Genomic DNA, 131,521 nt, shown 5'->3' on the forward strand with positions numbered 1-131,521 from the left:
ACTTGCAGCGTGACCCGAGCGCCACTGACGTCATTACAGAGTGTGAGAATTGATTTAGATTTACGAGAGCACAAGGGGTGTAATGAAAACAAAACAATAGTGCAGCATAAGTTTTACAGAAGAAATGGCGAGCAGCATTCAGCGGGCAGACGGAGATATTTAATGTCTCCTATAGCATTGGTTCTCAAAGTGGGGTCCGGGGACCCCCAGGGGTCCCTGAGGGAGTTCCAGGGGGTGCCCAGCTAAATGATAGATTAGGCACCAAATGGACCCTTATGGGTCTGTAACTCTGAGAGTGTACAAATGGAACCAAATGGACCCTAACGGGTCCATTTGGTTCCATTTGTACCCTCTCAGAGTTAAATTGACATAGACTTTACAATATTAATTGCGGTCCAAGTGATAGAAATGCCATTAAATGGGGGTCCGTAGCCCTAATGCATGTCAAACTGGAGGTCCTTGAAATTAAAATGGTTGAGAATCACTGCTAGAGCTGTAAAAATCTTCTCTAATGGGGGTCCCTGGCATATCTTTTGAAATGGGGGTCCGCGGGCTAATAAGTGTCAATTTGGGGGTCCTTGACATGACAAAGTTTGAGAACCACTGTCCTATAGCACTTTGGGGGTGTGCCTCAGTAAGCGAAACCTGTAGGAATGTTTAGGAACAAGGCAATATATGAAGACATATCTCGCGGCATGGCAGACAATGGGGTCACAAGGTCCTCTCTGCAGTGTCAGAGGAAAATAAAGAATTTTAAGAACACATATAAAGAGATAAAAGGTTGACGTTGTTTAAAATCAGTCTGAACACACAGATCTGTGACAGATCAGATCTGGTCACTTGCAAATGCAGTGTGAACAGTCTACAGTGTGAACAGTCTGCCGTGTGAACAGTCTGCAGTGTGAACAGTCTGCAGTGTGAACGGTCTGCAGTGTGAACAGTCTGCAGTGTGAACGGTCTGCAGTGTGAACAGTCTGCAGTGTGAACGGTCTGCCGTGTGAACAGTCTGCAGTGTGAACAGTCTGCCGTGTGAACGGTCTGCAGTGTGAACGGTCTGCCGTGTGAACGGTCTGCAGTGTGAACGGTCTGCCGTGTGAACGGTCTGCAGTGTGAACGGTCTGCCGTGTGAACGGTCTGCAGCGTGAACGGTCTGAACGGTCTGCAGCGTGAACGGTCTGCAGCGTGAACGGTCTGCAGTGTGCAGTGTGAACGGTCTGCAGTGTGAACAGTCTGCAGTGTGAACAGTCTGCAGTGTGAACAGTCTGCAGTGTGAACGGTCTGCAGTGTGAACAGAGTGCAGTGTGAACAGAGTGCAGTGTGAACAGTCTGCAGTGTGCACGGTCTGCAGTGTGAACAGTCTGCAGTGTGAACAGAGTGCAGTGTGAACAGAGTGCAGTGTGAACAGAGTGCAGTGTGAACGGTCTGCAGTGTGAACAGTCTGCAGTGTGAACAGAGTGCAGTGTGAACAGAGTGCAGTGTGAACAGAGTGCAGTGTGAACAGTCTGCAGTGTGAACAGTCTGCAGTGTGAACAGTCTGCAGTGTGAACAGAGTGCAGTGTGAACGGTCTGCAGTGTGAACAGTCTGCAGTGTGAACAGAGTGCAGTGTGAACGGTCTGCAGTGTGAACAGTCTGCAGTGTGAACAGAGTGCAGTGTGAACAGTCTGCAGTGTGAACAGAGTGCAGTGTGAACAGTCTGCAGTGTGAACAGTCTGCAGTGTGAACAGTCTGCAGTGTGAACAGTCTGCAGTGTGAACAGTCTGCAGTGTGAACAGTCTGCAGTGTGAACAGTCTGCAGTGTGAACGGTCTGCAGTGTGAACGGTCTGCAGTGTGAGCGGTCTGCAGTGTGAACGGTCTGCAGTGTGAGCGGTCTGCAGTGTGAGCGGTCTGCAGTGTGAACGGTCTGCAGTGTGAGCGGTCTGCAGTGTGAGCGGTCTGCCGTGTGAACGGTCTGCAGTGTGAACGGTCTGCAGTGTGAACGGTCTGCAGTGTGAACAGTCTGCAGTGTGAACGGTCTGCAGTGTGAACAGTCGGGCCAAAAGTTCAGACTTGAGAAATGAATGGGATTGGACTAGATGTGACTGCAGTCTAAATGGGGCCTTAAAGGACTCACATCCACACGATGTGAAGCTTACGTTAAAATGCTTTACTTTCAATATCACCATATTAAATGATACAAAATGTTTCCAATGATCTGCGGGCTAAACATTAATCTGTGCAAAGAAAACAATGAAAGAATGAGCATTTCCCCAAAATGTGGTCAGCAAATATTATCCCTCAAACCAGCCTTCAGGTGACCAGGTGAGGCCATGATGTCGTTCGCCTCATAGCATAATTGCCTAACTCTTTTTCAGGAGAGACAAAACTTTAAAATAAATCGCTTTCTGCCTAAAGTCACCTAGATGACTTAGGCAGAAAGTAAAACACATTCAAGTCATGTGTATCTGCTTTTATTTGTATCAACCCATCTCTACTCTCCTAACACTGCTGATTCACACCTTCGGCCTGGCAGAGACTATGAAGAGAAAACGTGTGGATCTGTAGATCTCCTCTCTGCTATACACAGGATAAACCTCCACACTATTTAAACTGATATACCAGTGTGCTGCTGGAAGCCAGTTCCTAAAATCACCACTAGAGTGCAGCATTAGCAAGTAAACACTAAAAACTACCGGCTAAAGCATTGGTTCTCAAAGTGGGGTCCGGGGACCCCCAGGGGTCCCTGAGGGGGTTCCAGGGGGTCCCCAGCTAAATGATGGACAGGAACCAAATGGACCCTTATGGGTCTGTAACTCTGAGAGTGTACAGATGGAACCAAATGGACCCTAACGGGTCCATTTGGTTCCATTTGTACACTCTCAGAGTTAAATTAACATTGATTTTACTATATAAATTGGGGTCCCCGGGATAGAAAGGCCATTAAATGGGGGTCCGTAGCCCTAATGCATGTCAAACTGGGGGTCCTTGATATTAACATTTTTACGGCTAGAGCCGTCAAAATCTTCTCTTATGGGGGGTCCCTGGCTTACCTTTTCAAATGGGGGTCCGCGGGCTAATAAGTGTCAATTTGGGGGTCCTTGACATGAAAACGTTTGAGAAACACTGGGCTAAAGAGAACATGTCAGACTCTGTACTCCCACAAGGACACACACACACACACACACACACACACACACACACACACACACACACACACACACACACACACACACACACACACACAATCTCGTGCATCACCACATAATGTACACATATACAGTAGGAGCGCAATGCAAAATAAACCGTTGGCTTTTTTTTTTCGTTTTTCTCTACGGTAACCGGAACGCTCGCCCCCCAAAATCACGCTCGCCCCCATTTTTTCGCGGACCGCTCCCCGCTTGGCGAGAACAGACTACAACCCCTAACATTTAGGAAGTAGTTCGGCAAAAAAAAAACACTGTTGTGGGAGGCGTGTCTACTGAAGCGGACTTGAGCCACGAGAGGCACCGCAGAGCGCGCTCAGGTGGGCGAGTCGACCGTGCCGAACACGACCAGTTACGTCCTGACAGGAGCGATGCGACGCATTGTGAGCTTGTAGATCTGCTATTTTCAAAATATTTTTTTAATACATTTTGAACTTCTGAAATGGGACAGGAGCTCTTTTACTTTTTGTACTTTAAGTGCATTTTGATACCAACACTTTTGTACTTTTACTCAAGTACATTTTGAATTTCCGGACTTTTACTTGTAACAGAGCAGTTCTACAGTACATTGCAGTATGTTGATACTTTTACTTAAGTAAAACATGCGAGTACTTTCACACTGCTACCCATTTAATCCATTGATCACGTGCATGTCGTGCAGGGAATGATTATCGTATGCCCTCCGGAAAAAAAAACTAGAACACACCACTGCCCACGCAGCCCACCTCCCTAAGGGTATTCATAGAGCAGGGGTCTTCAACAGGGGGTCCGGGACCCCTAGGGGGTCCTCAGAGCTACTATAGGGGGTCCGCCAAATCTTTGTGTGATAGGATTTCGTTTTTTTACATTAACCACTTGAACCCTAGAATTCCTTTTCTGAGGGGAACATTACATTAGCCAAAAAATTGCAGATCTACAAGCTCTCAACGCCTCGCAGCTTGTAGATCGGCTATTTTTGGCAAAGAGGCTATAGGTGTACTGTAGAGGGAAAAAATATCAGACTAAGTTAAAAAATGTTATACAATATAGAGTAGGGGGTCCCTGCTTCATCTCTCTCTCAGCTAGGGGGTCCTTGGCCTGAAAAGGTTGAAGACCCCTGTTATAGAGAGAGGTTATTGGGATTGGCCCCTAGGTCTGAGGTCAACCACTAGAGGGGGCTGTGAAGTGAAACATCGGGTGGAAGGGCAACAATGTCCATTTATCCACTGCTACCAGTGGACACTCTTGGAGTCACATTGACAGTGGATATTTGACTCCAGCATCATGTATATGATTGGCCAAAACGTCTCTCCATTGTGGGCAACATGAACAACATGAGGCTGTGTGAAACGTCACCTTCACGTCCCTTCCTCATTGGCTGTGGGCCACGGTGGTGGGACGGTACGGACCAATCAGCGAGCGGAAAGGCAGAGACCCAAACAGCCGTTTGAGCAGGACAGCGTGTGGCGTGATGCTAGCCTGTTCTCCCACACGAGTCCAAAGGGCCTCGTATGTTTGACTAGGCTAGGACAGAGAGGGAACAGAAATAGAGGGAAAAAAAGCTCAATTCACTAAGAAGTATCGAGGTTTGGAATCACACAAACCATCAATGATCAACTGCTTTTGGGGGGAAATGACTAAATTTAAAGGAGGAGTTCACCCAAAAAATGACGTATTTTCTATCAATTGCACACCCCATGAAGCCTTGAATTCATGGATTTTTTTTTGTTTTTGTGGCATTCCTAAGACAATCATTTGATGACCGGGTGTGTATCCGATAGGAGACACAAATCATCTACTTTGTGTCTCCTACCGGATACATTAGCCGGTAGGAGACGGGAATCAAGTTATTGGCTTAGGAATGCCACAAAAACAAAAATAAATCCATGGATTCAAGGCTTCATGGAGTGTGCAATTGATGAAAAATAAGTCATTTTTTTTGTGAACTACTCCTTTGAATATAGCAATGCATCGACATTAAAAAGAATACAAAGTCACATAAAACAACGTAAGACCCAGACACACACACAGAGATGAAACATTATCGGTCATAAAGTTTTATTTCATATACATTATAGAAAAATGTTTGGCACACTTTGTCTATGACAGAGAGGACAGTATTATATATATATTTATTTTTTTAATTTACTCTGGTCTACTTCTGAAATATTTTACATTAATAAAAGGAAAACAACACCCCCACAAAAAAAGGCAATCTTGGCACTTTTTTTTTTCACATTCACCAGGAAACCGTTTTCATCCGCAGCAAAGAGGAGGAGGAGGAAGAGGACAAATCCGGGATCCGGGTTTTGAAGGATTTTTTAAGTCATTGAGATAATATGTCACGTGACATACATGGTGCAATCATCATCCCTGAAGCCGTACGAGGGGGAGGGGGGGGGGGGGTCCGCTTTCTGTCCTCACTGCGGAGTGCGGACCCTTTCAGAGTCTTAATTTGTACTCCGTTGTATGACGGTACCGCTCGCCTACCAAAGATCTGATCTCGTCGTCGAGCGAGCGAACGCCTTTGTTGTGCGGATGGGAGTATCAGTCGATTCCCCCGTTAAGACCCGGGAACACATCCGTGTGTCATTTTGGGATTTTTATTTGGATATTCAAAAATAGCAGATATACAGTACAAGCTCACAGCGCGGCACCGAGTGCCGCGCTGTGAGCTTGTAGATCTGCTATTTTTTGAAAAATAGTGTGCAAATCTTTAAATATATATTTTTCAAAGCGAACAGTTTTATCTCAAATCTTTGCTTCTGGGGATTCTACAAATGTCTTCTAAATCTTCTAAATATTGCTAAAATGTATTTTCCCCCCCCAGAAGCACAGATCGGATTAAAAAATGTTCGCTTTAAAACGTATATAATTTTCCAAGTTTTTTTCAATAATTGCAGATCTACAAAAATCTTATGATATTTAGTCGACTAAACTCGAAACTAGACGAAAAAGTTTGAGATGACTAAAATAGATAGACTAATATGAGCTTGTAGATCTGCTGTTTTTGAATAGCCAAAGAAATCTTAAGATGACACGGATGCGTTCCCGGTCTGAATGGGTTAACCACTTAAAACCGAGGTCCCCCAGGGCTCTACACTCGGTCCTCTAGCTAGCATTTTTTCCCGAATATCTTCGGGCGAAAAAAAAAAAGCACGATCGACAAGCTCACAACGCGTCGCATGGCGTTGTGAGCTTGTGGATCGTGCTTTTTTTGGGCCGAACGTTCCAACAGGAGGACGCTGAGGGTTCCAGTGTTGTTTTAAAAGGTCATCACCGCTCGTGTTTGGGCATGACGTCCCCCCGGTCCACCACCGCCACTCCGTTCCTGCTCAGCTCTTTGGGGGCGAGGACGGGGGCGTCCGCGATGAAGAACTCGGCCATGACGGGGCAGTGGTCCGAGGCCACGCCCCCCCACGACCAGTTGTCCGGGATCCAGGGATTGGTCAGACCCTCCCGGACCACCGTGCAGTGTCCTGTAACAACAACACAACAACAATAACAACAACACAACCAACACACACAGTGAGATGGGCTGGACTGAGTTTTCTTTATCATTTTAGAGTAGCCAATTATTTTTTTATCTGCTATTTTTGAAAAAGCGTGAAAATGTGTGCAAATCTTTGAATATACATATTTTTAAAGCGAACATTTTTAACTCAAATCTTTGCCTCTGGGACCCCCTGGAACAAAATATTTTGAGATGGGGGTCCGCGGCCAAATATTTTTGATTTTTTGATTTGATCTTTATTTATCTTGAACAATTTAAAAGTACAGAAAACTCCATACATCATCATCACAATTTCAAAACATTTGTTCAAGAAGGGACAGAAAGAAGCAAATGCTTATCTAGTCCGGCCCCCTTCTTACCATGACAAATAACCTATTGTAAAACAATATGTTTTAATACAAATTGATATACCATAAAATGAGTACACAATTTACATATAATACATATAAATCGATCCTACTAAAAGTAATAAAAGATCATATAAAGTAAAGAAAATAGTCAATTTAAAAAACAATTCATATACAGCAAATAATCATAGTAACTTATTAAATTAGTCAATCAGTATAAAATGATCTGACCATAATGTAGTATAAATGACTGCTTATAGCATCGCTTGAACTGTTTAACATTTCTGCAGTTTTTGATACTTATATCAAGATTATTCCAAAGATTAATACCTGATATTGAAATGCACATTTGTTTCAGTGTTGAATGAATAATTATCATCTGTTTAAAATTATGTTTGTTTCTTAAATCATATTTTCCATCACTCTCCTTAAAAAGCTTCTGGATGTTTCCAGGTAAACTCTTATTCCAGGCTTTAAACATGATTTGTGCCGTTTTAAATTTTACCAGATCTGAACATTTTAGAATATAAGATTGTAAAAACAGATTATTAGTGTGATCAAGGTATCCTGCTCCATTAATTATCCTTACTGCTCGTTTTTGTAAAATACAAATCTTATTTAAAGTGCTTTTATAGGTATTTCCCCATACTTCTACACAGTATGACAAATAAGGGTCAACAAGTGCACAATACAGAGTGTGTAGTGATTTCTTATCTAAAATGTGTTTGGCTTTACCCAGTATCCCATACATATAATTTTGGGGGTCCTTGACATGAAAAAGATTGAGCACCACTGATATAGAAACATACGTTTTTCAGAATACTGTTGGGATTTAGAAGACATGTAGAATCGTCTTAATGGGTTAAATACACATTAACATGAATCCAACTAGACAGTGTTGTCAAACAGGTCTATGAAGCTATCTATATAATCCATGAAAAAAATTAATCTGCAACACAATTTAATACATTATTATGTAGGAGGGGGGGTCTACTTTATGTCACAGATGTTTTTTGTCTGTCATGGTGCCAAACGTTCCTCATGTTTCCACCATGTTGTTTATAGGAGGGGAAACAGTTCATCCAATTAATCCATTTAATTCATTATAAAAAATCCAATCAAATGATCGATAATTCATTATAACTGACAGAATAACCGCACAGAGAATAATCAATATTTGGAGACAAAGTTGTTTATGTGAAGCAACAGACTGTAGTACTGTGCCAAGAGATCTCTCTCTCTCTCTCTCTCTCTTCACTCTCTCTCTGACCCACCACCCCTTCCTCCTCCTCCTCCCTCTCTCTCTCTCTGGACATGTTCATGCACCTATGGGTGCTTGGACTGACCTGCACAAGGACACTTTTTTTTTGCACCATTGGGTGTGTGGACTTGAGTGCTAGTACACCCGTGTTGTTTTTGACAGCAAATTCTGATTCAGTTTTAGTCATATTTTTGTCATTCTGAAATGTTTTGTGTCTAGTTTTAGTCGACTAAATACCATAAGATTTTAGTCGACTAAAATGTATCTTGGCGGTGCGTTGATGGCGTCGTAATGGCAGATTTTACACTTGGTTGCACGCTGAAAATACAAGCTCACAACGCGTCACAGCGCGACGCGTTGTGAGCTTGTAGATCTGCTATTTTCAGAGCGCAAACCAAATATAAAATGACTTGTCTTTTAGTTCTACTGGATCTCTTCTCCACTATAGTCCCTCACTAACATTTTAGTCTAGTTTTTATTTGTTGACGAAATTGTCAATATATTTAGTCTTAGTTTTAGTCATCGTAGCTTAGTTTTTATTTCGTTTTCGTCAGTGAAATTCGTCATAGTTTTAGTCGACGAAATCAACACTGTAATACACACACACACACTACATAATGTGCACATTCAATATGAAAGGACCGCAATGGAAATAATCTGTTTTTTATCATTTTATCCTTTTGATAATTGTGTGACAATGTATGTATTTTATTATGTTTATTATCAATAAAGGAGGTCACGGTCAAAGTCAAAGACTCTCTCTCTCTCTCTCTCTCTCTGCTGTACCTGTGTATGTCTTCTTGAGGTTGCGGCTGACCCAGATGTTGTCCAGGCAGGCCGTGCCCTGCGGGCATCGGGTGCTGATGTTGGTGTGGTGGGTGTGGGGCACCAGGGCACACAGCTTGTCCTTCTTCAGGACGTCCAGCTCCGGGCTGTGAGGAGGCAGCCCGAAATCCCCCAGAACCACCAGCTCCTTCTCCCCTAGAGGACAACACAACACAGTGTTATTATAGAACCACCAGCTCCTTCTCCCCTAGAGGACAACACAACACAGTGTTATTATAGAACCACCAGCTCCTTCTCCCCTAGAGGACAACACAACACAGTGTTATTATAGAACCACCAGCTCCTTCTCCCCTAGAGGACAACACAACACAGTGTTATTACAGAACCACCAGCTCCTTCTCCCCTAGAGGACAACACAGTGTTATTATAGAACCACCAGCTCCTTCTCCCCTACAGAACAACACAACACAGTGTTATTATAGAACCACCAGCTCCTTCTCCCCTAGAGGACAACACAGTGTTATTATAGAACCACCAGCTCCTTCTCCCCTAGAGGACAACACAGTGTTATTATAGAACCACCAGCTCCTTCTCCCCTGAAACACAGGACAGGAGGGGAGAACACAGTGTTATTATAGGGCTGCAACGCTTAATCGAATTAAGATCGGGGACGCATCTGCTTCTGGGGGGGGTCCCTGGAACAACATATTTTGATGGGTTGGCGGCCAAATACAGCACATGTAATTTTGGGGGTCCGTGACATGAAAAAGTTTGAGAACCGCTGATATTATGCAGCATAAGTTTTTCAGAAAACCTTTTCAGAAAACGTATGTTTCTCAGAAAACGTATTTAGAAGACATTTGTAAAGATTTGCACACTTTTTGACAAATTTTCAAAAAATAGCAGATCTACAAACTTATAGCGCAGATTTTTTTTTCAATCGGCAAAATACATCTTTATGGGTTCACTAGTAAACTAAGCTTGTAATTGGTTGGTGAGTGACTCTCTCTGTCCAACCAGACGAACCTTTGAGTGTTTCCTGGATACAGGGGGAGAGGCGCTGATGAGATGCTGCTGATTGGTCGGAGGAGGAGGAGGAGGAGTGGCTCTTCCCGTTGCTGGCGGTCTCTCCTGGCGGGACGGGAGGCGGGGCTCGCATGTGGACGTTGACCAACGTCAACTCTGACGACCCGATCTAAATGGAAACGAGAAGATTTGTACGTCAAGACAAATCGTTGAACTCATTCACTGTCAAGGACGACTTTTACGGGGAAAAGAATGGGGTGTTTCCCACTAGATGGCGCTCTTCGCTGACACTTGAGTGACCATTTCATCCCCAGAAGCACACAGAACCAGGAGATCACGTGATCCCAAGATGTACTGCTCTCCATTCACTTCCTGGTTAAAGGTTTCATGACGTTCAGTTTTACAATACATTAAAATTCATGGTCCTTCAAACGTGTATAAAAAGTTTTAACTGAAAGTTCCACTCCAGTGAGCCATTGTAGGTGTTTTTCTCTCAAATTTCTAAAGCCTTTTTCAACTGCAATGAAAAAAGAAATCTTTGCCTGCGGGTGTCGCTGTTGAGGGATTTTGCCTGTCAATCATCGCCTCTGCCCCCCCCCCCAAAGGAAAAGATAGGTGAGGGGCGAGGAGGAGAGTGGGCGGGATTAATGGCCTGTGACTTCACTCTCCAAGGGGCAATCACAGATTACTTTTCAGCCTAATTATTCAGAAAACCCCAGACCACAGAAAATCCACTGAATGTTCAAAGTTCAGGTTTTTTGGGTGTAATTGAGGTCATAAAACCCCCCAAAAAACATTAAAAAAAATAAAAAAGTGAAAAATGAATATCATAGAACCTTTAACGTATTTGGGAAAATCTTGCCTCCTGTGTTCTGCGATGTATTTTTGGCGAGACATGCTATTTTCAACGGCCTAGAACAAGCGAACAGGGGGTGTCGCACAGTTTTTTCCCCCCACGGAAGCACAGTGAAACCCTCCGTGATTGGCAGCGTTCGGGGGATCGATCATACTGGAGATACATATTCTGTGACTACTGGAAAAGGTAAGAAAATTGATGGCAGTGGGTGATTCATGTATTTATTTATATCTAGCAGTGAATGATTTAAGTGGTTCCTCGAATAAGTTTGGGAAATTATGGGGTCCAATTTCAATTTAAAATACTTTAAAGTACAATAAAAAACGGACATACTCAAGTAAAGTAAAAGCACCTCACTTTACTTGAGTAAAAGTACTCAGATCATCATCGGTACTCACCAGGAAGCGGGCCAGGTACGGTCGGGGGAAGGTGTTATTCCCATTGCCGTTGACGACGGTGCTCTCCAGGACGGCGGTGTCCTTCAGGTCGATGCCACAGGAACTGTCCCACAGGAAGCCCGAGTAGCTGGTTCCCTGAGAACAGAGGGGATTATGGGAAATGGAGTCACGTTAACCACATTAAACCCCATTAAGACCTGGAACGCATCTGTGTCACTTTAGATTTCTTTGGCTATTCATCTGCTATTTTTGAAAAATCTTGAAATTCTTTTTTTTCCTTTTTTTTTTTTCAAAAAACTGTTTAGGATTTAGAAAACATTTTTAAGAATCGCCTCAGGTCTTAATGGGTTAAACCCCAGCAGATCTACAAGCTCATAGTGCGGCACTCTGAGCTTGTAGATCTACTATTTTTGAAAAATGAAAATGTGTGCAAATCTTTTGACGTTTGTAACTCAAATCTTTGCTTCTGGGGGTACCTGGAATACATTTTTTTTTTAGATGGGTGATATAAAGAGTGATATAAGAGTGATATAAAGTCAGTTACAATTGGTGTGTTTGACAGAGAAGCTCACAGTTTACAACCAGACTGAGAACACGCACGGTCAAGGTCACGTTATTTTGTCTCACACTCACTGGGCAATGTGTGCTACAGCAGATTAACAACATACATGTAACAAAAACTGTGTATTATTTTATGTACACACGTCTTAAGGAACAACACACGTGTGTGTGTGTGTGTGTGTGTGTGTGTGTGTGTGTGTGTGTGTGTGTGTGTGTGTGTAGGCCTCAGCCAGACGTCCTGCTTTGCTTTCATACATAACAAAAGCAAGCAGCCAGTGTTAGAGCAATGAAACACTAAGACTAACAAGGACACTGCCGTGTGATGCAGCTACACACTATACTATGTCACACTATGATAACCCATTAGTCTAGGAACGCATCTGTCATTTTAGATTTCTTTGGCCATTCAAAAATAGCAGGAATACAAACTAGTAGATCTGCTATTTTTGAAAAATCGTGAACATTTGTGCAAATCTTTGAATATATATTTTTAAAGTGAACATTTGCAACTCAAATCTTTGCTTCATGGGGGTCCCTGGAACAAAACATTTTGAGATGGGGGTCGGCGGACAAATACATATAATTTTGGGGGTCCTTGACATGAACACTTTTGAGAACCACTGATATAGAAACATACGTTTTTCAGAAACCGGTTAGGATTTAAAAGACATTTGTAGAATCCCCCAGAAGCAAAGATTTGAGTTACAAATGTTCACTTTGGAAAAAATACATATATTCAAACTAAAGATTTGCAAAAGTTTTCACGAAAAGAAAACAAAATTGCAAATCTACAAGCTCATAGTGCCTGTATATCTGCTATGAGCTTGTATATCTGCTATTTTTGAATAGCCTAAGACATCTATAAATGACAAAGATGCGTTCTCGGTCTTAACGGGTTAACACACTGCATCCCTGCTACAGTAATGTGACTATTTTGGACACAAGATTGTTGGCAAAAAGTTCCTCAGGCGGTGGCTCAGGAGGTAGATCGGTTCCCGGTTTGTGTATAAAAGTGTCCTTGAGCAAGACATCACAATAGAACATGACAATGTTAACTTCCTGTTGATTTTTATTAGGAAGAAAACCCGGACTGGATCCGGATCTTCAAATGGTAAAATCAACAGGAAGGATGAAAAAAAATCACACCCTGTGTGAAGGTAGCGGCGCCTTTGATACATTTTGTCATCGATATGTGTTTATAATGTGTTTATAGCCATGTGTCACGTGAAGCTTGACCAATCACTTTGTTGACGGGTCTGACCAATCAGAGCGTTGACGGGTCTGACCAATCAGAGCGTTGACGGGTCTGACCAATCAGAGCGTTGACGGTGAACACGGACAAAGTCAGGTATAGAGCAGGACCCGCGCTATACCTAAAGGTATAGAGCGACTAGCGCCGCTAAAAACAGTACTGGGTTTGGTGATGTTCTATATTGTCTGAATCAACTTTGTTTGTGTTTGTTTACGTGCTAAAAGAGTGACTTTGAGAGCTGTTTTACCGTACAATGTAAGTCATTGAGGAGCAAATTTTGAATCATCAATTTCTAATGGAAGGAGCAATTATTTTAGATTTCTTGTCCACCTTTGAAGTTACATCATGGCAAGGGAACCACACAACCCAAACCTCTACCAAAGTGGTCTAGCTCTTTAAGTGCTTAAATGTAACACACTGAGGTCCATGTGAAAGAGGGAACGTCAATAGAAGAGGAGTACTGTAGTGCAGTGGTTCTCAAACTTTTTCATGTCAAGGACCCCCAAATGGACACTTATTAGCCCGCGGACCCCCATTTGAAAAGATACATTTTAAGGACCCCCAGTTTGACATGCATTAGGTCTACGTACCCCCATTTAATGGCATTTCTATCTCTGGGACCCCAATTCATGTTGTAAAATCAATGTTAACTTAACTCTGAGAGTGTACAAATGGAACCAAATGGACCCGTTAGGGTCCATTTGGTTCCATTTGTACACTCTCAGAGTTACAGACCCATAAGGGTCCATTTGGTTCCTATCAATCATTTAGCTGGGGACCCCCTGGAACCCCCTCAAGTACCCCTGGGGGTCCCCGGACCCCAGTTTGAGAACCAATGCTGTAGAGTGTATACTAACCTTGCTGGAGTGTGCGGAGGGTTTCTCCGACACCACACTCTTCCACAGACCCCGGGGGCTCTTCCACTTGCGGACGCTGGCCAGGGTGGCTTGGTTCAGCTCCACACAGAACTAGACAAACAAACAGGGACACAATGGTTTATATATCTGTGCTTCACACGTGACCTTGACTGACGCTAGACACACTTTCACAGCGAGGCTGAAAAGCAACATGAAGTTCAGTGAACTCAGATGCCCCCCCCCACTTCCCCGCCCCTCCCCCCCACCATGAGGAAATGCACCCAGGAAGAGGAAGTGAGTATTTAACACTTAATGCCCCCGGGGCATGGCGTCCACACAGTTTTGACCAGAGGCGTGGTGGTAACTTTTAGAAGTGGAGGGAGCGAATCTATTCTGCTATTTTTTCTCCCTCTACACCAAATCGCTTCACCAAAAATAGCAGATCTACAAGCTGACATCGCGACGCGATGTCAGCTTGTAGATCTGCTATTTTTGGCTATTTTCCTCCTAATCTTTCTGGGCCATGAAAATGATGGTGGTACCCTCTCCCCCCCCCCCATTGGACCGGAACAATGTCCTCCCCACCAGGCCCATTCTTCCTCGAGGGGATTGTTTTGCTAGTAATACAAGTAGAATAGAATAGACTTTATTTGCCATTTTGCACAAGTGCACATATAGGACATGTTGGAGCTCAGCTCCCAGCGTCAGCATTTAGAAAAAGACAAAGTACAGACAAGACAGAGAAAACATACAGTACAGTTCATCCTACATATATCCTACCATATTCTTTAAGAGGCAAATATCATAATAAATAAGGGCAGATCTACAAGCGATCGCTTGCAGATCTACAAGCGATCTACAAGCGATCGTAGCGCGGCACCGAGTGCCGCGCTACGATCGCTTGTAGATCTGCTATTTTTGGGAAAAAAACGTGAAAATGTGTGCAAATCTTTGAATATAGTACATGTTTTTTTTTTAAGCGAAAAATGTTTTACTCAAATGTTTGCTTCTGTGGGGGGGGGGGGTCCCTGGAACAACATGAGATGGGGGTCCGCAGCCAAATACATGTCATTTTGGGGGTCCTTGAAACTTGAAACAGTCCAGAGAAGCACTGATTATAGAAACATACGATAAGATTTAGGAGACTCATTTTAGTCTTTCATTTTATTAACTATATGAGTTACAAAATGTTCGCTTTGAAAAATATATATGTGTTCAAAGATTTGCACACATTTTCATGTTTTTTTTTTTCAAAAATAGCAGATCTACAAGCTGTATATCTGCTATTTTTGAATGGCCAACGTATAAGATAATGGTTAACAACACATCCACCGCCAAAGGGGAGACTTCTCCCCTTTTAATATATTTTTTTAATTTTGTTTTTAATTCCTAAAATGTTTCTCTAATTTTTGAGTATAACATTTGTGTCGTTATTCTCAACGAATTAGGAGATATAAAATGTTTTATTTTTTCAAATCCATTCACTTCAATGTTAAAAAACAAACGGACAAATAATTCACATTTTTTCTATAAAAAAATGATTAAAAACCCTGGCAGTGGGTGAATAAATTATGAATAAACTCCGGCAGTCAGTGTTAAAATGGAAAATGACAGATGCTTTCCCGGTCTTAAAGGGTTAAAAAAAGCTCAGGGGGATTTACGCTGGTGGCCAGGGGAGAGGAGAGGAGGGGAGGGGAGGGGAGGGGAGGGGGGGGATTGGGATGAAGTGCTTGCCAATAGCACTTTAGACAGAATGCAAACAGCCTCGTAATTCAAGCTGGGTTTGAACGTTGTGCTGCCACAGCACCCTGCTCTGCTCTGCTCTGCCCCGTCCCGCTACGCCGGGCCGTTGGCACGGTGCCCAGCCGCCCAGGAAAATCACCTCAAAGCCTGATTTATTTACCCTATAGCTGTCCTACCATGGGAGAGAAAAAAGTACTCTGATTGTATTACTTAAATATTAGTAGCGTTTCCACAACAAAAGAAAAAAGTACTCATTATGCAGAACGCAAAGAGTTTTAGTTTTGTTGTTTTCACAAGTTGTCAAAATGTGAGTTTAAAATAGGGCTTCATTGGTTAATGCATGTTTTGCAGTGGTGGAAAAAAGTACATGTACTCAAGAACAATTTTGAGTTACTTTTACTTTACTACATCTCAGAGACAAATATTATACTTTTACTCCACTATACAATTATTTGAATACTTTAATTACTAGTTACTGTAGGTTTTGATTATTATTACAAAACATACATTAACAACTTCAGCCCTATTTAATCTACAAGCTCAGAGCTTGTAGATCTGCTATTTTCAAAAGATGTTTTATACATTTGAAAACGGGACATTCTGCATAATGTGTACTTTCTACTTTTGGTACTTTAAAGTACATTTTGATACCAATATTTTTGTACTTTTACTCAAGTACATTTTTAATTCCGGATTTTCACTTGTAACAGTATTCCTACAGTGCAGTATTGATATTTCTACTTAAGTAAAAAAAATGGGAGTACTTCTTCCATCACTGACGTTTTGTAATAATGTAAACCTACAAAGTATAAGGCTTTGAAAAATCGACACATTCAAGTAAAGTAAAAGTACCTCAAAACTTGAGTACTTCAATAAAGTGACGTCATTTTGTATTCTGAACACGGTGGATTGTTGATGATGACCTATCTTTATGAATGAAGCATGGACTGAATGAATAGTGTTGATACACACTATTTACCCGTGAGTGTTTCTCCTTTAGCATCTAAAAACCTTTTACCAATGCTCTTTTTCATTCACTAGGACCGCGAAGCTTCAAGCTCACCAAAAATAACAGATTGTCATGTTTAGACCACGTTTAAAGCCATGACATAACGTGTTACACGTTCATGGTATATGCAAATGACTCTAGTCTGTGCTGCTTGACGTGTTTCACTTCCCTAACAACCTCTAACAAACATCCACGTTCTTTAACCCTTCCAATCCGGGAAGTACGCATCTGTGTCACTTTGGACTTCTTTGGGCTTTTCAAAAATAGCAGATCTACAAGCTCATAGCGCGGCACTCGGTGCTGCGCTATGAGCTTGTAGATCTGCTATTCTTGAAAAACTTTGTGTAAATCTAAATCCTAACATTTTTCTTTTTTAAACTTATGTTGCTATTATCAGTGGTTCTCAAACTTTTCCATGTCAAGGACCCCCAAAATGATATGTATTTGGCCGTGGACCCCATCTCAAAATATGTTGTTCCAGGGACCCCTCAGAAACACAGATCAGAGTTAAAAATAACTTTAAATTCACTTAAAAACATATATTTATATATAATATATTGAAAGATTTGCACAAATTTTATAAAAATAGCAGATCTACAAGCTCATAGCGCGGCACTCGGTGCCGCGCTATGAGCTTGTAGATCTGCTATTTTTCAATAGCCCCAAAGAAATCAAATTAAAATGACACACAGATGCGTCCCCCCGGTCTTAAACGGTTAAAAACACATGAAGCAACAAAATGTTCTTCGCTCAGCACTAAACTCTTCAAGGTTCCTTAGCTACACAACAGGAGTAAAACAAAAAAACAACAGAAAAGCCCCATGGCTGGGAGTGACTAGGCACACAAAAATGTGAGCCGGCGTTTGCCAAAAGTGTCACATCAAGAAAAGGCCATTGAAAAGAGAGGGATTGCTCTTGTCACCGATAAGGACGTTTTACTTTGTGGAGACTCAGCTAAGTCGGGACAAAATGTTTTTCTGGGGCCGTCTGGCCTTCAGAGTGTCAGAAAGGAAGGATGAAAACACACACACACACCATGCTTACAAGATACATCAGGGGTTCCCAAAATGCGGGTCGTGGACCAGTTTTTGGGGGTTTTGGTTTCTGTTTTTGGTTTCCTAATTTTTTTAAAATTATTATTTAAAAAGATTTTCTAAAATTTCAACTACAACAAAAAAACAACACATTTGTATTAAGAATTTCATAAATATATACTAATTTATACTAATTACTAAAAAAAAATACAGTAAGAAAACTTTGAAGAAGTAGTGAAAATATCCGATCTACAAGCTCACAACATGTCTACTTGTAGATCGGCTATTTTCACTAGTTTGGGTTCTCGAGCTGAAAAGTTTGAGAACCAGTGAGTTACATATAGTATGATATATTAATATTTATTTGCCTGCCACAGTGCCACGGACGAGATTTCTCGTCAGATTAATTCATCCCAATTCTGCTCTGTCCTCAACTCCTCTGTCCTCATCCTTACAAGGTCAAGCAAAGAAGGAAAGGACACCTACAATACATGATGGTAGCCGTGTTGCAAAAGCAGAGAGCTTGTAGATTTGATTTGAGCGCTCAAACTCACTGAAATCTAAAGAACCTGTAAAAAGGGAAGTCAAAGAAAAGATGTTCACACACTGACTCCAAATGCCAATTTACATGTGTATGAATATTTTATGCAAGTGTGTGTGCGGATCGTATTTTACAATGAAAAAAAACATTGTGCATTTATATAGTGCTTTTATCCAAAGCGCAATTAGAGGTTCAGCGTCTTGCTCAAGGACACTTCTACACTAACTCTGGGGGAGGCCGGGATCGAACTCTACTCTACCCCTAAGCCACTGCCGCCCCGAAGTAAAGCTCAAATCTGAAATTGTGCATTTTTGTGAGGAAAGACCTCTCCTGCTTTATATAGCCTTGTAAGAGTGAGGACAGACAGAGTAAGGGCCTCAGATGCAGCCTTGGATGGCCCCTCCCTCTTTCTCCATCTCTCTCCCCCCCTCTCTCTCTCTCTCTCCCCCCCCCCCTCTCTCTCTCTCTCTCTCAGATGGCAGCACACTCTCAATGCCAGCATGGTGTCTCATCTGCATCAGTTCCTGTGATGTGATGTGAGCCAAAGGAAGGGCGAGCTGGAGAAGAAATTCCATTCACACCATGTCCATAAAACATCCTCCCTCATGCTGCCAGGAACATGCGCTGGCCATCTGATTGGCTGCCGTTTGATTGGCTGCCATTTGATTGGCTGCCTGGCAAGTGGGCCCGCTCTAAATGAGTCTTTCTTTACGGTATTCAGACCATCCATCCTCCAGAACGTTCATCTCTTACTGGAAGTGAACCAAACAGCTGTTTGTTATGTATGTTAACCACTTACTGTAAGTCCTGTATGTGTCATATACAGCCACATGTTTTACTTCAGTAAAAGTATCAATACTGCAGTGTAGAAATACTCTGTTACCTAAGTAAAAGTCCGGTAATCAAAATTTACTTGAGTAAAAGTACAAAAGTATTGGCATCAAAATGTACTTAAAGTACCAAAAGTAAAAGTACTTATTGTGCAGAATGTCCCATTTCACAAGTTCTAAATGTATAAAAGATCATTTGAAAATAGCAGATCTACAAGCTCACAATGCGTCGCGATGCGACGCATTGTGAGCTTGTAGATCGGCTATTTTCAAATGGCCGAAATGTATATAGGGTTGAAGTGGTTAATGTATGTTTTGTGATAATAATCTAAATCAGCAAATTAACTAGTAACTAAAGTTGTCATATAATTGTAGTGGAGTAAAAGTACAATATTTGCCTCTGAGAAAAAAAAGTGTACTTGAGTACAGTACTTGTGTAAATGTACTTAGTATACAGCTCTGTAGATTTCGACAAACATGGAAAAATAACAGATATACAAGCTCACAACACGTTGTGATGCAACGTGTTGTAAGCTTGTAGATCTGCTATTTTGCAGCTGAATTAAAGCTACTAGGCCAGTCAGTGTAAGTCAGGAAGGATGTCAGTTTGGGAACGCATGATGTCATGTCTGGTTATTATGTAATACCCGTTGTACTAGTCAGAGGACTGGTTGTACCCGCTGGCAGATAATCCAGTGTGGTACTGTACCCACCATCATCATCATCATCATCATCACAGTACTCAGAGAGGCAGGTTTATGATGCACTGGCATCTCCATAATGTGGGTATTAACCCATTAACTCTCTCAGTGCCACAAAACGATTTTCTGGAGTTTTTTTCTGAATGCCCTCAGTGCCAAGAACGAAAAATCCAGAGTTTAAAAAAATATATATATATTTTATTATTTATATATTTTTTTAAAAGAATGTTCAGAAGCCAAGATATCGTGATCCGAAGATTTGCTGCTCCATTCACTTCTTGTTTAACTTATTACTGAAAAAGGCTGTATCTCGGCTCCTGAGCACTTTTCTTTTACTTAAAAAAATAATAATTGCTGGCACAGTATGAACATATTTTTTTATTTCATTGGCACTGAGAGAGTTAAGACCGGGAAAGCAACCACTTTATCCATTATTTTATACGTTGGCTATTCAAAAATAGCAGATCTACAAGCTGTCCATGTAGATCTTCTATTTTTGAAAAATCATGAAAATGTGTGCAAATCTTTGAATATATACATTTTTAAAGCAAACATTTGTAACTTCGGTCTGTGCTTCTGGGGGTCCCAGGGACTATTTTGAGATGTGGGTCCGCGCCCAAATACATATAATTTTGGGTGGTCCTTGACATGGAAAAGTTGGAGCACCACTGATATAGAAACATACTGTTAGGATTTAGAAAACATTTGTATAGATATGTATTTGCCCGCGGACCCCCCCCCCCATCTCAAAATATGTTTCGTTCCAGGGCCCCCCAGAAGCAAAGATTTGAGTTGCAAATGTTTGCTTTAAAAATATAAATATATATTCAAAAGATTTGCAAAAAGATGCATCTGGACACAGACAGACAGACAGACAGACAGACAGACAGACAGACAGACAGACAGACAGACAGACAGACAGACAGATGTGTGGACTGGATTCTCAGTTCTGCACAAAATGCTGGTCCATACAGTATACAGTTTATACAGTATGTAATGGTGTACGAATGCCAGTTCCTGAACACACTACATACATGCAGTTAACAGTAACAGCCTGTAGGAACACACTACATCAGGGGTCTTCAACAGGGGGTCCGGGACCCCTAGGGGGTCCTCAGAGTTACTACAGGGGGTCCGCCAAATCTTTATGTGATAGGATGGTTTATTTTTACATTAACCACTTGAACCCTAGCATCTCTTTTCTGAGGAAAACTTTAGCCAAAAATAGCCGATCTACAAGCTCACAACGCCTCGCGCTGCTTGTAGATCGGCTATTTTTGGCAAAGAATTATAGGTGTAGAGGGGGAAAAGAGCAGCAAAGGTTTATCTGAAACACAATGTTATACAATACAGAGTAGGGGGTCCCTGCTTCATCTCTCTCTCAGCTAGGGGGTCCTTGGCCTGAAAACGTTGAAGACCCCTGTTCTACATACAGTATAGCAGTAGCAGCCCGTATGAACACACTACACATACAGTAGCAGTATACTAGCAGTCAGGATCATATTTATAGCATGAAACACCAGAGACAGAGAACAGGAGCATCCCAGGTCAGCCCCACATCCACAGCCCAGGAATAGAACACAGTCACGCTGACATGAGGGGGCGCCAGAGAGACACAAATACCACTGACACATACATACAGTATATTATACCATGGAATCCAGAACCACCCTTACATGTCAGCAGTGGTGGGAAAAGTACTCAAATTCTTTACTTAAGTAAATCAATACTGCAATATTAGAAATACTCTGTTACAAGTAAAAGTCCATCATTCAAAATTTACTTGAGTAAAAGTACAAATGTATTGGCCTCAAAATGTACTTAAAGTACCAAAAGTAAATGTACAAAAATATTTGAAAATAGCCGATCTACAAGCTCACAACGCGTCGCGATGCGACGCGTTGTGAGCTTGTAGATCTGCTATTTTCTAATAGCCTATGTATAAAATAGGGCTAACGTGGTTAATGGATGTTTTATGATGTAATAATTTATATCTGAAAAGTAACTAAAGTTTCCAAATAATTGTATTGGGGTAAAATATTTGCCTCTGAGATGTAGTGGAGTAGAAGTAAAAGTATTGGAAATTGGAAATACTCAAGTAAACTAATACAAATACCTCAAAATTGTACTTAAGTACAGTACTTAAGAAAACGTACTTAGTTACTTTCCACCACTGCATGTCAGGAACATGGAAAAAGAATACCCTGTGTTCCAATGGTCCCGCTTATGTCACCAGGATCGAGTTCCCAATGCAGCTACGCCCATATATGGAGTAAGTTGTCTAACATCAATATGTCGTCATGGCATCAGGAGCAAACAAATCAGTCAGCTCCATATATGGGCACAAAAGGGGCATGCACACGCACACACACTTTCAAAATGGTTTCAGAAAAGAATAATTATAAAAATCGCAGATCTACAAGCTCACAGTTCTTGTAATTGCACATTGACTATTTTCTCTACTTCTGGTGACACTCTTATAGATGAAGTGAAGGGCATTCATTTATGAAAAGAACAAAACAAAAAAAAACAATACGTAGATCTATACGTTGTATTAACGTTGTGCCAAGAGAGATTAAATGAATGAGGGAGTATGGAGCAGGAGTACATTTCCCCTCAGGGTGCTGAGTCATCTAACTTACTGAACCATGCAGCACTTTTTCAACAACTCCCCCCACCCCCCACCCCCCACCCCGGCCCCCAAACAGTGGTGGACAAAGTACTTCTACCTCAGTACCTCCTGGTCAAATATCACTATAACTACTAAGTGAAAAGTTGCTCAGTCAAATGTGTTTGACTCTCAACGCCTCGCGCTGCGAGGCGTTGAGAGCTTGTAGATCGGCTATTTTTGGCAAAGAGGCTATAGGTGTAGAGGGGAAAAGAGCAGACTAAGTACAAAAAAACGTAATATGAAACACGTTGTATACAATATAGAGTCGGGGGGTCCCTGCTTCATCTCTCTCTCTCAGCTAGGGGGTCCTTGGCCTGAAAACGTTGAAGACCCCTGCACTACAGCATATGGTTCTCAAAGTGGGGTCCGGGGACCTCCATGGGGGTCCTTGTGGGGTGAACACTGTGAACTTGTACATCTGCTATTTTTGACCAGCTTTGAAAAATCTTGAAAGTGTTTGAAAAAGTTTGAATATTTTTTTTTCTTTTTTTAACACACAAATCTTCTCTCTTGGGGGTCCCTGGCACAAAACTTGTGGCCAAATACATATCTTTTTAGGGGTCCTTGACAGGCACAAACATTGTTGAGAACTACTGTACTACAGTAAATGTACTGGGTTACTGTGGAGGAGCAAGACTTTACCTTATCAAGAGCCTCTCTGTCCAACAGGTCCTGAACCGCCAGGAGCTTGATGCTGAGAGAGAGAGAGAGAGAGAGAGAGAGAGAGAGAGAGAGAGAGAGAGAGAGAGAGAGAGACAGACAGAGAGAGAGAGAGAGAGAGAGAGAGAGAGAGAGAGAAAACAATGAGAGAGAGATGGTTAAACAAGTGTGAAGTGCTGATGTAATATCATGTCATAATTATACTCTGTCTCTTTCCGACAAGAACTGAACACGGTCAAGTTACCAAAACGTGTGGCCTGGTGTCAGATAGATTGAATGAACAAGCGACACCACCATACAAAGACATGTGACACCAGGCTTCAGGGTCGTTGTGCATTATTCACTCACTCACTCATTCAAGGTGTATTCATTCTCTAAATTACACTGAGTCGTTAAACTAATTTACAGTGTCGTCCAGTAATACAATGTATTCAACAACATGGATGTTGAAAATAAATTACAATTTTAGAAATTGGGGAAAATAAAAGGCATTACATGTAAGATATAAAAGTTACAGATAAGAAACCAAGACACATTTAACTCTCTGCCTGCCTCTCTCTTATCAAAAACAAAATAAAAACAAATCCTAAATTATTCTTTATTTTTTTGTTTTTTCCGTTTTTCAAAAAGAACCAGGAGATAACATTTTCCAAAAAGTTGCTGCTCCATAAACTTCAATGTTAAAAAATAAACAGAGAAATAAATTAACATTTTGTTTTACCATGTAAACTGCTGGCAGTTTTTGAGTACTATTTTTGAAAAACCCTGGCAGTTTAAGAGTGGAAGGGTTTGTATCTGATAAAATGAATATCAAATATCTAAATACTGAATCAAGCAACGTAAAACCTATCTGGGGTGAAACAACAAAACAGCACCCTTTAACAGCACAGATCTCATATAGGGGTCCATCCATGTCACAGCATCGTTATATGTCTTTGGCCTGGCAGCCAAATATATCATTAATTTGGGGGTCATTGACATGAAAAGGTTTGAGAAGCAGTGGCCTTCTAGACCCTAATGCATACATGGGCAACTGGCGGCCCGGGGAGCCACATGCGGCCCCCACCTTCACTTAATGCGTCCCGCAGGTTAATATCAGAATCCTGATGTATTATTGATTTCAGCTATAACAATTCCAAACATGCAAACATGACCCGCTTTAATTACTTCAGTCTATATTAGTAGCTTAATGACTAGTATTAAAAGTCTATTGTCTTTTTATTGTCTAATGTATTTGTATCTAAGTTCATAAAGTTAACATAAGTATAACTAAATGCATTTGAAATTATATTAAAATGTTACTTTTCAGGATTCTATTTAAAAAATAGCACAAAAAAAAACAGGATTCCAATTCAAAAATAGCAGAAATGTGAACAAAAATAGCAAAAATAGCAGATCTACAAGCTCAAACTGCGACGCGTTTTGAGCTTGTAGATCGGCTATTTTTGCTATTTTTGTGTGACATAGAATGGCGAAAAGTTAAAATACGGAGATAAGAGGCGTCTGCCCGACAGTATATGCAATGTGGCCCTCTGGAGTGAGTGTGGAAATATAGTGGCCCCTCTGCATCATCAAAGTTGCATCACCACCCCTGTACTAATGCACATCAAACTTTGGGGTCCTTGAAATGAAATACAATTTTGCTGATAATAATGAATGAGTCAGTGCATTCTGCGGCTCTAACAGCACTGTGGGGAGAGGGAATCAAACTGCTTTGTTGACAACAACAGTGTAGGAGAAACACTGGGGCTTCCCAGCAGCACACCTGGGCCAAAGCGCACTAAATATGACTCATCACTTTCTTCCTCCCTCGGGGGGAGAGAAGAACTGCAAACATTTCAGCCTGGAAGGATCTTCCTGTGTGAGAAAGCTGTGGAAAAGTACACTTACTCCAGTACTGTACTTAAACCATTGAGACCTGGAACGCATCTGTGTCATTTTTTAATTTGGCTATTCAATTAATTTGCCTTTTAATTGGTTAAAACTGGTTAAAACTGGTTAAAACTGGTTTACCTGGTTTAAAACTGGTTTTAACTGGTTAAAACTGGTTAAAACTGCCTTTTATTTGGCTATTCTATTAATTTGAAAATGCGTCAAAAAATGCATGAAAATCTTCGAATATATATTGTTTAAAGCAAACATTTTTAACTCTATTCTTTGCTTCTGGGGGGGTCCCCGGAACAACATATTTTGAGATGGGGATCGGCGGCCAAATACACATAATTTTGGGGGTCCTTGACATGAAAAAGTTTGAGCACCACTGATATAGAAACATCCGTTTTTCATTTAGATTTAGAGGGCATTTGTAGAATCGGCTTCAGGTCTTAATGGTTTAAAGGAGTAGTTCACCTCCAAACATTACTTTTTTTCTGTCTATTAGTCACCCCATGGAGACTTGAATTCATGAACATTTTTTAGTTTTTTGTCTCATTCCTAATATGAGATACCCAATAATTTGATGACCGGCAGCGGTTCCGGTAGGAGACACAAAGACATCAAATTATTGGCTTAGGAATGCGACAAAAAAACAAAAAAATACCCATGAATTCAGACGCATTGTGAGCTTGTAGATCTGCTATTTTCAGAAGATTTTTCATACATTTGAAAACTTGTGAAATGGGACAATTATGTATACTGAGTACTTTTTACTTTTGGTACTTGAAGTATGTTTTGATGATGCCAATAGCTTTGATACCAGACTTGTGACAGAGTACTTCTACATGGTGGTATTGATGCAGATTGTGAGTGCAGTATTCCTGTGAGAAGCTGTGAATGAGAGGACTTTAGACTGCTGTGCAGTGCAGCGCAGTGCACAGCCAGCGTTGCCAGATTTTGCCAGAGATAGAAATAAGCAACCACGAAAACAAGCCCAAAAGAAGCGACTATACGACACACGAGCGCTTTATAAACCTGACTAAAAAGGTGACTAATGTGGAATATTTTTGAAACATTTTACCCAAACCCAAATCTGGTTGGTATGGGGGGTCCCTGGCACAAAACATTTTGAGATGGGGGGGTCCAAATAAGCAACTACACTTTAGAAACAAGCAAAAAAAATACGCAACCCAAAGTCGCTTATAATAAGCGGACATGGCAACCCTGTGCACAACTAACTCCTCCAGCTATGAACTGAATAGATTAGTGCACAGGGCGAGAGAGAGAGAGAGAGAGAGAGAGAGAGAGAGAGAGAGAGAGAACAAGAGAGAGAGAGAGAACGAGAGAGAGAACGAGAGAGAACAAGAGAGAGAAAGAGAGCAAGAGAGAAAGAGAGAGAGCGAGAGAGAGAGAGAGAGAAGCTTTACAAGCCAATAAACATTTATCTGTTTACCTTCAAATCGTTTTCCGGGCCGCTAGTCAGCACCAATAAAAAAAGAGAATGAACTGCAAAGCGATATAAAGTGCCTGGCCGGGCACCCCGAGCTCCCATCTTTCATTTTCAATAGTTTTCTTAATAAACTCCTATGCCTATATCGCCATTCACCATAAAAGCCAGCAAATCCTTCATTTCACTGAAGGGAAGCACAACTCATGCTGCAACAGCAGCAAGGAACATTCTCTCTGATTTGGTGCAAAGGCATCCAAGTTACAGTACAGCTCCAAATAGGTTATCCCACTAGAACCTGGCGGGAACGCGTAATCGGTGTCATTTTTAGAATGTATTTGGCTATTCAAAAATAGCAGATCTACAAGCTCGTAGCGCGGCACCGAGTGCCGCGCTACGAGCTTGTAGATCTGCTATTTTTGAAAAATCTTTGGATATATATATATTTTTAAAGCGAGGGAGGTCCCTGGAACAACATATTTTACACATTTTATATATATTATATAGTTGAAAAAATATATATTCAAAGATTTGCACAAAATTAATGTTCACGATTTAATGAGCTATGAGCTTGTAGATCTGCTATTTTTTAGTAGCCAAAGAAATCAATGTTAAAATGACACAGATGCGTTCCCGGTCTTAATGGGTTATACAAGGAAAACACAGGAGATTAAGTGAGAGTGGGAGATAAAGAGCCTAAAAAAATCACTGATTGCTTCAGTGCCAGGAAGGGATAAAAATGATCCTTGACCGCGTGCGCGCGCACACGCACACACACGCACACACACACACACACACACACACACACACACACACACACACACACACACACGCACACACGCACACACACACACACACACCTCTGCAGCACCGAGCAGAGAGGAGTTCTGCTGCAATGTAATGAAAGCTAAGCCAGAGGCAGTGAATTAACAATGAACCAACAACCTTTGACCAGCTAATCTAAAATAACACACACAACACAACACAGTGTTCTAGTGGAGAGGCTTACTCTGCTGTTATAAAAGCACTTTATATACCCATCCATCCATACACACACACACACACGCATTCTAATTCACAAACACTGCTGTTTCTGACATCACAAATCAGACATTAACCAGAATGGTGTTTGCATATTGTCAACGTCGGACAGAAACATTGTATCTTCATATTTCTATATTTTAACCCATTAAGACCGGGAACGCATCTGCAGTGGTGGAAAGTAACTAAGTACATTTACTTAAGTACTGTACTTAAGTACAATTTTGAGGTATTTGTACTTTACTTGAGTATTTCCAATTTCCAATACTTTTACTTCTACTCCACTACATCTCAGAGGCAAATATTGTACTTTTACGCCACTACATTTATTTGAAAACTTTAGTTACTACTTACTTTGCAGATATACATTATTATATCATTAAACATACATTAACCACTTTAGCCCTATTTTATACATAGGCTATTTGAAAACAGCCGATCTACAAGCTCACAACGCGTCGCATCGCGACGCGTTGTGAGCTTGTAGATCGACTGTTTTCAAATATTTATTACATTTTGATGCCAATACTTTTGTACTTCTACTCAAGTACATTTTTAATTCTGGACTTTTACGTGTAACAGAGTATTTCTATATTGCAGTATTGGTACTTTTACTTAAGTAAAGAATGTGGGTACTTTTTCCAACACTGAGCATCTGTGTCATTTTTAGATTTCTTTGGCTATTCAAAAATAGCAGATATACAAGCTTTGCTTCTGGGGATTCTAATGTCTTAAATCCGTTTTCTGATAAACTTATGTCACTATATCAGCGGTTCTCAAACATGTCAAGGACCTCCAAAATGGTATGTATTTGGCTGCGGACCCTCCATCTGAAAATGTTTTGTTCCATGGGGGACCCCCCAGAAGCAAAGGAAAAAAAGCAAAAAAAATTATATTCAAAGATTTGCACACATTTTCACGATTAAAATAAATAAATAGCAGATCTACAAGCTCATAGTGCGGCACTGAGCTTATATATATCTGCTATTTTTGAATAGCCAAAGTATAAAATAATGGTTAAAGTGGTTACACAGATGCGTTTCCGGTTTTAATGGGTTAACACATGTACAGTATGCCCCATAGGACGCTATCGAGCAAAAAGGAGTGAAAATAGCCGATCTGCAAGCTCACAACACGTCACAATGTGACGTGTTGTGAGCTTGCACATCGGCTATTTTCACTATTTTTGAAAAATGCTGAACGGACGGTTTTCAGCTATATGTGACACGCCCCAAAGTATAGGAACGGGCAGGTTAAGCGTGGTCAAGTTGAGGTTTTATGAATATTTAACCAATGAAAACAAGAGCTAATAATAAATTGGATCCATTGAAACATTATTTCCCGAAAAGTAACAGTTTTGGATACACATGACAAGCCTTTTATCATTTTTAATCTAGCACTTTTTTCTTAATAAAGTTGGTTCCTTTGCTTTTTGTAAAGTGACTTTGTGTACTTTGGGAAAAGCACTAAAGAAATCTGAGCTATTATTATTATTATTTAATTTACAATTGTTGCTGATGATTTTTTTATTAGCACAAAGAGTTAAAAACAGAAGAAAAAAATACATAACCATGTGGTGCAGGAGCAGTGTAGAAGCCTAGAGGCTTATAGACAGCTTCCCCTAGTTTGTAGAATCAAAACAATTACATCAAACCTAAAAAAGTATACATATTATTTAGAAAATACCAGTAATAATTCAAGAGATATGTGTAAATATAAACACGCGCACACGCACGCACACGCTGTAACGGTTTCCACTGAATTGGTTAATCTGTATTCGGGGTGCCAGGTAGACTCTGTCTACCAGAGAAATAATACTCCTTATTTCTCCTTTTTTTGTATTTAGTGAGTTCTTCCTCATCTGAGTTGTTAACCATTAGTGAAACCACACAAAGGACTTATATATAAAATATAAACCCTTTTGTCATTGAGAATAAACCAACAAACACACGTTTTAAGTTCAGTTGCAATTGTTTTAGTGAAGAAAGGGGATATTCAACACACAAAGCAGTTCCTTAAACTCAATTCATTCACCAAAATGAACCAAAAGCCAACCAATTGATCATCACTTTCAAAAAGAACAAAAAAGAAACAAAATATAATTCACAGAATGAAAGAACCCGGGTTATAAGGGTAACCCCTCGTTTTTGACGCTAAACCACAATTCAATGGATTATCATCAGTTTACAACAGCGCACAACACAATGCCATCATACACCAAGTTATTGGATAGATAAAGTCATGTACCACGGGCTTTAATAGTCCGTGCCCGGTCCTTAATACGAACGCAGCACGCAAGACGCAACGCAGCGCACGTTATAGTTAAGTCCTCTTCACCGAATTGCTCGGCTGTTTGTTTAGTTTCCCCAACCAATAAACAAAGAAAACAAAATCTCCCCAAAACAAAAATAGGCCTATGAGCTCAAATAATACGTGAATACCAGTACAGCAGGCAGCGGAGGTGATCTGGAACGGTTCCCTGCGTGTCAGTGACGGTCAGTCACAACAAACACTCTGTTTGTTTAGCAGGAACGGCCAGAATGCGGGGACTCGCAGCGTCGTTCAGGATCCGATGGCGAGGTGTGTGGCTCCTTCTGGCGAGGGATCAACGTCCATTTCTCGGAGGGCTACGAACACTTTTTTCGGTCTAAAACGGACGGTGCTAACACTGAGGGAACGAGGGGCTGACTTCCTCGTCCTCCACACTTCCCACGCTCACTCTCTCGCACCGCAGGTGCCAGCACCGGGGCATTTAATGACAATGGGGTGTCAACGGGGTGATTGACGGGCGGCTCGCGGTCCATTTCGGGCCGTTGTGTAACAGGCGGCTCGCGGACCATTTCGGGCCGTCACACTCCTCCCCCCCTGAAAAAAGGAAGGTATTATCCTTTCGTTTCTATTCATTTATTTTCCATACTGTTTGGGACTCCTTTTCCTTAACTGGTAGCGAACAGTAGGAACCTTAGCCACCAGCAAACTTTCCTCCTCCTCATCCTCCTCTTCATCTGTATTCACAGGATTCTCTGAGGAGAAAGCAACTTTAGGTTGTGAGACTTCTGGGTCCGGAAAGCCAAGGAAAGTCTCCTCGTCGCTTTCCTCCTCAAAGATATCCAGAACTTTGCGTCGTTCCAGCTCCTCCATTTCCTCTGCCGAGGGGTAACAGGCCTTAAGGCGTGAGACATGGACAACACGCATGTCTTCACCTGTTTCTTCCTTCACCGCTCGGTAGTTCAGAGGGCCCAGCTGCTCCACAATCCTATATGGACCTTGCCATTTAGGGGCAAGCTTGGCTGTGAAGGATTTTTCTTTCTTAGAATACGGATGAGATCTTAACCACACCCGATCACGCATCTGAAGTTCCCGTCTCTTCTTGTCATAGTTCCGCTTCTGTTTAACTCTGGCTTTTGTCAGATTCTTGTCGACCAGAGCCTTCAGGTCATGAAGCTGAACTACCTGGTCATAACAAGCAGAGTCTGGAGTAGCATTCTGGGGTTGTAGAACCAGATCCAAGGGTCCGCGAAGAGGACGGCTTAGGTTCAACTCCGCAGGTGTGACACCAATGGACTCTTGCACTGCAGAATTAAGAGCGAAGCGGAATTCATGAAGGTGCTGATCCCAGTGTTTGTGCTGGGTCCCTACGTAAGAGGCAATCATTGTCTTCAGAGTGCGATTCACTCTCTCGGTGAGGTTCGTTTGAGGGTGATAGGCTGTGGTCAGCTTGTGCTTCAAGTTCCACCGTTCGCAGGTCTCCTTGAAAAGGTCTGAGACAAATTGGGAACCTCTGTCTGAAAGAATATATTCGGGTACCCCCCAGCGCGTCAAGATCTCCCTTGTTAGGAGGTTAGAGACCGTCTTTGCTGTGGCCTGGCGAAGTCCAAAGAGCTCCACCCACTTGGAGTAGTAATCGACAAAGACAAGTAAGTACTCGTTTTGCTTGGAGCTCCGAGGGAATGGTCCCATTATATCCACTCCTAACATTTCCCAAGGTTGGGAGACAATCGTTTGCTGCAACATGCCAGCAGTCTTCCGGCCTTCAGGCTTGTACATTTGACAAACCGGACAGTTTTTGGTGTAGGTCTTAACATCCAGGCTGAGGTTTGGCCAGTACAGTAAGCCTTGCAGTCGTTTGTAGGTTTTGAATCTGCCCAGATGACCTGCTATTGGGTGTTCATGAAAGTGTTGTAAGAGTGATTTACGGAAAGGTTTTGGCATGTAAACTTGGTAGAGGGTTCTGTGGGGTAACTCCAACACACGGTAGACTTTGTCTTCAATTATGGTCAACTTTGTGGTCGAGTTGATGATCTGTTCTCCATCATCCAGGATTTCCTGGTAGATGGCCTGTATTTCAGGATCCTCCTGTTGGGCTTTCCAGACAGTCTCGTCTGAGACAGGGAAGTCATCCTTGGGTGAGTCCCGTTGGCTAGACATGACCGTAGCACAAGTAGGTTGAGATCCAGGGTTGACATAATCTACCGGAGCTCTTGATAAAGCATCCGGGACCGTGTTGTACTTCCCCTTCCTGTACTCTACTGCAAAGGTGAATTCTTGTAAGCGGAGCGCCCATCTGATGAGTCTGGTACTGGGGTTGTGTGTTTTGAACACCCACACAAGGGAAGAATGGTCAGTGACGACAGTGAAGAACCTGCCTTCAAGATAGTATCGCCACTTTTCAAGAGCCCATACAACAGCAAGACATTCCTGCTCGGTTGTTGAGTAGTTACGTTCAGCGCTGTTCAGGGTTCTACTGGCAAACGCCAAAACTTCTTCAGTACCAAGTCCAGTCCGTTGAGCAAGCACTGCCCCTAGCCCTACATCGCTGGCATCTGTGTATACCACAAAAGGTAGTTCAAAGTTTGGGTGTCCTAGTATTGGTGGGGTGACAAGATGGTTTTTAAGGGTGTCGAAGGCAGCCTGACACTCCGCCGTCCATTTAAACTTTGCCCCCTTCCGCTTCAAGGCATTCAGAGGGTCCGCTATCCGGGAGAAATTTGGCACATACCGGTGGTACCAACCGGCCATACCTAGAAATCTTTGGAGAGCCTTGAGGTTTGAAGGTACAGGCAGGTCCTGGACTGCTCTGATCTTTCCAGGATCCACCTCGATTCCTGTGGCAGACACAATGTGCCCAAGGAACTTCAGTGAAGTCTGGCAGAAGTTGCTCTTTTTCATGTTGACAGTTAAGCCAGCGTCCCTTAGTTTGTCCAATACTTCCTGGAGGTCTTGTGAATGTTGCTCTCTGGTTTGTGAGTAAATGATTATATCGTCAAGATAAACAAAGCACTTTTTCCCCTTCAGCTCACCCAAAGCCGTCTCCATAAGTCTTTGGAAAGTGGCAGGGGCATTCTTTAGCCCGAATGGCATAACCTTGAATTGGAAAAGGCCTTCTGCACAAACAAATGCAGTCATGTCACGGCTAGATGGATCCATTTCAACCTGCCAATAACCACTATTGAGGTCAAGGGTGGTAAAGATGACTGAACCCGACAAGGAGTCCAAGATTTCATTTATGGTAGGCAGAGGGTAAGCATCATTCTGGGAAACACTGTTCAACTTCCTGTAGTCCACACAGTACCTGTAATCTCCTGTCTTCTTGGGGATAAGGACCACAGGTGAAGCCCAGGGAGACATTGACCGTTCAATTATGTCATTGGCCAGCATATCCTGTAGGAGTCCATGTTGGATGCTGTACTTAGCTGGAGACAACCTGTATGGTTTCTGCTTGATGGGCATGTCATCTTGTGTAAGATGTATTTTATGCTTCAAGAGTCCAGTGCGTCCCAGCAGTGATGTACATACATCAGAATTCCTACGCAGCTGTTCCAACAACTTCAACTCTTCGGACTGTCTCAACTGAGCTCTCTTTACTGCGAGTTCAAGTGGATCCTCAACTGGTTTGTCCTGGTTGGGCAGAAAGGGAGCAACAGCAGAAAAGAATGCGACAGTGGGCCGCCAATCCTGTAGCTTTGCCCCTTCTGACAGAAAAGAGTACTTCTTGCCTGGGTGGTGAGGGAACCAGTAATAGTTGTGAGTGATATCCATCTGGATTCCACTGAGGTACATGAAATCAAGTCCCAACACCGCAGGAAAAGCAAGAAATTTGGAACCTAGGATCACTGAAGGGATTACATAAGACAGATTATCAAGACGAAGTTCAACCTCACACCATCCAAGTGGTTGTTTGGGTTCACCATCAGCCAGATACAAAGGACCTTCGATCCAAGGTTGTAGTTTTTGATTTTTGCCCCTCACTTCATTCCACAACTGTTCATTGAGTAGGGTGAACGATGATCCAGTGTCCAGGATGGCCTTTCCTGTCCACGCTCCTACTGACAGTGGTAACACCAGCTGACGTGGTATGGGTCGATGGGGAGGGACTATGGAAGGATGGACATAAGCATTTCCTCTGGTTCTTTCTGGCTGAGATAAAGCACTTATGGTAGGTTGGTTTGCCTGTTGCTGAGAGTGAGGATTGGATGATTGGCTTTTATTGGAGGACTTATTGGGGTTTCTGGGGTGCAGAGAGTAACAAGTGTCCGGGGAATGTCCCTTCTTGTTACATCTCCAACAGAATAGTCCAACATTGGATGCAGACTCGGACTGAGGTGCTTGACTTTGGTTGGTTTGGGTGGGTTGGGTGGGTTGCTTGGTTTGCGGCTTGGTTGAGGGCTTGGTGCGCAGTTCGTATTGTTGTTGACATTCTCGGTCCTTTTCGAACTGCTGCCCCAGCCGAACAAGGGCATCAACCGTAGTTGCTCTCTCTCTGAGTTGGCTGGCAAGAAGAGGGTTGATATTTTTGAGAATCAACTTGATTACCTCATCCTCCTGTATGTCTGTCTTCCAGCGTCTGCACAGTGAGTGGTAGCTGTACGCAAAGTCTCGAATACTCTCCTTCTCGCCTTGAACTCGATTTCTGACTCTGTCGGCCAGCTCATCAGTATAGTCTTCAGACAAGAAAGCAGAAGAAAACTTGTTCTCAAAGCCAGCCCAAGAGTGAGTGTTCAAGCGTGCCACATTCCACCAATCTCTAGCGGTTCCATGAAGCACATTTCTTAATGTGGCAAGCAATTCGTCATCCGCTAGAGGATTGAGAGCCAAGAAATCGCGACACCTCTCAAGGTAAAGGAGGGGATCAGAGCTGTCATCCTTCTTCCCAAAAGAAGGAAATTCCAATTTAATTGGCCGTACAGGGCGTCTATACCCATCGGTATGAGCAGACGTATGAGTAGATGAACCAGGAGGAATTGCAGAGGTGGTAGGTAAAGGACTAAGGAAGGAATGGGTTTGAGGACCAGGATGCATGGTGGACTGCATCTGGGAAGGTGTGGTCTGGGCAGTAGTAGTCACCATAGAAGCTGTGTGTTGTGATGTTTGCCGGAGTGTGGTCATGTCGACAGACATGTCCTTTACCATTTTACCACATTGTGTAAGCTCCGCCTGTAAATGGTCAACTGAATTAATCAAAGGAGTAGTGGTCGCTTTGATTTCCTGAAGAAGCGCTTGGTGGTGGTTCTGTAAGCGCCACTGAACGGCAGTGGTGAGTTGTGTTCTGTGGTAGTCAAATTGTTTGTCCATATAATTGGTTATTTCATCCCTTCCCTTCTCATTGAGTGGTGTTAAGTTGTTAGACAGTGCGTCCATGGCATTCTTAATCTCCTTGATGAGTGTTTCTAGTTTGTGTTGATTTCTATGCAGACTGCTTACATCATCCTGAATTCTGAGTAATATCCATGAAGGTGTGAAAGTACGTGGTTGCTGTTGTCCAGGTGGCAGATTGCGGTGTTCAGTTAAATTAACGAGATCCATGTCAAGTACGGTATGGCTAGTTAGCATTCCTTCCTCCTGCACATCCACAGGGATCTGACCATCTCCAGTTTGAGTCACAGCAACAGGTTCCACATTGCCTTCCTCCTCAGACTCAGTTTCGGTTTCAGGTTCAGGTTCACTTGGTGCATTGGCTCCATTGGTTTCTGGTTCATTGATTGGCTGATTGAGTGGGTTTGGTTCTGTGTTTTCCAGGTTGGCTCCATTGATTGATTGATTGATTGGGGTTGGCTCCAGGTTGGCTCCATTGATTGATTGATCGACGGTGTTTGGCTCTGGGTCCATGTTTGGTTTTATTATTCTCAATGTTTTATTGGTCCCATCTGGGGTGCCACTTTTATGTAACGGTTTCCACTGAATTGGTTAATCTGTATTCGGGGTGCCAGGTAGACTCTGTCTACCAGAGAAATAATACTCCTTATTTCTCCTTTTTTTGTATTTAGTGAGTTCTTCCTCATCTGAGTTGTTAACCATTAGTGAAACCACACAAAGGACTTATATATAAAATATAAACCCTTTTGTCATTGAGAATAAACCAACAAACACACGTTTTAAGTTCAGTTGCAATTGTTTTAGTGAAGAAAGGGGATATTCAACACACAAAGCAGTTCCTTAAACTCAATTCATTCACCAAAATGAACCAAAAGCCAACCAATTGATCATCACTTTCAAAAAGAACAAAAAAGAAACAAAATATAATTCACAGAATGAAAGAACCCGGGTTATAAGGGTAACCCCTCGTTTTTGACGCTAAACCACAATTCAATGGATTATCATCAGTTTACAACAGCGCACAACACAATGCCATCATACACCAAGTTATTGGATAGATAAAGTCATGTACCACGGGCTTTAATAGTCCGTGCCCGGTCCTTAATACGAACGCAGCACGCAAGACGCAACGCAGCGCACGTTATAGTTAAGTCCTCTTCACCGAATTGCTCGGCTGTTTGTTTAGTTTCCCCAACCAATAAACAAAGAAAACAAAATCTCCCCAAAACAAAAATAGGCCTATGAGCTCAAATAATACGTGAATACCAGTACAGCAGGCAGCGGAGGTGATCTGGAACGGTTCCCTGCGTGTCAGTGACGGTCAGTCACAACAAACACTCTGTTTGTTTAGCAGGAACGGCCAGAATGCGGGGACTCGCAGCGTCGTTCAGGATCCGATGGCGAGGTGTGTGGCTCCTTCTGGCGAGGGATCAACGTCCATTTCTCGGAGGGCTACGAACACTTTTTTCGGTCTAAAACGGACGGTGCTAACACTGAGGGAACGAGGGGCTGACTTCCTCGTCCTCCACACTTCCCACGCTCACTCTCTCGCACCGCAGGTGCCAGCACCGGGGCATTTAATGACAATGGGGTGTCAACGGGGTGATTGACGGGCGGCTCGCGGTCCATTTCGGGCCGTTGTGTAACAGGCGGCTCGCGGACCATTTCGGGCCGTCACAACGCGCACACACACACACACACACACACACACACACACACACACACACACACACGTGTATATGGCAGTGGTTTTCAACCTTTTTCATGCCAAGGACCCCTAAATTGATATACATTTGGCCGCGGACCCCCATCGGAAAATGTTGTGCCAGGGACGAAGTACAGATTTGAGTTAAAAATGTTTGCTTTTAAAAAATATATATATATTCAAGGCTGTGCACACATTTTCAAGATTTTTCAAAAATAGCTATTTTTGAATAGCCCAGGCTAAGTGGATAAAATTATTGTGACGTTATGTTAACACATTTTGCTGGGGACCCCCTGGTACCCCCTCAAGGACCACTGTGTTGACAACCGCTGGCATATGGTATTCGCAGAGTATAGGCAAGTCCATATGAAGAAATCTATCAGATCTATGAAAAAGTTTAATCTCCAACACAATGTTATACAATATGTATAGAGCTTCATCTGTCTCTCGGCTAAGGGGTCCTTGGCCTGAAAGAACATTGAGGACCCCAGGGCTTTAGAGTTCTTGGTGAGAGTTCTGTCTATTCTTGGGTACAGTCAGTGGACAGTCAGGGACAGAGTCTCATCATTGTCTGTGCTTGTTCTTCAGCTTCATGTCAGAGTGGAGAAAAACTTTCATAACCCCTGGACTAGTGCCTGACAACTTCATGCAGAACTTCACCAGGGGCTGTGTTTCATACGGGCAGTGGTGGAAAAAAGTACTCACATTTTAAAAAGTATCAATACTGCAATGTAGAAATACTCTACACAAGTAAAAGTCCAGAATTCAAAATTTACTTGAGTAAAAGTACAAAAGTATTTGTATTTAAAAGTACCAAAAGTAAAAGTACTCATCATGCAGAATGTCCCATTTCAAGTTTTCAAATGTATACAATTGTATACATATCTTTTGAAAATAGCAGATCTACAAGCTCACAATGCGTCACGATGCGACGCATTGTGAGCTTGTAGATCGGCTATGTTCAAATGGCCAAAATGTATATAGGGCTGAAGTGGTTAGTGTATGTTTTGTAATAATAATCAAAATCTACAGGCTACAGATCCTATAGCCAGCAAGGGCCGTAGCCCTGACAACAGACTAGGGCCCATAGCCTGTGTGGCCGCACACGAGCAGGAACTCAGAATCTCTGCTGTTATATGACAGAGTTGACACAAACGCAAATACAACTTAAATTCTGGGGGAAAGTGAAAAACGGGTCACGTCACCATCTCCATATGCTGATGGCCCATGCCCCGTGTGGAGGTTCAGATCAGTTGCTCAACCCACTGAGGAGAACCATGCGGAACAGACAGAATGACGGACCGACGCATTCTCACTCCCAAGACGGCAAACGGGTGACTTTCTTGGGGCGGATTTGACCAAACGACAAACTTTTGACTGGAACGTTTCTATTAGAATATCATTTTCTTCCCCCTTATTCGAGGAATATTCAAATATCGAATATTAATTTAGCAGCCCTACTCCACTTATACTGAACGCATTCCTTCACGGACCTCACCGTGTCCAGGGACCACCAGTTGAGCCCCCCCCCCCCTCCTGCAGTAAGTGTTTATATAATATAAGACAGTAAACAGCAGACTCAACGTGATATATATACAGTATGAGGATCCTTTAGCAGCGCTACTAGAAGGTCGTATATAGAGGTCAGTGGATCTATTTCCATCTGCAGATCCCTCCCCCCCCCCCCCTCCTTCAACCTTCAGAAAACACACCTCTGTTCCGTGCCGTTCCGCTACGCCTGCCTGCCTGCCCGCCCGTCCGCCTGGCTTGTGATGATGAATATGTATTAGCATTAGTATTAGCATGAGCAGAACCCTGTGATTCATGCAGGAATGCTACTGTTAACCCATTAAGACCTGGAACGCAGCTGTGTCTTTTTAAGATTTCTTTGGCTATTCAGAAAATAGCAGATCTACAAGCTCATGAGCTTGTAGATCTGCTATGTTTTGAACAATAGTGTTTTTTTTTGCAAATCTGCAAAAAAAATGTAATACATATGTTTTTAAAGTGAACATTTTAACTCAAATATTTGCTTCTGGGGGGTCCCTGGAACAAAATATTTTGAGATGGGGGTCCGCGGCCAAATACATATCATTTGGGGGTCCCTTGACATGGAAAAAGTTGGAGCACCGCAGATATAGCCAAACAACAACAACAATAATATGAATTTGGCCGCGGACCCATCCATCTCAAAACATTTAGTTCCAGGGACCCCCAGAAGCAAAGTTAAACGTTTAAAAGAACATATATTCAAATATTTGCACAAATTGTTAAGATTTTTCAAAAATAGCAGATCTACTCTACTCTACTCTACAAGCTCATGGTGCTCACTCGGTGCCGCACTATGAGCTTGTAGATCTGCTATTTTTGAAAAATGTGAAAATGTGTGCAAATATTTTACAAATGTCTTCTAAATCCTAACCGTTTATTGAAAACAACGTATGTTGGTATAATCAGTGCTTCAAACTTTTTCATGTCAAGGACCCCCAGAAGCAAAGATTTGACTTACAAATGTTTGCTTTAAAAGAATATATATTCAAATATTTGCACACATTTTTCACGATTTTTCAAAAAAATATCCAAATAAATCTTAAAATGACACCGATGCATTCCCGGTCTTAAAGTGTTAATAACTGGCAGGATTAACACCTCCGGTATAACTAAATGAACGCATTCCAAGTATGTTACTATTCCTTAATCCCTGAGACGTTATGCAATGAATAATAATAACCCTGTTCTTTATTTTTAGCCCATGCAGCCTGGGGGACTATGATTACATTCTTCAATCCACTTTCTTTTTTTCTCTCTCTTTGATAAGTACAGCGTTTATCTCTGTTATTTGTCTTTCTTTTGCCAAGTGAATACAACAGAATCACACACAGGACTACAACAATCCTAATCACTGGGTCTCCTCCTCTCTGTAATTACGTTATTGCTGTGGGGCAGAAACCGCTTATCTGCATATTTAAACTTTGTTTCTTTTTCGTAAATGAATGCTCTACTTCATCACACTGCAATTGTAACGCCCGGGATTCAAACCCGGGTCTCCCCCATGGAAAGCCAAACCATATACTGTATATACACATGGAGCTTCAGGCACAGGCGGAGTACAATAAAGTTTAATTGCACTATCCATCCACAGCAGTGGAACTATAAACTATACACACTATAGGATGCCAGGTCAACAATGATCTGTCTACATAACATGCTATCTGTTACATGTTAGCCTTAGCATAATCCTGCAGGCTCGTCCAGGCTAGGGGCTTAAAGGGTAAGACCACTTTGGTAGAGGTTTGGGTTGTGTAGTTACCTTGCCATGATGTAACTCTAAAGGTGGGCAAGAAATAAAAAATAATTGCTCCATTGATTAGAAATTGACAATTCAAAATATGCTCCTCATTGACTTACATTGTACGGTAAAACTGCTCTCAAAGCCACTCTTTTAGGACATAAACGAACACAAACAAAGTTGATTCAGACAATATAGAACATCACCAAACCCAGTACTGTTTTTTTTTTTTTATAAAAATGTCAACTTCCTGTTGATTTTGCCATTTTTAATAAGTAGAAAACCTGGACTGGATCGGCGGATCCGGATCCAGATCTTCAAATAGTAAAATCAACAGGAAGTTGACATTTTTATTAAAAAAACAAACAGTACTGGGTTTGGTGATGCTCTATATTGTCTGAATCAACTACGTTTGGGTTCGTTTATGTGCTAAAAGAGTGACTTTGAGAGCAGTTTTACCGTACAATGTAAGTCAATGAGGAGCATATTTTGAATTATCAATTTCTAATCAATAGAGCAATTATTTTTTATTTCTTGCCCACCTTTAGAGTTACATCATGGCAAGGTAACTACACAACCCAAACCTCTACCAAAGTGGTCTTACCCTTTAAGTGCTACGGGCTGAGGTGGAGTCTGAAGAGGTGGTGAGTCTTCAGATTACGGCAGAAGATTGGGAGTGAGTCTGCAGTTCTAACTGCAATGGGGAGTTTGTTCCACGGTTTGGGAGCCAGGAGGGAGAAAGGGCGTCCCTGTGTTACACTAGCTCAGGGGTCTTCAACGTTGTCAGCCCAAGGACCCCCTAGTTGTCTTTTTCCCCCCTCTACACCTATACCTCTTTGCCAAAAATAGCCGATCTAGCGAGCCAGGGTTGTATGGTTAGATCAGGGTTGAAGGTATGGCGGTGCCATACTTGCTTTGTAGGCCAACGTCAGTGTTTTGTAGTCTGTGCGAGGGGGGGGGGGGGGGGGGGGGGCGGCAGTAACTGGGAGCCAATGGAGGGAGCGGAGATGTGGGGGAGACGTTTAAAAATGCTGTCTGGTTGAAGACCATTTGGATCATAAGTGCACATGCCAGGAGGCCAGTAAGGAGAGAGTCACAGCAGTCAGGTTTTACTGATGTGATGTCTGGATAAGGAGCTGGGCTGACTCCTGGGTGAGGAAGGGTCTGATCCTTATACCCTGCAGCCAACCAATCAGCATGCAGCTTCTACAACACATTTAATTCACCCTGCAACTAACCGTTCAACTGGTCTGCCCCGCCCTACTCTACAGCATTATGTAATATAATACTGACTGACAGAGAGATAGAGAGAGACAGAGACAGAGACAGAGACAGAGGCAGAGACAGACAGACAGAAAATGCACAATTTGTATAGATTATGATAGTCTTCCCTCAAAGTTGCAATGTATTAACACATCTCTGAATACACTTTTATTTTATTCCTATATTTATATTCAATATTCATTTTTACACACATTGTTTTGTTCCACCTTTGCTTTGGAAACATAAACGTATGTTTTCTCATGCCAATAAAGCTCCTCTGAATTGAAAAGAATTGAGAGAGAGAGAGTGGTAGAGTGGCAGAGAGAGAGAGAGAGAGAGAGAGAGAGAACGAGACACACACACAGACAGAAAGAGCGAGCTAGAGTGATCACAGACAGTAATCTCATCATGGTGGTAATCAGACAGTGAGACACTGATCCTGTTTTGAGAACAAACAGGTCTGAGTGTCAGCCTTCAGAGTGTCTACACACACACACACACACACACACACACACACACACACACACACACACACACACACACACACACACACACACACACACACACACACACACACACACACACACACACACACACACACACACACACACACACACACACACGGGTTTAAATCCCAGTCTACCGTGACCTGACCTAAGTCAGTTTTTCCTCAAACTGTTTCACATCAAGGACCCCCAAAACTGACTCATACTGTACTGTATATTTTGTTCCAGGGAATACCAAGATTTAAGTGTTTTAAAAATATATACATTTTATTCACATCTTTTCACGTTCATGTTTTTTGAAAAACAGCCGATCTACAAGCTCAGAACGCGTCACAAAAACAGCCGAAGTATACATATAGGTCTACTGTGGTGGAACTGATGTGGATGCTATATTATTAACCCTTTAAGACCAGAAGCCGATTCTGCATGTCTCCTAAATCCCAACAGTTTTCTGAAAAAACGTATGTTTCTATATCAGTGGTTCTCAAACTCTTTCATGTCAAGGACCCCCAAAATGATCTGCTTTTGGCCACGGACCCCCCCCATCTAAAAATATTTTGTTCCAGGGACCCCCCAGAAGCAAGGATTTGAGTTACAAATGTTCGCTTTAAAAATATATATATTCAAAGATTTTCACAAATTTTCACAATTTCTTTTGAATAGCCAAAGTGTAAAATAATGCTTTTTAGCTCAAATCTAAAAATGACACAGATGCGTCCCAGGTGGTCTTAATGGGTTAAGTCATGTTGCTGTGAGGACCCCTTGGAACCTCCTTCACGGACCCCTAGGGGTCACCGGACCCCACTTTGAGACCCTCTGACCTAAGCAGCAGCAGCAGTGTGACTAACATGTCCTGAGTTTGTGTTTAGTCATGGATACATAACAGCCTGCCGTAGCTCACAGTCAGTGCTGCAGTGCTGCTCACCGTGCAGCAGATCTACAAGCTCGGTGCCGCGCTATGAGCTTGTAGATCTGCTATTTTTTTTTCAAAAAACTTGAACATTTGTGAAAATCTTTGAATATGTATATTTTTAAAGCATTTTCTTTTCTTCTTTTTATTACTTCTAAATGTTTTTATCCCACGATTTTGTAACCCTATTTTTCACCCAATGTCTATAAGCTTGTAATCCTGGGCGCTACTCTCCCACTGCCAGCCTGGGGAAAGCCCCGAACTGAGCTCATGATTCCTAAAGCATCATGAGGGGGGGGGGGGGGGGGGGGGGGGTGGAAACATGAATAAACGTACTAACATGTGACTGAATGACTGACCACAGAGACAAGCAGAAGAACATGAATATACGTCCTAACATGAGACTGAATGACTGACCACAGAGACAAGCAGAAGAACATGAATATACGTACTAACATGTGACTGAATGACTGACCGTAGAGACAAGCAGAAGCAGCACGTTCTCTGCTTCAGCATTTTGTGGGATTTAAGCGCAACCGTGAGGGGATGAGGACACAGGAAGTTACGCAACCACAGACGTTAAGGAGGAGGAGAAGGGGAGGTGACAGAGTGACAGGCTCACGTTACGTTAGAGGATTCACTAAATGAGAAGTGAAAAGCAGGGGTGGAAAAAGTACTTTTTTTTTTTACTTGAGTAAAAGTACCAATACCGCAATGCAGAAATACTCTGTGACAAGGATTAGTCCGGAACTCAAAATTCTTCTTATCATAATGTACTTAAAAGTACCAAAAGTAGAAAGTACTCATTATGCGGAATGTCCCATTTCACAAGTTTTCAAATGTACAGAAATCTTTTGAAAATAGCAGATCTACAAGCTCACGATGCGTCGCATCGCGACGCATCGTGAGCTTGTAGATCTGCTATTTTCAAATGGCCGAGATGTATGTAGGGCTGAAGTGGTTAATGTATGTTTTGTAATAATAATCAAATCTACAAAGTAACCAGTAACTAAAGTGTTCAAATAATTGTGATGGAGTAAAGGTATAATATTTGCCTCTGAGATGTAGTGGAGTAAAAGTACAATATTTGCCTCTGAGATGTAGTTGAGTAGAAGTAAAAGTACAGAAATACTCCAGGTAAAGTTAAAAAAAAGACCTCAAAATTGTACACACGTACAGTACTTGAGTAAATGTACTTAGTTACTTTCCACCACTGCAGCCTATATACTGCAGTGATTACTAAACGCTGTGTCATAAGACCAGCCTTGGGACACAACCACATATTTCAATACATGGTTGCTGGCAGAAACCACTCATCTCCATATTCTGACTATGTGGGTTTTTCTTGTAAATCAGCGTCCTACTAGATCACACTACATCGTCACACTAAAGCTTCAAAAGTAGCAGATCTGCGAGCTTCGAGCTTGTAGATCTGCTACTTTTGAATTTCCACAGAGACTGAGACAATATACAAATATACAAAAAGTCTATGTGTGCACTTGGTGGCATTGGTTAACATTTAACCCATTAAGACCTGGAACTGTGTCATTTTTAGATTTGAGCTAAAAAGCATTATTTTACACTTTGGGCTATTCAAAAATAGCAGATCTACAAGCTCATAGCGCGGCACCGAGTGCCGCGCTACGAGCTTGTAGATCTGCTATTTTTGAAAAATCGTGAAAATGTGTGCAAATCTTTGAATATATATATTTTTAAAGCGAACATTTTTAACTCAAATCTTTGCTTCTGGGGGGGTCCCTGGAACAAAATATTTTGATGGGGGTCCGCGGCCAAATACATATCATTTTGGGGGTCCTTGACATGAAAAAGATTGAGCACCACTGATATAGAAACATAGGTTTTTCAGAAAACTGTTGAGATTTAGGAGACATGTAGAATCGTCTTCAGGTCTCAATGGCTTAAAAAACAGAATGTTGACAGAGTGAGAAGATCAGGGTTGGTTCTCGCACATTTCTTACCAATTTACATGACTTTTCCAAAGTATTTGACCCCATTTCGCATGCTGTTTTGCATGGATGTTAATATTTACATACAGCTGTGCCTTGAGGTGTATGACTTGCCTTTCCTTTTGGCAAGTCACCACGACAAGGTTTGAAAACCTGCTATACCGCATCAACCAACGCAGCCCTGGATAAACACTCCAACACTACAGTATATACACTTATATATACTTATACTTATGTAACAAGATACACACTTATGTAACAAGACGTTACCACACCTCTGAGGTTGGGGTTCCTCTGACACATGGTTGAAACATGTATCATAAATTATCACCAGAAATGCCCCCCCAGCCCCCAACTGTTTACTGTACATATCTTTCTTTTTGATTACCACTCGTTTATATGATGTTTTTGCATATTATTGTATACTATTGTTTGTCTTTAACCCCTTAAGACCTGGAACGCATCTGTGTCACTTTAGATTTCTTAGGCTATTCAAAAATAGCAGATATACAAGACAACATTGTTTTTTTGTTATTCTTTTCAACAAAAAAAAACTGATTTAGAAAACATTTTTAAGAATCGCCTCAGGTCTTAATGGGTTAAATGTTTTGATGAATTGAATACACAGGACCCCAATGGAAACGAGCCATGGTGCTTTCATGGGTTTATCCTTTTAGCATCCTTTTGTATGGAACTGCACTTGTATGGAACTATCTGTGTGTCTGTCTGTGTGTCTGTGTGTGTGTGTGTCTGTGTGTCTGTGTGTCTGTGTGTCTGTGTGTCTGTGTGTGTGTGTGTGTGTGTGTGTGTGTGTGTGTGTGTGTGTGTGTGTGTGTGTGTGTGTGTGTGTGGGGATGACCCATTCATCCTGCTGTGCGACCAGAACTCCTTATCGTTTTTTAAAACCCATTAAGACCTGAAGAAGCATCTGCGTCACTTTTTAATTTGAGCTAAAAAGCATCATTTTACAATTTGGCTATTCAAAAATAGCAGATCTACAAGCTCATAGCGCGGCACCGAGTGCCGCGCTACGAGCTTGTAGATCTGCTATTTATGAAGAATCTAGAAAATGTGTGCAAATCAATATATTTATATTATTTTTTAACTCAAATCTTTGCTTCTGGGGGTCCCTGGAAAAAAAGAATTGAGATGGGGGTCGGCGGTCAAATACATATCATTTTGGGGGTCCTTGACATGAAAAAGTTTGAGAACCACTGATATAGAAACATACGTTTTTCTGAAAACTGTTAGGATTTAGAAGACATTTGTAAGAATCGGCCCCAGGTCTTAATGGGTTAACTGGAACAAACTCTCTGGAACAAAACGTCAGGTCTGCTGCCACTCTTATTTATTTCAAAGACCTTTCTGTTTGTCACTACTACATTTCATTGAGTTTGTTTTCTTTCTCTTCTGCACCGTCATTTTATTCATTTAGTTTTTATTGTATCCTAATGTCATTTTATAATGTGTTTCCTTCGCTTGGTGTTTGGTGTAAAGCACTATTATTACAATTCATCTGTTTTTGGGGGAAAACTGCAGTGAAACATAATTAGACTCACATTATGTTTCACTGCACTTTTCCCCCTAAACAGATGAATGTTTACCAGGCTGACCTGGCCTGGGTTCAAAGTCCTGTACCCAGTGACCCCCACACAGTGGCAGGACGGAGGGCAATGCCCCCCCCCCCCCCCCCCCCTAACAGACAGTGGCAGAATGCAGGGCAACAGTCGCAGAAAGCTAGCCTGGAAACCAGACAAATCTGACAGTGCAAAAAAAATAGCCCTCTGCAGATTAGTCTGGCCCTGCTCGGTTGTGATTGGATTTCCCTGCCTCCGAAAGTTGTGGGGGACCAATCAGGAAACAATATGCAAATGTGGGACGGGTTTATCACAAGAGGCAATGTAGATTCCAGTATTACGTCCAGTATATACGTATAATATGTACGCAGAGATATTAGTCTGGCCATCAGGGGGCAGGGGCAGAATGCAGGGTAACAGGGGCAGAATGCAGGGTAACAGGGGCAGAATGCAGGGTAACAGGGGCAGAATGCAGGGTAACAGGGGCAGAATGCAGGGTAACAGGGGCAGAATGCAGGGTAACAGGGGGTAGAATGCAGGGTAACAGGGGCAGAATGCAGGGTAACAGGGGCAGAATGCAGGGTAACAGGGGCAGAATGCAGGGTAACAGGGGCAGAATGCAGGGTAACAGGGGGTAGAATGCAGGGTAACAGGGGCAGAATGCAGGTTAACAGGGGCAGAATGCAGGGGGCAGAATGCAGGGTAACAGGGGCAGAATGCAGGGTAACAGGGGCAGAATGCAGGGGGCAGAATGCAGGGTAACAGGGGGCAGAATGCAGGGTAACAGGGGGCAGAATGCAGGGCATCATTGCCCCTCTAACCAACTCTCTGTCCACCAGATAAAATGCTGTGCCAGTGGAATTTTCCACATGGGCACCTATTCCTCTGAGCTCCAATATCCTGTGTCAGCTCTGCCCCCCCGACCTCTGCAGCAGTACCACCCCCCCCCCCCCCCCCCACACACACACACACACAGTATGACCTCTGCAGTATCCACCCCCCCAACACACACACACACACACACACACACGGCTAAATAGAACGTTATACATGTGTATCCTCATCAGCCAGAGTGTCATGGACGCGTATGCAATATTCAAATCATTATACATCTTATACACGAGTAACACAAGACACATCTATAACAACACAACATTTAGAATGGCAGCAACAGTGAGTGGAAGGTGAAGAGAAATATCAAAGGGTGTCAATTATTCATAGAACGCTTTGAGATGTGTGAGGAGATGCTGTGTGCATGGGTGCTGCATGGGTGCTGCATGGGTGCTGCATGGGTGCTGCATGGGTGCTACTTTAACCCATTAAGACCTGGAACTGTGTCAATTTTAGATTTGAGCTAAAAAGCATTATTTTACACTTTGGGCTATTCAAAAATAGCAGATATACAAGCTCATAGCGCGGCACCGAGTGCCGCGCTACGAGCTTGTAGATCTGCTATTTTTTTAATGAAATTCGTGAAAATGTGTGCAAATCTTTGAATATATATATTTTTAAAGCGAACATTTTTTAACTCAAATCATTGCTTCTGGGGGTCCCTGGAACAACATATTTTGATGGGGGTCCGCGGCCAAATACATATAATTTTGGGGGTCCTTGACATGAAAAAGATTGAGCACCACTGATATAGAAACATACGTTTTTCAGAAAACTGTTGAGATTTAGGAGACATGTAGAATCGGCTTCTGGTCTCAATGGGTTAAATATTATCCATGTGTGTAAGTGCACACTGAACACTATGTGTGTTTAAAGTATTTATTACAGTGTGTGTGCAGCCTCAATATGCAAAGTAAGTGTGTGGGAAGTGTACAGTGTGTTTCTATACTGACTGGTGTGTGAAGGGTGCTATGTGCATTTAGAGCTGTGTGTGTGTGCAACCCCATCGCCAAGAATGTAGTATACATTGCACGGAGTGGTCATTCCGTGCATAGACAACTGGAAAACCCCAAAATCCGTGCAGAGCCGCCTCACATCTCCCCCATTGTGACTAAACCATTTCGGAGGCACGCAGATTCAAAGGAATTATCGTCACGTAAGGGACCACCGAGCGAGCGAGTTGCCGTCCCGAGCGTTGCGACATTCCCTTGAACCTACTCAGCGCCGTTTGAGTTACGTACCGACAGGCACAAAATTGTACATTTTGTTGTGGGGACTGCTCTACTTCCGGGTTTTTTCCGGGTTGCAACTGGTTACGTCCACCGTGGGACTCGTCGTACATTATGCACGGATTTTCAGGGTTTCTAGGCTACTATGCACGGAATGACGTGCACTGGATCCGTGCAATGTATACTAAATTCTTGGAGATCAGGCTGGTGCGTGCGTGCGTGCGTGCGTGCGTGCGTGCGTGCGTGCGTGCGTGCGTGCGTGCGTGCGTGCGTGCGTGCGTGCGTGCGTGCGTATGTAGCAGCAGTTAGGCCTGTAGTGTCAATTGTTCATAACCTGATCGCCTGGTTTCACTGATATCGTGTAGGGCAGAGGCAGAGGGTAAAGGTCAATGTTGAGTGATTGTGACTTTCTTCCAGATCCATGTTGCTGTCAAAGATTACACCCCCCCCCCCTCCTCCCCCAGATAAATAGTGAAGGGGCTGACAGACAGACAGACAGACAGACAGACAGTGATGTGGTCACACAGTAGCAGCTGTGAAGCGTCTCTCCCGGTCAATCAACAAGGCGTGTGAGCGCGTCAGCAGCCAGCTCATTAGCATATAATTGTCTGTATTGGCTTCCATTATAAACACACAGTGAGGACTGTGTCGTCGTCGTCGTCGTTAGCATCTGGTCAGCGTCAGCGTCACTTAGCCGCTAGCTTAACGGCTCTCTGGACACGCTGACAGAAAGAGACTAAACGTTGTCTAAACTAACAGGAGGCTGATAAGAGATAAGGATGCGCTTCACAGAGCGTTTGCTTAAAGGCATAGTACAGTGGTTCTCAAAGTGGGGTCCGGGGACCCCCAGGGGTCCTTGAGGGATTTCCAGGGGGTCCCCGGCTAAATGATGGATAGTTAGGAAACAAATGGACCCTTATGTGTCTGTAACTCTGAGAGTGTACAAATGGAACCAAATGGACCCTTATGGGTCTGTAACTCTGAGAGTGTACAAATGGAACCAAATGGACCCTTATGGGTCTGTAACTCTTAGAGTGTACAAATGGAACCAAATGGACCCTTATGGGTCTGTAACTCTGAGAGTGTACAAATGGAACCAAATGGACCCTTATGGGTCTGTAACTCTTAGAGTGTACAAATGGAACGAACTACACTCTCAGAGTTAAATTCACATTGATTTTACTATATAAATTGGGGTACCAGTCTACCAGAGATAGAAATGCCATTAAATGGGGGTCCGTAGCCTAATGCATGTCAAATGCATGTCAAACTGGGGGTCCTTGAAAATTAAAATGGTTGAGAATCACTGCTAGAGCCGTAAAAATCTTCTCTTGTATGGGGGTCCCTGGCATATCTTTTCAAATGGAGGTCCGCAGGCTAAAAAGTGTCAATTTGGGGGTCCTTGACATGACAAAGTTTGGGAGAACCACTGGCATAGTATGCAGCATGTGTTCACATAACAAAAGAAAAAATACACTTTTTTTCTACCCATTATTTTTCCTCTATTCCCTTTCTACCAAAACAAACAGTGAAAAAACAGCAAAATACAGCGAGAGGACAATATGTTTCTGCAGGTAAACACCACCAACCACACTGCTCACTGACTGACACTTATCACCCCTATAGCCTATAGGGCAGGGGTGATGCAACTTTGATGATGGAGAGGGCCAATATATTTCCACACTCCCTCCAGAGGGCCACAATGCATGTACTGCAAAAATAGCCGATCTACAAGCTCAAAACGCGTCGCACTGCGACGCGTTTTGAGCTTGTAGATCTGCTATTTTTGCTATTTTTTAATTGGAATCCTGAAAAGTTACATTTTTATTTAATTTAAAATGCATTTAGTTATACTTATGTTAACTTTTTTAACTTAAATACAAATACATTAGACATAAAAAAAAGACAATATAATTTTAATACAAGTCATTAAGCTACTAATATAGACTGGAGTAATTAAAGTGGGTCATGTTTGTATGTTTGGAATTGTAACAGCTGAAATCAATAATATGTCAGTATTCTGATTAACCTGCGGGCCGCATTAAGTGAAGGTGAGGGCCGCATGTGGCCCCCGGGCCGCCAGTTGCCCATGTATGCTATAGGGCATAGCAGTCGGGGCCTTTTTCTGGTCCCATCGCTCCAGACCCTATACATTTGTCCCATAGAGACTTCTAAAAATAATTATCAATTACAGAGTATATTTCTACATGGCAGTATATTGATACGTCTGTTTGTACAAATCCAAGTGTTCAAATGTAACCCAGCGGACCAAGCGGTTACATTCGTACACTCCTCCTCAGAGCTAAATGCGGAGGTGGAAAGAATCTACATAAAATAGAGACGCACATGGCACATTCCAAGATCAGAATCAGGTCCGTCAGTCTTTCCTGCTCCAGATACATCAGTCAGGGAATATTATCAGAATAATGTCATATCTGGCAATAAATTCCTTACCAAGAAATGTCTTCACCAATGTGTTTGTAAAAGTGTCTGGTAACACATCTCATAAAGACCTGAAATGTAGTTTCCCTAGGGGCCTCAATCTCAATGGGCTTTTTACACAAACAATTACCTGGAAAAGGTTGGCTATGGCCGTTTTTAAGCCCAAGGAGTGGTTTTGGTGCAAAACAAATGCTTGCAATGGATTCAGAATCATACAAACACCCTAGTTTGACCCCTCACATGCTACTTAAAACAGAATTAAATTGTGTGTTTTTCCCCCCGCATAAGGTTATGGTGGGTACCCCAACTTTCAGCAGCTGTCAAGAATTCCCCTAGGGGACCTGCATTTCAGTGTTTATGAGATGTGTTACTAGGCCAGGGGTCTTCAACGTTTTCAGGCCAAGGACCCCCTAGCTGAGAGAGAGATGAAGCAGGGACCCCCTACTCTATATTGTATAAAATTGTGTTTCAGATTAAGATTTTTTTTACTTAGTCTGCTATTTTTTCCCTCAACACCTATAGCCCCCTTTGCCAAAAATAGCCGATCTACAAGCTCTCCCCTCAGAAAAGGAATTCTAGGGTTCAAGTGGTTAATGTAAAAAAACTAAATCATATCACACAAAGATTTGGCGGACCCCCTGTAGTAACTCTGAGGACCCCCTAGGGGTCCCGGACCCCCTGTTGAAGACCCCTGTACTAGACACTTTTACAAACACATTGGTGAAGACATTTCTTGGTAAGGAATTTATTCCCAGATTTTTTGAAATATCCCCTGACTACATGTACTGTGGGTTCTTCTGAGAATCTGAAGCTGATTCCGAGACCGTTTGCTTTCAGCTCTGCCCCCCTGGGGTCAGAGGTCAACTAAAGACACACAGCAGAGCGGATCCAGTGAAAACACGGCCACATGATCACATGACCGTCCCAGCAGAACAGCCCCCACCACGCTTACCTCAGATAACCTGCTTCAAAACTAACTGCTACTAAGCAGTGGTGTAAAGTAACTAAGTACATTTACTCAAGTACTGTACTTTAAGTACAAATTTGAGGTACTTTACAGGAGGATGTCCCATTTGTCTATACTTTTACTTCTACTCCACTACATCTCAGAGAAAAATATTGTACTTTTACTCCACTACAATTATTTGAAAACTGTAGTTACTAGTTACTTTGAAGCTATACATTATTACGTTATAAAACATACATTAACCACTTTAGCCCCTGTGTAACTAGGCTATTTGAAAATAGAAGATCTACAAGCTCACAACGCGTCGCATGGCGACACGTTGTGAGCTTGTAGATCGGCTATTTTCAAACATTTTAGTACTTTTACGATATTAATAACAAATAAATAGACTTGGACCATGCTGCATTGATACACGTACTGTATACAGCCAGTATACAATGAATAGACCACGCTGCCAACCATGTGGACTGTGGGTCTATAATTTCACCACACACACACACACACACACACACACACACACACACACACACACACACACACACACACACACACACACACACACACACACACACACACACACACACACACACACACACACACACACACACACACACACACACACACACTTCAGAGAGAGAAGAGGAAACACACACACAGGGTGCGTTCGGATATTGCACACCGGAGTGCACTCGCCCATTATTAGTTTGTATTGTACCAGGGCGCTCAGTGCTGTATTTCCGAACGCACCCACACACACACACAGTGGGGTCTCGGGAGGACGCAGTGAGTGTTGCAACAGCCTCTGACTCTGCAGGCATTGCAGGACATGCAGCGCTGCTGCGTGCTACAAACACTGACTCTGCAGGCATTGCAGGACATGCACCGCGGCCAAATACATATCATTTTGGGGGTCCTTGATATGAAAAAGTTGGAGCACCACTGATATAGCAACATACTATTAGATAAAAATTAGATATGCATTTGGCCACGGGACCCCCTCCCGCCCCCAGAGGCAAAGATTTGAGTCAAAAATGTTCCCTTTAAAAATATATATATGTATTCAAAGATTTGCACATATTTTCAAGTTTTTTCAAAAATAGCAGATCTACAAGCTCATAGCGCGGCACTCGGTGCCGCGCTATGAGCTTGTAGATCTGCTATTTTTGAATAGCCCAAAGAAATCTAAAATGACACATTAATCATGATAATAATACTGCGTATTAATCATAATACTAATATTACTGCACATAATGGTCTCAATAGAAGGAAGGCACAGGGAGGCAACGTAAGAGCAAACTGCATAGTACACTGCTGCAGTGGTGGGAAAGTAACTAAGTACATTTACCCAAGTACAACTTTACGCTAAGGTCCGTATTTCAATGCGTCAGAGTACTTCTACTCCACTACATCTCAGAGGCAAATATTGTACTTTTTTTTTTTCATTCCACTACAATTACTTGAACATTTTACATTGACTTTAGATAATTATCATTACAAAAACACACATGAATCAATTGAGTCCTATTCTCTACTTATATTCGGAAATAGACGATCTACAAGTTCACGTGAGTTTGTACATCGGCTGTTTTCAAATTTATTTTACATATTTTGAAAACTTGGGGGATTCTGCATACTGAGTACTTCGACAGAATCTTTGGTACTTTTAAAGGGATAGTTCACCCCCAAAAAATACTTTTTTTCTATGGATTAGTCACCCCATGGAGACCTTTTTGTTTTTTTTTGTCTCATTCCTAAGCCAATAATTTGATGACCAGTGGACCGGTAGGCAGCGGTTCCGGTAGCAGACACAAAGGAGACTCTCCTTGTCTCCTACCACAGTGGTTCTCAAAGTGGGGTCCGGGGACGCCCAGGGGTCCTTGAGGGAGTTCCAGGGGGTCCCCAGCTAAATGATAGTTAGGAACCAAATTGACCCTTATGGGTCTGTAACTCTGAGAGTGTACAAATGGAACGGGTCCATTTGGTTCCATTTGTACACTCTCAGAGTTAAATTAACATTGGTTTTACAATATAAATTGGGGTCCCGGAGGTAGAAATGCCATTAAATGGGGGTCCGTAGCCGTAATGCATGTCAAACTGAGGATCCTTGAAATTAAAATGGTTGAGAATCACTGCTAGAGCCGTAACAAATCTTCTCTTATTGGGGTCCCTGAGGCATATCTTTTCAAATGGGGTCAATTTGGGGGTCCTTGACATGAAAGAAGTTTGAGAACCACTGTCCAACCGGAACCGCTGCTGGTCGTCAAATTATTGTCTTAGGAATGAGACAAAAAACTAAAACATATCCATGAATTCGTGTCTCCATGGGGTGACTAATCCATTAAAAAAAAGTCATTCTTTGGGTGAACTATCCCTTTAATTATACTTCTGCACTTTTACTCAAGTAATAATATTGAACACAGAACGTTTACTTGGAACAGAGTATTTCCCAGATTAAAGAATGGGGGAGTGAGTGGAATTCTTCCCCCGCTGAGAGGTTCAGAGATAAGAGAGAGAAGAAGGCAAACTTCTCACAGAGGACACACACTGCAGAAAAACAAACAAACCAGTCACTTGATAAAAGTGTCAGCAGAAATCAAACCGGTCAGCAGACGTTGAGTGTGAAGTATAGACTTAACAGTCAGACAAACAAAGACATGTTATTGACTCTCTGTGTGTTCTGCCTTCATGTTGAGTAAACTGACAGACATGCTCCAGCCTCCACTATAATACACCCATGTGGAGTAAAGTAACTAAGTACATTTACTCAAGTACTGTACTTCGGTAAAGTAAAAAAAAAAAGGCAAATATTGTACTTTTACTCCACTACAATTATTTGGAAACTTTGGTTACTCGTTACTTTGCGGATATAAATATATTACATTATAAAACACACATTAACCACTTCAGCCCTATTTTATACCTAGGCTATTTGAAAATAGCCGATCTACAAGCTCACAACGCGTCGCATCGCGACGCGTTGTGAGCTTGTAGATCTGCTATTTTCAAACATTTTACTACTTTTACTTTTGGTACTTTAAGCACATTTTGATAACAACACTTTTGCACTTTCACTCAAGTAAATTTTGAATTCCTGACTTTTACTTGTAACAGAGTATTTCTACATTGCAGTATCGATACTTATACTGAAGTAAAGTACTTTTTTTCACCAATGCGGACAAACAACAAACAAAGCCATGTTATTGACTCTCTGCAGTCAAGACTGTTTGTTCTGTGTTTCATGTGAGTAAAAACTGAAAGACAAGCTTCCAGCCTCCTCCTCCCCCCCCCACCCCCACCCCCCCATGAACTATATTAACCTCCGGTCGTCAGCCCCAGCCCGGCTAAATAATGGACGCGTTTCGTTTCACTTCCTTCTCCCTTCCTCCTCCTGAGCCCCGGCCCTGAGTGAGGAAGCGGCATAAGGAGCAGAGCAGTGACTCCTCTGGCATACTGGTAATATGTTGGAGGAGGAGGTGGGAGGAGGTGGGAGTGTACTGGTGGTGGTGGTGGTGGTGACGGTGAAAAGGCTGGCTCTCTGTCCAGAAGCCTTTGTACAGAGAGAGAGGAGAAGCACGCACGGCACCATGGGAGTTCATTGAACTCCAGTAGCCAGAAGCCAGTCATAGCACACTGCATGCTGCTGCCTGGAAAAGAGCAGAGCTAAAGCCACGGCCCAGACAGACAGAATATAAACTCCCACCCTCTGCGTCTTGTGATGATTCTCATGCACACACACACACACACACACGTCAGTGTTGATTCCCACTGAGCATTTTTTTCGGGCTATTAGACGTCTAAAATACGTCTAAGGGTTAGTATGAAACGGGGTTATAATTGGTCAAACAGTGACAAGTTTTTTAGATTAGCTGTTTTTTAAGCGTCTATTTATAGACCGTCTATGTTATAGCCGCGTTGAAATGACGTCTATAATATAGACGCTTAAAAAACAACTAAAACGTCTAAAAAACTTTCACTGTTAGACCAATTATAACCCGGTTTTAGACGGAGGTCTAATAGCTCACTATGGCTCACTGGGTTTTGTGGACTAAAACTATGACGAAAAATGTTTTGTCGACCACCTTTTTTCACTGACGCAAAACTAAATAAAAACGAAATAAAAAAAACTAAGCTATGATGACTAAAACTAAGACTAGATATACGTATTTAGACACTTTTGTCAAATAATAAAAACTAGACTAAAATGTCAGGGAGAACTAAAAGTCAAGTCATTTTTATGTTTGGTTGCGCTCGGGTGTTGCGCTCTGAAAATAGCCGATCTACAAGCTCACAACGCGTCGCAGTGCGACGCGTTGTGAGCTTGTAGATCGGCTATTTTCAGCATGCAATCGAGTGTAAAATCAGCCATTACAACGCCATCAAGGCACCGCCAACATACAGTTTAGTCGACTAAATCAACTGTAGATTTAGTCGACTATAATCTTATGATATTTAGTCGACTAAAACTAGACTAACAGTAAAACATTTCAGATCACTAAAATATGAAATAAAACTAAATGGAATTGTATTCAAAAGACTATGACTAAAATCAACACTGCAGTAAACTCAGTCCTGCATCTTGTGACGGTTCTCATGCACGTGCACACACACACACAGCGTTTTGTATTACTACACTTCTGAGGACAATCAGCATTTTAGGATGACGCGTTTCTGAATGCCATGTTTTTGGCCATTTTTAACCTTAAACTCTAAAGGCAAAAACAGCCAATCTACAAAGCTCACAAAGCTTGTAAATCAGTGTTTTTTTCGGGCACGACACTGGCTGCACAACTAAGTATAAATCAGGCATAACTCCAACTCCTACAGTATAAACCTATAACCTCTAAATGTCTTAATCCTAACCGCAATGTTTCTGCTAGTTAGAAGCAGTGGTGTAAAGTGCATTTACTTAGTAATTAGTACACAATGCATCGTGAGCTTGTAGATCTGCTATTTTCAAACGTTTTAGTGCTTTTACTTGTGTTACTTTAGGTACATTTTGATTTTGATACCAATACTTTTGTACTTTTACTCAAGTAATCTTTTAATTCCGGACTTTTACTTCTATCTACAGCAGATAGCAGATCTACAAGCTCACAACGCGTTGTGAGCTTGTAGATCGGCTATTTAAAAAAAAAAAGAAATCTGTCCCTCGTCTACATTAATAAAATACATAACAAGGACCCAAATATGTTTCAGTTTCTTCTGATGTCATACAAACTGGTGTCTCAGTGCATGATGAACCCAAACAAGTTAAAAATGCACAGAATTGTAAACGACACACAATATGAACGTATTTCACAGTGATCTTCAGGTCCTACTAGGGTGACCACCTTCAAACAGACCCATTGAGGGACAGACGTACCCGTTCCGCGGGACATCGCGGGACACATGCATGAGGACCTCCCGTGCGCGCGCGCGAAGCTTTTTTGCGCGGTTCTGGGCGGATTGGGTTCGTTTTTTTCCAGTTTTTGGTTTCTTTATTTCGGTTTTAGGGTTAAGATTAGGGTTAGGTTAGGGTTATGTTATTTAATTCTTATTTTTGCCTGATTTTACCGATTTATCATCAAAAAACAAAAAATCTTTTTTTTTTTCTTTGATTTTCGGGACATTGCTCTGCTTGTGCGGGACGCGGGACAGAGGGTCCAATTTCGGGACTGTCCCGCGAAATTCGCGGGACGGGTGGTCACCCTAGGTCCTACACTTCCTTGTCTGCCATGTTATACCAACACAACACCGGAAACAATGATGGGTACAGAGGAAGCACCGTCTCCTCCAAACTGATGGACTGCCTATAATGGAGGGGACTATATTGCTGTATTGTGCCTTATACACTGCTGGGACAACCCATAATACTCAAGCCCTGTGGTTGACCCTGTGGGCATCATGGCCCCAAGCTGCCAAATATAAAAACAATGAGCCAGAGATGCTCATAGGCCTGCGTCCTGCGTCTCTGACGCACCATATTGAAAAAGGACGCATTCACGGCACCCTCGTTGCGTCCATGGGACGCACTACAATTTAGCGGAAATTACCGCGGATTTGAAGGCCATCCGTGGATTTCAAAGCCGTCCGCGGATTACAAGGCATAGTGCAGAAAACAAGAAAAATCTCGGTAAAACACCGCCGTATGGAGAAGTATTCTCTCTCTGTCTCAGGGCATTGCGAGCTGCTGCTAGAGGGAGAGAGTGAAAGTGCTGCGCAACTTACAGCCCAACTTCAAAGCAAGTTAACGATGGCTCGTTGACCCCAATTTGACCACTAGGCAATCAACACTGAACAGCACTAATTAATGGCAGCTGTGATTCTTGTGTCTTTCCGTGCAGCCAGATATCAAATAATTCCCTGTAGAGCAGGGGTCTTCAGTGTTTTCAGGCCAAGGACCCCCTAGTTGAGAGAGAGATGAAGCAGGGACCCCCTCTATATTGTATAAAATTGTGTTTCAGATAAACTTTTGCTGCTCTTTTTTCCCTTTACACACCTATAACTCCAAAAATAGCCGATCTACAAGCTCACAAGTGTGAGCTTGTAGATCTGCTATTTTTGGCTAAAGTTCTCCTCAGAAAAGGGATACTAGGATTCAAGTGGTTAATGTAAAAAAAAAAATGAAGTACTACAAGTACTACAAGTACTAGTTGTCGGATTTGGAATTGTGTACTTTTCTTTCAGATACATGTTCTACATGAATATAACCATATAAGATGAAACACGAGTTAAACGCTGTGCATTTTTGTGGGACCCATAAAATGTCCCTGGGACCCATCTAAAAGACCACCCTTGCATCCCAGGACCCATTGCATTGAAAACCTAGCAACATCTCTGATGAGCTGACACTTACAGTACATCCTAAATGTGTAAGGCTTGTACACAACCAGGGCTTCCAACATTCCACTGTGAGAATCAAGGATTCGTTTTTTTTGGAGGGGGGTAAATAATACTTTTATTTACTTAACCCCAATAAGACCTGGGACGCATCTATCTGTGTCATTTTAGATTTCTTTGGCTATTCAAAAATAGCAGATCTACAAGCTCATAGCGCGGCACCGAGTGCCGCGCTATGAGCTTGTATATCTGCTATTTTTGAAAAATCTTGAAAACTTTTTTTTTTTTCAAAACACTGTTTTAAGAATCGCCTCAGGTCTTAATGAGTTAAATAAAAGTATTGATACTTTTACTTGCACACTTAAAGTAAAACATTTGAGTACTTTTTCCACCACATGCCAGAAGGAGATGTGGTGGAAATGCAAGGAGACTCCTGCAGAATCCAGGAGGGTTGGCAGGCACACACACGCGCACACACACACACACACACACACACACACACACACACACACACACACACACACACACACACACACACACACACACACACACACACACACACACACACACACACACACACACACACACACACACACACACACACACACACACACACAACCGGAGCACTGCGCAAACAGACAGTATCCTCCTGGTAGCCTGTTCCCCTCCTAGCCTAGTTGTTCTACACATTATCACAGGTGCATTAGGTAATAGGTATATTTAGGTAATAGGTACAGTATATTTAGGTAATAGGTATATAGAAACAGGGGAAATGGGTGGCGTGATCACAGAGGAGCAGGATCTGGCTGTTCCAAATGCAGGGTTGCCATGTCCGCTTACTATAAGCAACTTTGGGCTTGTTTTAAAGTTGCTTGTTCTGGAAAAGTTGCCATGAAAATATCAGTGGTTGCCATTTTTTGGGCTTGTTTCTATACAAGTGTACTTATCTAAAATATGTTGTGCCAGGGACCCCCGTATCAGATTGGTGTTGTTAGAAATGTTTCAAAAATATTTAAAAAATCCCCCCCAAAAAAAAATTTCAATAGCAGATCTACAAGCTCAGAACGAGTTGCATGGCGACGCTTGTAGATCGGCTATTTCAAATAGCCGCAGCCCTAGCAGTCGCTTCTTTTGGGCTTGCTTTCATAGACCTGGATGCTTATTTCTCTCGCACAATCTGGCAACACTGGTTCCAATGCAGGGTGTGCGTGTGTGTGTGCGTGTGCATGTGTGGACTCTAGACTATAGAACATAAAAACTTTATTAATCTCCGAAGGACAAATTAAGAACCACAGCTGCTCTCATCAGCAAATCACATCCAAGGCAATAAATAATACAATACAAAGCAAAGATCCAATTAAAACGACATCAATCCAGTGGATTAAATGCCCCCCCCCCCCCCCCCCCCCAAGCGCTGTAAAGCTTAACGGCCGCAGGTATGAATGACCTCCCTCCTCTGTGCCTCTCAGAGGAACATCTAAAGTTAAATTAAAGTGAAGTTAAACATTCTCAAACAGGGAGTTTAATCAAAACATTTTTTTTTGTTTTTTTCAAATTGATTAATAAATGTCATTAGTAATGAATGGTCTGGAGGACTCTAAACCATCTGAGCCAAACATCTGTCATCGGTCATCAGGCTCTATTCTTAAAGGGATAGTTCACCCAAAAAAATAATAATTCTAACAAAACGTTCGACAAAACGGGGACGGCAGGTCAAAGGTCGTTGCACAGTGATGATCGGTAAAAAAAGTTTCGTTTTTGACTGCAGAGCTTGGTTGTACACACAGCAGAATCCTCTTACTGTAGGTGCATTAGACATTCCAGTGAGCCATAGTGAGCTATTAGACCTCCGTCTAAAACGGGGTTATAATTGGTCTAACAGTGAAAGTTTGTTGGGGGTCTAGGCTTAGCCTAGACGTTGATTGATTGATTAGTCTGTATATAGACGTCTATATTATAGACGTCATTTCAACGGCTATAATATAGACGGTCTATAAATAGACGCTTAAAAAACAGCTAATCGTCTAAAAACCTTTCACTGTTAGACCAATTATAACCCTGTTTTAGACTAGCCCCATATTTTAGACGTCTAATAGCCCGAAAAATGCTCAGTGGGATAGTGTAAAAATAGACCCAGGGGTTCAGTTTTACATCAACGTCAATTAAATAAACACTCCGGGTTCTGCTGTGAGTGAGGCTGTTGTTTAGTGATGGACAGACACACACGGGTCATGTGATGTGTGCAAAGTAAGGTAATGGGGACCAATTTCATTTGACTGTGACACTTTATGACCATATATAAACATTTATTGATGCTCTACGCTACGGGGCAATTTAAGTGTCATAACAGCAACAGAATGAAACAGCAGAGACACTAAGAGATAAGGTGCTGCTGTAATGATGTTATGTTTCTGAGTTAGTCGACCCATTAAAAATACAGGAACGCAGTTCGAGTTTTTTTTTTGCCATAACCATTATTTTATGTTTGGGCTATTCAAAAATAGCAGATATACAAGCTCGTAGCGCAGCTTTTTTTTTTTATCATGAAAATTAGTGCAAATCTTTGTATTTATATGTTTTCTAAAGCGAACATTTTTAACTCATATCTTTGCTTCTGGGGATTCTACAAATGTCTAAAGTTTTTTTTAAACGTATGTAACTATAATATCAGTGGTTCTCAAACGTTTTCATGTCAAGGACCGCTAAAATGATATGTATTTGTATACATATCATTATACGGACCCCCCCCCTCCCCCATCTCAAAATCTTTTGTTCCAGGGAGCCCCAGGCCAGAAGCAAAGATTTTAGTAAAAAAAAAATGATATATATATTCAAAGATTTGCACACATTTTCACATCCATGTTTGGACAAAATCTGTAGGAGTTAATATCAAGTTGTTGTTTTTTTTCGTGCAAAAATCGGCCTCCTGGTGGCGCTACAACAGGCCGATCTGAAAAGATTCCGGGCAGAGGTTCTGCTGTGGCATCCAGGGAGTGTGTGTGCACAGTTTCACTGTGATCGGGCCAACCGTGCCGGAGATTAGCTGTTCGCAGACGGACGGACGAATGGCTGGGCGGGCGGACGGACGGACAGGTGCAGAACAACATAGTCTCGGCCGCGCCTTCGACCCGGCGGACACAATTAATAAGCTGAGACAATAAGCACATGTACAGTACAGTACAGTGTAACATGATGACATAACACTGAGCAACAATGTGTCGAGTCGAGCCAAGATTGTTTCAGGGCAGACCACGGCGCCCAGCCCCGCCCATGATACTGGCTGCATGCCATGCATGATGCATTAATGTCAACCAAACCCATTCACCAGGTGCCAAGTAGGCAGGCTGTCAACGTTACTGTCACACACTGTCACTGTCAACGTTACTGTCACACACTGTCACTGTCACACACTGTGTGACAGTGTCATTTTATTTTACTGAATGAAATGTTATTTTGTCCAATCTGTAATATGGTAGAGTATGTTAAGCCATTGAGACCTGAAGCCGATTCTACATGTCTCCTAAATCCCAACAGTTTTCTGAAAAACGTATGTTTCTATATCAGTGGTGCTCAATCTTTTTCATGTCAAGGACCCTCAAAATGATATGTTTTTGGCCGCGGACCCCCATCAAAATATCTTGTTCCAGGGACCCCCAGAAGCAAAGATTTGAGTTAAAAATGTTCGCTTTAAAAATATATATATTCAAAGATTTGCACACATTTTCACGATTTTTCAAAAATAGCAGATCTACAAGCTCGTAGCGCGGCACCGCGCTATGAGCTTGTATATCTGCTATTTTTGAATAGCCCAAAGTGTAAAATAATGCTTTTTAGCTCAAATCTAAAAATGACACAGTTCCAGGTCTTAATGGGTTAATACAATATAACTTATGCAATACAATTGGAGTGGTTGTATTTTGCTCTTCTATTGAGACAAGATCCTGTGTCTAGGTCTTGGACACGATCTTTGATACGATCCCGTTTCTGGTCCGACACAAATTGTGACCTGCAAGGGTCACAATTTGATTTCTCCCCTGAGCAAGCGTGCAGTACTACTCCATCAGCTCAGTAGTTAAAAACATGTCAGCACTTTGTGCAGGAAAGTTGCACACAGTGCAGCTTTAACACAAACTCCATAGATTTTCTCTTTAGTTTTTTATCTTGTTTCATTGATTATTGCGTAGCCTACGTTTCATCTCTGTCGGGTGGAAACCTCACATCTCCAAAACTGTTAACTTTTCAGGATTTAAAATAAGAGTATCAAACGTAGCAGATCTAGCTTGTGGATCTAGCGAGTTTCAAGCTTGTAGATCTGCTACTTGTTATGCTTTTGTGTGATGCTGTAGTATGATCAAGTATTGCATTAAAGTGATAGTTCACCCAAAAAAAAAAAAAAGATTTCTATGGATTAGTCACCCCATGGAGACTTAAATTCATGGGTATTTTTTAGTTTTTGTCTCATTCCTAAGCCAATAAATTTGATGACCAGCGGACCGGTAGGCAGGTTCCGGCAGGAGACACAAAGGAGACTCTTAAAGGAGACTCTTTATGTCTCCTACCGGAACCGCTGCCGGTCATCAAATTATTGTTTTAGGAATGCAACAAAAAAAGATATATATCCATAAATTCAAGTCTCCATGGGGTGACTAATCCATAGAAAAAAAGCAATTTTGGGGGTGAACTATCCATTCCTACTACTTTAATGTATGACAAAAGACAAAAAGTTAGAATATAGAGATAAGATGTTTCTTGCCTGACAGAAGAAACAATATGCACACAGCCTGGAGTTTGACCATCAGGTGCATGGGGCAGCAGTTTGACCATCAGGTGCATGGGGCAGCAGTTTGACCATCAGGTGCATGGGGCAGCAGCTCCACTGAGCAGCACCCGCTCCAGCTCCAAGGCCAATGCCTTGCTCGTGGGCACTGTGCCAGGTGTGTATGTCCTTCCTTGACCACAAGCTCACAGCAACAACAACACTATCTGCTTTTAGTATTTTAGTATTTTCTTTTAGTGTGATATGATGAGTAGTGTAAACTCACATGACTCACAGGGACCCAAACATTTCCTGTTTGACCAAATCAACCAACAAAATAAAAGCAGCACTGAAACAATTTACAAACAGAGGCCAATAATCCATCCCTGGTACAACAACTCATAATATCAATAAACGTGCAAAAACTCACTCGTTCTCCAGCAGCGTCATGCACACCACCTCCTTGACCCCGGGGTTGTTGGCCTTGTCGGTGGAGCAGCCCTGCAGGTTCCAGGTGGCCAGGCGGACCACGGCCCGCCCGTCCCTGCTGCCCCGCGCCGTAGGGGCGGGCTCCGCCACGTCGGGCCGCGACGACACCATCTGCGTGGGCCCGCCGGGCGGGAGGTCCAGCTCCTCGCTGCGCAGGCTGAAGGAGGTGGGGCTGGGGTGGGTGTGGTTGTGGTTGTGGTTGGTGTTGGTGGAGGGGGTCCGGGACCGCTCCACGAACACGTGGAAGCGGATCTTGTCCAGCAGGGAGCTGTTGATGTGGTCGACCTTCACCAGGTCCTCGATGCTGCGGAAGGGGCCGCGCTGCGCCCGGTACGCCACGATGTTCCGGGCGATCTTCTCCGTGATGCCGCGGATGCTCTGGAGCTGGAGACGTGAGAGAGAGAGAGAGAGAGAAATATTAACCCATTAAGACCTGAGGCGATTCTTAAAAATGTTTTCTAAATCCTAACAGTTTTTTGAAAAAAATCTGAAAAACATTTTTTCAAGATTTTTCAAACATAGCAGATCTACAAGCTCATAGCGCGGCACTCGGTGTTCTCCTGCTATGCCACCAAAATGTGGAACGCTCTACCAAAAGTAGTGAAGGAGTGTAAAACCCTACTCTCCTTCAAAACCACCCTAAAACAGGGGTCTTTTACCTTAACCACTTGAACCCTAGCATCCCTTTTCTGAGGAGAACTTTAGCCAAAAAATAGCAGATCTACAAGCTCACAACGCCTTGTGAGCTTGTAGATATGCTTGGTGTAGAGGGAAAAAAGAGCAGACCAAGTAAACAAAAAAAATCTGAAACACAATTTTTATACAATATAGAGGGGGTCCCTGCTTCATCTCTCTCTCAGCTAGGGGGTCCTTGGCCTGAAAACGTTGAAGACCCCTGGCCTAAAAGAACACCTACAGGAGGCTGCAATTCCTGTAAAAGTCATAACCTAACCCCCCCCCCCCCCGCCTCGAACTGTTTACTGTACATATTTTTTTTTTCGTATTTCTAAACTGTTTCTATGATGTTCTGCATAGTAGTGTATATCTGTCTGTCATTTAATGTCTCTATGAATTGAGCACAAAGGACCCTAATGGAAACAAGCCCAATGGCTTTCTTGGGTTTTTTCATTCCTATTAGCTGACCTTGTATTGAACTGTACTTTCATGTGCTTTTTTTCTGCAAACTTCTAACATATTCAATCAATCAACAAATTGGACAAATACATATTTGATATGGAGGTCTTTGAAATTAAAGGGAATAGAGAAGAAAAATAATAATAAAGTAAATAAAATAATAGTAAATAATAGTATATAATAAAAGAAATTAAAACAACTAAAACATGTAAATAAAATAATGGTAAATACAAATAATAAAGTAATAATAATAATAATAATAATAATAATAATAAAATGACAAAATAATAATAAAGTAAATACAATTATAGAAAATAAAATAATAGTAACAAAATAAAATAAAATATGAGTAAATAAAGTAATAGAAAATACAAATTATAAAGTAATAATAAATAATAATAGAGAATAAAAAATAAAATAATAATAATAATAAACCTGTGCGGGGGTCGCGGTGTTGATGTTCATGCCGGTGCCGGAGAAGAAGCAGAGGTTCTGGTGGGGGTCCTGATGATGATGATGATGATGATGGTGATGGTTGTGGTTCTGGTGGTCCGGGTGGTCCAGGGGGTCCCTCCTCAGCAGCAGTGAGGAGGACGGGCTGTGCTGAGAGGAGCTGGTCCTGGAGGACACGCAGATCTCCAGCCTGATGACCTCCAGCTTGGTGGCCCCCACCCCGCTGACCAGGGCCAGGTCCTCCACCTTCCTGAACCCCCCGATGCGGTCCCGGTGCTCCACCACGCAGCGCGCCACCTGGCGGCTGACCCCCCGCAGCGTCATCAGCTCCTCCTCGGTGGCCGCGTTGATGTTCAGCCGCTCCTGGTGCACCAGCACCGGGGCTGAGAAGTTACACGCCGCGCTGAACTTGCGCTTCTTCATGCCTCCTCCTCCTCCTCCAGTGGGGATGGAGCGGTGGCAGCCCAGGTTGCCCCCCATGGTGGTGGTGTGGGGTCCAGTCCAGGAGGGGCAGAGGGCAGCGATAAGGGGGCAGAGAGGAGGTGGTGGTGGTGGTGGGCTCTTTTAGTTCCAAAAGCTCCGGACGGACCCGCGGCGTCAGAGAGAGACGCACCGGGACGACCCTCGGCGTCAGAGAGAGACGCACGGGGGAGGAACGCGTCTGATCAAGCAGCGCCTGGTGGATCCGTGGGAGTCAATGTGTTATAGATCAGATCCGATCACATGCAGCAGGGCTTCCCTTTAAACAACCTGTCTGTCTGTCTGTCTGTCTGTCTGTCTGCCGGGGTAAATAAAACAGCCGATCACACGCGCAGATCAAGCTGTTTATTTCAGCCTGTCTTCAGCCTGTTCTCTCATAGCGAGCGCGTGTCCTCTGGGTCTCTCTACCCTCCCTCTCTCTCTCTCTCCTGTCCTCTGTGTCTCTCTACTCTCCAATCCTCTCTCTCTCTCTCTCGGTGTGTGTGAATGTAGGCTGTGACATCCAGGGACACAGCTTCTATATTTGCCGGTATTTCCTCCACTCTCCGTTCAGCAGCGTGTGTGTGTGTGTGTTCAGTGGGATGACTCCACTCTCGCCGTCACAGCAGGGGGGCGTGGCTCCCTCTCTCTCTAACATCATGACAGGCTGTGACCGCACGATGCGCGCTGTCTGTCAAACTAACATGATATCTGTGTGTGTGTGTGTGTGTGTGTGTGTGTGTGTGTGTGTGTGTGTGTGTGTGTGTGTGTGTGTGTGTCTGTCTGTCTGTCTGTCTGTCTGTCTGTCTGTCTGTCTGTCTGTCTGTCTGTCTGTCTGTCTGTCTGTCTGTCTGTCTGTCTGTCTGTCTGTGTGTGTGTGTGTGTGTGTGTGTGTGTGTGTGTGTGTGTGTGTGTGTGCGTGCGTGCGTGCGTGCGTGCGTGCGTGCGTGCGTGCGCGCGTGCGTGTGTCACAAAGTAAAGCTCTTTTAATGGGGTCAATGTGCCTCTCTCTCTCTCTCTCTCTCTCTCTCTCTCTCTCTCTCTCTCTCTCTCTCTCTCTCTCTCTCTCTCTCTCTCTCTCTCTCTAGATAAATAGATAGATAGACAGACAGACAGACAGACAGACAGATAGATAGATAGACAGACAGACAAATAGATTGATGCAGGCACAGGGGGAGGCCTTGTGCCAGCCCTTTTGCCTCAAAGTGCCCTTTTCCCCCCAAAACAGAAAAAAATAAATCATTTTTTTAATGGCATGGCAGGGTCCTTGGAGGTCCCCAGTAAAAGTATAGTTATCATCGCAATCATCGTATCACCACCTTATCCATATGTTGGCTATTCAAATCTACAAGCTCTACTCTGCTCAAGCTCACTCTGCACATTTTGTTTTTATGACCGTAATGTAATGTAATGTATCTTAAAAATACATTTTGAATCATTTCATTTTTTTTTTAATATTCTCTTCTGATAGAGGGTCCCTCCCTGGCACAAAACATTCTCAGATGGGGGTTTATAGTAGATGAATCTAAAGGCAAAGCTAGATTAGAAGTTGTAACTAACAGCCCACAGCCACCATGTCTCTTTACATAACATGTTTCATTGTATTCACTGGTTGGTTGGTTGGTTGGTTTCAATGTAGCTCCCATGTTGCCAGTTCCCACTCTGGGGTCTTGTCTAGGCCTTGTCTGTTTGGAGGTATAGTCCAACATTTTAAACATGTTGCACAAAATCACACAGCTGACTGACTCCCACATGTAACATCATTGTGTTAAAAACATTTAGAAAATAGCAAAAATAGCTGATGTATAAGCTTTATTTGCTAATTGTATTAGTGTCAAACATGTCTGAAAAAGTGTGTGTGTGGATGGATCACACACACACACACACACACACACACACACACACACACACACACACACACACACACACACACACACACACACACACACACACACACACACACACACACACACACACACACACACACACACACACACACACACACACACACAATGTTGTTCACTCCACGAGTCTGTCCAACCCTCTTAAGCATCTCCACTTTAGATGGCACCCCAATTGAGTGGGTTGATCGCTATAAATACCTTGGGTTCTGGTTGGACAAACATCTAAATTCTAAATTCCATATTGATGCCTTGAGTAAGAATCTAAAATGTACTCTAAGTTTTTTCTACAGACTGAAGGCTTGTTTTGCCTGCACCGCTCGTAAAAAACTGGTCACTGGTCTGTTTTTGTCCCAGCTGGATTATGGTGACAATATTTACAGGTTTGCTTGTGCCTCCACACTGGCCAAGTTGGATCCCCTGTACCATGCTGCACTGAGATTCATAACGAATTCTCCTTTTAGAACTCACCATTGCACGCTGTATGCTGCAGTTGGTCCTCTTTGACTACGCGCAGGCTGCAACATTGGTATAATTTCATTTATAAAGCTATTCTTGGTGAGCTCCCCTACTACATTACCTCCAAATTCAAATTGGTTAGAAATGGCTTAAACCTCAGATCAAATGCTTGGTTACGCTGTGAAGTACCCTCATTTTCATCTGAGGGGGGTAAAAAATGTCTTTCTTTCTTTGGCCCCTGGTCGTGGAATGATCTCCAGACCAAACTCAAATTGGCTGCTTTAATTCCCTTGAGAAGCTTCAAAAGAATCACCTTAGTTTTATTCACAAACAACTGCACCTGTCCGGAGGTTTACTAGCCTAGTGGTAGGTTTTTGGTTATTTGTATTGGTTGTACACTGTGTGTATTACTATTTCTTGTTTGACTATTGGCTTTTTTCTATTGTGAAAAGTGTATCATTAGGAGTTATCTTATGTAATTGTGATGTATCTTGGATGACTATTTTGTTGTTTGTTTTTGTATTTGTATGTTAAGCTTAGACTGTGTAAATTTAACGCTGCATCTTGGCCAGTTCCCACTTGAAAAAGAGACTGTGTCTCAATGTGTTTTTACTGGTTAAATAAAGGTTAAATAAAATAAAAACAAAAACACACACACACACACACACACACACACACACACACACACCCTCGATGGCTGGTTCCAGGGGTGCAATGCTCAGTGGACGGGGTTGCACGCCGAGCAACCACTTATTTGGCCAGGGGGACGCGCAGGCACACGCATAGATTTAAAACTACTTTAAATTCACACTTCATCAAAGTTTACAAAGGCTCCCGACTCACGCCAGGTACATTAACATAGGAATTAGCCTAAATGCATATCAATTGTCCATTGTGTGACCTGTACTGTAGGTGTTAAGCGACGTGCGCGCCACGTCATTAAAATAGAGAGCAACCACTTCGCAAATGAGCATAGCATCACTGGCTGGTTCTTTGCTTGCTATGAAGATCATAGGAGGAGTTTAGATAGTTGGGATCCTTTTACTTTGCTTTGAGGGAGGCACGTTGAAGTCCATGTAAGCAGGGTTGCATTGCTCATGGGTCGGCCTTGCACGCCGTGCAGGAACCTATTTGAACGGGAGCACAGGCACACGCATAGATTTAAAACAACTTTAAATTCACTTCCCAACAAAGTTTACAAAGGCTGCCGACCGCCGGTTGTCACACCAGCATGAATTAACATAGGATTAACATAGCATTGAGCCTAGAGATGCATAGCAATGGTCCATTGTGTAACCTGTAGTGATAGGTGTTAAGCGACGTGCGCGTGACGTCATTAATATAGAGTGCAACCACATATCAAACCAGCGATGCAACACTGCATGTTAGCCAATCCTTGAGCCACAGATTGTTTGGCAACTGCACGCCACGCACGCACGCGCGGCACGCACGCACGCACGCACGCACACGCACGCACGCACGCACGCACGCACGCACGCACACACACACACACACACACACACACACACGGACGGACGGACGGACGGACGGACGGACAGGGGTGAAAAGAACATCATCTATCGAGTTGCCTTCGGCTGTCAGAAATAATAATTATTTGAGCGAAGTAATGGATTTGTGACACAGAGGCTGAGATCAATGGGTGTGGACTTGAAGCGTGGCGTCTTGGAATGGGTTATATAACTATATAAATACATTAGTTACCCCCCCCCCTTTAATCCATGTAGGTCAAGTTGTCTGGTTGGCAGAGCTGCAAACACAAGGTGTAAAGCAGAGGGTTTCACACAGTGGTCACATTTTTATTGAGTTGCAAGTAAATATCCCTTTTTTCTCTGTTTCCAAAATGTTTTAAAATGATTATTTAAAAAGACAAATTTATAAAATGTTAAACACATTTTCTAAAGAATTTCATAAATAAATGAAAATAGATGTGAAACATAGCACATCTACAAGCTCACAACACTTGTCGATGCAACGCGTTGTGAGCTTGTAGATTAGCTATGTCTTCACTAGTCTGAGTCACGAGGAGGAGACAGCAAAGTGCTCCTTTGGGTCTCCAGCTGAAAAGTTGGAGGACCACCTTACACTGGAGACAGACAGAAAGTTGGAGGACCACCTTAGACTGGAGACAGACAGAAAGTTGGAGGACCACCTTAGACTGGAGACAGACAGAAAGTCAACATTTTAACAGCATCTATAGCGGTGGTCAGTATAAACAGATGAGCCAGCGTTGAGCCGCTGACCCAACACATCTATTTAGAGCCACAGTGTTGGGTTCCAACAGCTCAGATGAGGAACATTTCCACGTCCACCTCTGTTTGAACTCTGCTCTGATGCAAGGAGATAAAGCAACCCCCCTGTGCCCCCCCCCCAGATCACAGGTGAGCTGTAAGATCCATTTGGACAAATTGTCAAATAATATAAGAAAGAAGCCGAAATTGTGAACATATTTTCACAATGTAACATGAATCCAAAATATTAGTAGCAAAGATCAAACAAACACAAACAAACTAAAAACATTTAATTTACACAGCAACTGATGTCAAACAAATCTTTGAAACCATCAAAGCTGTACAGGCAACTTAAAAGAAAATCCACTAGACTACATCCAATAGTCTCAAATCTCTTCATGTCACCAGACATGGATGAGAGACAATCAGTTAAAGGTAGGGTAAGTGATATTTTTTGGTTAAAACAAAAAGTATTTTGTTAAAAGGTTAAAACACTATATTCTGACAGTAATTATTGCTGTATAGAGTGTTTGTTCAGTAACAAATGTCTCCCCGTCTCTCCAGCTCTTTAATAAACAGAAAATACATTTTCCGGTAGGTGTCAAAATCTCAGCCAATCAGGAGAAAGTACCCATGTTTATTTCTCATTTCTTAGTGTCATCACTTCCAATTTCACTTGTTTAATCTATATCCTGATTGAGTTCTCTATGATACCTACTTAGTTACTTTCCACCACTGTATGAACAGCCCCTGCATGGTCTAAACTGTAAGGCTGATCTTTCCGTGTCACTTGCAGGTCTAATATTACTAATCTCCTCTCCGTTTGCAGCAGCAGCCAAAACTCTTGGCCCCACTTGACCTGCAGAGTGGAGGCAGGCAGGTGCCACTGGGCCCGTGGACCCCTGCCAAGAAGACGGTAATATTTCATATCTATATGTTCACCTCATCCAGCTATAATAATCCCTGAACTCAGCTCACCTTGCAGTTTATTGTCTCATCACAAGTTGTGCTACAACAGGTATAATAAAAGCATGCAATGGGCACAAAAATAGTCGTGTCCCCGATTTGACACGATGCCATCAGCCCCAAACAGATGGGCTGCTGTCCACAATTTGTCCCAAAGTCCCAAGTACATTTACTCAAGTACTGTGCTTAAGTACAATTTTGAGGTATTTCTTTACTTTACTGGAGTATGTTCAATTCTCAGTTCTTTTACTTCTACTCCACTACATCTCAGAGGCAAATATTGTACTTTTACTCCACTACAATTATTTGAAAACTTTAGTTACTACTGTAGTTACTTTGCAGATATAAATGATTACATTATAAAACATACATTAACCACTTTAGCCCCATTTTATACCTAGGCTATTTGAAAATAGCCGATCTACAAGCTCACAACGCGTCGCATCGCGACACGTTGTGAGCTTGTAGATCTGCTATTTCCAAACATTTTAGTACTTCTACTTTTGATACTTTAAGTATATTTTGATGCCAATACCTTTGTACTTTAATTCAAGTAACATTCTGAACTCAGGCCTTTTACCCGTAACAGAGTATTTTTATATTGTGGTATTGATATACTTTTACTTATAAGTAAAACATTTGAGTACTTCTTCCACCACTGGGTCTATGTTACAATGACAAGATTTAAGTTGATGATTAATTGTCATCGTACAAATAATATGCGAGTAACGATTTAGATCTGTTTTTGGCGTTGAACATTGGAACAAAATTTACTTCTGGGCACAGGGCAAATATGACAAAAATTTAAAGACATTACTGACATATTTAATAATTGTATACTTTCAAATAGATGTAACAACAGCGGAAATAGCTGATCTACAGGCCCACAACAGAGCATGCGTTGTGAGCTGGTAGATCTGCTATTTCTGCTATTTTTGGAAAATGTATGAACACTTTTCAACATAAAAAGAATTATGACAAGTATGCAAAAAATATTGTGATTATCTAAAATATTATTATTAGATTGTGTAATAATTGTGACAGGCCTATGGCCTATCCCACTGAACACACACACACACACACACACACACACACACACACACACACACACACAGAGAGAGAGAGAGAGAGAGAGAGAGAGAGCGAGAGAGAGAGAGAGAGAGAGAGAGAGAGTTGCCTGGTCCAGTAGTCAGGGAATTTCTGCCTTTCTAAAGGCCCGTCTCCATGGTACCAGAGCTATAGAACACCGATCACCAAACCAAAGCGGTGCCGTTCTGCCCTCTCCATTCCACTGTGGGACTGACTGAACTCCTTGGTTTTTTTCCTTTTATAGGCTTTACACACAGTTACAACACATCTAAACTCAGAACACAACAATAGAAGTCTTTCTTTTGTTCCTCATGCAGAGCAGAGTGTTACCAGAGGTTATCAGGCTGACCTGGGCTGCTTTCTTCACTCTGTCACTGTGGAGGCTGGACTTGGACCTCGTCCAGAGGTCCAGCAGCACTGGAGCTTTACAGCCAGAGAGAGGCCATTGTCCAGAGGAGGAGGAGGAGGAGGAGGAGCCATTAAGCATGCTGACCATATGCTGACCTAGCCCTGAAACATGACTGTCATACCATGACAGTCATGGTGCCATGTCCCCCTGGTTTTTTGCAGTGTTCTATTTGTTTACATTGCCAACTCTCACATGTACATAAACGTTCAGATTTCAAATATAAAGGGCTTAGCACCGAGCCACGGATGTTACCTCGCGATGCGGACCACATTAAGTGGCCGGCTATCGGATTAAAATGCTTTTTATTTTGGGGCACGGTGGCGCAGTCGGTAGCGCTGTCGCCTCACAGCTAGAAGGTCCTGGGTTCGATTCCCGCCAGGGACGCTGTGGGCGCTGGGGGCGTGTCTTCTCCTCCGCGTCATCAGCGCCCATACCCAGGGTGGGGTTGGCGAAAGGGCCTACTCTGTGTGGAGTTTGCATGTTCTCCCCGTGTCTCCTAGGGTAGTTAATACCCTCACAAAAACATGTAGTAATCCTGGTCGCTATACCGCCTCCCCCATGACAGCTGGGGCGCCTGATGGAGGGGAAGGGAACTGGTTGGAATAACGTGTTCCTTCCACGCGCTACGTCCAACCAGGGAAACTCCCCCCTGTCAGGTGACAAGAAGGTCAGTTGGCTCTCATGCACTGAAGGAAGCATGAGCTCGGCCCTGGCCTCCCTGGCTGTGGGGGACTGGTGTAGCGCTGGTGTAGCGCCCAGGATCACTTAGGAAATTGGCACCAGGTGAAAAAAATGGGTTACAAAAATCGCGGGATAAAAATTATAGAAAAAAATAAATAAATAAATAAATAAATAAAAAAATGCTTTTTATTGAACAATACGGGAGATACGGGTACTTATCGTGGTCCGCATCGCCTTGCAACATCCATGGCTCGGGGGTAAGCACTTTATGTTTGAAATTTGAACGTTTATGTATATGTGAGAGTTGGCAATGTAACAAAAATCAAACACTGCTATATACATGGCACCATGACGCTTGTATACAAGCGTCATGTGAACCATGGCTAATGCTGACCCAACCATGTCCGAGGAGAGGAGGAGACATTAAAGGGATAGTTCACCCCCACGTTTCTATCGATTATTGTCACCCCATGGAGACCTTTTTGTTTTTGTCTCATTCCTAAGCCAATAATTAATGACCGGCAGCGGTTCCGGTAGGAGACACAAAGAGTCTCCTTTGTGACTCTTACCTGCTGGCAGGTGTGTGCCCGTCACAGGTGTGTTACTGACTGGCACCTGAGCATGGGTTCTGCAACTTTGTTGAGGTTGTGTTGATGCTCCAAGCAGTAACACTGCCCCCCCATTGTGGGCTTGTAGATCTGCTATTTTTGGCTAATGTTCTCCTCAGAAAAGGGATGCTAGGTTTCGAGTGGTTATGGTAAAAAGGAAAAATCATATCACACAAAGATTTGGCGGACTCCCTGTAGTAACTCTGAGGACCCCCTAGGGGTCCCGGACCCCCTGTTGAAGACCCCTGCTGAAAAAAGGGCACTTCTGGTCAAGAGGGCAAAGGGCAGGTGCTCCAGCACCACCTAGAGCCTATCTGTGCACGTCCCTGGTCTTACCCTGAAGGGACAAATGTGGCATCTTTCCATGGGGGGGGGCAGTGTTACTGCTTGGAGCATCGACACAAACTCAACAAAGTTGCAGAACCCATGCTCAGGTGCCACTCACACAAGTCTCAGCAGTCGTGTGCTGGCAGTTCGCTCAAAACAAGAGCGATTGACAACAGACGCATATTGGGGGATATTGGCAATTTTTTGGGGTCCGCTACCCACACGTTTAGCTGTGTTGCTCATTCCACGAATGCCGGATCCTTACAAGCTGTACCTCGTTGTAAAGGTGACTAATCAATGATAAAAATTGTATTTTTGAAGGGGAGAAATATTCCAGCGAAGTTACGTTTCCGAACCTTTTGTGGGCAGTTTATATATATATATATATTTCTTCTTTTTTTTTGTATATATATAAATCTTCTCTTCTGGGGGTGCCTGGCTCCTCAGCCAAATACATATCAATCAAGTGTGGGTCCTTGACATGAAAAGGTTTGAGAACCACGTATAGCCTATGTATTGTTCTAAACTGTATAAGGATGTATATGTTTAGTATGGTTATCGTTGTTTGCATATAGTATTCTACTCCACTACATCTCAGAGGCAAATATTGTACTTTTACTCCACTACAATTATTTGAAAACTTTAGTTACTAGTTACTGCAGATATACATTATTATATTATAAAACATACATTAAACACTTTAAACACATTAAGCCCTATTTTATACATAGACTATTTGAAAATAGCAGATCTACAAGCTCACAACGCGTCGCATCACGACACGTTGTGAGCTTGTAGATCTGCTATTTTCAAACATTTTAGTACTTTTACTTTTGGTACTTTAAGTATATTTTGATGCCAATACTTTGGTACTTTTACTCAAGTAACATTTTGAACACAGGCCTTTTACGTATTTCGACATTATGGTATTGCTACTTTCACTTAAGTAAACTATATATGCAGGGCCACCGCGCCAGGACAGGACGGTGTCATTTACAGGCTGTTAAAACCGCCTATAGCCAAGGACCACTGGTGGGCCCACTGGGCCGTGAGCACTTTAAAAGATGTTCAAGTGGGCCTCTGATCCAGAAGAGGTTGATTACCACTGGCCCCTCCGTTTAAATGTCATTGTACTGCCCTCTGCTGGTGGAAAAGCTCCACTGCATACACTGGCCACCTCAGTTATTCTGTTCAATGAATCCATTCAGTCAATGAAAGATGATGATATTTATCCAATTAGAACATGAGTTCATTGATGGCATTGATAGCCACGCCTTAAAGCTGTCTTCCACACATTATTACACACCCTTTGTTATGGATTTATTCATTTAAAAAATATTAGTTGACATGCACCGTGTAACTTTCCTCTTCTACCCCGGGTTGAACCCGGTTGTGCTAACATTTTTACCATTCAGCTTGCCGGCTTGTTCGGGGGATGAATTGAAACCTGACCTTTCAGGTCAAAATTGGTGTCAGATCCTGTGTCTAGGTGAGACATGACCTTTGACACGATCTAAATGTCTCAATAGAAGAGCGGGGAGACAAAATACAACCACCCCACTTATATAAGTTATATTGCAGGGGTCTTCAACGTTTTCAGGCCAAGGACCCCCTAGCTGAGAGATAGATGAAGCAGGGACCCCGTACTCTATATTGTATAAAATTGTGTTTCAGATTAAAGTTTATTTTTTACTAGGCGTTGTGAGCTTGTAGATCTGCTATTTTCGGCAAATGTTCCCCTCAGAAAAGGAATTATAGGGTTCAAGTGGTTAATGTAAAAAAACGAATTCCTATCACACAAAGATTTGGCGGACCCCCTATAGTAGCTCTGAGGACCCCCTAGGGGTCCCGGACCCCCTGTTGAAAACCCCTGTTATATTGTATTAACATACTCTACCATACCGATTGTATAAGTTATATTGTATTAACATACTCTACCATACAGATCGTATAAGTTATATTGTATTAACATACTCTACCATACAGATTGTATAAGTTATATTGTATCAACATACTCTACCATACAGATTGTATAAGTTATATTGTATCAACATACTCTAAACTCTCTAGGGCTATACTATTAACATGAAAAACTAATGTCTTGACTGCCACCAATACCATGGCCTACAACAACATGGAAATGTCATGAATTTATCATCGTGTTTCTCAGTCACATAGAGGTGGTGGACTGGAGGCAGAATAGAATATGTTGAGTTAAGCTGTGCTGATTGACTCAACCCTCTCCTTCTGTCAGACTGTGGTGTTAAGTTGACAGTTTTGGACATCATTGGACACTTGACTCCGCTACATTTCTTCTTTTTCGGGGCGAGCGTTGTTGTATTTGGAGTATCCATGTACTCAAGTACTTTGGTTGAATAGCCTACTAAGTAGTGTAGTTTGTCGTTCCACCTCAGCGCTCTGTCTGTCTGTCTGTCTGTCTGTCTGTCTGTCTGAGTCTCAGCTGAGGACAGACACCTTTTGTCCAACATGTCACTGCTTGTACGCGTCAATCAACACGAGGCCTCGCTTGGTGTCCAGTTTCCCACTGAAAGCAAAGCTTGGTGAATGGTGTGTGTGTGTGTGTGTGTGTGTGTGTGTGTGTGTGTGTGTGTGTGTGTGTGTGTGTGTGTGTGTGTGTGTGTGTGTGTGTGTGTGTGTGTGTGTGTGTGTGTGTGTGTGTGTGCGTGCGTGTGTGTGTGTGCATGCATACACAGGTACAGGTGTGGTATTAGTCTAGAAGCTTAACCCCATTTTTTTACATTATCGAAACGAAGCGGATAAAAGCGCCAGATTGTTTATGAGGCTTCTTTAGGACCTACTGATGGATTCTAGCCTTGGGTACCAAACTTTATTTTGAAAAGTATCCATACAATTATCCATATCAATATCCATAAAAAAAACAGGCAGATTCACTTTTTGGCCTATGACTCTTGAACCATAGCTCATAGCATCAAAAATAGTTTTTTCCCTGGACTCCTTGGATCATGACGCAACTTCCCATATAGGTCCCGCCCATTTCCGATTCCAAGATTTTCCGCCATTTTGCATTATCTTCAAAACACATATTTTGCTATTACTCCTACAAATTTGGTCCAAAACTCACACAAACCGGCACACACTCTTTGTCTTTGGTCATGTGATCACGATTTATCAGTCAGATTTTTCATATTCCCTTCGGATTGGCTACAATTGGCTTCTGCAATTTGTGGGAGGGTCCGTTTGGCAGAAATGGCATAAATCATGAACACATCATCCTATCTGTCCCAAATGTTTATCATTGAGGGGCCACTAATAAACGCAGAGCCAATGCGATTTCACTTCCACTCATAGGGGGCGCAACAAATTCTACAAATGTCACTGTTTTTGCACCAAATTAAATACAAATGGTCTTGTGAGTCATGTGACAATGACCGTCCAACAGGCTTTTGATATTCCATACTGTTTGCCTGTAATTGGCTTCAAAGAAAAAGCATTTGATGGTGCAGATGACGTTTTATCTGCTGAAGCAGCTGTAGGAAACCAAGCGGTTGGATGTTGTATGGGACACATATATCCCAGATAGTTTGAAGGAGTCCACCTGCGAAAAGAAAGGACAAGGTGTTTGCAGGAAAGTGTCAGGTCAGACAAAGCTACCAGGCAAATTGGATGGATTTTCTTCGTGACCCAACAAATAAGAGGGAGCTGCTTGCCTTTTTGACTTCCAGAACTGAAAAGTTCAACTGGCCACCATCCAAAGCTGTGTATCTCACACCAGGGCAAGCTGTGTATTTTTTTTTTGTTCCAGTAGTACCATGACCTGTTGCAATCATGAGGAGGCAGACACCAGGATTCTGGTTCATGTGCGACATGCACTGGAGCAAGAAGCAAAAACTATCCAAGTGTGTACTGTGGACACTGATGTCATAGTGATCCTTGCAGGCTTGTTCCATGATTTAGTTACGATTCAACCTTTGGCTGACATCTGGGTATTTTGGCATGGGCAAAAAATACAGACTTTACCACATCAACAACATGTGTACGTTTCTGGGGAAAAAAAGGAATTGAGAACCAATGCCTTAGAGATAGGTTCACAGATACTAGGATCATGGTATAAACATCATTTTACCTGTTAATCTAGATTCTATGAAGCACTAAGTAGTTTTCTTTGCACTGTGTTTATATGAATATTTACACTGTGGTTCATTGACCATTATGTCCATGACATGTACTCTGATTTGGCACTAAGATTAGTCATTTATCTGGATCAGATAAATGACTATAAGTGGCATAGAGAGGGCTATAAGGCAATGATTCTCAAAGGTTCCCCTGGAACCCCCTCAAGAAGGACCCCCAGGGCACGGGTCCTTCTTGAGGGGGTTCCAGGGGGTCCCCGGCTATTAGTTAAAGCTGCACTATGTAACTGTCCTCTCTTCTTCCCCGGTTTTCTGAACCTGGTGCTAAAATACATCTCTCTCTCTCTCTCTCTCTCTCTCTCTCTCTCTCTCTCTCTCTCTCTCTCTCTCTCTCTCTCTCTCTCTCTCTCTCTCTCTCTCTCTCTCTCTCTCTCTCTCTCTCTCTCTCTCTCTCTCTCTCTCTCTCTCTCTCTCTCTCTCTCTCTCTCTCTCTCTCTCTCTCTCTCACACACAGACCCGGTAGGAAAAAAAAGTATAATTTTATCATTAGCATTAGTGAAGATAGGTGGAAATGGGTGAAGTCGTCCTTTAATAGTTAGGATGGGTAAATGCAGGGTACACATGACATTTTCATGTATGTGAAATTGTACAGTGACGAAAAAATGAGGAGAGGTCCAAATCATAATTATTATTAATTACTATTACTATTATACTGTTGTAGCATGCATGCTAGCAGCGTTAGCTCATCCTACTGTAAGTGTCAGCAAAAAAACTCAAAGTGACTACTGGCCAATCACAGCACGTCTTTTCCGTGTCTTGCATTTCTCTATCACGCAGTGGGTACATACACACATGTCCGTTCGCGACCGTTTCGCGTCCGTTTCATACCGTTTCCGTTCGCCGGAAGTCCCATCCACTCCCATGTAAAAAAAAAACGGGACCGTACCGTTTTTTTTTTACATGGGAGTGGATGGGACTTCCGGCGAACGGAAATGGATGCCGAACGGTCACGAACGGACATGTGTGTATGTACGCTATGGGTACATACACACATGAGCGTATGCTGACGGCAAACGCGGGAGGCATGCGTTAATCCGACAGACCTTTTCTCCGACTATGTGGCATCCGCGTGCGGTTAGGGTTAGGGTGCGGGTTTGGTTCGGGTTTAGTATTGGAAACGTCGGAGCGCTGCGCTGTCGGAGGAATGCGCTGTCGGACTAACGTACTGCACCCGGCAAACGCTACACTACGCTACACTAGCCCCGTCCACTCTCATGTTAAGTTAAAAAACGGAAGTTCCGGCCTGGGCCGTGGCGTCGCGGTCCAGGCACCCTGGTTGAAATCCCTTAACAGACAGCGTGCCGCGGGTTCGCGTCCCGTTCCCGACGGCCTTTGCTGCGTGTCTTCCCCCATCTCTCTCCCCATTTCCTGTCAGCCTACTTTCACTATCCCTCTCCCAATAAAAAAAGCTATAAAAAGCCAAAAAAAAAACGGAAGTTCCGGTCCGGTTTTTCCTATAACATGGGAGTGGACGGGACTTCCGAATTCCGGGCGTCAAGTTGACGCTCATGTGTGTATGTACCCTATGACAGCATGAGGCATTCTGTTCATTTCCTGAAAGGCGGTTAACAGCCTGTAAATGACACCGTCCTGTCCTGGAGCGGTGGCCCAGGGACGCTAAAGGTCCTGTGACTTCCAGAGCGGTGAGTAAAAGGTAGGTCACATTCAGCGATGAGGAGGAGGAGGAGGAGGAGGAGGCAGGCAGACAGCCACGCTGGCGCTGCCTCTGAAGGGATCGGGCTTCACCGGGTGGGAGGAGCTTAACATGGAAATAGAAGCAGGTCCCTGAACAATGAAAGCAGGTCACACTGTTAGCTCTTTACACCACATCACTGCTGTGCTGTAAGTGGGTCCAGAGTGCTTCTGAGGACACTGATGCTTCAGTCCATGCTATACCAAGTACACTATCAAGAGATATACACAGAAACAAGTGTGATCCGTTTGTAACTCTGATAAGAATCACTCCCCTGTACCTTGATTGTCCTGAGTTGACTCGCCTGTGAGTGATTCCCCTCTGAGAGCTCCGGAGACTGTTTTAACATGGCCGTTTTGTTCACTCATTTGCTGGAATATCATTTAGTTTGTCAGTTGCTCACATTTTTTTCCCTCCAGTTGTTGAGTTGTGCAGCTTTGAGTGTGAGTTCCTGACATTTACCGGCTCCATTTGGTCACATTTTGTACATTCTTAGTATATATGAGTATTTTTCTGTGTACCGTATACCCACTCCAGTGAACAACGCAGAGAGGCGAACCCTTATTCTGGAAGTGGAGCTTGTTGCACCAATCTCATTAATCTCATAATAATGTACTCACCAGTGCCAACGTTTTATTGTTGTTTTTCTGTTTTTTTCACGGCGCCATAGACCTTGTTAAAATCCTTAAGATTGAGCTGTGCACTGTTTGCAGACATCGCGGAGATCTGCCTGCATGGTTCGAGCAGTGAAGACCACGTGTCAAACGGTGCCTCCGTGTTGTAGTTAGAACGGTTTATGTTAAACAGTGATCAGCGAGGAGAAAAACTACAAAAAGAAAATGGCGTTTCAGTTTCGTCATTAGAACGGAGGCCGGCGGGATCGGCAAAACCGGATCCCGAATAATTCCGTTTTCCGGTGGTGCTACAATGAAATGTGTGCCCTATCGAAAATTGAAAAAAAGTGCAATGTGAACTTTTTTTTCGAAAAAAAGAAAAAAGCACCAGTTGGCGTAGATCTACGCGACTGGCACTCAATGTGTTAATGACGTGGGGGGGGGTTAGTGTTTTGGTTGAGCATCACCAGGGACCCCCCCCCCCGGACCCCCAGGAACCTCCAGGGACCCCCCCAGGGACTCCGGTTGGGTGTCAGATGATGACCCTGAGCTCCTCGTCGGTCAGCTGGTTGACCTCCATGATCCTGTCCAGCTGCTTGGCGTAGGAGGCGTGGTCCTGCAGGAAATGAGGGATGCGGACGTTGTCCATCTGGGCCACGCCCTTCAGACGATCCACGTCCTCGAACGACACCTGGTGGTGACGCACGCACGTGCACACACAAACACACACGCGCGCGCGCGCGCACACACGCACACATACACACACACACACACGCACGCACGCACGCACGCACACGCGCGCACGCGCACACGCACACACAAAAAAACATTTTAGCCGTATTTCATACATAGGCTATTTGAAAATAGCAGATCTACAAGCTCACAACGCGTCGCATCGCGACGGGTTGTGAGCTTGTAGATCTGCGAGCTTGTGAGCTTGTAGGGGACCTTCTAAATCTATGGATTTCACATATAGTCCAGTGTGGCTTGTATATGCACACATTTGTTTTTTTTCCCCTAAATTTGGCTGGTGTGGCTTATATTCAGGTGCGCTTCATAGTCCGGAAATTACTGTATATGGGAAAAGCACGTTTGAACAGGATGGTTCAGAGATACGGTACCTTTCCCAGAGCCATCAGCATGGGGAAGTTGATCTTCTCTCTGTACCTCAGGATCTTCAGGATGCCGTCCAGATACACCTGGTCTTTACTGAAGCAACCTGCAACACACAACAACATATATACACCTGGTCTTTACTGAAGCAACCTGCAACACACAACGACACATACACCTGGTCTTTACTGAAGCAACCTGCAACACACAACGACACATACACCTGGTCTTTACTGAAGCAACCTGCAACACACAACAACATATACACCTGGTCTTTACTGAAGCAACCTGCAACACACAACAACATATTGTGTGTCTTTACTGAAGCAACCTGCAACACACAACAACATTAGGGTTGTCCGATATTGGCTTTTTTACCGATAACCGATATACCGATATTGTCCAACTCTTAATTACCGATACCGATATCAACCGATACCGATATATGCGGGGATTATTGTGATTAGGGTAAGCTCAAATTTCATATCACACACACCATATACAGTAAGAACTCCTGTAACTTATTTATAAAGCAAAAAAATATATATATATTTTTTTTTTCAAAAACCGATACCGATATTTTCCCGATATCAATTTTGATGCTAATATCGGCCGATAATATCGGGAGGCCGATAATATCGGACATCCCTAAACAACATATTGTGTGTCTTTACTGTAGCAACCTGCAACACACAACAACATATTGTGTGTCTTTACTGAAGCAACCTGCAACACACAACAACATATTGTGTGTCTTTACTGAAGCAACCTGCAACACACAACAACATATTGTGTGTCTTTACTGAAGCAACCTGCAACACACAACAACATATTGTGTGTCTTTACTGTAGCAACCTGCAACACACAACAACATATTGTGTGTCTTTACTGTAGCAACCTGCAACACACAACAACATATTGTGTGTCTTTACTGAAGCAACCTGCAACACACAACAACATATACACCTGGTCTTTACTGAAGCAACATGTAACACACAACAACATATTGTGTGTCTTTACTGAAGCAACCTGCAACACACAACAACAACATATACACCTGGTCTTTACTGAAGCATCCTGCAACACACAACGTGTGGCATAAATGGTGCATTTATATAGCGCTTTTATCCAAAGCGCTTTACATTAATTGTGCCATTAACCCATTCACACACACACACACCGATGGCGGAGGAAACCATGCAAGGCACCAACCTGCTCATCGGGAGCAATTATGGGGTTCAGTGTCTTGCTCAAGGACACTTCTACACTAACTCTGGGGGAGTGCCCCAGCCCGGGATCGAACTGGGATCCTTGCGGTTTCCAGTTCACTCTACCCCTGAGCCACTGCCGCCCCCACCATCAGCCACATCAGCCTTGTAGGAGACTGAACGTCATAATTCATAATAATGCTGCTGTTGTGCCATGTTCAGTGGTGGAGAGTAACAAACTACATTTACTTTTATACGATTTTTATCCCACGATTTTTGTAACCCATTTTTCACCCCGACTTTCAACAAAAAGGTCAAGAGTGTTAGAGCCTTTATATCATTATACTGACATACTGTATGGAGGACAATCCTTCTAGATTGTCCCCACTAAACCAGACTATAATAAACCACACTGAACGAAACAAAACTAAAGGTTGCAGGCAGTGGTATAAAGTAACTGTACTGTGTACTTAAGTAAACTTTTGAGGTATTTTTACTTTACTGGAGTATTTCCAATTTTCAGTACTTTTACTTTTATTCCACTACATCTCAGAGAGCAAATATTGTACTTTTACTCCACTGCAATTATTTGAAAACTTTAGTTGGTAGTTACTTTGTAGATTTAGATTATTATTACAAAACATAGATACCATTTCAGCCATTTGAAAATAGCCGATCTACAAGCTCACAATGCGTCGCTATGCGACGCATTGTGAGCTTGTAGATCTGCTATTTTCACATTTTATGCATTTAAAAACTTGTGAAATGGGACATTCTGCATTGTGACATTTCTACTTTTGGTACTTTAAGTATATTTTGATACCAATAATTTTGCACTTTTACTCAAGTAAATTTTGAATTCCAGACTTCTACTTGTAACAGAGTATATCTTACATTGCATTGTATTGATACTTAGTATATCTTACATTGCATTGTATTGATACTTAGTATATCTTACATTGCATGGTATTGATACTTAGTATATCTTACATTGCATTGTATTGATACTTTTCCCACCACTGGTTGGTAGTTAGTGACCTACCTGGCAGAGCGGTGTTGGTCTGTCCCCGCTTGGCGCGGACGCAGTAGTCCCAGCGGGTGCTGGGGTCCTGGACGAAGCGCCCCAGGCTGTGGTAGAGCTGGGAGAAGGACATGTGGCTGGCCTGGGACCATGGACCACAAAAAATAATTTTGATTTAGTTTTAGTCATAGTCTTTTGAATAAAAATCCATTTAGTTTTAGTCATCTGAAATGTTTTACTGTTTGTCTAGTTTTAGTCGACTAAAATATCATAAAATTATAGTCGACTATCTACAGTTGATTTAGTCGACTAAAACGTATGTTGGCGGTGCCTTGATGGCGTCGTAATGGCTGATTTTACACTCGGTTGCATGCTGAAAATAGCAGATCTACAAGCTCATTGCGATGCGTTGTGAGCGTGTAGATCTGCTATTTTGAATGCTATTGGTTGTGTAGCTTGTCAATCAAATCATCCCGCCCCTTCCTAGAGCATACCCTACTTTATCATCAATTTTAAAATCAATGGGACCATAATTTACCAAAACACATATCATGGTGATTGAAAGAAGACTCTAAACAACGACTGAAGCATATAGTACCTCGAGGGTCAAACGTGCCAATAGAAAAACAGCACTTTAATGACACAGTAAAATGATACCCTCCCCCTCATTATCATAACACAACAGGTGTGGGCATGAGGAGGAGGAGGGACAAGGACAGGAGGCGGAGGGACTGGTTCAAGTGGAAGGTGCTAAGGTGAGAACCAGGTATACTTAATGAACTGGAGGCGTGTCCACATAAAAACATAATTTTAACACTTTCTGTAGGCTTTTTGGAAAAAAAATCTTCCTCCTAGTATAACCATAATACCTTACCATAATAAATACGTTTTTTGGGGGGGGGGGGGGGGGGGGGGCGGTCACTGAAAATCACAGCACCCCATCTTTAAGTTAAAAAAATCAAGTCTAAAGTTCGTCAAAAGCCCATCCACTTGAATGGAGAGTAATTCCTTCCGACTCCAGCAGGGGGGGTTAAACAGCAAAACTATAGGCCATTCATATGAACTGTCACTTCCTATATATAGACTCAATTTCAAAAAAGGCGGATGGATGCCGGCCGGGCCCTTGCCTGGTACACGGTGTAGTAGAGCAGCGCGGCCCGCCATAGCGTGGGGTCCTTCCTGAACAGGACGCTGTGGATGCTGGCGAGACCCTCCTCCGTGGGGTTGAGGGGCTTCAGGTTGTGGCGCCGGCGACCCACGCCGCTGCTCCACGGCTGGTGGCTGTTGTTGATGCCGCGGAAGTAGTGCGTGCCTGTATGCATGACGAGAACCACAGCAACGACAAGGTCAGTCTCCTAAAAACATTGGTTCTTAACACATTGAGTGCCAAAACAGTATATATACTTCTTTTCAAAAAGTGACGTTGAGTGCCAAAACCGTATATATACTGTTTTTTGGAAAAAATATGAAAAAAAAAAAAAAAAATCACAATTTTCTTTTTTTCCTTCACAGCACCAGGAGATATCCTTTTTCGAAGATTTAGACTTTAATCCACTTCATGGTTAACTTATGACTTCAAAAGCCTGTATCTCTGCTCCTGTGTACTTTTTTAGCGGCGCGGATCCTGCTCTATACGACTTTGTCCGTGTTCACCGTCAACGTTCTGATTGGTCAGGCACGTCAACAAAGTGATTGGTCAAGCTTCACGTGACACATGGCTATAAACACATTATAAACACATATCGATGTCAAAATGTATCAAAGGCGCCGCTACCTTCACACAGGTTGTGATTTTTTTGTGTGACTATTTTCAACTGGCTGCAACTATGGAACGGATTACCGAATGTTTTTAATTTTTTCCCCCCGATTGTACGAGACCTCTATGTGTGTAATGACGGGATCACCGCGAGGACGGTGATCACTGAAAATATTTTGTGACTACTTGAAAAAGGTTAAAACCTGTGTACCCTGTTTTAAAAAAAAACCCTGGCAATCAATGTGTTAAAAGTGGGGGTACGGGGGGGACTCCCAGGGGTCCTTGTGGGGGGGGGGGGAACCAGAGTAGCGTCTGGCCACGCGAGGCTATAGTACCAGGGGGTCCCCAGCAAAAGTTTAGTTAATATAGCATCATCAATCATTTCAACCTGTAACCATATTTTATACTTTGGGCTATTCAAAAATAGTACAAGCTGCCGCGCTATGAACTTGTAGATCTGCTATTTTTGTAATAATTTGAAAAATCTCAACAATGTTTGGAAAATGTTGAATAATTTCAATTTTTTTAACACAAATCTTTTCTATTCTGGGGGTCCCTAGCACTAGGGCTTTCACCAACTAGTCGACTAGTCGACTAGTCGACTAGTATAACCACTAGTCGACCTTGTTAGTTGATAGTTGATAGTTGAAAAAAAAAAAAAAAAAAAAAAAAATATTTTTTTTTTTTTTTTTTTTTTTTTTTTTTAATTTTTAATGCTATAGTAATGGCCCATCTTACTATTATTATTATCCTCCTGACTTTATTTTTTATCAAAAGGGGGTCAAAAGCATGCCCAATAAAAGCCTATTATTGGGCAATGGGGATCCTTGGAGACGCTGCTGTGGTGCTGTGCTGCTGTGCCAGAAGCGCTTCCCTTAAAACGCCATAAAAATAAGGGCAGGAAGATAATAATAATAGTAATATAGTAGTAGGATGGTATTAAAACAGTGCCACCCAAAAAAAAAAAAAAAAAAAAAAAGTTTTTTTTTTTTTAAATTTTTTAATTTTTATTTTTTTTCTTTTAATTTAAATTTCGACTAGTCGACTAGTCGACTACCACTGGGTCAAATTAGTCGACCTGTAAAAATCTCTAGTCGTGAAAGCCCTACCTAGCACAACATATTTTTGAGATGGGGGTCCACGGCCAAATATACATATAATTTTGGGGTTCCTTGACATGAAAAGGTTTGAGAACCACTGTCGTAAAAGGCTGATGTTGGTTTATTTTTTTGGGAGTCATTCAGTTTTTTCGGGTTCTTTTCTTCCTTTATTTAGGTATGGTGGAGATGGACATGAAACAGGGAGAGAGAGAGAGACAGAGAGAGAGAGAGAGAGAGAGAGAGAGAGAGAGAGAGAGAGAGAGAGAGAGAGAGAGAGAGAGAGATGGGGAGAGATGCAGTAAAGATTGTCCGGGAGCGGGACTCGAACTCGCAATGCGCTGTCAGGCTACATTAGAGCCTACAGTTGGTGGCCGGACCGCTAGGCCAGCGATCCAGCCCGGGAGTATTTTCTGACCGAAAAGGTACAGTATAGGCTGAAGCCATCGCTTATTTCGCCAACCGTTTTGTTTTACAAAAAAACAGGGTGAAGGCTTTGACTGGCTAACTGTAGTCATGATCCTATAGCCCGGATGGATGGTGCAGGCATGGAGTGCAGGCAAGTCTGTGACGGCAGTACTATGATGTCATATTGATGACATCAGGGTAGTCAATAAACAGGGATTTGCTGTATGTGACTGTCTGTCTTCCTGTGTCCCTTTTATGCTCACATGCTCCCTGATGTCATCAGCTGTCCGCTATGGCATATTGCACTCATTGCTGGGCCCCCGGTATTGCTGCTTGCAGCTGTATTTGATGGAGGGGAAAGGAACTGGCTGGAATAACGTGTTCCTTCCATGCGCTACGTCCTATCGGGGAAACTCCCCCCTGTCAGGTGACAAGAAGGTCAGTCGGCTCTCATGCATTGAAGGAAGCCTGAGCTCGGCCCTGGGCTCCCTGGGGTGGTGGGGGGGAGTGTAGCGCCCAGAATCACTTAGAAAATTGGCACCGGGTGAAAAAGGGTTACAAAATCGTGGGGGGGAAAAAATGAAGGGGAAAAAAAAATGTCATAAGACATTATAAGAAAGTAGCCTTGGGAAACAATCTTCCAGAGCCATGTGGCCCCATAGGCCAGGGGCCTATCTCATGTTTGTAGAAGTGCATGACGCTAATGTCGCAGGGACAAGCAGGGAGGCATCGGGAACCCTTTCCATGCAGTCTTTGGTATGACCCGGCCGGGGGATTGAACCCCCGAGCTCCCAGTCTCGGGGCGGACATCTTAACCACAAAGCCACTATCTGGGAGAAAGTATAGAGGAGGGGTTTAAGGAATTGCCGCCCCCGTTTCCACCTCCTGGTGGTCCACGTTCTGCCCGCACAGGGGACAGGTGGTCTTCCTCATGCCGGTCAGCCAGGGGTCCAGACACCCACTGTGGTAGGCGTGGGAGCACGGCAGCACCCTGAGCGCGTCCCCTTCCTCGTACTCCGCGAGGCAGATGGAGCACACGTCGTGCGGGTCCCCCGTCTTGTACTCGTGGAACTGTTTCTTTCGCAGCTCCCTGCTTCTCCGGGCGTCCGCCGACAGCCTCAGATGAGTTCTGAGGAGCAGGAAGATGACCAGGTAGTGCACCAGGACGAAGAGAGCATCCAACACCAACTCTAATAACCACCCGAACATCGGCGCAAACGCTACCCCTACCATGGTGAAAACTAACAGGGTTAACAGGTTTTCATTTGGGGTTAACTGTTGGGTTTGGCTTGACTCTCTCAACCATATGACTAACCTAGTATACCATAGGACTACGGACAACCACAGGACTAAGAGCACGGGGAACCCAAACCATAAGGTGAAGCACGCTAGGAGTCCCAACGTGAGCCCGAACCCCAGTGTCCTTAACGCTGACATGTGGGCTAAAGCAGCGGTGGCTGAGGCGCTGATGGCGATGCCTGACACGTCGAAGAAGAAGAAGACAACGTCACCGAGGACAGCGACGGTATTCACGACGGCGTCTGGCGTGAGGACAACATGGCCGCCCTGGTCATCGGTAAAGTCGCGTTTCAGAGAGTCGGCGGTCTCGGCGGTCACAAAGACGGAAGGGATGTGTATCTTCGTCCACGTCCTGACGTCCCAGGTGTATCCCATTCTGATCAGACCGCCGGAGGACGTATGGTTGACGCCGTGAACGATGGCGGCCCCGTACCCGGCCCTCTGGGCGTTGAGGACCTGGACGGGGAAGCCGCAGAGGTCGGAGCGCTCGACGAGGGCGATGAAGCTGCCGTTGTCGACGCGGGGGGGCGGGGCGACGGGCTCACAGGCGTTCTCCGGCTGCTGCGCGGCGACGAGGAAGCCCTTCTGTCCGAGTCTGGGCAGGAGGGAGCCGAAGAGCGCCGATAGACCGTCGAAGTTCCTGCGTCTGTCGTCGGCCGAGTAAGCGGCAATGTCGCCCTCTACGGGCGACGGCAGGTTGAGGACGGAGAGGAGCAGGACAGCAACGATGACGTTCTGTGTGGTCGACAGCATCGTTATGAGCTTTGTTCTGTAAACTCTGTGTAGAACAACGTTATGAGCTTTGTTCTGTAAGTCTGTGTAGAACAGCGTTATGAACTTTGTTCTGTAAGCTCTGTGTAGAACAACGTTATGAACTTTGTTCTAGACTCCAAGGGAGGTTTGACATCAGAATGAACGCTGCTACACGGCGCTCACTCATTTATATATCCCCAAACTCTGCCAAGTTGAGGCGTCACAGCTGCAATCTGATTGGATGACGGTAGTATTTGGATGCCGATACGGATAACATCAGGGATCTCCATATATGGGCATAAAAGGGACACGGACAGATCTGCTATTTTTTAATAGCCAAAGCTAAGTGGTTAAAGCGATTATGACGCTATGCTAACTGATTTTGCTGGGGACCCCCTGGCACTCCCCCCAACCCCCAGGGACCACTGGTGATCCCCAGACCACTGGTTGAAAACCACTGATACAGCAAAGGTCGTCGGCATCGGGAGTCAAACCCACGCTTTGGTATGACTCGGCCGGGGGATTGAACCCCCGACCTCCCAGTCTCAGGGCTGACACTCTTAACCACAAAGCCACTATCTGGGAGAACATAGAGAGGAGGGGTTTAAGGAAATGCCGCCCCCGGTTCCACCTCCTGGTGGTCCACGTTCTGCCCACACAGGGGACAGGTGGTCTTCCTCATGCCGGTCAGCCAGGGGTCCAGACACCCACTGTGGTAGGCGTGGGAGCACGGCAGCACCCTGAGCGCGTCCCCTTCCTCGTACTCCACGAGGCAGATGGAGCACACGTCGTGCGGGTCCCCCGTCTTATACTCGTGGAACTGTTTCTTTCGCAGCTCCCTGCTTCTCCGGGCGTCCGCCGACAGCCTCAGATGAGTTCTGAGGAGCAGGAAGATGACCAGGTAGTGTACCAGGACGAAGAGAGCATCCAACACCAACTCTAATAACCACCCGAACATCGGCGCAAACGCTACCCCTACCATGGTGAAAACTAACAGGGTTAACAGGTTTTCATTTGGGGTTAACTGTTGGGTTTGGCTTGACTCTCTCAACCATATGACTAACCTAGTATACCATAGGACTACGGACAACCACAGGGCAAAGAGCACGGGGAACCCAAACCATAAGGTGAAGCACGCTAGGAGTCCCAACGTGAGCCCGAACCCCAGTGTCCTTAACGCTGACATGTGGGCTAAAGCAGCGGTGGCTGAGGCGCTGATGGCGATGCCTGACACGTCGAAGAAGAAGAAGACAACGTCACTGAGGACAGCGACGGTATTCACGACGGCGTCTGGCGTGAGGACAACGTGGCCGCCCTGGTCATCGGTAAAGTCGCGTTTCAGAGAGTCGGCGGTCTCGGCGGTCACAAAGACGGAAGGGATGTGTATGTTCGTCCACGTCCTGACGTCCCAGGTGTATCCCATTCTGATCAGACCGCCGGAGGACGTATGGTTGACGTCGTGAACGATGGCGGCCCCGTACCCGGCCCTCTGGGCGTTGAGGACCTGGACGGGGAAGCCGCAGCGGCTGGAGCGCTCGACGAGGGCGATGAAGCTGCCGTTGTCGGCGCGGGGGGGCGGGGCGACGGGCTCACAGGCGTTCCCCGGCTGCTGCACGGCAACGAGGAAGCCCTTCTGTCCGTGTCTGGGCAGGAGGGAGCCGAAGAGCGCCGATAGACCGTCGAAGTTCCTGCGTCTGTCATCGGCCGAGTAAGCGACAATGTCGCCCTCTACGGGCGACGGCAGGTTGAGGACGGAGAGGAGCAGGACGGCAACGATGACGTTCCGTGTGGTCGACAGCATCGCTATGAGCTTTGTTCTGTAACTCTGTGTAGAACAACGTTATGAACCTTGTTCTATAAACCCAGTGAGGTTTGACATCAGAATGAACGCTGCTACACGGCGCTCACTCATTTATATCCCCAAACTCTGCCAAGTTGAGGCGTCACAGCTGCAATTTGATTGGATGACGGTATTTGGATGCCGATACGGATAACATCAGGGATCTCCATATATGGGCATAAAAGGGACACGGACAGATCTGTTATATTTTAATAGCCAAAGCTAAGTGGTTAAAGCGATTATGACGCTATGTTAACTGATTTCGCTGCACTCATAACGCGGCACCGAGTGCCGCGCTATGAGCTTGTAGATCTGCTATTTTTGAAAAATCGTGAAAAGTTGTGCAAAACTTTGAATACATATATATATACATTTTTTTTTTTTTAATATTTTTTGGGGCTTTTATGCCTTTATTTGGACAGGACAGTAGGCTGACAGGAAATGGGGAGAGAGATGGGGGGGGAGACATACAGCAAAGGTCGTCGGGAACGGGAGTCGAACCCGCGACACGCTGTCATGTTAGATTACCAGCTTATGTGGTATGCGCCTGGACCTCTAGGCCAGCGGACGACCCTGAATACATATTTACTTTTAAGCGAACATTTGTAATTCAAATCTTTGCTTCTGGGGGTCCCTGGAACTAGATATTTGAGATGGGGGTCCGCGGCCAAATACACCACATTTTAAGGGGTCCTTGACATGAAAAACCATGTCAAGGACCATTGCTGTAGAAGAGTAGAGCTCTCTGAATGAGCTGTGCCCCTACCATGGTGAAAACTAACAGGAGGAACAGGTTTTCATTTGGGGTTAATCGTTGGGTTTGGATTGACTATCTCAACCATATCACTAACAGAACATACCATAGGACTATGGACAACCCCAGGCCTAAGAGCACAGGGAACCCAAACCATAACGCTAGGTTGAGGACGGAGAGGAGCAGGATGTTAGCGATGACGTGCCGTGTGGTCGACAGCACCATTATGAGCTTTGTTCTGTAAACTCTGTGTAGAACAGCGTTATGAACCTTGTTCTATAATCCCAGTGAGGTTTGACATCAGAATGAACGATGCTACACGGCGCTCACTCATTTATATCCCCAAACTCTGCCAAGTTAAGGCGTCACAGCTGCAATCTGATTGGATGACGGTAGTATTTGGATGCCGATACGGATAACATCGGGGATCTCCATATATGGGCATAAAAGGGACACGGACAGATCTGCTATTTTTTTATAGCCAAAGCTAAGTGGTTAAAACGATTATGACGCTATGCTAACTGATTTTTCTGGGGACCCCCTGGCACCCCCCCCCCAACCCCCAAGGACCACTGGTGATCCCCAGACCAGTGGTTGAAAACCACTGATACAGCAAAGGTCGTCGGCATCGGGAGTCAAACCCACGCTTTGGTATGACCCGGCCGGGGGATTGAACCCCCGACCGCCCAGTCTCAGGGCGGACACTCTTAACCACAAAGCCACTATCTGGGAGAACATATAGAGGAGGGGTTTAAGGAGATGCCACGTTCTGCCCGCACAGGGGACAGGTGGTCCTCCTCATGTCGGTCAGCCAGGGGTCCAGACACTCACTGTGGTAGGCGTGGGAGCACGGCAGCACCCTGAGCGCGTCCCCTTCCTCGTACTCCGCGAGGCAGATGGGGCACACGTCGTGCGGGTCCCCCGTCTTGTACTCGTGGAACTGTTTCCTTCGCAGCTCCCTGCTTCTCATGTCCAGGTAGTCCACCAGCATAAAGAGAGCATCCAACACCAACTCTAACAACCACCCGAACATCGGCACAAACGCTACAAACGCTGCAAACGCTGCCCCTACCATGAAGACTAACAGGATTAACCGGTTTTCACTTGGGGATAACCGTTGGGTTTGGCTTGACTCTCTCAACCATGGGGTTAACCGTTGGGTTTGGCTTGACCCTCTCCACCATATGACTAACCTAAGAGCTAAGAGCACGGGGAGCTCAAACCATAAGGTGAAGCACGCTAGGAGTCCCAACATGAGCCCGAACCCCAGTGTCCTTAACGCTGACATGTGTGCTAAAGCAGCGGTGGCTGAGGCGCTGATGGCGATGCCTGACAGGCCGAAGAAGAAGACAACGTCACTGAGGACAGCGACGGTATTCACGACGGCGTCTGGCGTGAGGACAACGTGGCCGCCCTGGTCATTGGTAAAGTCGCGTTTCAGAGAGTCGGCGGTCTCGGCGGTCACAAAGACGGAAGGGATGTGTATCTTCGTCCACGTCCTGACGTCCCAGGTGTATCCCATTCTGATCAGACCGCCGGAGGACGTATGGTTGACGTCGTGAACGATGGCGGCCCCGTACCCGGCCCTCTGGGCGTTGAGGACCTGGACGGGGAAGCCGCAGCGGTCGGAGCGCTCGACGAGGGCGATGAAGCTGCCGTTGTCGGCGCGGGGGGGCGGGGCGACGGGCTCACAGGCGTTCCCCGGCTGCTGCACGGCGACGAGGAAGCCCTTCTGTCCGTGTCTGGGCAGGAGGGAGCCGAAGAGCGCCGATAGACCGTCGAAGTTCCTGCGTCTGTCGTCGGCCGAGTAAGCGGCAATGTCGCCCTCTACGGGCGACGGCAGGTTGAGGACGGAGAGGAGCAGGACGGCAACGATGACGTTCCGTGTGGTCGACAGCATCGCTATGAACCTTGTTCTGTAAGCTCTGTGTAGAACAATGTTATGAACCTTGTTCTATAAACCCAGTGAGGTTTGACATCAGAATGAACGCTGCTACACGGCGCTCACTCATTTATATCCCCAAACTCTGCCAAGTTGAGGCGTCACAGCTGCAATCTGATTGGATGGCGGTAGTATTTGGATGCCGATACAGATAACATCAGGGATCTCTATATATGGGCATAAAAGGGACACGGACAGATCTGCTATTTTTAGCGGCGCTAGCCGCTCTATACCTTTAGGTATAGAGCGGATATTAGCCCTCTATGCCTGGCTTTTGCGTCAACGTTCTGATTGGTCAGGCTCGCCAACGTTCTGATTGGTCAGGTGCGCCAACGTTCTGATTGGTCAGGTGCGCCAACGTTCTGATTGGTCAGGTGCGTCAACGTTCTGATTGGTCAGGTGCGCCAACGTTCTGATTGGTCACTATTCATGACATCACTATGTTACTATTCATGACATCACTATGATGTCATGATTGGTCAGGTGCGCCAACGTTCTGATTGGTCAGGTGCGTCAACGTTCTGATTGGTCAGGTGCGCCAACGTTCTGATTGGTCACTATTCATGACATCACTATGTTACTATTCATGACATCACTATGATGTCATGAATATAGAATTAGATGTCTATATAAACAATGACTAAATAAACAATGAGTAATATCTAGAAATATCTAATAATTTCATTTTATTATTCATTTGGCTAAAGTCTCCTTCTAGGTAAGTTATTTAAAGTTAGATCCTCAATTTAACTTTATCTGTCCAAGATTCTTCCAATGGAAGCCTTGAAATAAATTGACAGAGATTTAATATTGTTTCTCTAGTAGAAACAAATATCTATGACAAAATATATCAAAGGCGCCGCTACCTTCACACAGGTGTGATTTTTTAATAATAATATTAATAATAATTAATAGCCAAAGCTAAGTGGTTAAAGCGATTATGACGCTATGTTAACTGATTTCGCTGCACTCATAGCGCGGCACCGAGTGCCGCACTATGAGCTTGTAAATCTGCATTTTTTTTTTAAATCGTGAAAAGTTGTGCAAACCTTTGATACATTTTTTAAAAAATATATTTTTTGGAGGCTTTTATGCCTTTATTTGGACAGGACAGTAGGCTGACAGGAAATGGGGAGAGAGATGGGGGGAGACATACAGCAAAGGTCGTCGGGAACGGGAGTCAAACCCGCGACACGCTGTCATGTTGGATTACCAGCTTATGTGGTATGCGCCTGGACCTCTAGGCCAGTGGACGCCCCTGAATACAAATATTTTTAAGCGAACATTTGTAATTCAAATCTTTGCTTCTGGGGGTTCCTGGAACTAGATATTTGACCGGGGGCGACGGGGCGACGGGCTCACAGGCGTTCTCCGGCTGCTGCACGGCAACTAGGAAGCCCTTGGTCAGTGTCCAAACCTCACTTATAGGGGGCGGTCACACCGCCCCCCCAAAAAATTAAAACCAATTTGACTGATTTGATAAAGAATCTCCTAACAATGATGTCACTGGTAGGCGGTTGAGCATTAGTGAGGGACCAATTATATGGAGACAGGTTGAAAACGGGCGCTCAGTTGGCGCAGTGGTAAAGTTCCTGCCCCCCCCACCACCACCACTACAGAGGTTGTGGGTTCGACAACAGCAGTGACAACACACAGAAATGTGTGTGGAGAGGAATTAATTGGCATAACGACTAAATTGGGGAGAAAAAGGGGGTAAAACACAATTGGCTACTCTAAATAAATAAACCATATGTTGAAGACCTGAAGCCGATTCTACAAATGTCTCCTGTAAATCCCAACAGTATTCTGAAAAACATATGTTTCTATATCAGTGGTGCTCAAACGTTTTCATGTCAAGGACCCCCCAAAATGATATGCATTTGGCCGCGGACCCCCATCTCAAAATATGTTGTTCCAGGGACCCCCCCCCCCAGAAGCAAAGATTTGAGTTAAAAATGTTCGCTTTAAAATAATATAAATTCATTTAACACACATTCATTTGCACACATTTTCTCGACGTTTCAAAAATAGCAGATCTACAAGCTTGTAGCGCGGCACTCGGTGCCGCGCTACGAGCTTGTAGATCTGCTATTTTTGAATAGCCAAAGTGTAAAATAATGCTTTTTTTAGCTCAAATAAAAAAATGACACAGGTGCGTCCCAGGTGAGGTCTCAATGGGTTAAAGCTATAATCCGTACATTTGATGTGTGTTATCTCCCTCTCTCGCTGTGGCGGACAGCAGTAAACAGACAGCCATACTGACGCGAAACAGCACACAGAACACAGGTGTGATACTAATGACTGGTCAGGTTGAGTTCCATTCAGGTCAAACAGAGTCAAGGCGCTGCTCACTGCTGCAAAGGCCGCGCTACGCTAAATGGAACAGAACCTTCATTAGTGTCATTGGTAGAGCCTGTACAACAGGATGTAACGTTACACCTTCTGCAACAAAGATCCAAGATAAGACCAGATACTTGGCGACAACCAGTTGTTGCCAGATTTTGTGAAAGAGATAAGCAAAACAGGTCTAGGAAAACAAGCCCAAAAGAAGCGACAATTAAGGTCACACGGGCACTTTAAACCTTTATACATAGGCTGTTTGAAAGATTCCTAGTGCGTGCACACACGCACACACACACTTTTTTCTTTATATTGGTAGCCAAGCTGTAAATGACATTTCATGTCTTGTTTTTAAAGGACCCCCAGTTTTATATGCATTTGGCCACAGATTTGATACACTTTGTTTTAATCATCTACACTGTGAAATCAATCCTCGGTGTTAATTTAACTCTGGAGAGCATACAAATGGAAACCAATGGGCAGGTCCGTTTGTATGCAGCAGACCTCCACCACCCCAGCTACCACTTGTCGTGAGTGTGTGTGTGTGTGTGTGTGTGTGTGTGTGTGTGTGTGTGTGTGTGTGTGTGTGTGTGTGTGTGTGTGTGTGTGTGTGTGTGTGTGTGTGTGTGTGTGTGTGTGTGTGTGTGTGTGTGTGTGTGCGTGCGTGCGTGCGTGCGTGCGTGCGTGCGTGCGTGCGTGCGTGCGTGCGTGCGTGCGTTTGTTAAAAACCCCAGTCTGTTATTGGGCTCGTAGAGGTGGGGAATCACAAGGACCTTCACACGTGCAGCACGCACGCACACGCACACACACACACGTGCACTCTGCAGTGTGATATATTCACAGTATATCAAGGGTCTTCAACGTTTTCAGCCCAAGGACCCCCTAGTTGAGAGAAAAATGAAGCAGGGACCCCCTACTCTATATTGTATAAAATTGAGTTTCAGATCAAACTTTTTTGTTTACTTGGTCTGCTCTTTTTTCCCTCTACACCTATACCTCTTTGCCAAAAGTAGCAGAGCTTGCCTTGTAGATCTGCTATTTTTGGCTAAAGTTCTCTTTAGAATAGGGATGCTAGGGTTCAAGTGGTTAATGTAAAAAAAATATATATATATATATCACACAAAGATTTTGGGCGGACCCCCTGTAGTAACTCTGAGGACCCCCTAGGGGTCCCGGACCCCCTGTTGAAGACCCCTGCAGTATATCATACATGGGCACCTGGTGGCCACATCATGCACCCCACCTTCACTTAATGCGGCCCGCAGGTTAATATTGGAATACTGAACATGACCCGCTTAAATAACTTCAGTCTATATTAGTAGCTTAACGACTAGTATTAAAAGTCTATTGTCTTTTTTATGTCCAATGTATTTGTATTTAAGTTCATAAAGTTAACATAAGTATAACTAAATGCATTTGAAATTAAATAAAAATGTTACTTTTCAGGATTCCAATCAAAAAATGGCAAAAAAAAAATCATCAGCATTTCAATTCGAAAATAGCAAAAATAGCAGATCTACAAGCTCAAAACGCGTCGCAGCGCGACGCGTTTTGAGCTTGTAGATCGGCTATTTTTTGCTACTTTTGTGCGACATACTCGAATGGCGAAGTACGGCATTAATTTACGGAAAAAGGTTAGAATACGGAGATAGGAGGTGTCTTGCCCTCTGACAGTATATGCATAGTGAGTGGCCCTTCGGAGTGAGTGCGGGAATGTAGTGGCCCTCTCTGCATCATCAAAGTTGCATCACCGCTGCAGTAATTGCGAACGCGGAAGGAAGCCGCGCCTCCGCCCAAGTGGAGCCTACTATGAAACTCGGCTCGGCTTGTGTCTCTGTCTGTCTGTGTGTGTGCAGTATGTGTGCAGCCGCGCCCCCATGTCACTCACGCTCTCATTGGCTGCCCCCATGTGACTCACGCTCTCATTGCCTGCATGCACTACAGCAGGGGTCCTCAACAGGCGGACCGCGGTCCGTTTCCGGACCGCGGGGCACCTCTCTGTGGACCCTGGGAAAATAATAATAAAAAAAAAAAAAAAAAAAGTTTTTAAATAACTATAACCCTAACCCTAAAACCGAATTAAAGTAAGAAAAAACGGGGGGAAAAGTACCCGAATCCGTCCAAATCCGCGAAAAAATCGCGCGCGCGCTTCGCGCGCGCGGGGGGCACACGCGCGCGTGCATGTGCGGACCCTAGCCTTATTCAAAAACGGATTTGTGGACCTTCAAGATTTGTTGTTGAGGACCCCTGCACTACAGTGTGGCTGAAATTCGCCTGTGCCCCTGGGTGACTAATTACACTCCTCTGAGAAAAATATAGCAGCGACAGTCAAAAATAACACATCTACAAGCATCTACACGAGTTCATCTATTGGGATATCTAAGAATTCCATGTCATTTGTGCATATTTCAGGCCGGATGGCAAGTAATTGCTCATTCCTTTCTATTCTTCTTATTGTTATTTTCGAGCTGCGTTCGCTTCCAGCGTTCGCGCGTCTTACTTGTATATACAGTACTGTGTGTACCCACCGATCTCGTGCCGCAGCATGCCTTCCAGCCAGTGCTCTCGTGCGGTGGAGATGTTGATGGTCAGCGTGGGTCTGCAGTTCACCACCGTCATGGAAGCCCTGGACAGCAGGTCGTCCGTCACGTTCACCACGATCTGTGTGTCGCGCACGCACGCACGCACGCATGCACGCGCACACGCACACACACACACACACACACACACACACACACACACACACACACACACACGTTTGTTTTTTCGACTGTGTTCAGAAGTTCTGTGGAACGGGTTACTGCAGTGGTTCTCAAACGTTTTTCTTGTCAAGGACCCCCAAATTGATATGGAAGTGGCCGCGGACCCCCATCTGAAAATATGTTGTGACAGGGACCCCCCCAGAAGCAAAGATTTGTGTTAAAAATGTTCGCCTTTTAAGAAAAGAAAAGATTTGCACACATTTTCGAGATTTTTCAAAAATAGCAGATATACAAGCTCATAGCGCGGCACTCTGCATGCATTTCTGGTTCTTCATCTCGTAAAATCGGGGCGTTTCAAGAATACTTAAGGGCGTGTTACTTAAATGACGCTTGGTTTCAGCCGTCAGATTTATCAAAGCTCCGACCAAATGTACGCTAGGATTGGCTGAATAAGGTCCCTTTGATAAATGCCACTTGGACGTTGGCCTACAGGCAAATTTAAGGCAAAAAATTAAGCCGTTGATAAATGAGGGCCACTGTTTGGGAGACAGTGCTGTAATATCACTCCCAGTGTGATAAAAAGCATTTACGCTGCGTGTGAACGTGCTCACTGGGGAGAGACTGAACGAGTGTATCATTAACTGAACATAATTCTCCTGCCTGCTATAATGAAAGCCATTAGTTCAGGCATACTGCTGCACACCACCAGGCGTCTATTATATATCTGCCATAAACGCTGTGCAGTGGTTAACATGATTAATGTGGAGGTGTAATTGCCCAGGTGTGCCACTGAACAAACGGACTGCAGGACGGCAGAGTGACTTCAGACAATTCAATTCAATTCATTAAGACCAGGAACGCATCTGTGTCATTTTGTGTTCGATTTCTTTGGCTATTCAAAAATAGCAGATCTACAAGCTCATAGCGCGGCACCGAGTGCCGCGCTATGAGCTTGTAGATCTGTTATTTTAGAAAAAATCTTGAACATTTTTTGCAAATCTTTGAAAATATATATTTTTAAAGCAAACATTTTTAGCTCAAATCTTTGCTTCTGCGATTATATATATAATATATATATATATATTCTTTAAACTTATGTTTGCTATAATCAGTGGTTCTCAAACTTTTTCATGTCAAGGACCACCCAAAATGATATGTATTTGGCCAACTAAATATTTTGTTCCAGGGACCCCCCACCCCCAGAAGCAAAGATTTGAGTTCAAAATGTTGTTTCAAAAAATATATTTAAATATTTCCACAAATGTTCAAGATTTGTTCAAAAAAATTATAATATTTTCAAAAAAATAAATTAAAAATGACACACACACAATGACTCCAAAATGACACACAGATGTGTAACCTCAATGTGTCGTCATGGCATCAGCCGCAAACAAATCAGTCAGCTCCATATATGGGCACACAAAAGGGGGCATACCCATGTACGGGCATATACTGATGACATCAGCGATCTCCATACATTGTCATAAAAGTGACCCAAGGACTGACAGATACAGAGATGCTGTTGTCCAGAGCCACAGGTCCGACAGCTATGCCCATATATGGTCACGTGCATGCCATATATGGGACCGACCGACTTCAATCTCGCGTTTTGCTATTTGTGAAGAACTAGACGTTCGGGCCGCTACGCGGCCCGAACGTCTAGCGTGACGCGTCGTTCACTTTGCAGTGCCACCTTACAGGCACCTCACAGTGTGAGAGAGAGTTTTGTGCTCTCCTAAATCCACGGCAGGCTTTGAAAGTACCCACTTCAGAAAGAGGTGACGTGCATCACCTCTCCAATGACCAAAACCCACTTTGTGATTACTCAGACCTGGTATGGCAGACCTGTGGGGAGTGTGCAGTGGTGTACAATGTGAAAAGATAGTTGAAATCGCAGGAGATGAAGTTAGCAGTTTATTTGTGTAAAGGGTGGATAAGAATGAAATGGTGTGAAAGACAGTGGCGACGTCGTCAGGTCCACAGGTTGTCATGGCAGAGCCTGCAGAATGGGAGAAAAGGAGAAGGCAGGAATCACCTAAGTAGTTATGATGAATGGGCCTAGTTTATAAGTATGATTATGAGCATTTATGACTCTTTCTATGGTTATAGATTATTACTATTTATCATTATGGAAGCCGTCGAACTGGTGCGATCTGACGGCATCCTAGAATTTATAGGTAGGATGTGATGTCATGCTGTCGTGAGATTACGTCACACTGGCGTTGTGTCCATATTCGGGACGACCGTCTCATCGTCATCGTCGTCTTGGTAACAGGTTGGTTTGTTGTGATGACATACTGACATACAACCGATATACTGACAACCGACATGGCGCAGGATTCAAATTGTAAGGTAGATGTTGAAAATGAGGGTTATCTTGACAAGATAATGACATAGAACTGTTGAAAGTGGTTCAGTGTGTTCTGTGGGTTTTATAAATATTTGAAGTAATAAAAAGTACTAATTACATTACATTACATTACAGTCATTTAGCAGACGCTTTTATCCAAAGCGACTTACAATAAGTGCATTCAACATAGGTAGGGAACGAAACTACTAATCACCAGAAGTCTTAAGTGCATTTCCTGCAAAAACAAGCAACCAAGAGTATACCTAGCGCCAAGGTAAAAGTGCTATATATCAGCTACCTACTTTCTTAAACAGATGAGACAAAATAGCAAAATCACTAATATACTAACAGGAGCATGTGACTAAATAATCACTACATTGGAACTGGAACACATGGCAGGTTATTTTTTCCATCCCTCCTTCTCCATGTATTATCTTCATGTTGTACCACATGTTTAAATCTTACTCATAGAGTACAGAAGTCCTGACGTCACTCATTCGTCCCCAGGTTCGTAAAGTAATGTCTCTATGGAGAATAACATTGGGTCATCATAGAATCGTCTCATATAAGAATTGTGTTCCAAAAATAAACAAACTGTCTCTGCGATATTATCAGGGAGGAGGTTCTGTATCGTTTATGATAGTCAGTCACTTATATTTGATACAGTCTGTTTCTGGCGAACATTTAACTCATTCGGCGGAAGTAACATTATCGTTTTCTCACCGTCAGTTGATGCTTCAGCTTCATATCCATAAGAGTCAAACCGCCGGGGTCATTTGTTTATTTTTGGAACACAGTTCTTATTTGACGCGATATTAAACACGTCTATGGGGATTCAGAACGGGGGTGGAAAACGGAACACGAGGTACGATGTGTAAACTACGTCAGACTTCGGTGCTCTATACCTCTCCCATACAGCCCTCCTTCTCTCTTCATGTTGTACCACATGTTTAACTCTTTAAGACCTGAGAACGCATCTGTGTGTCATTTTTAGATTTCGTTGTGCTATTCAAAAATAGCAGATATAAAAGCTCATAGCGTGGCACTGAGTGCCGCGCTATGAGCTTGTAGATCTGCTATTTTAGATTTTTTTTTTTGTGCCAATCTTTGAATATATATATATATTTAAAGCGAGCATTTCTAGCTAAAATGTTATTGCTTCTGGGGATTCTACAAATGTCTTCTAAATCAGTTTAAAACAGTTTTCTGAAACACTTATGTTGCTATAATATCAGTGTCAGTGTCAGTGTCAAGGAGCCCCACAGCGATATGTATTTGGCTGCGGACCCCCATCTCAAAAAATTGTTCCAGGGACCCCCAGAAGCAAAGATTTGAGTAAAAAACAATTGCTTTATAGATATATATATATATATTCAAAGATTTGCAAAAAAAAAACACGATTTTTAAAAAAAAATCGCAGATCTACAAGCTCATACCGCGGCACTCGGTGCCGCGGTATGAGCTTGTATATCTGCGATTTTTTGAATAGCCAAAAGTATAAAATATGGATAAAGTGGTTACACAGATGCGTCCCCCGGTCTTAAAGGGTTAAAGGTTTCTCTCACCTCTCCCACACAGCCCTCCTTCTCCATGTATTTCTTCACGTTGAACCAGACTCTGCTCTTGGTCAGCAGGTTCCCTCCGGTCTCCTGCTCAAACTTCTCGTAGTTGCCGTACTTCTTCAGGGCCAGCTCCATGATCCTCACCGCCTGCCGGACCACACACACCATGTGTTTTAATGACATCCCAACTCTGTTGGAACCTATTTAATTACGTCTAATTTAAAGTCCTTAGTATGACAGGTTGATAGGTTTGAGATTTGTAGTGCGCAGTGTTGATTTCGTCGACTAAAGCGAAAAATGTTGGTCGACTACCTTTTTTCACTGACGAAAACTAAATAAAAACAAAGCTACAGTATGATGACTAAAACTAAGACTACATATATTGACAATTTCATCAACAAATAAAAACTAGACTAAAATGTTAGTGAGGGACTATAGTGGAGAAGAGATCCAGTAGAACTAAAATACTAAAAGTCATTTTATGTTTGGTTGTGCTCGGGTGTTGTGCTCTGAAAAGCTGATCTACAAGCTCACAACGCGTCGCGCTGCGACACGTTGTGAGCTTGTTATTTTCAGCATGCAACCGAGTGTAAAATCAGCCATTAAGACGCCATAAAGGCACCGCCAAAATACATTATAGTCGACTAAATCATTGGTTCTCAAAGTGGGGTCCGGGGACCCCCAGGGGTACTTGAGGGGATGTCAGGGGGTCCACATGATTTATAGGAACCAAATGGACCCTTATGGGTCTGTAACTCTGAGAGTGTACAAATGGAACCAGATGGACCCTAACGGGTCCATCTGGTTCCATTTGTACACCCTCAGAGTTAAATTAACATTGATTTTACAATATGAATTGGGGTCCCAGGGGTATAAATGCCATTAAATGGGGGTCCGTAGCCTAATGCATGTTAAACTGGGGGTCCTTGAAATTAAAATGGTTGAGAATCACTGCTAGAGAGCCGTAAAAACCTTCTCTTATGGGGGTCCCTGGCTTATTTTTTCAAATGGGGGTCCGTGGGGTAATAAGTGTCAATTTGGGGGTCCTTGACATGAAAAAGTTTGAGAACCACTGGACTAAATCAACTGTAGATTTAGTCGACTAAAACTAGACAAAAACTAAAACATTTCAGATGACTAAAATAAGCTAAGTGGAATTTTATTCAAAGGCTATGACTAAAACTAAATCAAAATTTGCTGTCAAAATCAACACTGGTAGTGCGCCCCCCCCCCCATCCTTACACTGGCCCAGGGTGCAGTCCAAAGAAACAGAAAATAAGGAGACAACACTATAGATATTTATGCTCAGATAATATCTTGCTACCATAATTGACGGCCACAGTCATGGAGTGTACACGAGTGTATGGGCTCAATGGCCAAGCAGACACATGGCCCAACTAACTCCACATTTTCCCCCAAAATTCCTCAATATTCTGCCTGTCAAACCAGCTGCTTCGCATCCCATCACTGTACTTGCAGGATGTACAAATAATATCAAACGCATTATGCTCCAATACTTATGCAAATCACTTCACCCACTCAAAATTCACGTCCGGGTGTTTCTTTTCACCAGCCAATCATCATGCACCTTCCCTTTCACGTTGCCACGTCCGTTGCCACGTCGCGCTGACGTACGCTAAACAAGCGCTGCCGTGCGCACTATGCGAACGAGCCCAAAGGCGCGCAAAAATAAGCCGACCATTGCTTAGACACAAAGTCAGACCTGGCAACGCAGCCTACGCCAATCATGTGTGAGAGATCTACAAGCTATGGGGTAGAGACGCCGTGTGCCATGCACCGTATCTTAGCAACAACGAAAGCGCTCACTCTCATTGGTCCTGTCACGCTACGAGCAGTTTCCAGACAATGGCATCGCAGAGAGCTTGCTGTAGTGTTTACATATATCTATGGCTGTAGCCATCAGTCAGTCGCAGCGACGACGGACAGGGCGCTGTGATAGTTGCCATGTAGCTAACGCTAACGTGGTTGTCATACCTGCAGCGGCTGTGCAATCACTTTGTCAACAATATTCGTGTGGTGAATGTTATTATTGCTGCTCCGTTAGTCCATTGTAGATGATGTATGTTGTGGTATGTAACGTAATGGCAGGACCGCCCCGTGCAACGCACGTTTAGGCTGCATTATGTTGTAATTTCAGTCCGATTAGGGCAGTGGCTATCCCCCGCCCCCCCCCTACATCATATTTGAACTGGGGACCCCCCCATTTTGTTTGACTCCGTTCCACAAGTCAATATTGTGAAAATAGCAGATCTACAAGCTCACAACCCTCACATTGAGAGGCGTTGTGAGCTTGCAGATCGGCTATTTTCAACATGTTTGCCTCTTTCTTATATTATTTGACAATGTGCCCAATGTTTTATAGTATAGTTTGTTGTGTGTGTGTGTGTGTGTGTGTGTGTGTGTGTGTGCAGTACTGTGCGTCTTCTGATTATTAAAAGACGCATCCAACTCACCATTCGTGTGTCCACATGCACTGTTGTGCAAACACACAAAAACAGCCGCCATCTCCACACACATTCCTTGTGTGTGTGTGTGTGTGTGTGTGTGTGTGTCATTTTGACCAGATTGTCGCCATTTTGACCAGATTGTACAGGGTCACACATTTCCGTATAACACCCGCCACCGAAAAGATGTATGATGACTCATTGTATTATTATTTGATTATTAGATAATGATTATACATGCCCCATGATTATTATAAGATCATATATCTTAATCAAAAATTATAATCATATGATATAATTAATCATCATAACTTATTAATACTCATAATAAAATAACAATATTAAATAACAATATATTGCCCATTTCCCCCCAGCCATTTCGCCATTTAGATATGTATATATATATAGAGAGAGAGATAGATAGAGATAGAGAGATAGACAGATAGATAGATAGATAGATAGATATCCAGTAAAGTGCAGTACTTGAGCACATGTAGTTATTTACTCACCTCTGTAATTTAATTCATGACTCCCAGGATCCATTCTCTTTTGGACTCCTCTTAGGACATGCTTATGTCTCCTACAGACTACGATAGGCTACTTTACAGGTCACACTTGGACCATTGATAGGCAGGAATAGGCAGCTTTAGTTTTGTAAAAGGTGTGAATGGGCCAGCCAATGTATCACTTCAGTAACGTCTATTGGCTGTGTCTATTGTTGTCGGAGCAGAATTCATTTTCCTGGCAAATCTTCACTGACCGGGCCATGGCCCCACTAGCCCTCATGACGCTACGCCAGTGATCGGCGCTGCCAAGTGGTCTCTACGTGGGCGTGGGCGCTGCCGCTACGTGGGCGTGGACGCTACGTGGGCGTGGGCGCTAGATGTGAGGCCGGCGCAGCCGGCCGAACTTCTAGTTATACTAATGCTCAATACATATACAGTATTTATTTCAATCCATCCAAGGTTTGGTCTGACTGAAATAACTTTTGGGTCACATTTGGTTCTTTCATGTTTTATCAGTGAGAGAGCTGTACTGCACTGGGTGTCACTATTATGACCCAGTTACACTAATGACCTGTCAGTTACACTAATGACCTGTCAGTTACACTGCTGACCTGTCAGTTACACCGCTGTCCTGTCAGTTACACCGCTGTCCTGTCAGTTACACTAATGACCTGTCAGTTACACCGCTGTCCTGTCAGTTACACTGCTGACCTGTCAGTTACACTGCTGACCTGTCAGTTACACTGCTGACCTGTCAGTTACACTGCTGACCTGTCATAGCCTGGGACCAGACGAATCTGCGAGTGCCAAAAAAAATGCACTCTGCAATTTGGGTCTGGCACCGCTCCATAGAGAATCCATTTCCTCTCCCAGAAGACGTGGGGCACCAATCAGGGCCCAGTATTCGAATATGGGCGACTGTAATTGGTAGTTGGTTGTAGGTCTAACCAATTGCGTCGAGGGTAGTCTCGCGTTACCAGACTGTTGCCTCCCACAATTTACAAATGTTTCCGGCATACAGTCTGGGACTCGGAAGCTCTGATCATGTGTAAGGGGAAAGCGGATGCCCCTCCCCTACCCACGTCCGTTTTAGCATTGTGCAGTGGCGCAAAGGAGTCCGACTGGAATCAACGAATCTCATAAACATCGTTTATGTCTACTAGTGTCTTCTTTCACAGTTTTTTCGGCGTTAATTCCATGATACCTTACTCAGTTTTCTGTGATAAACAATCCTTGCACAAATAACATGAATCTACCGCTCCTATGACTATGCTTCCGCCTCGGTTCTGTTTCCACTGGGACAACAGGTCCGCGGGCACCGCGTCGTGATTGGTCGAATGTTTTTCCGGTCTGAACAACTTCCGTTACGCAGCTTTCGGGAAGTGGAGTTCCAGACTCTATATAGCATTCAGAGATTGTGGAATAGTTGTCTGGTGACGCGAGACTACGTCGAGGGCTATTGTTTTGATCCCGCCCCTTGGGAAACAAAACGTCCTCATGGAAGCACCAGACTCATATCCACGCAGTGATATATAGTCTAGCTACGCCAGGCTAATCCTGTCAGTGCTGTAATGGTGACAATAATGGCTTGATGTGGATTCTTTCTTTCTTTCTTTCTTTCTGCTGCTGATTCCCCTGCAGCTCACTACTTCAAGTCCACGGCCACTATGCCTATGGATCTGTGCTACTGTATGTCACGCGACCAGAATAGCCTCTGAAAGCAGCCCCCCCCCCCCACCCCCCGTAGAGAGAGGGTCTATTTACAGTGCGTGGCATCTGGGGTACGACGGAGCAGAAACGGGGCTACAACGCTACACTGTGTCTGTCGTCTGTTGTGCAGGAGGGCAAGGACAACCCCGGTGTGTCACACACACGCACGCACGCCCGCACGCACAACGCGTCGTTGTGAGCTTGTAGATCTGCTATTTTCAAATATTTTACTACTTTTACTTTTGGTACTTTAAGTACTTTAAGTACTTTTTGATACCAATACTTTTGTACTTTTACTCAAAAACTCCAGACTTTTATTTGTAACAGAGTACTTCTAAATTGCAGTATTGATACTTTTACTTAAGTAAAACATTTGAGTACTTCTTCCACCACTGACAAACGCACACGCACACACACACACACACACACACACACACACACACACACACACACACACACACACACACACACACACACACACACACACACACACAGACAGAAGGAGCGTGTAAAACAAGAGCAGAGGAAGAAAGGGAACATGAAAGCGCACACGGCCTGTGGATCACTTTACCACAGCGCTTCCTGTTCCTGCACTTCATTCAACCCGCCATCTGTCACCGTCCGTCACCGTTCTGTCACCGCCCGCCCGTCGCCTAGTGTACGGCCCACTGGCCGTGTTGCCGTGGCAGCCGGCAACACAACATGACACCCCATGGGGGTGTGGCTGTCATTGTTCAGACGGTAACCGGTACAGTGGGCAGACTGTACCTGGCTCAACTGAACACAAAGAGCAAATGTAAAAAATAAATAAAAAAGTGCGCACCCAAATGCCTCTTGCTGGCATTCATTCCCCAAAAATAGAAGATAAAAATAGCATATAGATACACACCTTTAACTGCCGGGAAAAAATAAAGTGTCCATGGAACTTAAATCCTAATGTAACGTCCACTGAGCTTAAAATCCATTGGGCTTATTGAAAAATCGATATGTGTTTATAATGTGTTTATAGCCACGTGTCACGTGAAGTTTGACCAATAACTTTGTTGACGTGTCTGACCAATCAGAGCGTTGACGTGTCTGACCAATCAGAGCGTTGACGTGTCTGACCAATCAGAGCGTTGACGTGTCTGACCAATCAGAGCGTTGACGGTGAACACGGACAAAGTCAGGTATAGAGCAGGATCCGCTCTAGCGCCGCTAAAAAGAAAGAGACGCTAGATCATCATTACAAAATATCCATTATAAAATCTTGATGCACACGGATTGCGTCGTCAAGGGCGGTGGTCACTGTCGCTTGCCGTCTTCTTTTCCTTCCTTTATCCCATAAATTAAAACGGCGCCCCCGAGACTCGAGCTCCTTGGTCCGGGCTTTCTGGGTTGCTAGCTCTTTCAGTACCACGACCAACTCTCGCTCCAAGGTAGTCATCCTATCAGACTGGTCGCTAACAGACTCCAGACCAACGAACTGTGTCTCCAAGGCCACAATCTTAGCGTTGGCGTTATCATTAGCCTGTTTAATTTCCGCCCTGAGATTATCAACCTGGGTCTTGATCTCGACCGACTGGCCTCCACCTTGTCGAGCAATTCCGTCCTCAGTGTAGCGATAGCCTAGCCTCGCGTGGCCAGACAATATCACACGACACACTGCGTGGATATTAGTCTGGTCCCTATCAACGATAGATTTTTTTCCAAGGGGCGGTTACAAAAAGATCCAAACGGACTCTATTGGTTAGACTTAAACCAATCAGAGCAGTGCTTCCTTGTACGAACCAATCAGAGCAGTGCTTCCTTGTTGATAAGCCCGCCCACATTTGAATACTGGGCCCTGGTTGGTCCCGAACAACCTCTGCGGGAGAGAAATACATTCTCTATGGAGGGGGGCCAGACCTAATCTGCCGAGGGCTAAAGTGCATGCAATTTTGCAAAGGCAGATTCGTCTGGAACCAGGCTAGCGATAGCCTGGAGGATAGCCTCCAGTCCGTGTGGCGTTAGCATTCGAGTTAGCTTTAGCCGGTGTAGCACTAGCACTCAAGCTAGCTTTAGCCGGTGTAGCATCAGCATTTGAGCTAGCTTTAGCGTTGCATCTAGGCATCGTAGGCTGCAGTTTTTACGACGAAGGCAAAACCAAGGAAAAGTTCTCAATGTCTCTGTTGGGTGTTCTCACACACTTTGTGGCAAGTTTGTGGCTAAACTGGTAAATGAATTACATTATGCACAATACCGGTAAGGAGCTCAACCAAAACGTGTCCTCACATGACGCTGCCCCGTAAGTTCTCCTACATGTTAAATCAAGTGTTGCAGAGCTCTTACATTACATGTCTGTTCAGCTTCACATGCACAATGGCTAAACAGATTACAGAGGAATGACGGAGGGGTTGGGAGTCAGGAAGGAATGGGTTCGCTGTCGCCGGGCTGACCGACAGCCTTTCAAAGTTGGAGCAGTCCTCTGGGCATCAATCAGGAACGGATGCGTCTGATGCGGACACTCTCCCTTCTACAATCATCCAATCACACCACGACACACTCAATTCAATTCAAAGGGCTTTATTGGCATGAGAAAACATACGTTTACATTGCCAAAGCAAAAAGCACAATACAACAATACAGCAATACAATCAAAACAAAAAATGTACATTTGAAAGTCAGAATCTTCAATAGATCAATTTCTATGTACCAAGATCACTGGGTGCAAATATAGTGCAGGAATATACACAATGATTCGTCTTTAGGGTGGTTGTGTTCCGTTCGATATCCTTCTCCTATCACAGCAACTCACGAATCTTGCTGCTGTGTTTGCACATTGTTGTACTTCGCCCAGCAGATATGGGAGTTTTTTTCTCTGTGTGTGGTTGTAATCTGTGGGAAGTATGTGTCTCTGATGTCTTGGTACAATGGACAGACGGTTAGGAAGTGTAGCTTCGGTTTTTTTGTGTGCAGTGGGTGCATAGTCTGTCTTCTCTCGGGATACAGGTCTGCCTGTGACGGCCTTTCTCGATCGCAAGACTGTGCTCACTGAGTCTGTACCTAGTTAAGATTTTTCTTTGTTTTGGGTCGGTCACGGTGCTCAGGTATTCTGCCACTGCGTATTCTCTGTTTAGGGCCAGATAGCATTCTAGTTTACTCTGCTTTTGTGTTGCTTCTTTCCAATGTGTCAGGTAGTTTTCCTTTTGCTGTTTTATAATTTTGTTTGGTCCGATGGGTTTTCTATCTCGTGGCTCTGTTTGTGTTTGTGCCCGGAGTTCCATGGCCAGCTGGCTGAGGGGGCATCTCTCTAGAGTTTCGCTGTGTGTGAGTGCTTTGTTATGGAGTGCATCTAGGTCGCTTTCTTTTAGGTGGTTGTAGAACTTAAGTGCTCTCTTTTTTATTTTGATTATGAGTGGGTATCGTCCTAGTTCTGCCCTGCATGCATTATTTGGTGTTTTTCGCTGGGTACGGAGAATGGATTTGCAGAATTCTGTGTGTAGGGTCTCGGTTTGGTGTTTATCCCATTTTTCAAGGTCATGGTTTGCTAATGGTCCCCAGATCTCACAACCATAGAGGGAAATTGGTTCTATCACAGAGTCCAGTATTTTAAGCCAGGTTTTAATTGGGATGTCTATTTTGATGTTTCTTTTGATAGCATAGAATGCCCTTCTTGCCTTGTCTCTCAGGTCCTTTACAGCTTGGTTGTAGTTCCCTGTGCTGCTGATGTTTAGGCCAAGGTAGGTATAGTTTTTTGTTTGTTCTAGTGGGATCGTATTTAGGAAAAATTGATGGTTTTGGCGGCTGGATCTTTTTTGAAATATCATGATTTTAGTCTTAGTTAGGTTCACTGTCAGGGCCCATGTCTGTGAGAATTTGTGTAGGAGATCAAGTTGCTGCTGTAGTCCTTCCTTGGTTGGAGACAGCAGCAGCAGGTCATCTGCGAAAAGTAAGCATTTGATTTCTGTGTTTGCCAAGGGGATGCCTGGAGCTGTAGACTGTTCTAACGTTTTTGCTAACTCGTTGATATATATGTTGAAGAGTGTTGGACTCAGGCTGCATCCCTGTCTAACTCCTCGGCTTTGGGGGAAAAAGTCTGTGTGCTTTTCGCCTATTTTAACTGCGCATTTGTTGTTTGTGTACATTGATTTTATGATGTCATAGGTTTTCCCCCCTATGCCACTTTCCAATAGTTTGTACATCAGACCCTCATGCCAAATTGAATCGAATGCTTTTTTGAAGTCGACAAAGCAGGAGAATAATTTGCTTTTGTTTTTGTTTATTTGGTTGTCAATTAGGGTGTTTAGAGTGTAAATGTGGTCTGTTGTGCGATATTTTGGTAGAAAGCCAATTTGTGATTTGCTCAGGACATTGCTTTCTGTGAGGAAGTTTAGGATTCTGTTGTTGAGGATCATGCAGAGGATCTTTCCGAGGTTGCTGTTTACACAGATCCCACGGTAGTTATTTGGGTCATATTTGTCTCCACTTTTGTGGAGTGGCGTTATCAGCCCTTGATTCCATGTGCTGGGGAAGATCCCAGAGCTCAGCACTATATTTAGGAGTTTTAGTATGGCCATTTGGAATTTGAGGTCGGTGAATTTTATCATTTCATTTAGAATACCGTCTGCCCCACAGGCCTTCTTGGTTTTAAGTGTTTTTATTTTGTCTTGTAGTTCTTTTAGGTTGACTTTTAGGTTGACTCCCACACGCGCGCACGCACGCACACAGGAGAGAACCCTGCCTACACCAAGCCTCTTCATAACCTTCCTAATCATAACACCTACTGGCTCACCTCCCAGTGAGGAGCCCCCACTGGGAGGACATACTGTTGTACCCTACTGGCTCACCTGCCAGTGAGGAGCCCCCACTGGGAGGACGTACTGCTGTAACCTACTGGCTCACCTGCCAGTGAGGAGCACTCACTGGGAGGACGTAGCGCCAACTCCTTGCATTCAGCATTCACCCCTTTATTGTCTCCGCCAGTATGGTGGAGAGTATGTTTTCGTCTCCGTCCTTCCGTGTGTGTGTCCGTCTCAGCCAAGCTAACATTGGTGAAGGCTTCACGTGACACGTCTTGTTTTGTTTTGTTCTTCATGGGCTCACCGTTTTGTTTTTCATGGCTGCCAGTTCCCATCTGATGTTGTGAGTGAGTCCTGACTGTTCCAGACCGTACTGAATAACTGCTAGTTTACATAACGTCTTGAGACTAGGATTAAAGTCTAAAATGTACAGGTCATCAGCGATTACGGGCTCTTCTTCATGTCCTTCAAAGAGGATGATACGATCTCCCACCACACAACTGCACAAATGATGAAACCCTGGACCCGGGCCGTCCCCCTTGGGCTCAACTTTCTTCCAGGTGAAGGTCTCTGGATTGAATTTCCACAGATCATTGATAATCGGGTTAACAGGAAATCTGGGCAGCCTTCGTTCCAAGAACGGAACAATGTCTTTCTCTCTTCTGCGACAAAATATGTACGGCTCTCCATTGTAGGCAAAGGCTGAATGATGATGAATTTCTTTTGGAAAAGGATTTGCAGAAGACATGCTCAGCCAGCAGTTAGTCTCTGTGTCGAACAATCCAGTATCGCATAAATCGCCCTCAAATACAAACATCTTTGTCCCGATGATGGTGGCAGAGAGATTACATCGAAAGTATGGTGTGTTAATTAAAGACCAGACCATTGTGGTGGTGTCCAACTTGCACATATCATTACTGAGCACAAAGGAAAGATTGTTCCTTTGAGTGTCAAATCCTCCACAAATATACATGACCTTCTCCAAGACACAGGCTGAGTGAAAGATCCTCCCTTTTTGAACAATCCCAGAATGCTTAGCCTTGAACCATGTGCGGGTGTCCACATCAAATGCATAGAGTACATTGGAGAAAGGAAAGTCGTGATTCCCTAAATGGCCTCCCCAGATGTAGGCGGTATCTTCTATCAGAACAGCTGTGTGGTTACAGAGACTGGGGGGAACTTCAAGGGGACATTCTTCTCTCCCAGTTTTCACTGGGGGCAACGTCGTCCAACGCAATGACACTGTGTTCAAGATGTGCACAGCAATTTCATCACTGTTGTCGTGCTTGAAATATCCCCCAAAGGAGTAAACGTTGTGTCCCACCAACACAAGAGTTGCTGAGCTTTCGTATGGTTGTACTAGAGTGCCAGTACGACACATGTGCACCGCCCAGTGGAGCATTCTGTACACCAGCAACTCTGTAGATTCAAGTAGATTAAAGTAACATTCGATACACCAGCAACTCTGTAGATTTGAGATTAAAGTAACATTTCATATATCAGCGACTCCATAGCTTTCCCTGTAAGATAATTACGTATCAATGCACGGTACCACTTAGATATCCAGCAGCACAAACATCACACAAATCCTGGCCAATCCCTGAGTGTGTTGGGTTGGCCAATCAGGGAAGCTAGTACCTGTTTAGATCAACAAGCACGGGCTTCCCGATGGAAAACTATTCAGCATAGCAACCCCAAGGTATTTTATAGATGAAGGTACGATCAGGCCATGGGCCAGTTCACACGCATGGGAGGCAAACTGTAAACTGGATCCGGAGGTTTGGTGAATTGAGAGGTGGCTGCAACAGCTTGTGAACAAAGACTATTTTGAAAACAACTACGTCCTTTGCCAGTTAAGTGGTTCAGGAATATAAAAGAAGACATATCACAGGTTGTTTTCTAGTCACAGGTTTTTCAATGTGCACACTACGTACTGTAATTTTATTGAGGCATCTTAACAGCGACCATGTATGTGTTTCTGACTCAGCAGTGACATTAGGTTGTCAGGCTGTCAATGGTGGACGACAGTTTTGCAAATATTTGCCTGATGAAGACCTTTAAGGTTGAAACGTTATGGCATTAATAAAATACACAGACAGACAGAGGGATCCCTCTTTTGTCACTCTTTTCACCATATATGGCATAAATGGGAAGACAGATACACAGACAGATACACGTCATGCGAAGTCCACAATGATTCAGATTTCAACCACTAGGGTCTGGCAGTAGTACCAGGTCTCCTGGTTCTAGGAGACCTGGTGCAATTGCCCCCCTGGCTGGCCAGCAGGGGGGCAATTGCCACCCTACACAATCACCACTGGTGTACAACAGCAGTGGCAAGCAGTTGGAAGGAATGAATTGGCGTAACGACTAAACTGGTAGGAAAATACTCTACATGTAAGAAAAACATATCGTCACCTTGCTAAACTAGTGGCCTATGTGATTTTTTGAGGAAAATGATATTTTTTGTCTAAGTCAGCTCCTCATGACACTGGCCACCTCTGGTAAAGTGGCCTATCTCCTAATTGAAAAGGATCATGCTGTTCACTCACCTTTTAGTATAATGGCCTAACTCCCTAGTGTGACTTAGGCCAAAATAGTTTTTTTTTGGCCTAAGTCACATGGTTTTGTGACTTAGGCCAAATTATTTATTGATTTAGGCAATTTTTGGTCCTTTTTTTTTGGCCTAAGTCAGACTGAATACGATTTAAACCTATTTAAATCTCTTATGTTACATAACTGTAACATCTTGACTGTAATTACAAAATACTTTGAGTGTTAAAGGACGACTTCACCACTTTTCAACATATCTTCATATAATAGGTCCTCACTAATGCTCATGATAAAATGGCAAAAAATGTTCCTAATCAGTCTGTGTCTCAGAGGAGGGCTGTGGACAGTTCAGAAACCTGTCTACCAGTGACATCATCGATGGGGAATCCAAGCTAATAGAAACTGCAGGCTTTGTATTCCTGGAAAGTTGCAATGCAATAATAGATCCCATTGTTCTCGCCTTAATAAAAATAGGAATAATTTTTTTTAAATCTTTTTGGGGAAAAAAATCCTGCCTAACGATGATGTCACTGGTAGACGGGTTTCTGGACTGTCCACAGCCCTCCTATGAGACAGAGACCAAGTAGAAAAACATTGTATCATTTTATCATGAGCATTAGTGAGGACCTATTATATGAAGATATGTTGAAAAGTGGTGAAGTCGTCCTTTAATACAATATGAACTTTATAAATGATGTAACTAAGTTAAAACAACATGTAGGAAGGATAGGCATAGGCAGGATTGGATTATAGTGTGGTAATTTGGTGTAATTGTTGATGGATCAAAATAAACTAAACTAAAAAAAAAAAACTAAAAAACTGACAGACAGTGTTATTTTTATTTTAATAGAAATTAAAATGAAATGGTTAAGAAATATCATATAGTTTTGTTTTGGATTCGTTTTTTATTTTTCCTGAAAAACTTGACAAGGCCATTAGTTATAAAGGTGACGATAACAATGTGGTGCTTCTTCCTACCTGTGTCAGGAAGCGATCGGAGGCGGCACTGTGCCGGGCCAGCACCAGAGGCGACACGGGGCTGCTGTACTCGAACTGGGGGTTGTAGGCGAAGTCCGACTTGAAGAACTTGACCTTCTCCTTCTCCACGTTGGAGGGCTTGATGGCCGTGAGGATGCACAGCTTGCGGCCGCTGTCCAGCGGCCCCGGTGCCAGGGACCACGGCGGCCTGGGGGGGGGCAGCGCGGGCAGCTTGGTGGCGCGAGGCGAGCCGCACGGCGGCGGCTTCCTGGGCCTGGGGGCGGGGCGAGGGGACAGGCCCATGGGGCTGCCCAGCACAGAGATGCTCCGAGCCGCTGAGGACTTCACGGGGACGTTGGAGAAGGTACCTGCATGGATTAAAACCCCCCCATTAACACCTGGAACGCATCTGTGTCACTTTTTGATTTGAGTTAAAAAAGCATTATTTTACACTTTGGGCTATTCAAAAATAGCAGATCTACAAGCTCATAGCGCGGCACCGAGTGCCGCGCTATGAGCTTGTAGATCTGCTATTTTTGAAAAATCGAGAAAATGTGTGCAAATTAATATATTTATATTATTTTAAAGCGAACATTTTTAACTGAAATCTTTGCTTCTGGGGGGGGGGGGGGTCCCTGGAACAATATAGTTTGAAATGGGGGTCGGCGGCCAAATACTGTACATATCATTTTGGGGGTCCTTGACATGAAAAAGTTTGAGAACCACTGATATGAAAACATATGTTTTTCAGAAAACTGTTAGGATTTAGAAGACATTAGTAAGAATGGGCCTCAGGTCTTAATGAATTAAAAGCAAAGATAAAAGTCCTGTTGTGTGATTACACAATTTATAAAATGATGATGTCCTTGCTTACTGTAAGTCGCTCTGGATTAAGAGTGTCTGCTAAATGCCTAAACCAGGGGTCTTCGACAGGGGGTCCGGGACCCCTAGGGGGTCCTCAGAGCTACTATAGGGGGTCCGCCAAATCTTTGTGTGATAGGAACTTTCTTTTTTACATTAACCACTTAAACCCTAGCATTCCTTTTCTGAGCAGAATTTTAGCCAAAAAATAGCAGATCTACCAGCTCACAAAGAGGTATCGTGTTGAGGGAAAAAAGAGCAGACCAAGTAAAAAAAAAAGGTTTAATCTGCATCTCAATTTTATACAATATGTAGAGGGGGTCCTTGCTTCATCTCTCTCTCGGCTAGGGGGTCCTTGGCAGGGCCGCCCTAGGATTTTCGTGGCCCTAAGCAAGATTTTTTTTGGTGCCCCCCACCAAAACACCCCATTATAAAATCATTATGTCATTTTTTATTGCATACTAAAATAATAACGCTAGTTGTTGGATAGGAGATACATGACATAATTACAATATGAAAGTAAAATAAAAAATAAATAAAAAACTTTTTTCTTTTCTAACTGGTTTTAGTCATTTTGTTCCTACTCCTAAAACCTTTGCTTTTATATTAGTTCGTTTTTTTTTACCAGCGGTCCTTTTTTACCAGCGGTACCAGCGGTCCTTTTATACGTTGGCTATCAAAGGAATAGCCAAGCTGCAAGCTTGTACATCTGCTATTTTTGTCAATTTAAAAAAGATCTGTGTTTGGAATTTTGTATACAAATATTTTTTTTTATACATAAATCTTCTCTTCTGGGTGTCCCTCCCTGGGACAAAACATTTTCAGATGGGGGTCCGCGGCCAAATACATATCGATTTGGGGGTCGGTGACGTGAAAAAGTGGGTTAAACGATACATGTATTGTGACATTTTAAAATGGTGGTTATAGTAGTAAAACACGTTATAGTTTCATCATTACCTGCGACGGCTGAGTTTGACTTGATGGAGCCTCCAGCGTTTCCCTGCGGGGCGCGGCCCGCCGCCACCGCACGACTCGCCGTCACGCACGAGCGGTTCCGCTTCTGGAAGGTGGAGGTGCATCTGGTGGAGGAGGTCTTAGCCCGCCTGTAGGGGGCGCCCTTCTGCTGCTGCTGCTGCTGCTGGGGGCTAGGGCTGACACATTTAAGTTGACCATTAATTGCCACTCAAATAAGTGTGATTTACGATTTAATTGTGTGTTTGTGTTTGGCCGTTGAACATTGGATCATTATGAATAACATTTACATTTCGTAATGAAAAAAATAGCACAGAGCTGATATGGCAAATAACTGAAATATACAAATACATATTTACATATTTAATAATTGTATTTATTTATGTAAAAATAGATCTACAAGCTCATAGCACAGCACTTGGTGCCGTGCTATGAGCTTGTAGATCTGCTATTTTTTTATTTTGAATTTTGATTTTTTTTTTAATTTGTGAAAAGATGTGCAAATCTTTGAATATATATTTTTTTAAAGCGAACATTTGTAAAATGTTTTGTTCCAGGGATCCCACAGCAGCAAAGATCTGAGTTACAAATGTTCGCTTTGAAAATATATATTCAAAGATTTGCACAAATCAGATTTTTCAAAAGTGTGAAAGCTTTCCAACATGGAAACGATTATGACGATTATGCAAAAAATGCGATTGTCTCATATTATTGCGATTGTCTCAAATTATTGCGATTACGCGATGATGTTAATAATTGGTGACAGACAGACAGGACTACTTACTGGGGGCTGTGTCTGTGTCTCTGTCTGTCCCTCTGGTCCTCAGCCTGAAGCAGCACGTTGTAGCTGTTGCTGCTCAGCAGGTTTCTGAGGACGCTGGAGGGGGACAGCCTGTCCACGTGGACACCATGGCGGTGATGGGACGCTGTGGGTGGACTGGAGGAGGACATCCTGTCCACGTGGACACGGTGGCGGTGGTGGGACGCTGTGGGTGGACTGGAGGAGGACATCCTGTCCACCTTGACGTGGTGGGGGTGGTGGTGGGACGATGACGTCGTCATCGGGGGGCTGGCGGGGGGTGGGGTTGTCTTCGTCTTCTCGGCGGCCGAGGAGGAGGAGTTCAGGAGGACGTGATGCTTGGACATTTCCACCTCTGGCCAGTGGAGTCGTTCTGAAACGATGTCGAAAAATAAATAACACAACGACAGTTAATCTGACAAGTTCACCCAAAAAATTACTCATTTTCTATCAATTACTCACCCCATGAAGCCTTGAATTCATGGGGATTTTTTTGTTTTTTTGATTCCTGAGACAATAATTTGATGACCGGCGGAAAGATGCTAACGTCCACGCCCGCCGGTCATCAAATTATTGTCTCAGGAATGTGACAAAAACTAAAAAAATCTCCATGAATTCAAGTCTCCATGAGGTGAGTAATCCATAGAAAGCAAGTCATTTTGCGGGTGAATTATCCCTTTAATCTAACTAATCAATTTAATGTATTGATCAACAACCACTAATATAACACAATTTCAAATATAGATATAAGCTTAACACAATCTGTAGATGCCTTTTTATGTGACACCACTCTGTGGCAAAAAAAACTTTAAAAAAATAGAGTAGACTTATCAATTTAGTCAATTATTTAAAAAAATCTATTAGAAATATCGATTTGTTAATAAAAAACTAAAAAATCCACACATGCTTCTCCATTATTTGATTAAAGGTAGGGTAAGTGATTTTCTTTGGTTAAAATAAGTGTTAAATAGCTCTATATTGTGATAGTACTCATCGCTATAGAGTGTTTGTTCAGTAAAAGGAGTCTCCTTGTCTCTCCACCTCTTTATTAAACAGAAAATGCATTTTCGTTTCAGTTTCAGTTTCATTTCCAATTCTATCCAATCAGGACAGAGAACTCAATCAGGATACAGATTAAATAAGTGAAATTGGAAGTGATGACACTAGGAAATGAGCAGACAAAAATTGGAACTGGAACACCTTTTGACACCTACCGGAAAAAGTATTTTCTGTTTATTAAAGAGCAGAATATAGTGCTTTAACCTTTTAACAAAATACTTTTTGTTTTAACCAAAATATATTACTTACCCTACCTTTAACCGAAAACGTAATCGATAGAATAATCACTAAGAAGATAGTCATAAAGTTCCAGCCCTAACTAACTATTTACGCCGTATACTTTGTATTTCCCCGTCTCTGCAGACTTGTAAAAGTAGTAGCTTACCTAGACACTGTACAATAAACCTCTTATGAAGGTACTAGTGTAGAAATAAAACTATTCTCCTTCCAAGTTCAGATAAAAATCCATGAATTCCTCTGTAGAGCTCAGTGGATGAATGATGATCTTTACACAGAGCTGTGTTCTTATCACATCCTCCCTTACATAACCACAGCTCTGTCTCCTCCATTCACTCTCCATTCAATCTAAACGCAAATGGACATTACTCCAGAGGCTACCATTACATCAGCGATGGAAGAAGAAGTACTCACATGTTTTACTTAAGTAAAAGTACCAATACTGCAATGTAGATATACTCTGTTACGAGTAGAAGACAATGCACTTGAGTAAAGTACTCATTGTGCAGAATGTCCCATTTCACAAGTTCAAAACGTATACAAAATATTTAGAAAATAGCCGATCGTCGCGATGCGGCGCATTGTGAGCTTGTAGATCTGCTAGTGATGAGCGGGTCGACCCCTAACCCGCGGGACCCGCGGGTCAACCCGAGTCAGAAGTCAGAGTCAGAATGTCAGAGGCAATTATGCGGGCTGTGGGTGAGCGGGTCAGCCGCTCTCACACGCAAAAAAAATAAAAATAATCACATGCTCTTGTTTTGTCTGTATTCCTAATAAGAATAAGAATAATAACAATAAAACAGTTTGAATACACTTGGGGATTATTTTCTAACCATGATTTTACAGAATTAAAAAATCGCGGGTCGCGGGGCGGGTTGAGCCATAGATTTATATATGGGTTCGCGGGGCGGGTTGAGGCGGGTTGGGTTCCATCGCGGGGCGGGGCGGGTCATGAAAAAACCCGACCCGCTCATCACTAAGATCTGCTATTTTCAAATGGCCGAAATATATAGGGTGCGTTCGGAAATTGTGCACCGGAGCGCGCTCGCCTATTAGTTTGTATTGGCCAGTGCGCTCAGTGCTGTATTTCCGAACGCACCCCCTCTATAGGGCTGAACAGAAGTGGTTGGTGTGTTTTGTAATAATCTACAAAGTAACTAGTAACTAACGTGTTCATATAATTGTAGTGGAGTAAAAGAGAGTAAATAAAACATACTCTCGCCGTGCCTTTCGGCCTGACGGAGACAAAAATACAAAAAATAATTACTCCAGTACTTGAGTACTTTACAGCACCGCATTACAGTGATGTCAGCGGTCCATTCCATGAGCAATGACTTTGCATCACTGTGACTCATGGATGAGTCACAGTCTCAGCAGAATAAGCAGATGATTATCATCATGTACCCCAGATATATCACATCACATAAGTACATTTACATTTACAAGTATTTCCATTTTTATTATAATTTATACTTCTAATCCACTACATCTCAGAGGCAAATATTGTACTTTTTACTCCACTACAATAATTCAGTTACAAGTTACTTCGCAGATTTAAATTATTACTACTGTACAAAACATACATACAATTTACCGATTAAACCCTATTTTATGCTTTGGCTATTTGTAAATAGCAGATCTACAAGGTCATGCGCTTGTAGATCTGCTATTTTCAAAAGATTTTGACAAATTCTGGAATTGTGGATTTTTTTTTGTGAAATGGGACATCTAGCAAAATGAGTACTTGTTGTATTATCCATGCCAAAACTTTTCTACGAGTACAAATTTGAATACAGGACTTGTATTGTATGAGAGTATTTCTACATCATGGAATTGCTGCTAGTTTTCCTTTAGTTTCTTCCACCACTGCAGTTCCTGGAGTGGAGGCAGTAAGTAACTAAGTACATTTAATAAAGTACCGTACTTAAGAAAATGTTCAAGGTATTTGTACTTTACTTGAGTATTTCCAATTTGTAGTACTTATACTTTTACTGCACTACAAATATTATAATTTTCTCCAAAACAATTATTTGAAAACTTTAGTTACTAGTTACTTTGCAGATTTTTATTATTTCAAAAACATTCATTAACCACTTCAGCTCTATATACATTTCAGCCATTTGAAAATAGCAGATCTACAAGCTCACAATGCGTTGCGACACATTGTGAGCTTGTAGATCTGCTATTTTCGGACATTTTGAACTTGTGAAATAGGACATTATGCACAACGAGTGCTTTTACTTTTGTACTTTATAAGTACATTTTGATACCAACACTTTTGTACTTTTACTCAAGTAAAATGTTGAATTCCAGACTTTCCCTCGTAACAGAGTATTTCTACATTGCGCAGTATTGATACTTTTACTTAAGTAAAACATGTGAGAGTACTTTTTCCACCTCTGCCACTGCTGTGTGTGACATAATATTGTAGAGGAGTCAGCGTGCAGGGCCTGGAGGAATGCAGCTTCATCACTCTGATACGAGCACTGATGTGTGAATCCTCACCACCATGCACACGCTGTGTGTGTGTGTGTGTGTGTGTGTGTGTGTGTGTGTGTGTGTGTGTGTGTGTGTGTGTGTGTGTGTGTGCGTGTGCGTATCCTCACGACCATGCACCGCACTGACAAACAAATGACCTCAGCACAGCACAGTGCTCACACACTACTCAGCATGCCTGTCACAATTATTACATCATCGACTAATCACAATTTCTTGACGCAATCGCAATTATTTTTGCATAATCTACAAGCCTACAACGCGTCACGAATCAGCTATTTTTACATATATAAAATTATTAAAAATGTCAATAATTTCTTTGTATATTTCAGTTATGTGTCATATCTGCCCTGTGGAATTCTTTATTACGAAGCCTATATATATAAAGCCGTTTATATACGGCCTTTGAGTGACAATTAATCGTCAACTTAAATGTATTCATTTAACTCTGATGTGTGTGTACACACTCAGAGTTAAACTGGTTTCACTGTGAAGTTTTAGAAGGATGACAAAATTGATGTTTACTAATTGCTGTGACTGCCCAGTGCCTCCATGTTTTAACTCATAGTGTTTCTATTTGTGTTCTCAGGTTTGTGTGCTATTTTTTTGATTGTTTTACACTTATTTGGTTTATAGTTTTTCTTTTTTATTCATGCATTATAGGTAGTATCATCTGTGAATTTTATTTTAAATAAAGGTTGTAAATATATAAATGAAGACTGAGTAATAATAGCAGCAGGGAAATGAAAACAAGTAGTAATATAGATGTAAAACTAACTACAGCTCCATTGGCTGGACAAGTTGAGTCAAGTCACCAAAATTCATTTACCCTTTGACTTCATGGTTTTATGGCCATTTAACTTCAATTTCTTGTAGACTTTTGGAACATTAACGTTCATGTGTATAATAATCTACTCTACTACATCAGGACCATTTGGAATATCTGACTGTTTTGTATCTACATATCAAATACTGCATTTTTGCTCAAGTCATATCAGGGATGTTTTGGAATGTGTGATAGGATGGTGGAGAGGATCAGAGATACAGTATGAGGAAGGATCCTCATACTGTATCTCTGATCCTCTCCACTTTCCAGAAAATTACAAATGAGCTTTTCCAGAAAAAAAAACTGATGTCACCCATGTTGTACAATTGTCAACCTGTCTGTGAAGTGACCAAGAAAGATCCTTTGTCATTTAAGTCAGTGGTTCTCAATTTTTTTCACGTCAAGGACCCCCAAAATAGCCCAAAGTGTAAAATAATGCTTTTTAGCTCAAATCTAAAACTTACACAGTTCCAGGTCTTATTAAATGGGTTAAGTGATTAGTTGAATTAATCAACAAAGGTGTAAAATGGTGTTTTCATTGCATTCAGTCATCCTGCAGAGAGAAACCTCTCCAGGTCAGTGAGGTTGACAACTCAACATTATAATGTTGATTTAAAGACTACAAATGGAAGTTATGGATCTGGTAGGATTAAATGGTTTATATAATCCACAAAAAAAAAGATGGAGACCAAACCCACTGATTCATTGACAGATAATACTCTCAGTTCCAACAGCACAGTGTCACGAACAGTGGTGTAAAGTAATTAAGTACATTTACTCAAGTACAATTTTGAGGTATTTTTTTACTTTACTTGAGTATTTCCAAATTTCAGCACGTTTACTTCTACTCCACTACATCTCAGAGGCAAATATTGTACTTTCACTCCACTACAATTATTTGAAAACCTTAGTTACTGGTTACTTTGTAGATTTGAATTATTAATACAAAACATACACTAACCACTTCAGCCCTATTTACACTTTGGCTATTTGAAAATAGCAGATCTACGAGCTTGCAGATCTGCTATCGTCAAAAGATTTTTGATACATTTGAAAATGTGTTAAATGGGACATTCTGCATAATGAGTACTTTCTACTTTTGGTACTTTAAGTACATTTTGATACCAATATACTTTTGTACTTTTACTCAAGTAACTTTTACTTGTAACAGAACGTCTACATTGCAGTATTGATACTTTTACTTAAGTAAAAAATGTGAATACTTTTTCCACCACTGGTCATGAATCTTGTAAACTGCAATTCCTTGACAGGATGTTATTCAGATATAAATCAGTTAATTACAGAGAACACTCTGAATAACATTAAAGTTAAATTAAAGGTACATAACAGCAATAATAGCATAGCCTACTTTTTGTTTTATACTCATTATTGCAGTGGTTCTCAAACTTTTTCATGTCAAGGACCCCCTAATTGACACTTATTACCCCGCGGACCCCCATTTGAAAAGATAAGCCAGGGACCCCAATAAGAGAAGTTTTTTTATGGCTCTCTAGCAGTGATTCTCAACCATTTTAATTTCAAGGACCCCCTCTTTAACATGCATTAGGCTACGGACCCCCATTTAATGGCATTTATACCTCTGGGACCCCAATTCACATTGTTAAACCAATGTTAATGTAACTCTGAGAGTGTACAAATGGAACCAAATGGACCCTAACGGGCCGTTAGGGTCCATTTGGTTCCATTTGTACACTCTCAGAGTTACAGACCCATAAGGGTCCATTTGGTTCCTATTCGTCATTTAGCTGGGGACCCCCTGGAACTCCCTCAAGGACCCCTGGGGGTCCCCGGACCCCACTTTGAGAACCAATGCATTATTGGACGCAGAGAATATCAGTAAATGAATGATCACAAGAAGAGAAAAGTCAGTGTCAACATTATGATCCTACCTGTCACTTTGATTGATTCCAGCATCTTGATATGTCTTCAACTGACAGCTCCCAGATGAACTATTAGCTTCATGAAGCTAACACTGAGAATAAACATACAAATCCACTGATTTACATCCACTCACATGTAACAGTTAATAATGACTGCAATAATACAAAAGGTCCTTATATCCTGTAACATCTTGTAGATCTAACATTGTTCCTTATAACGTCCTCCCAGTCCAGCTGAGATCAGATCTGATCTGACAGATCTACCCTGGATGCACCAGCTCCAGCTCTCTTTGGGTCTGTTTATGTTTCCATGGTTTCGTGGCTAAGCTACGTAAATAACAGGAAACGCAGGGGCTTATGGGAAATGGAGTTCGTTTCATAAACATTGTAACACGGTCAGAAGAAGTCTATGGTTCCACCCCAGAAAGTTTAATCACATCATGTTTTACATTTTTAACCTTACATGAAATCAATTATGACCCAAAATATGTATTTATATCATGAAATTAGAAATGATACCTTATGAACTTAATGACCATTAATTTTCTGTATTTTAGCGATTTTAGTAATTTTACTAAATTTTACCAGATGACAGTGAAGTGACAATTTAAGGACTTTTAAGACCTTTTTAATACCTAAAAAAAACTATATTGGCCAAATTGTCAAATAATATAAGAGACAAAAATTATGAAAATAGCCGGTTCTACAAGCTTGTAGATCTGCTATTTTCACACTAATTATCTGTGGAACAGAGTCAAACTAAATGTAATGCCTCGACTCCTACATTTCCAAGTGCTTGTCAGGGTGGGGGGTCCCCAGTTCAAATATGATTATTTTGGGGGGTTGAGAACCAATGCTAGAGAGACCAGTGTTGTGTGCAAAAGTAAGTAACTCACTAACAACATGGAGCAAAAACACAACATTGATCTGAATCCATTCATTGAACTAATGGTGAGATAAATAAATGATGTTCATGTTTACAACACTTTGCAAAGACCTGACTGTTGATCTGTTTGTATTCAACTAGGCTGTGTCTCCCTCGTGTGGACACAATGAATAACTACAGGTGTAAGTCGTCAATGAATACTGTGTTCACTCAGTTCATACAATATTAAAAACGAGATGACGTAATATCATGGCTCTAGTTTCTACAATATAATGCATTCACCCGCCCCTTTTTTTCATTTTTATCTCTAGGACCCCAATCTACATTTTAACTCTGAAACAGACAGTACTCTCCATTTGGTTCCATTTTACACTAATGTGATATTATCATCATGAATATTGTATTAAAATATACAAGCATTAATCGGTCTATAACAGGGGTCTTCAACATTTTCAGGCCAAGGACCCCTAGCTGAGAGAGAGATGAAGCAGAGACCCCCTACTCTATATTGTATAAATTTGTGTTTCAGATTGTAGCGCGAGGCGTTGTGAGCTTGTAGATCGGCTATTTTTGGCTAAAGTTCTCCTCAGAAAAGGGATGCTAGGTTTCGAGTGGTTATGGTAAAAAAGAAAAATCATATCACATAAAGATTTGGCGGACCCCCTGTAGTAACTCTGAGGACCCCCTAGGGGTCCCGGACCCCCTGTTGAAGACCCCTGCTGTAAACTTCTTTTTTTTTTCAAAAGGGCACTTCTGGTCAAGAGGGCAAAGGGCAGGTGCTCTAGCAACACCTAGAGTCTATCTGTGCACGTCCCTGCATGCAACGCTGATGATGCTGCTGGGTCAAAAGAGTCACATACATACAGGGTTCCCACAGTCATGACATTCCTGGAAATATTTAGAAATTAGAAACACAGTTTTCCAGACCTGGAAAAGGTTTGGAATTGATCAAATATTTTGGAAATCAATCAACTTTTGATTTTGTCGATGACGAAAACTTTTGGTCGACTACCTTTTTTCACTGACGAAAAACTAAATAAAAAACAAATAAAAACTAGACTAAAATGTTAGTGAGGGTTCTAGTGGAGAAGAGATCCAGTAGAACTGAAAGACAAGTCATTTTATGTTTGGTTGCGCTCTGTTGTTGCACTCTATCTATGTCTATAGAACCCAAGTGCGCTGTGCACCTACAAAATGATTCCCCTAGTTTAAAATGTGTTTAGTTTGGTATAATCATTTTGTTTCTTTTGGTATAATAATCATTTGGTATATCCATCTTTTATTCTGACTCGTAGCGAGACTAAACTAATTGATTTGCATTATGTGGGGAACAAAAACAATGCTACGCCAACCAGAACACACCACTGGAACCCATTTTCCCTCCTTTTTTCTAAACCGGATCACACGGCTCAGTTTTAGAATGAAAACCAGGCTTTCCTCCGCGGTGGAAAGCCAGGTGACACGAGGTTAGTGTGCACGGGTGCATTTCTCCTTTCCGACATGTCGCCTTTCCGACGTTGACGAACCCTATACCTAACCCTAACCCTAACCTTAACCGCACGCGGAAGCCACTAGTCGGAGTGGTGAGATGTCGGAATGGAAGGAGCACCCCAGTGTGCACTTGGTAGCGAACCCGGTCTGGCGGAGTTCTGCGCTCTGAGGAGTGCACTTTTCTAGTCTGGTTTTGAATATCCTTAGAGGTGTACGTGGTATTTTTGTAGGTACACTCTTAGCCATTTTTTGTCCGTTTCCTCTTCATAGGCCTGTCCTTTTTTGTCTGTCCCTTTCAGCTTCACCTTTCCTCTTACGACTTCAAACTTCTAACTCACAGGGAATGGGTTTGGGGTCCACTGAAAGTGATAACAGAATGTGATTAAGTTGTCAATTTAGCATAGACCAACAGCACTGCTGGTCTTGGGGCGGGCGGAAAGCGAAACAAACCAATCACTTCTTGATTCCTTAAAAAAAAAGTTAGCGGGTGCAACTTTCAGGCCGCAATTATAAGTCTGGTAATTGTCAATACACAGTGACTGTGAAGATATCCAGTCACTTCACTGAGGTCAGTTTACAGTCTCCACCCTGCAAGCTTGATATGGAGCAGAACTCATCCCAGAGACCCTGGATTCCTCATGGAGAACCACAATGGGAGCTGGTTTTACAGCTCAGCCAGGCTGCGCTCCAGAGAGTCGATGTCCGCCTCCCCTTCCTCGCATTTGGTGCCGCGGGCGCTGCACTCCAAGAACTCCACCTTCATGGGCAGCTGACTGAACTCAAAGTCCGTGCCCTTCTTCCCCAGGTGCACGCTGCCTCCGACGGAGCCGTCCTGAGAGCCCATTCAGCTGTTGCTGAATCAGTTTGACCGATGTGGCCATAACGATATCCTGTTTGTTGCACGCCACGATAAGACTGATAAGCAGCCGGATGAACAGCAGGGTCTTTCCAGAATCACACAATCCCACCAGCAGCACAGCACTTCTTCTTCCTACTGTGGTCTTACTGCTGTGTAATAAGTACTTTATTAAGGTGATGATAACGACTAATAAAGCAAGGATGATGATTCCGATGATAAACACTGAAGATTCGGACATCGCTGCTTCCAGGAGCGGCGTTATAGAAACTGACAATCGGCTGACTCGATAACCAGATCCAAGACCACTTTGAGAATATGCTTTAGGCTGTGCTATCCAACTATTACTGGTTTCTCTTGATGCTTCTCTCTCGGTTAGTTAATGTAGCTCGGGTCACTGCTGGAACTGAGCCCAACTAAGGCACATCGAGTCCCTTTATACTGTTAGCTGTGGCCCTAGTGTCCTCATGATGATGTCAGGTAGTGTCAGACATCTCCGTATATGGGCCGGCCTACATCAGTTTTATGCCCAAATATGGGACTATGCCGTCAGGCCTGTACGTGATGGATATCTCTATGTATGGAGATCTGGGCAGAGGTTGCTGATGTCAGACTCCATACATTATGGCACGTTTAGGTCTCTATGACGACTTGGCAGGTCGATTGTCTCCATCTATGGGGATCTCCATATATGGGCTAGTGCTGGCAAATATGACCTGAATGTTTTCTACAGCCGCGGCGGTTCATTGTCAAAGAAACCCATGTGGATGGACCGTGATGGGGATGGAGTGTAGGTTGGTGCTGGATCTGTCCTCTCTCTCTGTCTCCGTCTCTCTCAGGACACCCTCAGTATCTCACGGGAGTTCTATAGATTTTATATAGCTTATATAGATTGTACCGGGTTGAAGTGGAGGTCAGAAAGTACTTCACACCTTATATAGGCTAACCAGAGCTCTGATCTGATGTCACACAACAGCATGACATTAAAGGGATAGTTCACCAAGAAAATTATACTACGCGTTGAGAGCGTATAAATCGGCTATTTTCCCAACTTCTGTTGCGACAACCAACATAAAAAGTTGAACTATGGAATGGATGTACAAGGTTTCTGCCCAACAAATCACATAATTATAGTATATTCTTTTTGAAATATGTTAGTCAAGGTGGTCAAATCGTCCTGAAACCTTGCCCAAATGTTAAGTTATGTGAGTCATAGATACGTCATAGAGACGACGTGATGTCACAGGCATGAAGGCACGCCTGTGACATCATGTATGCATGTACTGTACATGTAGTATGGGATTGACCATCAGCACCCAAAAAGCAGGTAATCTGTCAGACGTGTGCTGGCCTCCCACACTAGCCAACAGCCTCTGCAGCAGAAGGGCAACCGCTGTCCATGTTCGGACGGACAGTACCTTCAAATATCTGGGTAGAATAATATCTGACACCTGCACAATGTGTTTTGAGATCCAAAACTGCCTCAAACAAGCCTCAATATGATTTGGTTGTCTCAGAAGCCTGGAGGCCTTGCATGTGAGATGCCCTTTGTTACGAACATTCAGGCCATACTTAGGAAACATTCAGGGCATAGTTGCCAGCAATAGCCTATATATGGAGATCCCCATGGATGGAGACAATAGATCTGCGAAATCGTCATAGAGACCTAAACGTGCCATATGTACGGAGTATGACATCAACGAACCCTTCCCAGAAACTCCATGTATAGACATGATCTACAAGCTCACAATGCGGTCGCAGCACGATGCGTTGTGAGCTTGTAGATCTGCTATTTTGCAAGAAAATTTGTAAAAAAAAAAAATCAGCCATTAAGACGCCATCAACGCACCGCCAAGATACATTTTAGTCGAGTAAATAAACTGTAGATTTAGTCGACTAAAACTAGACATTTCAAATGACTAAAATATGACTAAAACTAAATGGAATTTTATTCAAAAGGGGGGTGCCAGGGGGTCCCCAGCAAAATCAGTTAACATAGCGTCATAATCTTTTTAACCACTTAGCTTTGGCTATTAAAAAATCACATCCAGTGTGAAGTGGGCGGTGTGTGGTCATCACAACATGACTCACTTTTAAAAAAGGATAAATTACTTTTTTTAAAGTCCATACTGCTATTCATAGGGCTGCACATGTGTCATGTGTTTCGCTAGCCAATCAAAGTCCTGAATTTGCAAAGTCAGCCAATCACATTACAGTTAGTGGTGACGACACTAGCTGTAATGTGATTGGCTGACTTTGCAGAAGTATCGATTTGCATTAACAATGGAAGGGTTAGGGGTATACAATGCGTTGTAGACTATTGGCCAATCACGGTGCAGGATTGGTCGGAGTCCAAAACTCACTTATAGGGGGCGGCTACACCGCCCCAAAAATAGCAGATCTGTCCTGTCCCTTTTATGCCCATATATGGAGATCCCTGATGTTATCTGTATCGGCATCCAAATACTACCGTCATCCAATCAGCTTGCAGTTGTGACGACTCAACTTGGCAGAGTTTGGGGGTATAAATGAGTGAGCGCCGTGTAGCATCGTTCATTCTGATGTCAAACCTCACGGGGAGTCTAGAACAAGGTTCATAACGCTGTTCTCACAGAGTTTACAGAACAAAGCTCATAATGATGCTGTCGACCACACGGCACGTCATCGCTAACATCCTGCTCCTCTCCGTCCTCAACCTAGCGTTATGGTTTGGGTTCCCCGGGCTCTTAGGCCTGGGGTTGTCCATAGTCCTATGGTATGTTCTGTTAGTCATATGGTTGAGAGAGTCAATCCAAACCCAACGATTAACCCCAAATGAAAACCTGTTCCTCCT

General features: G+C 43.2%; 2 protein-coding genes across 3 annotated transcripts; both read right to left on the reverse strand.

Moving 5' to 3' along the window:
• Positions 1-6,417: 6,417 nt before the first annotated feature.
• Positions 6,418-66,493, reverse strand: eepd1 (endonuclease/exonuclease/phosphatase family domain containing 1). Of its 2 annotated transcripts, none has more exons than XM_084079691.1 (8): positions 65,543-66,493; positions 63,915-64,357; positions 23,190-23,241; positions 14,019-14,129; positions 11,349-11,483; positions 10,095-10,263; positions 9,069-9,255; positions 6,418-6,639 (listed from the first exon to the last, which is right to left on the reverse strand). In XM_084079691.1, exons 1-8 carry the CDS (start codon positions 66,038-66,040, stop codon positions 6,426-6,428), a joined length of 1,809 nt encoding a protein of 602 aa, XP_083935817.1. In that variant the 5' UTR covers positions 66,041-66,493; the 3' UTR covers positions 6,418-6,425. The 2 variants fall into 2 exon arrangements, with proteins under 2 accessions (XP_083935817.1, XP_083935818.1); XM_084079692.1 differs by having other exon boundaries at positions 9,069-9,263.
• A 13,839-nt stretch (positions 66,494-80,332) lies between these two features.
• On the reverse strand, positions 80,333-119,279 carry matcap2 (microtubule associated tyrosine carboxypeptidase 2). The gene is made up of 9 exons (XM_084080543.1): positions 118,922-119,279; positions 118,123-118,316; positions 116,305-116,672; positions 103,336-103,479; positions 99,247-99,379; positions 85,657-85,841; positions 84,551-84,671; positions 82,309-82,406; positions 80,333-81,878 (listed from the first exon to the last, which is right to left on the reverse strand). Exons 1-9 carry the CDS (start codon positions 119,197-119,199, stop codon positions 81,720-81,722), a joined length of 1,680 nt encoding a protein of 559 aa, XP_083936669.1. The 5' UTR covers positions 119,200-119,279; the 3' UTR covers positions 80,333-81,719.
• Positions 119,280-131,521: the final 12,242 nt, after the last annotated feature.

This window comes from Gymnoscopelus microlampas, assembly GCF_963454915.1.
Source record: "Gymnoscopelus microlampas genome assembly, chromosome: 15".
In the NCBI taxonomy this organism is placed as follows: Eukaryota; Metazoa; Chordata; class Actinopteri; order Myctophiformes; family Myctophidae; genus Gymnoscopelus; species Gymnoscopelus microlampas.

Bases quoted from the DNA above. Each gene is read 5' to 3' on its own strand.
- eepd1 (XM_084079691.1), bottom strand. From the start codon at position 66,040: ATGGGGGGCAACCTGGGCTGCCACCGCTCCATCCCCACTGGAGGAGGA. The intron at 23,242-63,914 runs GTGAGTTTTTGC...TCTCTCTCTCAG, and splicing joins ATGACGCTGCTGGAGAACGA to CATCAAGCTCCTGGCGGTTC. The intron at 6,640-9,068 runs GTACAGCAGAGA...TTGTTGTTACAG, and splicing joins CCTCAAGAAGACATACACAG to GACACTGCACGGTGGTCCGG.
- matcap2 (XM_084080543.1), bottom strand. From the start codon at position 119,199: ATGACGACGTCATCGTCCCACCACCACCCCCACCACGTCAAGGTGGAC. The intron at 85,842-99,246 runs GTGGGTACACAC...TCATGCATACAG, and splicing joins CATGCTGCGGCACGAGATCG to GCACGCACTACTTCCGCGGC. The intron at 81,879-82,308 runs GTACCGTATCTC...CGTCACCACCAG, and splicing joins TGCTGATGGCTCTGGGAAAG to GTGTCGTTCGAGGACGTGGA.